This window comes from Acipenser ruthenus, chromosome 4, assembly GCF_902713425.1.
Source record: "Acipenser ruthenus chromosome 4, fAciRut3.2 maternal haplotype, whole genome shotgun sequence".
Taxonomy (NCBI): Eukaryota; Metazoa; Chordata; class Actinopteri; order Acipenseriformes; family Acipenseridae; genus Acipenser; species Acipenser ruthenus.
The window spans coordinates 72901110-73045288 of NC_081192.1; the positions used below are offsets into that span (position 1 = coordinate 72901110).

General features: G+C 39.0%; 6 protein-coding genes across 9 annotated transcripts; 3 read left to right on the forward strand and 3 right to left on the reverse strand.

Moving 5' to 3' along the window:
• The first annotated feature begins 5041 nt into the window (after positions 1 to 5041).
• LOC117400747 (uncharacterized) lies at positions 5042 to 11827 on the forward strand. The gene is made up of 4 exons (XM_034001066.2): positions 5042 to 5144; positions 6107 to 6191; positions 7443 to 8663; positions 11088 to 11827. Exons 2-4 carry the CDS (start codon positions 6140 to 6142, stop codon positions 11447 to 11449), a joined length of 1635 nt encoding a protein of 544 aa, XP_033856957.1. The 5' UTR covers positions 5042 to 5144; positions 6107 to 6139; the 3' UTR covers positions 11450 to 11827.
• An 11545-nt stretch (positions 11828 to 23372) lies between these two features.
• Positions 23373 to 28091, reverse strand: LOC117400223 (sialic acid-binding Ig-like lectin 15). Its single transcript, XM_059023470.1, has 6 exons — positions 28037 to 28091; positions 27299 to 27337; positions 26470 to 26853; positions 25194 to 25571; positions 24186 to 24213; positions 23373 to 23990 (listed from the first exon to the last, which is right to left on the reverse strand). Exons 1-6 carry the CDS (start codon positions 28074 to 28076, stop codon positions 23957 to 23959), a joined length of 903 nt encoding a protein of 300 aa, XP_058879453.1. The 5' UTR covers positions 28077 to 28091; the 3' UTR covers positions 23373 to 23956.
• A 27892-nt stretch (positions 28092 to 55983) lies between these two features.
• Positions 55984 to 72004, forward strand: LOC117400639 (sialic acid-binding Ig-like lectin 15). Its single transcript, XM_034000863.3, has 9 exons — positions 55984 to 56074; positions 56599 to 56982; positions 63738 to 64088; positions 64751 to 64781; positions 66454 to 66521; positions 67963 to 68025; positions 68901 to 68954; positions 69680 to 69715; positions 71193 to 72004. Exons 1-9 carry the CDS (start codon positions 55990 to 55992, stop codon positions 71234 to 71236), a joined length of 1116 nt encoding a protein of 371 aa, XP_033856754.2. The 5' UTR covers positions 55984 to 55989; the 3' UTR covers positions 71237 to 72004.
• An 884-nt stretch (positions 72005 to 72888) lies between these two features.
• Positions 72889 to 75693, reverse strand: LOC117400642 (lysozyme C, milk isozyme-like). The gene is made up of 4 exons (XM_034000865.2): positions 75436 to 75693; positions 74524 to 74685; positions 74285 to 74363; positions 72889 to 73061 (listed from the first exon to the last, which is right to left on the reverse strand). The coding sequence occupies exons 1-4, from the start codon at positions 75665 to 75667 to the stop codon at positions 72995 to 72997; spliced, it is 540 nt and encodes a 179-aa protein (XP_033856756.2). The 5' UTR covers positions 75668 to 75693; the 3' UTR covers positions 72889 to 72994.
• Positions 75694 to 96179: 20486 nt separating this feature from the next.
• LOC117399704 (interferon-induced, double-stranded RNA-activated protein kinase-like) lies at positions 96180 to 109067 on the forward strand. 4 transcript variants are annotated; one of them, XM_059022735.1, is made up of 15 exons: positions 96186 to 96638; positions 98087 to 98153; positions 98516 to 98610; positions 99015 to 99054; positions 99833 to 99880; positions 100258 to 100358; positions 101656 to 101698; positions 103251 to 103324; positions 103479 to 103598; positions 104526 to 104630; positions 105379 to 105541; positions 105797 to 105922; positions 107481 to 107579; positions 107791 to 107905; positions 108744 to 108869. In XM_059022735.1, exons 1-14 carry the CDS (start codon positions 96589 to 96591, stop codon positions 107902 to 107904), a joined length of 1245 nt encoding a protein of 414 aa, XP_058878718.1. In that variant the 5' UTR covers positions 96186 to 96588; the 3' UTR covers position 107905; positions 108744 to 108869. The 4 variants fall into 4 exon arrangements, with proteins under 4 accessions (XP_058878721.1, XP_058878718.1, XP_058878717.1 ...); XM_059022734.1 differs by having other exon boundaries at positions 96190 to 96638; positions 107791 to 107853; positions 108744 to 109067; XM_059022736.1 differs by lacking the exon at positions 98087 to 98153 and having other exon boundaries at positions 96191 to 96638; positions 98518 to 98610; positions 107791 to 107853; positions 108744 to 109067.
• Positions 109068 to 109123: 56 nt separating this feature from the next.
• LOC117400058 (nitric oxide synthase 3-like) lies at positions 109124 to 139723 on the reverse strand. The gene is made up of 26 exons (XM_034920655.2): positions 139631 to 139723; positions 137106 to 137202; positions 136596 to 136744; positions 132899 to 133061; positions 131255 to 131346; positions 128892 to 129033; positions 128184 to 128323; positions 127379 to 127553; positions 125990 to 126091; positions 124905 to 125099; positions 124553 to 124617; positions 123995 to 124139; positions 121218 to 121322; positions 120626 to 120687; positions 119935 to 120051; positions 119105 to 119279; positions 118715 to 118850; positions 118151 to 118229; positions 117079 to 117263; positions 116016 to 116182; positions 115071 to 115281; positions 114887 to 114974; positions 114231 to 114352; positions 113588 to 113736; positions 112704 to 112898; positions 109124 to 112237 (listed from the first exon to the last, which is right to left on the reverse strand). Exons 1-26 carry the CDS (start codon positions 139720 to 139722, stop codon positions 112115 to 112117), a joined length of 3471 nt encoding a protein of 1156 aa, XP_034776546.2. The 5' UTR covers position 139723; the 3' UTR covers positions 109124 to 112114.
• Between the last annotated feature and the right edge of the window lie 4456 nt (positions 139724 to 144179).

Sequence of the window (144179 nt, forward strand, 5' to 3'; positions counted from 1 at the left end):
TCCTCACACATGTCGATTCATATTGGCAGAATCACATGATCATGCTACGCACGTTACACCCATTCACAGGGTATTATGGGATAGGCGTGCTCAGAGGCAGCATGCTGCTATTACTGTAATAACAGTAGTATACCCCATACACATAAGGCTTTACTTTGGGGTGGTTATACCCGCCCCTAAAATAAACATTCCTGGGGCAAATGCCCCTTTGCCCCACCTAACTCGGCGCCTATGATCGAACACCTTTTAATAAGGAACCACGCTGAACAGTTGGAACAATAGAACTTGAACACAATGGAACTTGAACTTGTAGTTAAAGAAAATGCATGTTTCTATTCAATCAGTAAAGTTCAGAATGTTTTCAGATATAATTGTTGATTTTAAAAAAAAGTTAAATAGTGCAAAAATTGGATATAAAAGTGTAAATTAAGCATCTGAATTAAATACAAATACAAGCATGTATTTTCCCTACTGTTCCTGTACATTTCAAAGTACCAGATGAATTTATTAATATGTGAGGAATCTCTCTTCGCAAATTTGTAATGTCAGCACCACTCTCTGGGAATGAGATTGGCTCCTCTTTCAAAATGCATTCTGCAAACTGAAATGTAAGACATTTGGGGCAAATGGCAAAGGCCAAAACATTTAGAAAAAAAGGTTAATGGATGAACTACCAGGAAGACAGTTTAGTATAAAACAATTTGTGACTATTTGCAAAAAATATTTACACCAAAATCACAAAAAAAGATTGTATACATTTTTACTTCTAAAAATACAATTTAAGTTTAAAAGCAATGTACTATTTTATTATGTTATTTTAAAAAGAACAATCCTGGCAGGAGGCAAGTGATTGAAATATTACCTTGCAAACACATACTCCACAAGACACACTGGCAGCGTTTACATGCACAAGTCATGACAGTTTTTCTCACGACTGTTTGCCATATTTTTCAGGAAATGCGTTGCTATGCAGTTCTGATTTTGGAAAAAAAAAAGTTGGGCCGTATCAATACAGATTATTCAATTCATAGTCATTTAGGGGAGGTGATATTTAAATGTCCGTGTCTGCTTACTAAGTAGGAAAAGAAGGACCCTGAATATTGTGAGCTTCATGCATTGCCATGAAGATAAAAGCATTTAACAAGAGAAATTAATTCACATGTTGTCACACACATTCTTTGGGGAATACAATATGTATAACAAAATTAAGTTGGTCAAAGAAAATTGACTCACAAGTTTGGCAAAAATATTTAATTATTTAGAATATTCTTCAGAAAGTAAAGCTGTTTTAGGCTGGCAACCTGGAAACCTGTATTATGAATTTAAAACTAAAACTTTTAAAATCATTATGTTCAGCATCAACAAGTACACACTACTTACTATCAATGTCCAGTGATGACGATCACAAACTGCACCAAGAAACTTGGGCGTATTTATCCAAGTCAGCCTGGAAAGAATTGAGTGTCTTTACTACCATTTAGAAGTAAAAAACAAACAAACAAAATAAACAAACCTGTCCCATCATAGGTGATTTGTCCTTCCAAATTTCAGTCATGGCAAAGCTGTCAATCAGGCATACCTTCTCTTCTTTTTTTTTGGTTCCACCTCTGTACCAAGACACTTAGATATCCATTGATCACCTGAAACAATTAGGAACGAGTGTTAGCTTTTAGTCTAACTAAAATTGCCTACCGTGTGTTAAGACTATTTTTCTTGAATCTGAATGCTTTGCATAATGCCGACAGTAGAATATGAAGTGTGAACAGGTTTAATATAACTCAGTGGTTCTCAGTCCTGGTCATGGGGAACCCTTGTGTCTACTGGTTTTTGTTCCAACTGAGCTCTCAATTACTTTATTGAACACTCAATTGAACTAAGAATTTGCTTAATTAGACTTTTTAAATGGTTTAACTTATAAAAAGTTGGAGATTTCAAGTTTCATGTTATACATAACTTGAAATCTCCAACTCTTTAAAATAATTACAAAGCTCTGATTAGGCAAATTGTTAGTTCAATTAAGTAATTGAGAGCTCAGTTGGAACACTACCTATTTTGAAAAAAAAAATAATCTGTAGCTTTATATGAAGGAACGTGTTTAATATAAATATATACTCACACAAGAACGTATTCTCTGGTATAATCATTATGAAACAGCGCTGTGAAGTGGAGAGCAAGTGAGAGACTGAGAACAGACAGTTATTATTATTATTATTATTATTATTATTATTATTATTATTATTATTATTATTATTTCTTTGCCGTGGTCTGTGGCTGATAGCTGTCCTTTTCTTTTTATTTATTTTACCTATGTTAACAATAAACAGTTTGGACAAACACTGCCTTTGAACCTGTTTATTTACATGGAGCATTACAATGCTCCATGTAGTCGGTTGGAAATTTGGGCTTGCTTGGTATTGGTATTTGTGTACAGTGTGCAATACGGCGTGAAACTTTCACTGAAAAAAGATTGACACGTTCACAGAATTCTGAAAGCTCTGTTCGTAAAAGGTTTTTTTTTTGGTTTTGTTTTTTCTGTTGCAATCCAGTACTCAAGCAACAGCAGTGCCGCTCCCCCAACTGATTCAAGCCACAGACATTTACCTCTCAGTTTGCGTTACAAGATCCAGTAGCGCAGATTATCTTTCTCCCCTTTTTATGATATCTAAAGACAGCAAGCTTTAATTCAGCTCTCAACAATGCCCTTTGGTGCACAATCGCCTGGATTACCAATCGGCATTACTAATTCTGTTTACTTTCTCGCCATTGCAGATGCCAATACAGCCTCGTCTCTCCACACACATATCGGCAGTAGATCTCTCAATCATCACGTTGCACTATTTCCATACAATCGCCTGGCTGCAGCGATTCATTGCTACTTTCTTTCAGTAACTGAGACACAAAATCACAATGGGTAGGACGTTAATTTGATTCAATTCTCATTCAACTCTGGATCCCCAGCTTGTTTTAGAAAAAAAAAAGTTACTCATGGTGAAATTGTCTTGTTTTCGTGTTTTACAACGCATTTTTGTAGTTTACCCTCTTGCTTTCATGAAGTGGACTCATGCATGTTTAATCGTAATCACTAGAGGGTAGTATGACACCACAAATTGTGTGTTTAAACTACAGTATCTACAGTATATCCTTGTGTAAGAAACCCCTGTATTTTCTAATCAAATAATTATTACCTGGAGCTTGGTTTGAAATGTATACTTTAAAAGGCTAATAATTAATGTGCGGAGCTGCCAGCAGACATTGAAGAACTATTAATATAATTGAAAGCAGCCTCACGATGGATAATGCATTCATAGACTGTTCCCAATCAGTTCAACAGGTTTTGCAGCAAATCTACATCTTGCAGCAACCTCAGAGCAAATGCCTCCAGGGCTACGATCTGCCTAAATCTGCCCCAACATTTGTATAATTTATCTCTCTTCAGCCCTCTTGACCAGTCTTCTTTGTCACTGGTCATGCAACTTCTCTGTCGTCTAATATGGATTTCAGTTTCCAATCCTTTTTATTCAAGACACCACTTTCCCGGTACTCATAATAACATGGCCGGTGCATTAGCTTAGATACAGATATCCAGATTCCATAATAAAGTCTGCAGCTCATCCAATGCCTCTGGAAGCTTCACAATCAAATCATCTGTTCAACTAAATCTCTCCTTCGTAATCTCCTGGATTCAGCCCAGGATACATGGCATATACTCTCACCCTTCAACTAGATCATCCTACACCACTGGCTGGAGTACTTTTCTCAACAATTTCTGAACTAAAATGGATTTCCTCAACCCCTTTCAATCAAGATTGGATTCTCGCTTTTTATTGTTCATTCCAAGGACTCTTTCACTATCAAAGTCTACTTCAACACTACACTCCATTCCAGTTGTTTGTCTTCATCTGTGTGGGATCTTTAAGGACCATCATGTTTGTCATTTTTACCGTTCTCAAATACTTTAATCTCTCAAGATCTAGTGATGGAAACGATCTGTTTAGCCACTGCAATTTCTAGGAATCATACTGGCAGTGGATGTTTTAAGCAAGCCCTCTGTATCTAAACTCGACTATATTCGTTCCCCTATTCAGAACTTTCAGATCAAGAAACACGCACCACTCTCTTTGCTGGACCATTTTAATTTGTAATTCGCATTTTCCCCAAGGTCGGACATTTCATATTTCGATTTACTTGCTCTTCCATCAACAGCAAAAAACTTAGATTCCTACATTAATATTTCATCAGAATCTAGAAAAAACAATTAAATGTGGTTGGCTCTCATTCAACATTGGATCGACCTGTTCTATATTCTATGATGATTTCATTTCAGCACCTCTCAACCTGGCCTTATTTACGAACGTTTCATTTAAGAGATTTTGAGGTTTTCTAGTTTTTTTTTTGTCATTAGAAATTGAAAACCTGTTACTGCATCTGAAATCCACAGGTCTTCTTCAAATATACCCAACCCAACAGGGTTTTGCCCTGTTGGGTTGGGTTGAGTGCCGAAAAAAAGTGGTAATGTTGGGATTCACCCGGAAGCCCATGGCAAAACTAGACTCACCAGACCACAAGATATGTTTACATATATATATATATATATATATATATATATATATATAGATGCTGGAAACCAAATGAGAAATTGGCTTACTGTGCATTTGTGTTGCAGTGACTATTTAAATAAAGGTGTGTATGTGACCCTAGTTGCCATCTTGGTTTAAAGCTAAGGAACATTGCTTTTGGTGTACTTGGGTATAGAAAATGTGTAGGCTGTATACAAACTTCAACCTCTCATTTATTTAAGTGTTTGTGAACCTCTTTAGAAAAAATACCAACAGTTGTTCATTCGATTCACACCTTTTAAGCTGCAGCGCAGTTGAATTACAGTTTACTTATTAAATCTAATAAGTAATGTTTGTTAACTTCCTGTTCTCATGTAAAAATGAAAAAAAAAACAGAACCAGTTTTGCATTAGCTAGCAAAAAGGTTCACAAAAAGCAGAAAGGATTTTATGCAAAGAGCAAGTGTGTATGTTTGGTGTATTTACATATTTAAAATGGTGCCACAATATAATAACATATCCAAACAACAGAAGAGGAGGACAGACAGCAGTTGCAGTGACATTGAAGAGTCGGCAACATTTCTACAAGGTGAGCTAACACGTTTGATCTTTTATAATGATGTATAAGCTAAACATTTTGATAAAGCATCATCCTTCTGTGCTGGTTTAACCTTTCCTGCCTGTTCACAAGGTGGGTGCTTGATCAGAATTTCCATCTGTGGCCAGCATTGGTTTTAAAATGTTGATTTAAGAGGTGGTACGGGTGCATTTTGATTTCTTTCTTTCACGATTTTCATTGTGCACGTGAATTTTAGCAAATCTTATTTAGATAATGTTAACATACTGTACAGTAACGACAGTAGCATTTATCCATCAATGGATAACACAAATGGTAGCCATCCTAAAGTGTTGACATACAGTATATTGTACTGGTATGTTATCAAATATTATTAGACTGTAGATATTATTATCAATTTACTTGGATGTGGTAAGTCTCAGCAGCCAACATTTCAAACATCAACACTTGAAGCTAAGATTAAGACCAGTCGGGATTAATTAATAATAATATTTATTTTATTAATAATAATAATAATAATAATATTTGCCGAGGCACTGCACTAGTTTATAACAAGTTGGCTAACAGGTAATCTTACACACACAGTCTGTATTTATTCATCTGTTGGGGGATTGGGAATATGAATTATGATCCTCTAAAGTGATTCTAATTGCAAAATAAAGTTACAAATTATATTCAGAGAAGACCATTTGTATGTGTCTATGCAGGAACGAAAGGAACTAGGGTACTCCGCATTTAGTTCGTTCTCAGTATTTCACTATAGAAACATGTCCCTCTCCAACTAAGCAATCTCTTTCATTAGTACCTCTTTGTATTATGAGTTCGGTAGCCAAAACATTTTTCTATTTGAGAGTTTATTGGTTTTACCTTTTGTGCATCATCCCTGCACTCTCACATCAAGATGAAATATTTTGGGGGTGCTTTTTCATTGCGTAGCCCTTGTATGAGATTTTCTCCTCTTTAATCGTTTCCAGGAACACTGCCCCATCGGCACTTTCAACTCCAGGATGTGGTCGGGGCTGACAGTGACTCTGCTCCTCTTAGCTGCAGTGACTCCAGGTGAGGGGCAATGCCTTTATGGTGTTATTGATCATTAATGTGGAAGTAGCATTGTGCATCAGACAGTAGCAGAGTTGGAGTCAATTGCATTTTTTCAATTCAAATTCCATTTCTAATCCCAGTTCCCTTTTAATCAATTCAAAATCCTATTCCAGTCATTTTACAACAAAGGCTTTATTGAGCAAACAAATACTGTATATAACTCAATGAACTTGCCAGGTAACCTGGTAAAGCCTATGGCAGAAACCAAGTAAACACTAAGTAAACACTATGCCGTAAAAGGGAATAGGAACTGGAATTGTATAAAAGGGGACTGGGATTGGAAATGGAATTGGAATTGACGACAAACCAGGACAGTAGAACATTTCTTAGTAACCACAGTGTACAAGCCGTTATTGTTGCATTATTTTTTTCTGTTTGGAAGTGTGATTTAGAAATAAAAAAAAATACAAATAAATAAAAAGCCCAAGAAAGTTCTAAAATGGTAAAACATATAAAGAACTTTAAAAGTTTTCAGAAAATGTGCTCTATCTTCCCATTAGGTGATTATTTGGCACAAAATTACTCTATACAAAACAAGGGGAATGTTGAAACCCAGGACTGGGTGCTAAAGTGAGTTCTAAACCCATATATATATATATATATATATATATATATATATATATATATATATATATATATATATATATATTGTCTACGTCGATGTGAAAACTGAAAAAAAAATTCATCAATTTCTAAGTAATTTTGGAAATCTCCAATAAACACTGGCACTTGTACAGGAATCCAGTTTAGTTAGAGTTTAGTTAATCTTACAGAATATTTCTGAGGGTTTTTAAAATTAAGGACTAATCAAATATGGCAGACCAGATGCTCTGCATGTATATGTATGTGTGCGTGTGGGGTCGGGGGGGGGGATAAGAAACAACTGAAGACTGCATACCAGCCTCCAAATGAAGGAAAAGTATGAGTTGTTATTTCTTAACTTTATTGGGTGAAAAATATTAGCTGTTTATTTGATAACTGTAGTGGAAAGCCTTATTCTTTTCAGAATTTTTTTTTTTTTACTAATAATAACATGAAGTAAAAAGCTTTGAAAATACAGCCAATTGTGTTTGATAAAAAAAAAGAAAAGTTTTGATCCAAAATTGTTGATCTTGATAGTGTTTCTGTACCATGTTGATTTATTCCACGTTAATATTGCTTACAACTATCTGTTTTCATTTTGTTCTTTTCTTTTTTTTTCATCCAAAGGATTCTCTACTCCATATTCTGCTGGCCAAGAATTTACCACAACCTTTATGACAAACAGATTGAATTCTCTTGGTTACCAAAATGATACACTTGGATTAATCATCTCTGCCTTTCAACCTAATACATCTGTTTCTGTCAAGGTGCTTTCCACTGGCTTCAAAACAGAGCTATTTCTGCAGAAAGAGGAAAAGGCTTCAGTGCAACTCCAGCCATCTTCGGAGAAGCTAGGAACACAGACACCATTTAGTACAGTCATTATCAGAAGCAACAAAGCTATCTCTGTGCTGTCCTACACCAATAATTCACGGTTTATTGAGACCTCCGTTCTTTACCCAGTGCAAAATCAGGGGAACAAATACTATGTTTTTACTCAATCGTCGCAAAATGATTTGTTCAGTGAGTTTGTCATAGTCAACACAAATCAGACAAATGAGGTCTCAGTCTCCACAAATGTCCCTGCAACAACTAATGGTTCTGTTCATGGAGACGGTGACATAAAAGTTGTTCTGTCTGCCTACGAGAGCCTGCATATCCAAAGCGATGAAACATTTAACAGGGCACAGGTCACAACCCAGAAACCAGTGGCTTTGCTGTATGGCCGCCGGTGTACAACATTTCAATTGGCAAAATGTCAACAATCATTTGAGCAGCTACCTTCTATTACAGCATGGGGGAAGGATTTCATTGTGCCCCCAGTTTTAGATGGGGATGGATTTGGTTATGTCCATGTTGTTACAGATGAACAGCAAAACACGGTGTACATTAATGATGGAAGCAACAAGATAATTGATAATGACCTTAAACTGGACTTTAACACTTTCTCGGCTCTGTCAATCAGGGCGAAATACAAGGTCATGGTCATGTTTGTGTGCACAGGCCTGCATTCAGGACAAAGTTTCAAACCCTTCAATCTGAATATCATACCCGTCCATCTCTTTGCTTCTTCTTACTTAGTATACAAAGTGCCTCATTACAATAACAGGTTGCTGTTGGTGGCTGAAAGCTCCCAAACAGATGGTGTCTTGCTGGATGACAACGCTTTGCCCCTGTCTGTGGTATGGAAGAAAGTTGCAGATTCCAATTACTCATGGGCAGATGTTCCTTTAGGATCAGAATCTGAGCACAGTGTAATCCGACACAAATCTGCAAGAATTGGGGTGTACAGCTATGGGATTTTGCCTGAACACGGTTCCTATGGGTACCCAGCAATGAATTTTGAAGGTAACTACTTTAATTGGTAATGGTATGTTGCAGGATTGGGATTAATGGTTAATCTGATTAACCTTGTTACAGTATTTTTGATTTATTTATTTATTTTATCTTGTGTTGCATAGCAAGCAACTAGTTAATACGCCTTCTTCTCAACCTAGTCAGTCACATAATTTCATAAAGGTGTTGTTTTGCCTGGACAACAATTTAATTTATTACTAGTGCTGGGATGAACATGGTATTTTCATGTTTGAACATCAGTTTAAGATTCAGAAAAGTATTCGCATATTCTTTCATTTGCAAAACTATTATTATTATTATTATTATTATTATTATTATTATTATTATTAATAATAATAATAATAATAATAATAATAATAATAATAATAATAATATTTGGCAGATGCCTTTATCCAAGTCGACTTACAGGTATTACAGGGCAATATAAGGTTACAATGCAAGCTTTATTATAATACAGCGTAATTGACAATAACTGCAAATATGTGCGTACCATTAAAATACAATATGAACAAGGATTCTGTAAGATAGGACCGAGTGGTGAAGAGAGCGGTAGGCAAGAACAAGGGTCTTCAATTGAATGTGAGCAAAGATAGGTAGCCAGTGGAGGGTGTGAAGCAAAGGGGTAGCACGAGAGTAGAGAGGTTGCGAGAAAACAGGAGGAGAGAAACACGGCAGTAGTTCTGGGTGGAGGAAGGGTCAAGAGGTTTCTTTAGAATGGGGGTGACACGAGCAGTTTTAAAGGCTGATGAAAAGGAGCCAGAGATCAGAGAGGTGTTAATGAGGGAGGAGTTAAAAGGAAGAGGAGCAGGGACAATGGATTTGAAGAAGTGACCAGGAAGGTAAATAAAAATATGGGTCAGAATATACTCTCACAGATAGACACTTCTTCTATAGATATTTTAGATTGCATTTGGCTATAAACTCTCATATTATATACAAACATAATTTTAACCTGTACCATACAATATTATGGGGACCATTTGTATGTGCATGCACTGTATTTTTCAGCATTCACCCCTATGGACATTTTAAAGGAAAGCGCTAAATTTCTGAAATTCATATCTTACAGTTCTTGGGACCTTGCGGCTTGTTTTTGAGTGAAGAACTAGGAAGGCAGCACATTTTGATATCCAATGGCCACAAGCTATTATTATTTTTAAAATTCCCTAGTCACAAATAGAACCACATTCAGGTACTTACAGTTTTGTGGTCTCACATTACAACTCAATGGACACAAGCTGTATGTATGCTTATTAATTTATTTGAGTAGGTCTGCATATGATCCAAGTTTGTTTTTTGTTCTAAGCTTCCCTTCTGTATGAAAGTAATATTTGAAAACAAAAAACCCTAATAAATAAATTAAATAAATGGCAAATTAATGTTGCATTCTCTACATGTAACAGTTCCAGAGATAGCTCTTTGCAGGTAACCCAGCCTTTTACAAAGTTGAGATCTTAATTCACGTCCTAGAACCTATTTACTGTCGCCTCTGCCTGCCAGGGTACATTGCCCTGTGGTGTATGGGTTTTACACAGCTTCCTTCTAAAATACACACTGTATCTAGGTTGTGCATCAGAACATTCAAATTCATTCTCTTGTAGAAATAAAGTGTAATGCAGTTTGCAGTGTCCAGAATATTGCTTGTCACCCTGTACCAGTGAATGTAACATGAAACACAAAGCTGCTTATTTGCTTGTGCATGCAAAGCGTATTACTTTTGCATTTCTGTAGCTATAGAGAAATTACAAAATTACAGGCAGATAATTCAATAGAGTCAGCTCATCAAATGATCAAAACAAGGGGCACATGTTCCAGAGCATATTTTGAGCAGGTCTAGTAACTGATTTGCTGATGCTAAGTAAACAGAGCAACTTTTTTGTACCAAGTATAGTGTAAATCAGAGGAGCAGGGTTTTACCCATTGGGTGATTTGTTGTTAAGGTTTCTTATTACAGAACTGACACAGTCACCAATCACCCTTTCTTAATACAACTAATGTGCATTAAAAATAACATTTATTCTCTTGCAGCAATATGGTATGGTATTTGAATTGGCAACAAACATTTTATATGTACAATAAAAATACTTCATTACAAATACATTATTAATTCAAACACACAATTAATAGAAAATATGCTGCAGCATTTATTGTGAACTTTTTGATTGTTCTCATTTGGAAGATCTTGAACAATGATTATCGAGTTTCAAAGTACTTCATATAGATTGACACAGTTGTATATTTAGCAGCAGCTAATAGAGGAATCTCAAACAGGTACACCAACCACAGGTGCCTGCATTAGGTTTGCTGGGTGCAAGATGAGCGCAATGGGTTGCCTATAGCTATATGATATTGCAATTAATACCATCACCTGTAACTACTGTACATGCATGTGATGCTGCTGTTTATCCTTCACAGCTTACAGTGAGTTGATCCTAGTCAGAGAGAAGAAGACCTGGATGGGGGCTCACAAGCACTGTCAGTCCATGCAGGCCGAGCTAGTCAGCATCACCAGCCTTTCAATGCAGCAGAAAGTGGTGGACTTACTGGGCAATGTCACGGAGCAGGGGGTGTGGATTGGCATGAGGATTAGCCTGATGAGTGGGGAATGGTACTGGCTCAGCAATGAGCCCATGGAGTATTCAAACTGGGGGGAAGGGGAGCCTAGTAATCCTTTTGAAGAGCTCTGTGGTACAATTGTTCCCAAAAGCCAACAGAATTTCCCCTGGAATGATGAGTGCTGCTATACAAATATGCCTTTCATTTGCCATAAGATGTAGGTCATGGCATATAATTGTTCCTTGTTGTCCATATGCAGTTGCCTGTTTTGCAAAATAAGCCACTGCACACAAACATCATTCACTGATTTCAAGGTTTTTTTTTCCTCTGCATATGACAATTGAATGAGTTTTTAAGCACTCAATACAACTGTGCAAGGTATACAATAATGAATAACGTGCATCTTTAGGGCTTGGTGACATGACTAATCACTATTGTAAATCTTGTTGCATATTATACTGCCTATTGTCTTTATTTACTTTGCTATAACATTATCTGTCAAACACTCAATAGTGCTAAAATTGAGAAGACATTGAGAAATAATTCTTGTCAAAACATTTGTTATTGAATATATTAAGTTTATTTTAGTATATATATATATATATATAGCAGCGTGATAGTTAGGGAATTCTATGTGCATGTGTACAAATAAGATAGAAACAATATGTTATTCTTTATATATTAATAGTATGTAGACAACAAATATGTTAACTAATTTAGACTCTGTAAAGGTGACAGGTATGACATTTAAAGTATATTTTAATGTTTACTTAAATTCTGCTTTACAAGACTTCCCTTCGTTCAATCTAATAAAGAACATACTCTTTCAAAGCTACTTGTTGTTCTTCTTATTTATAGTCTACAATGTTTTTTTTACCCAAGTTTTCTCCCCAATTTGGAATGCCCAATTATTGTTTTTTATCCTGGTTCACTGCTGCAACCCCCTGCGACTTGGGAAATGGAGGCTGAAACGTGTGCCTGCCAATCCGTCATTCTTCGCACTACAGATCCATAGAGAAGCCACCAGACATATAGTGCCGGAGGACAACACAGATCTAAATGGCTCCACTGCAGATCCACAGGTGCCCTATCAGCTACAGGGGTCGCTGGTGCGCAGTGAACTGCAGATTCAGGGCAGCAGTGTGGAGTAGTGGTTAGGGCTCTGAACTCTTGACCGGAGGGTTGTGGGATCAGTCCCCAGTGGAGGACACTGCTGCTGTACCCTTGAGCAAGGTACTTTACCTAGATTGCAGTAAAAACCCAACTGTATAAATGGGTAATTGTATGTAAAAATAATGTGATATCTTGTAACAATTGTAAGTCACCCTGGATAAGGGCGTCTGCTAAGAAATAAATAATAATAATAATTCCCCTGCCAACCTAATCCCTCCCGACCCAGGTGGCATGTAAATAAGTGACTGCACAAAAGCATCTTTCACAGATTTGTTTAAGACAAATGGAATGGGTTTTAAGCACTGCAACAACCACTGCTGTGCAAGATATAAAATAAACAATTAACTGATTGATTATACTTATTTAACAAAATCTTGTCTTTTTATATTCTATTGCCTATGGTCATTACTGCATACTAATATTTTGCAGTGTATTGGGTGCTCAATATAAACTTGTAATCACATCAAGGAGAAAAAAATATTTTCTTTATATATTAATAGTATGTAATCAGCATATGGCATATGTTAACTCATTTAGAGTTTCAGTAAGGATGACTGCCAAGACAGGTACAACATTTAAGGTATATATTAATGCGTATTAAAATTCTGCTTTACACCTTTCTACTTCTTAATATACAGTACAATCCATTTATTTAAAAAAAGGGATGAAATCCCATACAAATGTTATATTAAAGTGGATAGCAAACAATGGAATGAATATGAACATGTTTGGTAAGGATGCGTGACTGTCAGCTAGTTAAATAATCAGTAGCTGATCAGCCACGCGTCCCCACGGGTTTTAAATTATAAATAACAATAACAAAAGACGTGGCGCTTTTATCCGCGCCGCAAACAAAAATACAAATAATAATAAATAGGGGCGGGACACTCCGCCACACTCAGATATAATTTAATGCAAATAAGACCAGGTGGGCTGGAGATGGCATTTTTATAAGTATTTTGATTACTTTTATACTTAAAATACTGATAGGAAAGGGTGTCCTGCTTGAGGATAAGCACAGACAGCAGCTGCAAGGACACAAGAGCACAGCAGAGACAATTCGGTGAGCTAAAAGACATTTCGGAGGATTTAGCATTCTGACAGGGAGAATGAGGTGGTGACTAGTGGAGTGGAGGGGGTCCTGTGTGCTAAGCCACGGCTCCAGCACTAGCACAGGGGTGGCAGTGCTGTTGAAGTCCAGCAAAGGAACTGCTTTATTAGGAACTGCATTGAAGAGATAGAAAAAAGGAGGCTTTTAAAAGTGAGGGCTAGGCTAGGTGATATAGTGTACGTTTTTATTAATATTTATGCTCCTAATGAGGGGAGGGATGGAATTTTAATTTGTAATAAATTAAAGCAAGCTCTTTTTAGTATCAATAATGACGATGCAGCGGTGGTAGGAGGGGATTTTAAATGCACCATTGATTTTAACATTGATAGGAATAATGAGGAACCCCATCTCCAATCCTCAAGAGCTGGCTGCAGTTTTAGAGTCCAGTGACCTGGTTGACATTTGGAGGTGTCTGCACCCTAATACATGACAGTACACCTGGTTTCACTCTTGTTGAGAATGCATATATAAAGTGAGGCTGGACCATTTTTTACACTATTACACTTTATAATACCTTAATACATTCATTAAAGCCAGCATCACCCCTAACAGTGAAAATGGATAACTGCAAAGCATACGACATGGTCTATTTAGATTTCCAGAAAGCTTTCTCCATTTGTGACCCCTGGTCCTTGTTTCTTTTTTCAGGTCAAAAAAGTCCCCTGGGTCGACATTGTTCATACCTTTTAGGATTTTGAATGTTTGAATCAGATCGGCGTGTAGTCTTCTTTGTTCAAGACTGAATAGATTCAATTCTTTTAGCTTGTCTGCATACGACATGCCTTTTAAACCCGGGATAATTCTGGTTGTTCTTCTTTGCACTCTTTCTACAGCAGCAATATACTTTTTGTAACGAGGTGACCAGAACTGAACACAATATTCTAGGTGAGGTCTTACTAATGCATTGTAAAGTTTTGACATTACTTCCCTTGATTTAAATTCAACACTTATCAAATTATTACAAGACACAATTTTATGAACAATTCCATCAGTTCTGGGATATTTGGAAAACAAATAAAAAAAAATTATAAAAATTTGAGGCAGTGGTGGGACATTGGCAAAATACAAATCAAAATATTTTATCAGCAGTACACTCTAATGCAACCAGGTCACTTGAACACAGCCGTGAGAAAGCTGGAGACAAAAATCTTGCACCTAGACAACAGCCTGGACACTGACCACAGAGCAGACCCTGCAGATTCTGAAGGAGCAGAAACACACCCTGGGAAGCCTGCTGGAGGAGAAGGTGAAGGGGGCGCTTGTGCACTCTCGTTTTGTGGAGCTGAGGAACATGACCCCACCCATCATCAGTTTCTTCTTCGGCCTGGAGAAGAGGAGAGCAGACAGCCGACAGCTCCACTGCATCCGGGGTAATGTAGAGGAGATCCAGAGGGTGCAACTGGATTTCTTCTGGAGTGGGAGACACTGGCTGAGGCCAGCAGTTCTGTACCTCCCCACTGCTAAAGGGGAGCAGGGGCTGGTCAGCATTACCAGCAGGGTGGCATCCTTCAGACTGCAGGCTGTTCAGAGGCTATTGTACGCTGGGGAGGAGGCTCATTGAAGGAGGCTGGCCAGTTTCCTCCACAGCAGTCAGGGGTGCTGGGGATTGGGAAGTACCTGTTTTTAATTGAAAGTACCATGCTGGGCAGGGCAGGTCTCCCACTGTTTTGCCTAAGTGTTTTAAACGCCTGGCAGGGAATGAGGGTGGAAAGAGATGAGGGTTCTCTGACAGTCCAGTCCCTGTTGAAGGAGCCCTTTTTTCAATTCACTCTTCCCTGTGTAGCTTTTGCAGTCAATGGCACTCTGTGTCAGCTTTGTGAAGACAGGCGTAATCAGACTGGGCCATTGGATGGACATTGAGCTCTACCGCTGGCTGACCGCTGCCAAGCTGGCTGGGCAGCTGGATTGGCGTTTGGAGAAGCTGGTGGAAAGGATGCTGAGAGCTGAGAAGCCTTGAAGGAGGAGCTGTCCAGTGTTGTGTTTGCATTGTTTAGTTTATGCACCTGTTTTACGTTACTTTTACGACGGTGTGGTGGAACGTCAGGCAGTGTGTTTGAGGAAGTCAGATGTGTGAAACGAGACAGCGTGTTTGCTGTATTGTGACTGTTAAGAATAAATAATAAAGTAACAAGGTGTACAGCATCATACCTAACATCTGTTTCATGCTCTACCTGGCGACCCCCTAGTTCCCTGGACTAGATGGCTGGATTCATTCTCCACGTACCTTTTCCACGACTGGAAGACATATCGGATGCTTGTAAGCAGGCCATTCTGTTGCACTGCTTGGGCGTGGAGGGGCAGCGTGTTTTTGCTACTCTCAGTCCAGCGGACACATACAATACAGCTGTAAATGTACTCACTGCTCATTTCGGACCAAGGCACAACGCTTTGGTGGAGCGCTTTCGCTTCCGTCAGCGCACATAGCAAGAGAGTGAGTCAGCAACATGTGGGGATGTGTAAAGCTACCTTACTCTTTTGAAAATGAGAAAATTGCACATACACAGTATAGATGATATCTACCTGTTTCCCTGTCTGCCAATTTCCTGTGACACCGGTACTGATGTACTTGTTATCAAAATATATCGATTAGTTATGAGGTCACTTAGTCATGCTGATTTAAAAAAAAAAATCAAACTGGTTTAAAGAATGCCATCTAATAGGATATGTGTCTGTGATGGGGTGCAGCCTATTTTGTGGTGGTTTTGTGTTTTTTGTATTGTTTAGAGTGAGTTTGGGATGTGGTTCGGTGAGTTTGTGTGAGGAACGTGTGGAATGTGCCTGGGCTAATGAGGTGCGAATTGCCCAGTTAGCCCAGGCACCTGTATAAAAGGGAGTGGTTGGGTATGTTAGTTGGTGAGTGTTTGTGAGAGTTAGAAGACCTGTGTGAGAGAGTGAGTGATTCTTTTTTGGTATAGTTTGTTCAGAGCCTGTTTTTGTGTTTGTCTTTTTGGTTGGCCATTGTGCCTTTTGTTTTGTGTATTTTGTTTAATTAAAAGTATTTTATTTTCCCTGCACATCCTGACTCTGAGTCTCCTTACCCCGGTCAGCCTGTCACAGTGTCCTTCAGTGAATGTATTTATTTATCATTTTTTACTTTTCTTTACCCACAGAATTGTCAATATGAAGTAAACAATGACAGAATTAATGACTGCAGAGTCCACAACCCCTCAGACCAGTGGTGGGTATTGCTAAACAGAAAAATACTAACTTATTACTTCATATTAATGCACTTTCTTATTGTTTTAAAATTTTGTATCTGACCAGAATCATGCAGCTGCTTATTTGCGTGTCCATGCAAAGTCTAGTACTTTACATTTCTGACATGTAAATGTGTTGTCACTGGCTCATGAGCATCATTTATTGATTTAATTATTATTATTATTTGTTTATTTAGCAGACGTCTTTATCCAAGGCAACTTACTAGGGTGTGTGAACTATGCATCAGCTGCAGAGTCACTTACAATTATGTCTCACCCGAAAGACGGAGCACAAGGAGGTTAAGTGACTTGATCAGGGTCACACAATGAGTCAGTGGCTGAGGTGGGATTTGAACCGGGGACCTCCTGGCTACAAGCCCTTTTCTTTAACCACTGGACCACACAGCCTCAAGCAACAAATATAGCCTATTTTTGTTTCACATTAACTTCTGTTACTATATGCACCTAACTTCTCTAAAAACTTGATATATGGAAATAGGGATATGCCTATCCCTGGCAACACTGTAGCACGTTTTATATTATTGAAAATGAAAAGTACTAAAACTGTGGTTTTAATGTTTTAAAGGGGGGAAATGTTGACTACATGCATATCTTATAATTATATATGATGTGGTTAAAACTGTTTGTGTTGATTAGTAATACATATTCTAGACAATGTGGGGAAGCTATAAAAAAGGCCAACAAGATGCTCGGATATATTGTGAAAAGTGTTGAATTTAAATCAAGGAAAATAATGTTAAAACTTTACAATGCATTAGTAAGACCTCACCTAGAATATTGTGTTCAGTTCTGGTCACCTCGTTACAAAAAGGATATTGCTGCTCTAGAAAGAGTGCAAAGAAGAGCAACCAGAATTATCCCGGGTTTAAAAGGCATGTCGTATGCAGACAGGCTAAAATAATCTAATCTATTCAGTCTTGAACAAAGAAGACTATGCGGTGATCTGATTCAAGCATTCAAAATCCTAAAAGGTATAAACAATGTCAACCCAAGGGACTTTTTCAACCTGAAAAAAGAAACAAGGGCCAGGGGTCAAAAATGGAGATTAAATAAAGGGGCATTCAGAACAGAAAATAGGAAGCACTTTTTTACACAGAGAATCATGGGGAATCTGGAACCAACTCCCCAGTAATGTTGTTGAAGCTGACACCCTGGGATCCTTCAAGAAGCTGCTTGATGAGATTCTGGGATCAGTAAGCTACTAACAACCAAACGAGCAAGATGGGCCGCATGGCCTCCTCTCGTTTGTAAACTTTCTTATGTTCTTATATTGTAGTAGAACAACGTGTGATTCTGTAGAAATTGTTTTTTTGCAAGAATTGCTCAACTATTTGCCTTCCACCTGGAGTTTACTCGCGGACCACTGGTTGGGAACCACTGTTCTAAGATATATCATTATGCCAGAATAGTGAAGCTGGTTATTTGCATGTACATGCAAATCCTATTATTTTCACATTTCTATCATGTAAATAAGTGACTGCACTTTCACTGATTTGTTTAAGACAAATGGAATGGGTTTTAAAGCACTCAATACAACAACCACTGTTGTTCAAGGTCTAAAATAATAAATAACTCATTGGTTATAAATATTTAACACAATTGTTTTATAATGTTCTATTGCCTGTTGTCTATTTACCTTTTGATATTGTATACTAATATTTTGCAGTGTGAAGGATACGTTATTATTTATAGAATAATAGTATGTAAACAACATCTATGTTAACTCATTTATGTAATATTGACTGCCATGATAGGTACAACATTCAAGGTAATATTAATGTAAAAATAATGTGATATCTTGTAACAATTGTAAGTCGCTCTGGATAAGGGCGTCAGCTAAGAAATAAATAATAAAATAACAATAATTGATTAATTAGTCCAATTGATTGTAGCTGAATACTTTATAAAGGTTCCTTAAGAAGAACGAGGGGAGAGCTGGGAGGATGTTCAGGATAACAAGCAGTTCGTGTGAGCATGGATGCCGGGCTGTGAAGTAGGAGCGGCGGTAGGGGGTTTTGAGAAACTACTACTTTTGTGTGTGAAGTTTATGAACTGTAGCGTATACTGGTGGGGGGGTGTATCCGCAGATAGCACTTGTAGCTCATCATGTGTTGCCGCTGCTGCTACATTCGTAGCCCGGCACCAGATTTGCCTGTAGTGAGAGGGGTAGGGGGAGATCTGGAATGGCTCCTATGTGATTATTTAGCCTGTAAAATGAAAATCCATGTCCTTTCTTTGATAGCTGTGAGACTGGACTTGATAGATTTTGTTTAGTTGGAGCACCGAGTTATTTTGATTTGAATACATTTTGTTGACTGAGTCCTCAACCACATCTCCAATTCACCAATGCAATCAGTTCTAGGATTGTTTTATTCTGTACAGCATTTCAATTGGCAAAATGAAACCAGTCATTTGAGCAGCTACCTCCTGTTACAGCACTGGGGAAGGTTTTCAATGTGCCTGCAGTTTGAACTAGGGATGGATTTGGTTATGTCCATGTTGTTACAAATGAGCAGCAAAACACGGTGTACATTAACGATGGAAGCTACAAAAGCAAGACCATTGATAATGACCTTAAACTGGACTTTATTATATATATATAACCGCAAAAGACTGTATATACAGACGTGCTCAAATTTGTTGGTACCCTTACAGCTCATTGAAATAATGCTTCATTCCTCCTGAAAAGTGATGAAATTAAAAGCTATTTTATCATGTATACTTGCATGCCTTTGGTATGTCATAGAATAAAGCAAAGAAGCTGTGAAAAGAGATGAATTATTGCTTATTCTACAAAGATATTCTAAAATGGCCTGGACACATTTGTTGGTACCCCTTAGAAAAGATAATAAATAATTGGATTATAGTGATATTTCAAACTAATTAGTTTCTTTAATTAGTATCACACATGTCTCCAATCTTGTAATCAGTCATTCAGCCTATTTAAATGGAGAAAAGTAGTCACTGTGCTGTTTGGTATCATTGTGTGCACCACACTGAACATGGACCAGAGAAAGCAAAGGAGAGAGTTGTCTGAGGAGATCAGAAAGAAAATAATAGACAAGCATGGTAAAGGTAAAGGCTACAAGACCATCTCCAAGCAGCTTGATGTTCCTGTGACAACAGTTGCAAATATTATTAAGCAATTTAAGGTCCATGGAACTGTAGCCAACCTCCCTGCGCGCAGCCGCAAGAGGAAAATCGACCCCAGATTGAACAGAAGGATAGTGCGAATGGTAGAAAAAGAACCAAGGATAACTGCCAAAGAGATACAAGCTGAACTCCAAGGTGAAGGTACGTCAGTTTCTGATCGCACCATCCGTCGCTTTTTGAGCGAAAGTGGGCTCCATGGAAGAAGACCCAGGAGGACTCCACTTTTGACAGAAAAACATAAAAAAGCCAGACTGGAATTTGCTAAAATGCATATTGACAAGCCACAATCCTTCTGGGAGAATGTCCTTTGGACAGATGTCAAAACTGGAGCTTTTTGGCAAGTCACATCAGCTCTATGTTCACAGACGAAAAAATGAAGCTTTCAAAGAAAAGAACACCATACCTACAGTGAAACATGGAGGAGGCTCGGTTATGTTTTGGGGCTGCTTTGCTGCGCCTGGCACAGGGTGCCTAGAATCTGTGCAGGGCACAATGAAATCTCAAGACTATCAAGGCATTCTGGAGCGAAACGTACTGCCCAGTGTCAGAAAGCTCTGTCTCAGTCGCAGGTCATGGGTCCTCCAACAGGATAATGACCCAAAACACACAGCTAAAAGCATGAGTCCTGATCTGAATCCTATCGAACATCTATGGAAAGAGCTGAAACTTGCAGTCTGGAGAAGGCACCCATCAAACCTGAGACAGCTGGAGCAGTTTGCTCAGGAAGAGTGGGCCAAACTACCTGTTAACAGGTGCAGAAGTCTCATTGAGAGTTACAGAAAACGTTTGATTGCAGTGATTGCCTCTAAAGGTTGTGCAACAAAATATTAGGTTATCGGTCCCATCATTTTTGTCCATGCCATTTTCATTTGTTTTCTTATTTACAATATTATGTTGAATAAAAAATCAAAAGCAAAGTCTGATTTCTATTAAATATGGAATAAACAATGGTGGATGCCAATTACTTTTGTCAGTTTCAAGTTATTTCAGAGAAAATTGTGCATTCTTCGTTTTTTGTGGAGGGGTACCAACAAATTTGAGCATGTGTGTGTGTATATATATATATATATATATATATATATATATATATATATATATATATATAGCTTCCTATAAGAAACCATGTTTTTTATACATATGCATTTCTTTTGTTGCACATTTTGATTTGACCTTAAATTTTATTTATAGGGGGTGTGACACGAATAGGTTTTGTGGTCAGACCAGGAAGAGACACACACAGTTCTGTAAGGTATGAAGCGCATGTACATTTGTGGCAAAGTGGTTTGTAGTTTGCAAATAAACACTGAACAAACAAGTATCGTGCTGGTCCAAATCCAGCACGAGTAGCAACTGTTAATCTTTCGTTTATCTTACTGTCTTCTCTCCCAGGCACATTCTGCATGTGAACTGATTTGGCAGGGAAGGCAATTAATCCTTCCCTACCGACTTAAAACACCTGTGCACACAGACATACATACATTTTAAATGCCTCAAAGGCCTAAAAGTCTCAGTCCAGGTCTTGGCCCCTGACTGTGGTTATTAATGGGCCCATGGGCCCTCACATTGTGAGGCCCTCCTCCAGTAACAACCGCAATGTTATCCTGGCAGCGGAAACGCTGCTAGTGGCAATGCTGTCAGCAGAAATGCTGAGAGAGGTAAGGCTGGCTCCTCCAGCAAAGGCAATCCTGGCAGAGGAAATGCTGGCTACTCCAGCACTAAAAGACCTCCGGGCAGTGACGAACAGTCATCCCCAAGCAGTACGGGACACGCATCCCCGGGCGGTGACGAACAGTCATCCCCAGGCAGTGCGGGACACGCATCCCCGGGCGGTGACGAACAGTCATCCCCAAGCAGTACGGGACACGCATCCCCGGGCGGTGACGAACAGTCATCCCCAAGCAGTACGGGACACGCATCCCCGGGCGGTGACGAACAGTCATCCCCAAGCAGTACGGGACACGCATCCCCGGGCGGTGACGAACAGTCATCCCCAGGCAGTGCGGGACACGCATCCCCGGGCGGTGACGAACAGTCATCCCCAAGCAGTACGGGACACGCATCCCCGGGCGGTGACGAACAGTCATCCCCAGGCAGTGCGGGACACGCATCCCCGGGCGGTGACGAACAGTCATCCCCATGCAGTGCGGGACACGCATCCCCGGGTGGTGATGAACAGTCATTCCCAGGCAGTGCGTGACAGGCATCTGAGTCAATTGAGTAGGCATTAAAAATCAGCCTTCCATTTTAACTGCAATGTTAATTTTAACTACTGTACAAAAATTTAGTATTAAAATAAAATCAGAGACAACAGCTATTCTTATTCACTTTATTGATTACAGCCAATACAACTTTGAAGATAAGCACAGAAACTTCTATTTTAACATAAAATTCTTAAACTTTAATATAAAGTCATACAGACAAATACAATAAGGAAATGCATTAATATGGCGATGGATCCATCTGGACTGGGGTGTTTACGCTTCAACCTGTGTATCTTCAAATTTTTCTTATTCTTATTGTGATTGGCTGCAAAGACAACAGGACTAGCCAGAGACTGGATAATGTTTTGTTGGGCGGGTTTTAATTGTGTACAGATTCTTAGTAACTGAAGACATTGTATTCTGGGAGATGTAGTTGTTAGTGGATATTTTAGGGGAGGCAGACAACATGTGCAGCAAAATTGATTGCGTATTTGGGATTTTTTAATGCAGATAAGCAGCTTATCTGGACCGCTGCATGTGAGTCCACACTTATGAAAACGAAATTTTGCAAATCAAAGGTATGCGCAGTGCGTAACTTGAGTATGGCTGTGGACACTAATGGTCAGGGATACCAGCTAAGATATTTATCTGTTTTCTTAAAACCTTCCTTTATTCAATCTATTATATATTAATTCTCCTTCATTGTAAGTGCAAGCCTACAACTTAATTTCTTGATCAATAATAATTTCATAAAATGAAGTCTAGTCAAGCAGATACAGAACCGTTTTAATCATCTAGAGCTGTTCCTTGTTTGATTTTTATTAGTTAGCTTTAGTGGGATTTCAGACGCAAGTTTTTTCACATGATCATGACTTGCTCATTAGTCATTTATCAGTTGAGGTTGGAATACCAAGAAGTAAAGTGTAAGGTTTTAAACACACTTGATGATGATAGTTGCTTATCAATGTGTTTCTGTTTATTTATGCATCAATCGAGAAACTTCAACTGCACTGTAAGCTCCTTTGCAAAGGTGTCCTTCTAGGTGACCTGATGAAGAACAATAACCATCCAGGTACCAAATGCACAGCCAACAGCATTTGCAAACACTACAGAATAACAAACACTACATTACACTTGCTTTATTAAAATTTTACAAGTAAGCAAGAACCTACCAGCAGCAACTACCTGTCACATACTATCATACAACAAATGTACATGATCCCCATATATTCTCACAGAACATGCTCATTACAGTAAGTGAAGTACAGTAGGCAAAACATGATTACTTCAATAACATTTCTATTTAGCACAACCATGGCTATGGTGGATTTTATATCTTTTATTTTTAGGGCTGTATTTATTTCACAGTACAAATGGCTTATTTCACGGTCTTAAAATAGATATTTCAACATGTTTAATGATTAAACATAATATTTATTAAAAGCAGGAAAAAATAGCATTGTCACATTCACAACTGATAATTTTCTCTGCAGTTTTTATACAACAAATGTTCCTACATATTTAAATGCTTGAAAAACAGTAAATGCAAAATTGTAGAATATTTAGTTTTTATGTCCACCTTTTAAAGACGTTCTATTTTCACCATCAGTGAATTATCTAACAAAATATAAGCATACATAACAGCAGACACTAGAAATGTCCCCATCTTGTACTGGACAGAGCTAACCTTAGCAGAAATATTTCTGATCTTTGGTGCAGCTGGTGACTTTTTCATTGAAAACATTTGAAAGAAATCATATAGCTCTATGCAGTGTGGTCAATCAAACTAAACTGGATGCCAGGTTCCTAAATGCTGTGTAACAGGCAGTGTGTCAATGTATTTGTACTTCAGTAAAGGTAGTCCATTGGTGTCTATATATTCTCATAGCTGGAAGACTGTTGCAACCTGGAAAAAAAAGGGAGTTACACAATATATAGTGTACAGTGAAAGGGTTCAAAATGATACAATAGCCAAAAACTTTTTAGACCACACTGCTCTCCAGGTCTCTCAGCTCTAACCACAATGTCTCAGTTTCTCAGCTCTAACCACTAAACCATACTGCTTCCCAGTCAAAGATTAAAAAGATTACCAAATACATACCTGATTGAACCTTCATGTTTAGTGTTATCTGAAAATAAACAAAATGCAGGATTACAACAACATTAAAACTGCCAGGATATGATACCTGGAATTACTGCCTGGGCACAGAACACATTTATAGCGCACACAAAATATTAATATTAAATAGATTCTTTATCATATTTTTAAAAAGACATAGCAATCTACCAGGTGATGAAGCTGATGAAGGCACATTTGTGCCGAAACCTGTAGATTTTTATCTTTTTAAAGACTTTATCTTTTAAAAAATATTATAAAGAATCTATTTAATATTAATATTTTGTGTGCGCTTTAAATTTGTTCTTTGCATATGCAAGAAATTGGATGTATGTTTATTCTGCTTGTCAGCACCTAATTGAAGATTATGATACAAACTTTTCGACAAATGTTTTTTTTGGAGAACTCCTGTACTGCAATACGGTTAATTCATATATATACAGTGCCTTGCAAAAGTATTCAGACCCCTGACCAATTCTCTCATATTACTGACTTACAAATGGTACATTGAAATTTCGTTCTGTTTGACATTTTATTTTAAAACACTGAAACTCAAAATCAATTATTGTAAGGTGACATTGGTTTTATGTTGGGAAATATTTTTAATAAAAATAAAAAACTGAAATATCTTGCTTGCATAAGTATTCAACCCCTGTGCTGTGGAAGCTCCCAGTTTACACCGATGAAAGAAATTGCCCTAATGAGGACACAATTACCTTACCATTGGCCTCCACCTGTGAACCATTAAAGTTGCTGTCACATTTTCTGGATAAAAACCCCACTGTTGAAGGATCATTGGTCAGGGGTCTGAATACTTTTGTAAGGCACTGTATATATATATATATATATATGAAATTAAAAATATTTAATGAAATACACATTTCCCATTGTCTGGTGGCATGATGTAAAGCTAGACTAATGAAAAACAAACCACCACAACAGCTTCATGTGCAACAGAAAATTTGTTTTAAAGTTGTGATATCAGAGACCCACCTCTACTCTGAAGCCAGACGAGGGCCCCCAGGAGCAGAAGGAAGATAACAAACTTGACTCCCAGAGAGATCCACATGAGCAGCAGAGCAGAGGAGCCCCCCCCATGCGTGTGGTGGACCAGGTAGACAGTGGCACGGTCACTCCCGTAGGCATTGCTGGCCATACAGGTGTATCGCCCGTCCTGGCTCAGGTTCTGGAGCCTTCGAGTAGTCTGATGCTGCCTCAAGGTCAGCTGGGGTGGGCCTGCCTCCTCCAGCTGGTCTCCATGGGGCCCGGTCCAGGAGATGCTGGGAAGGGGCTCTCCCTCAGCCCTACACAGCGCACTGTACTCAGCTGCACCCCCACCCAACACAGACAGATCCACGATCTGCGCTGGGGCTGCAAACAACATTCACAATCAGGACTGTATATTGCAATGCAGAGCCCTGCAGAGCCCTCCTGTTAGAAGAGGGAAACTAAAGAAGTTTCTTTAGTTTAACTCACATTTTAAGATTGTTTAAGGTATGGATGTGCTCCTATTTTACAGTCGCTGGCCACTTTATTAGGACATGTAATATTGCACTGGCCCGTCTATCGCAATGATGGTCTGTGGTTGGAGTACAGTACATCCAACTGGGTCAATGAGAAGTACGGTCCGCAACTGGGTCAATGACATAACGACCACAAAGATGCAATACAGTTCCAAGTGTGTTTAAACAAACAGTCATACAAAATGCACTGCTATACAGCAAACAAACAATATTTTGTAGAAACGTTTTTAGGGTGCTCATGCACAGTGTGAGCCTTTATCTATGGATTAAATCTGTATTTCTGTCCGTCTCTTTACATCTTCTCCAGACTCATCATGTACCACCACTGCAGCCTCCCAGAGGCCCTTCAAATTGAATTTGGATATAATCAGATAAACTGCAGATTTTTTAACTCTGTAATGTAAGCTTTCGTGTACGCTCGGTATGTGTGTGCACTGGTTTTTTCAGATAAGACAACAGTTTGAGTTATTGTTGTATTCAGGATACAGCTACTGTGGGTTGCCTACTTGTTTTTGAGTGACTTATAAAATTATTTCTTCAGCTTTCAGGAAGAGCAATGGAATCTGAGTCACAGTCATAACTATAGATGAGTAAAAAAAAATCCCAGAAATAAAACCACTGTGACCATTGGTATGTCTCTGGAAGAGATTATCAGCAAGTGCTGATTCACTTTGTCTACTGACTCATTTCGAAGCAGCCGCTCCACAGGGTTAAATCAATTCCCAACCCCTCCCTGTTATCTGTACCTGCCACTAGAAGCTGGATGCCCATCTTGTTCTCAAACTTGGCACCCAGGGGTCCTGAGAGCTCCACACGGCAGAAGTACTTGTTGGCATCCTGGAAGGTGACGTTGTCAAGCCGCAGAGACAAGTCGCGAGCCCGGGGGTTCCCCACGAGCTGGTAGCGATGGCCCTGGTTCAGGAGCGGCTCGCAGCCGTCTGAGGAATTGTGGCTGCTGCACTGGAACACCACAGTGCCATTGAAGGTCCGTCCCAGTCTCCAGGTGACCAAGATGGTCCCATGGTGGTGTCGGTAGGGATGGGTAAAAGTACAGGGCAGGACCACAGAGTGGCCGACCAGAGCAGTCACCTCAGAGGGGACCTTCATGGACCAGCTGTCTGCATGGGAACCTGCAGCAAACACAGAAATACACTCACACTGTACTTTTACTTGTCTTTTATATGTAGTGTTCCCAGTACTTCTAACCAGGGCAGTATACCAGGGTTTCATTTATTTTCAATTTAGTTGGATGACGAGTTTGAAAGACAACAGTATTTTGTTCTATAAGGCCTATTGTTTAAAATAAGTCAGCATGAAATCCATTAACTTGCGTAGATTCAAAAAAGGAGTGAATGTGGAAGAATAATGATTTATATGGATTCAATTTTAATTCATATGACTTAGCATTTTGTGGTACGGTATTTATGAGATATGCAAGGGCAAGGCTTCTGCCACTTGGTCAGGTCACTCTAACGGATATTCTTGGTTAGAGAGGGCACACAGCAACAATTTAAATAGCAATAACAAATAGCAATCTGTCAGACAGCAGAGTGGAATAAAAGAGCCATTTCTTACCAGTCATTTCAGCCAGAGAGATATCATCAGCGAGGCATCCTGTGTGGGAGGATAGGAGAGCATAGTGAACACCACGACTTGCACAACCTTCCCTTTAACATTCCAGTCATCAATATACTCAGCATTGCTCTATCTGTAGTGAGATCCTCACATAAATAATACATTCTTAAAGGGGGCATATGAACTTAGCCACAATGGTCTCTTTTTTGGGGGTGGGTAAAAGTAGTAAAGCACAGTGACTGCTTTCATCTATAACCTCAAACACTCAAACATAGATGCAATGGTAAAAGTTGTACAAAACTGAAATTTGTAATTATATCAATTTCTCTAATAAAATAAGAAACAAAAAAAACATGTTATCAAAATACTGAAATCAATCTATCTATCTATCTATCTATCTATCTATCTACCTTTTCACTGGTCATTAAAAGTTAAAAAAGACAGCCCTACTGTATACAATATTATTTTGTGGAGTTATTTAGTTAAAGACTCCAAAGTGTCATTTGCACCATTTTTTCTTTGCAACGAGAAAAAACACCTACACAACTTGAAATTAAAAATAAAAATCAGGAATTTAATACAAGGTCTCTTTATTCTCTTAGTTCTCTAAAAGTCTGTTTTGGTGAATTATATAAAGTTCATTTATTAAACCTTTCCAGTGACAAGTGTTGGATTATTTTAAAAATAGCCGGTAGAAGTCCCTATTTGATAAAACCAAAAATTTGCAAGGGAACTCACCGGCGAAGTGCGTGTAAAGAAGGATGAAGAGAGCATTCATCGTTCTCCTTGACGTCTGGCAGTCTCCTCTGAAAGTCTTCAACTTCCTCACACATCTGAGTACCACAGTAAGCATTCTGATCATGTGATCAGCTCACACAGACGCACAGCTTTGGTTGTGTAACTCACAGGCTGGTGCTTAGTATTCTTCTGAGGTTACCATCAGCAGGCCATTCACATGTGAGTGCAGATGCATTATGTAACACATGTTGAGTTAAAACTGTAAGAAACTAAGACAGGTAGAACTCTTGCAACAAAGATACTTTAGACATTAGACATGGATTTTCCAAACCTCCGAGGAACTCTGGAACTAAAATAATCCAATCACATTCAATCAGAATGAGGAGATATGCTGTGCTCTGATTAGCACAACGGGTAAAGGTGAATGGGGAACGATGTGCAGCAAGCTACATAAAGCATATCTCCTGAACTACTGTCAGTGTCTTGCTCATCTGCTGCAGTAGACCCATATTACTCCATAAACGAAAACTTAATGGCTTCAACAATCCTTTTTGCAATCCTCAAATTGCACGCAATGAACACCTGAGTGTTCTTTACTGCTTAATTTTTGCACATGTACTTAAATAACAGAACTTTACTGAGCAAAACAACATGGCATTTACGTTGAAATTCAAAACCAGCAGGTTTAGCTGGTTTATACTTTTTAAATTGATAAAACTGAGTACATCTACTTAAAAAAAACACTTAAGTCTTGGAAATCGGAGCTCAAGACTGGGGTCAATTTAAAATGAATGCATAGCCATTAGCAGATTTAAAGAGGCACCAAAACTGTGCTATAGGGAATTGCAATTATGTTATGCTGCTAAAACTTTGTTTATTTTGTTATTGGGTGCCTCTTTAAAGTATCTATATGGGTTAACAGTGCCATAAGTAAAATGTAATCCTAGCCTTGTTCCACCCTAACCCTGCTAGACAGCAAAAGTCAATATTCAGGAATGAATTAATTGCACAGATTTCCATCCTATATTTATCTATTGTTTTAATAAAGAAATAAATACATCCCAAGGCAATCACACTTATAAAAATAAGTGCCTTACTTTTGTTGTAACAACAGACTTCATGCAAACACTGTATCAATATAATAGGGAACCAATACAATGGCCAAGTCCAAGTCCATGATGTACTGTAGAAGCAAACACTTCTGAATTCCATAAACAAATTGTACATGCAACTTATTATTAATAATAAAAAAAACACTCAAACAGTTACAAACATTTTAAATTCCAATATAAAAAAACAACTAACAGAAAAAAACACAGACATGTCCTGTTCTCATGCCAAGTTGGAGTTGCCAAGTTCAAAATGTCCGCTCTAGTACACTGATAGCGTAAGGATTATTGACCACATTGTCAAACAGGTAACACAGCAATAATGATCCATGATGTGGTATAGAACAGAAAAGCCAGAGCACTTGTTATGGGTTTTTTTGCAGTGATTTATGCATACCCCTGGGGGTACTTCGGGTCATAGAAGATACGAAGGACGACTCAGAAATGCACAAATAAAAATAAAAGTAAGAGAAAATAATGATCTTGAATTTTTTTTAACGGTGTTATATATTCTCTAAACCACGATGTATACTTATTTAATCTTTGTTTAGCAGCTCAAAGTTAACCGCTAATGAAAAAAAACAAAAAACCCCACAGAATCTTTCACGTCCACATTTTCCACCTGTACGCATGCGCGGTTTCGATTACGTGGATTTCCACTCTGATATATAGTTTTTTATTATTATTATTTTTTTATTTACAATTACACAATACAACATGTGAAGGAAGCATGTACAAAGTGACTGATGCCACCCACACAAAACAAAAACAAGCCCAAGTTCCATCCTTAAGACAACTTACAAAAATGAACATTATTTAAAAAATAAGCATGGGTTGCCTCACTTACAGTGCCTTGCATAAGTATTCACCCCCCTTGGACTTTTCCACATTTTGTAGTGTTACAACCTGGAATTAAAATTGATTTAATTGGGATTTTTACCATTTGATTTACACAACATACTTAACACTTTGAAGGTGCAAAATATTTTTTATTGTGACACAAAAGTTAATTAAACAAAAAAAAGACATTTGTTGGTTGCATAAGTATTCACCCCCCTGAGTCAATACTTGGTAGAAGCACCTTTGGCAGCAATTACAGCTGTGAGTCTTTTTGGATAAGTCTCTACCAGCTTTGCACATCTGGATCCTGTAATTTTTGCCCATTCTTCTTGGCAAAATTGCTTTGACTGGGCCATTCTAAGACATTCGGGTTCTTGTTTTTAAACCACTCCAGTGTAGCTTTGGCTGTGTGTTTAGAGTCATTGTCCTGCTGGAAGGTGAACCTCCGCTCCAGTCCCAGGTCTTTTGCAGACTGAAACAGGTTTTCCTCTAGAATTTCCCTGTATTTGGCTCCATCCATCTTGCACTCAATCCTGACCAGTTTCCCAGTCCCTGCTGATGAAAAGCATCCCCATAACATGATGCTGCCACCACCATGCTTCACCGTGGGGATGGTGTTCTCAGGGTGATGAGCAGTGTTGGCTTTGCGCCACACATAGCGTTTTGCAGTAAGGCCAAAAAGTTCAATTTTGGTCTCATCAGACCAGAGAACCTTTTTCCACATGTTTGCTGTGTCTCCCACATGTCTTTTGGCAAAATCCAAATGGGATTTAATATGGGTTTTTTTCAGTAATGGCTTTCTTCTCGCCACTCTTCCATAAAGCCCAGCTTTGTGGAGCGTCCAGGTTATAGTTGTCCCATGGACGGTTTCTCCCATCTCAGCTGTGGCTCTCTCCAGCTCCTTCAGAGTTACCATTGGCCTCTTGGTTGCTTCTCTGACTAATGCCCTCCTTACCTGGTGTCACAAAGACGGCTGCAGTGGGTGACGTCAGACCAGAAACAGGAAGTAACACACAGAGACTTGGGGTTTTGATGAAGCTGAGCGCGTGATCGCGCTCCGCATTTAATAATTAAACAGACAGAACAGAAAATAAAAAGGTTGCAACACAAAACAGGACACTGAACTTCATGCCAAAATAAAGAGACAAACAAAACGGACAAACACGAACAAACAGGGTCGAACAAACACGGTGAGAAACACTTATTATTATTATTATTATTATTATTATTCTCTTTACCTTCTCTCTCTCTCCTGTTCTTTCACCCTGAACACCCAACCCCGAGTGAAAGAAATGTGCATCTATCTATATATACTGTGCTTGTGCTGGGATTCAATTACTAATTAATTATTCACTTGAATCCCAGCACGTGAATTAATTCTGTGCAACCCCGTGCTCACATACTATACTTTAAATGCACGTGCAGTGATGTGCAATCCCGTGCCTAAATACAATTATACAATTTAAATCACACAGACCCGTTTATATCCCGTGTACCATCTCTATACACCAACATGAACACACCACACGCAACATACAACACAGAAATGCACACAGGGGCGGAGCACATTGCCACACCTGGTCACTTTTGGTGGACGGCCTTCTCTAGGCAGAGTCGTGGTTGTGCCATATTCTTTCCATTTTTTAATAATGGATTTAACGGTGCTCCGGGGGATGTTCAAAGTTTGGGATATTTTTTTATAACCCAACCCTGATTGGTGCTCATCCAGAACTTTATCCTGGACTTGTTTTGATAGCTCCTTGGTCTTCATGATTCTGTTTGTTTAGATATGCTCTCTAACAAACTATGGGGCCTTCCAGAAACAGGTATATTTAATCTGAGATCATGTGACACTTTAATTGTACACAGGTGGACTCCATTCAACTAATTATGTGACGTCTGAAGGCAATTGGTTGCACCAGAGCTTATTTAGGGGTGTCACAGCAAAGGGGGTGAATACTTATGCAATGAGGACTTTTCAGTTTTTTATTTGTAAATAATTTTGAAAAATATGTAGATTTTTTTCCTCACTTCGACATTATGGACTATTTTGTGTAGATCAGTGACAAAAAATCCTAATTAAATCCATTTTAATTCCAGGTTGTAACACTACAAAATGTGGAAAAGTCCAAGGGGGGTGAATACTTATGCAAGGCACAGTAAATCAAATTATAATGTTTTATAACGATACAGTTTTTATTACTTTTTTATGCCCATTAAAGTAGTTATATATATATATTTTTATTTCCAGATTAAATACAATAAAGTTTGTTTTTTTCCCTGAAAATTTCATTTTATAAATATGAAAGTTCCTAAAATGATCAAAGGTTCAATTTATATTGTAATTCCTCTTCATTCACACTGGAATCATTATAATAAAGTATATCACCACCTTCTATTTTTAACTCAAGAAGATATGTATGTCAGTCCAGAATACTCTAGTATATGTGCAGTTAATAAATAAATGTTCAATAGATTCCTTTACAGTTAAACAAAAAACACAACTGTCCTCTATATCTGGAATACATTTAGCTGAAAGACTGTTACAGGGGTAATACTTATGAACAATTCTGTATGATACTTCTTTAGTCTTGTTTGTTAATACATACTTATAAGGAGTAGTCCAAACCTTATTCCATTTAACATTATATTGAGAAAACCACCGAGATATAGCTGCTAGTATTACCTTTCTGTTACAAAGGTCTCTAATAAAACAGTTATTAAACTTCTTATCTAAAACAGAAATCCCATTCACTATTACATTTTCATAGTTGGCCAGGGATACATCCTCTGTAACAGTATTTATGTTGCCTTTTAAGAAAGTTAAAATACCATTTGGAATTGCATCAAATACAATAGCATAGTCTTTTGGTGAGAATTGGATTAAATATGTATTTAAAAACTCTGGGTATGTGTATAATTGACCATCTGAATTAATTAATTGACTTACCAATAGAATATTACTATTATACCATTGCTCTAGGAACAGTTTTTGTATTTAATATATTTGTTATTCCTTAAAAAACATCTATGAGGAGAAAAAATATCTTAATAGAGAAGTGACCAAAACAAAAGTGCCTGTTTGTGAAGCTTTACAGGTTTAAATGGAAGTTTTCCCATATCATAGGGCCACTGCCGTAAAAACCAGAGGCCTAACTGTTGGAAAATACAGTTTGGTGTAATATTCCAAATACTACTTGGATTTTGTAGGTACCTTTTAATCCAATTTATCTTTATTATTTGATTAAACATTGTTAAATCTAAAACATTTAGACCTCCCTCACACTGACGAGTCAACTGATGCCCAAGATCAGTATGGGTTACACATTGTATTTGTTTTACAAGACCTAAATGGTGAACATGCATCTGATGTACTAGAACTGAAATCTGTCCTTGCAGATACACTTTACCTACAGGCTGTTAATTACAACACCGTTTCACAAGCTATTGTAAAGTGCTTTAATAACATTGACATTAATTTTGATGTAAATTTTAAAGAAAACTTCTGTGATTTTCACAGGGCCTTACTTGTGTGTTTTGTTTTTCCAAATAAAGTTATAGAGGAGTTTATCAAATTCAGTACAAGCTGATTTGTGGATTTCCAATGATGAGATTACGTAAAATGCTGTTAAGGACTCTACCTTGAAGACATAAATCTCTGGACAACCATGAATTAAATTTTTTCTTAGAAGCCTCTATAACGTTTCTGTCTTTCAAATTTTTTGTGACCTTATACTCAAGTATGTTATCATTTCTTTAACAGGAATGTTACAAATTTCACTTTTTCCCATTTTTTTCAAGGCTAATATCTGACACATTGATATTTGGGGTTAAACCCAACATCTGAGAGAATTTAGTAATTATTTCTAGTGCCTTTGAAAATTCATTTTCATTTTTAAGAAATACAGTAGTGCCATCTGCTAATTGGCATATCTTAATTTATTTACCATATATCTCAATCTCTTGAACATTTTTCTAATTTACCAATAATGAAAGAATTTGGGTAGTCAACAAAAAAAGAAAAGGGGAGATAGGGCAGCCTTGACCAATACCTCTATGAACATCAGACCTTATTTTAACGATGCAGGTAAGTCCTCCTTTTCAATAGCTTCCTTGAAGGTTGCAAATAAAAACTTAGTAAGAGTATCTTAAAATGTCTTATAAAATTCTGTAGTTAAACCATCATTACCTGGAGGTTTATTGTATATTTAAATCTTCTGTACAGTTTATGTTAAATTCTTCCATAATCACTTTAGCATTAGTTATCGAACTCAAAATATGGTTGATGTTAACTGTCTGAATATTTGGGTTGTATAATTTTTAAAAACAAATTTGATATAAATCCTGAAATCTTCCCCATATCTTACAAATTACACCACCAATGTTAAGTTTTTTGATCATATTTACCTCACAATTCCTCTTTTCCAGATTAAAAAAAAATATCTACTATTTTTTTCTTCCATCCATTGCCTTCTAGAATGAATAAACACCCCTTTAGCTTTTTCTTCAAAAAATGTATCTAACTCAGTTTGTAATGTTGAAAGTTTTGTCAAATTTGTGTCTGAAGTGTTGTTTTTTTTGTCTGTAAAACGAATAATGTCTCTAATTTTTTTTTACCTTATTTTTCTTTTTTTAGCTTGTTCTTTTCCATAAGAAATTGCAGGACTTTGAATTTTAAATTTTTATAATTTCCAATATTTCCCAAAAGCATTGCTACTAGTAGCCAGTTCCCAATGTTCATCTATTAGTTTTTGTATAATTTGTGTAAATTCTTCATTGTTCAATAAATTATTATTAAGTTTCCAATAACCAATACTATATTTTGGGGCATATTTTTAGACAAGTTATATATACTGATATATAGGTGAAGCAGGTGTCTGGCGATTGTGCCTGGAGAGCGCTCTGTGCTTCTCAGTGTATCAGCGAAGCACAGTGTTTCTGCATTTAGAAGTATGAATTCTCTGGTAAACATACACAGTCATCACAATACTCATACTTTGACGGGTTTTGTTTATTACTGCAGCTGCCTTTTATTAACAGCAATAGCGGCTGGTTGTATATGTTCTCGGTTTTTGATACATTTCTTGCTAGCAAAAGAAAATCGAAGGAAAACACAAGAGTCAGAAAGTGCAAAGCGACAGAAAGTTATACAGAGTCCCTTTGGATCATTTTTATGCTGGCTTTAATAAAAAAAATGTATTATTGTTAGTAATTAATTATGGTTTTATCTTGAGGTTAATGTTTTTGATACTGTAAACATTTTAAATGGCACACAAAATTATGCTGAGGTGGGAAGTAAATAGTAATGTAATAAACATTTACAGTGCAAATGAAACCAAAAACCAAAATATAATAAATACAAAAGCAAATAGCACAAAAACCCCCCAAAAAAATCTTGATTCAGATTCCATTGGATATGCTCCGGCTAAAGGAATAGGTTCCGCCTAAAGGAATAGGTCATTCTTGTTGGCCCCGGAAGGACAGCTGTGAGCCAAGATGAAGAGAGTGAGAGTCATTACTTTTCTACTGGTATTGTTTATTGAATTATCATATAAACATGTAATGCTACTGTGCACTTTTGCACAATGATTTTTTCTACCCTGGTATACCCCAGTAAACTTTCAAATTTGTAACTGATGGGCAATGTGAATGTACTTTAAGGGATGAGGTTCAGTAATTTTTTTACACACACAGTGTAACTGGTTCCAAATGTATCTTATACAGAAACAACTTGATTTTGGTTGGAACAGTGGAATTACCTACTGTAGTTTCCCTAGTTTCTGATCTGTGATTATCATGTTTGCTCTCTGACATGGGTTATTGTGCTGAAGTGTTAGTGCCAGTATGTTTTATATCCTCTTCAGTCACTGTGTGTATAATTGTACCATGTTACGTTTTATACTTCATAATGTTTGTGGGGAAGCAGTGTGGAGTAGTGGTTAGGGCTTTGGACTTTTGACCGGAGGGCTGTGGGTTCAATTCCAGGTGGAGGACATTGCTGCTGTACCCTTGAGCAAGGTACTTTACCTAGATTGCTCCAGTAAAAAAACAACTGTATAAATGGGTAATTGTATGTAAAAATAATGTGATAAGGGCGTCTGCTAAGAAACAAATAATAATGTTTTGGCAGGACAACTTCTCATACCCCATAGAGTTAATAATTACATTAATAAACAGTGATCGAAGAGGGTTTTAAAATGACAGACTTCTGCATTCTGCAAGACAGCACTTATGGAGTAGAGATTTCCATTTAGGAAGTAAAATAGTCTGCAAAACCTTTTATTGTTACTATTTCTTACTGTCACCAATTCTTGGTCCCACAGCCCCCTCTGTTGGCACAAATAATATGATAAAATATCTGTATTGTACTGTCGATATCATTACATTTGAGGCTTTCTCATATTCTAGGGGGCAGGGCTGGATCTTTTGGCACAGCGGATGACAAAACAACTGCAGCAGTGTGGAGTAGTGGTTAGGGCTCTGGACTCTTGACCGAAGGGTTGTGGGTTCAATCCCCAGTGGGGGACACTGCTGTTGTACCCTTGAGCAAGGTACTTTACCTAGATTACTCCAGTAAAAACCCAACTGTATAAATGGGTAACTGTATATAAAATAATGTGAAATAATGTATAATGTGATCTCTTGTAGCAATTGTAAGTCGCCCTGGATAAGGGCGTCTGCTAAGAAATAAATAATAATAACTATCAGAAATTTTAAAACCCCTAATATCGTATTGTACAAATAAATGAATGTACAAAATAAAAGTGGAATGACAGCTTTTTCCATTTACAAAATAGATTAGTTTATTAGGGGTTTTAAGATACCTGCTGTCATTCATTATTCAGTTATGATTTTACAGTTTTTTTGGTTATTCCATGTCATCAAACACAAAAGCCCAAGTTAGGAGAAGCAATTAGGGCAACCTTGTCAAGCATCAAGCAAATAGGCACGACTGGAAAGGTACTGGGGCCCAACATTCACACAATTGTTGCTTCTAACTTGGCTTCTTTTTTTTATCGCTCCACTTTACATTGAAATGCTCATTCCCTGATCAGCTGGGTTGTAACCAGAATAAAGATGCTGAGACACATGTGCCAAGGAAAGTGCTCAACACAGACTGAAGTGTTCTTGGTTATCCTTACAAGCACTACTACAGAGAGAAGACAGGGAATGGGAAAGGCGTCATCACAGGCACAGACAAGTATGCTTTGGGAAGACACACGGACAACATGTAGGTAAGGCACAGGTAGATGAGGGCACACATGGACAGACATTTAGCCCATACATACAAGAATACCTCAAAGAGCATGAAGCAGTATATTTCCAACAATGAAGATGATGAACCAATAATGGCAATGAGTGCAAGGGATAATGAGAATGCAAGGTAAGTGTATGGGAAGTGACAGTTGATGGGGCAGGCATTGCAGATCCAGAAAAAAAACACGCTGAGAAAAAAACCGCAAAAGTCAAATAAAAAAATCAAGGTTGGATTTTATTTACCACAGGCTAAAGTGTAGTAGACAAGCTATACAAAAAGTCAAACACTGCCTGAAACGTTTGCACGGTGTAAATGGTCAATTAATTAATAGGCTAAGCGCTTATGGTTGCCTCGCAGCGCTGTCTCCGCCGTCTAATCAGCACACGATGCCATGCATAATATGAGGGTCGCTATGTTGGGCTAAGTTAATACAAAAATGTGTACAGGTCAGTATTAATTAAATATGCATACATAGTAATCACCAGGATCTAGTTGTGGTCCGTCTAATTCAGTCTTAGCAGTGTGCGACACCCAGTCGGGAAAAACTCAATTGTGATGTCAAACCAAAACTGAGCACAACTGATCGCAAAATCTGTGCATACTCAGATGAGATGAGTCGGGACGGCTTGAGTCGGGCTGTGTGCAGCGGGCTTTATAGTTGCATCAGTGGTGAAAACAATATGTCTATTTTGGTAGGTATTGATATATTGATATTTACGTAGGTACAAAACTACAATATTATGAATGGTTCAAAAGGTACATATGCATGTCAGTGCTAAGGGGTAGTATACTAACACATTTTAATGGTGGAAAAAACATATTCTCCTTGATATAGTGGTGTGTAACAGGGCAAGGAGCCTTGTACATGGATTTTGTTTATTTTTAGAACAGGGTTTCCCCCTCCGCCCCTGTGCAGTTTATTATGTATTTGTGGTTTATTATTATTATTAGTATTAGTCGTATTATTATTATTATTATTATTATTATTATTATTATTATTATTATTATTATTATTATTATTATTATATTTGTTATTTAAAAGTATACAAGATGACGAAACGCCGTGGGTTGTGTTATTGTTTGTTTTTGTTTCATACTGTTTGGTAGTGTGTATGGGAAGCCCCATCCACTATTATAAAAACCTCATGCAGAAGGTGGCCATCTCCCGAATTAATTAAGTGATTAATTTGTTGCTAAATCAGGAGATGGTCACCTGCATAAAAGCCTGCAGCTCTCTACCCTCGGGGTGGGTGTATTAGGAGCAAGAGCGGAGAGAGCGAGAGGAGCGAGAGAAACAGAGAAATGAAACTTACTTAAAATTAAACCTACAGGATCAGTGAAGGCTGTTGCTCTTCCTGACCTGGGTTTTGTTTATTTTGTGTTTGTGATTTGTTTTATTTAAAAACACAGTGTTTTTGTTTAAACCTTTTATTTATTTTTGTTATTTAAATAAACGGCGCCCTGCGTCTTTTTGAACTGCAGTACTTCCTTGGTGTAAGTGTTTTTCAGTTCCTGCTTCTGACCTGACGTCACCGCACAGCCACCCTGTCACATGGTGTTTTGAACTTATGAAGCTAATGTAAGGCATTTGTAAAGCATTAGATCTCTTCATAAAAGGCCATTTACATGTTGTTTGCATTTCTTGGCCATGGTTTGACTTCAATAAGTGCACCCATTTTCCAGTAGCACCCACAACAAGAACAGACACATAGTGTCCTGAAGTAACACCCTGTCCTTGGTGTATGATAATGGAAGCTAATTGGTAATTCCTGTTGTCCACAGTAATTGTGCTCTTCTGCACAGCAGTGAACTTAGCATTGTGTCACTTTGTAACAGTCCCGTCTGGTTTGGTATCCCAAAGCATAAGTTGAACTGTAATCATTCTTCCTGCTGATTGAATAAGTTCACGTTTCACGATTGGAGAAATTTTGCATTGCCTACATTTGCTACCAGGAATCATTTGTCATTTCTATAAATGAGTTCTTCCAAACACATGGAATCTGTACCAGCAGGTACATGTAGAGGATAAACATGCAACACCTCTCGGTTTGATTAGCAGTAGTTGCATGTAGTACATAGAATGTCATGACTTATTGTGACTGAAACCATGCAAAATACTTCAGGACAAATTTCAGACAATTTGGTGAGAAACTCTGCAACATGTTGCTGCTTACCTCTATTTAAAGGTTCTCCTAAGAAGTGACAAATATCCACAGTAGTTAGAGACACAGTGGATAGCAAGTGATCCTATTTGTGAACAAAGCTCCTGATAGCCTCTTGTTGATTGTGTTTTAATGAATCCGTTGCAAATGAAGAAGGCACTGCAATGTTGCATTTGCATAGCATGAGGTGAAATTGGGGTTGCTCAAGCCTCTGAATGGATGTGTAAGTGCAAGTGTTCTCTTAGAAGATTGAGGCTTTTGCTGTTCCTGAACATTAATGATGGCTCATTGAATGAAATGCACATAATCTTTTACCTTGTGTCCCTTGTGCGTGTTAGTCTCCTTCAAGCTTATCAACTTCGGACAATAAATCCCTCTGAGCCGATGGTACTCTTCAACTGCAGTTTGACATGCAGGTGGGGTCAAAGTTGATAAGGTGGATACCGCTTAAGGAAGTAACTCTGGAAAGTGCAATGAAACTTTGTTCATAGGAGAAAATGGCGTTACCAAGATCCATCATAACTGTTTTTAGAGTCATACCCTGGCATTTGTGAATGGTGATTGCATGAGCACCAATGACTGGGAACTGCTCTCGAACAATGTAGACTCTATCCATGATTTCAAACTTTGAGCGTAAATGTTGAAAGGTATGGGTGACTCCATTGTTAAATTTAATGGTTATGGTTTTGACCATACTTGTGTTTTCCAGATAGTAGGAAACAGCTTGAAGCTTCCATAATGCCCCATTGATGAGACCAGTGGCAATGTCAATGTTCTTGGGAATTTGCTTAATACAAATGCAAATGTGATACATTTACTACCAAACTAAATGCAAATTCAAATATGTGACAAATGCTAAATGGACTTCAAATCATCACATTGAAATGTCCCGGCCCGGCGAGCCCAGCAACTCGGGAATCTTTTTTTAAGGCGAGCAAAGCAAGGTGGGAATTATTTAAGACAAGTGCGGTGAGCTGGCATCAATAAATTAAAAGTAAATCAGCTCATTTTTGCTGTTTAATCTACTATTTGTTATTGTAAACAAGTAAAACTTCAAGTACTTGGTATTGCCAGACAGTCTCCCATCCAAGTACCAGCCAGACATGCATATTATTATTATTTTTTTTTTATGTATAACTAAATCTCGGCAGTTTCCGACAAGTTTTTCTAACTTGTATGAGGAACTACCGTTCCTCTCAATATATATATATTTACATGAAACATGTACTTTTTATATAGGTTTATAAATGTCAATTGCTGTGGATAAATGCACCAGCCAAATCAATTAATATGACATGTAGTTTTCTAGCTTGTTATTTATTAATTTATTTATACATTTATAATATAAACATGTATTAATTTCTACATTTATGTATTTAAAAATATTTATTTCTAAATGTATTTATACCTCTATGCATTTGTTAAAATAATTTATTCATTTCTACCAAATAAATTATTCCTTTATTTATTTTTAATTAATCGAGGAACTACAATTTATTAGAGATCAGAGATTTAGACAAGGAAGCTACATGCCATTCTTGTGTACAATTCCATTCTATGGTATCTACCAAACAAACAGGAAACTGGATATTTTCAAGCAGGAAATAGAACATTTCTAGAATCGAGCAGCGCCTTCAGGTTTTCAGCAAAAGCTGGTCAGGCATGGGATGTAAGCTTAAAAAAATATATGTATTTCAACAACAGCCCAGTGGCACAGTGGGCTAAGGCCGTGTGCTCTTCCATGAGTTATGTTGCAAGTTCAAACAACGGTAATTTAAAAAAAAAATATTATTATTTTTTGTGCGATATGTGCTGTATTAAAATATAAATACATTGTTTAATATAAATGGTGTGGATATCAAACTGCTTGCGTTCCCTGGTTTATTTTGACGTTGACCAACATGTGAAATCACATGACTGGTAGATGTCCAGTTATTTAGCATTTCTGTTTCAAAAGTCGCTACACACCCTTAAAAAGTAAACGGAAGAAGGAGGAGGAGGAGGAGGAGAATAACAATTTTACCTTAGTTTGATGACTTATATCTTGTTGTGTATAAGAGGTATTTACGTTTTTTTTTTCACATTTGATGTAAGAAAATTTCAGACATTTGGTACTGGTACTGATGGTAATTCTAAGTGATTTAGTTTTGCCGCTGCAACATGGTGAAAACAGCAAAACGCATTGAGCTGTATAGAGACTCGGTAGTTTCAAACAAGTTTTTCTAACTTGTACGAGGAACTACCATGCCTCTCAATCTCTAGTTTCAAACAAGTTTTTCTAATTTGTGTGAGGAACTACTGTTCCTCTCAATTACCTACTTTTACCAAACAATATGAAATGCTAAACTGAAATTGCAAGTCCTTTTCTAAGTGTTACGTTTAATACTAATTAACTAATTTTTTTAATGATTGTTGCATAATAAAATGGTATTCACTTTTCTGTGAATTGTTCTGACTCACTATGGTTACGTTAACAAATCCATAGTTTTCTGTGGATTTGTTAATCAACACTATATCTGCCAGCACTCCACTTCTCTTCAAATCCACTCAGCCACTTTTAGTTAGAAGATTCTTAGAATTAATCAAGCAGAAGATCAAAAGGTGATGTCACAGAAATGTTAAATACTTTTCACCCCTGTCCTTAATAATAAGCTACTGTAAATACTGGAAAAAGTAGTCTGGTTACCCTTTTATTTACAACTAAACGTCATTTGTCAACTAAAGAATACAACATAAATAAAATAAAAATAACAATTGAGTCTCTGTGATTTTCCATTAGTTATATTTTCAGATTTAAAAAAAGAGAAAGGGGAAGAAGGTCTTGACAGGCGGAAGTGTGTGCATGTGGTTAAAGGGATGAGATCATGGGTTTATAGAGGAAAAGTGGTGACACAACTGAAACTGTAAACATTATAGATTATGTAACGATGCTGAAGTTGGCTTCTTATTCGGCCAGCTTCTTATTCACATTCCAGCTTCTTATTCGCAGCCCGCAAATGCAACACAAATTGAATAAGTAACTGGGGTATTCAAGGGTAAAATTGCTCTGGGCCACTTATTTCAAAGTTGATTCTCTCACAGGGGGAACCCCTCTACAGCCCCCATATGTATTTATCCAGGGCCAGTATGGATTTGGTACAAAAACAGTGGGATAACATGGCACAGATAGCAAGTTGGCCAATAACGCAAATTGAATAAGTAACTGGGGTATTTCAGGGGTTAATGTAAAGCTTACAAGGTTTCAGGCACATATGTGATCGACTCCAAACATTGATTTGTTGTAGGCAGCAGCTGTCTGGGGCTGTGGGACATCAAGGTACTGTTTGTCCTTTTTAGACCAACGACGGCAACTGACCTGCGGCTCAACTGAATCACAAGTAGAAGCAAGAAGTATCTCCTTCTTATCATACCATTTGATGATTGCTCATTTGTCATTCCTTGTGATCCTCTTCCCTTTCTTTCAAGATCTTTTATACTAAGCAGTTTGTTGTTTTTGGGAAGTCTGTTTCTCATTAAGGCTCCAGGACCACAGGGATCAGTATTAGGTCCTCTGCTATTCCTAATCTACATTAATGATTTAGATTCTGGTATAGTAAGCAAACTTGTTAAATTTGCAGACGACACAAAAATAGGAGGAGTGGCAAACACTATTGCAGCAGCAAAGTTCAAAATGATCTAGACAGCATTCAGAACTCGGAAGACACATAGCAAATTAAATTTAATAGAGAAAAGTGTAAGGTACTGCACGCAGGCAATAAAAATGTGCATTATAAATATCATATGGGAGATACTGAAATTGAACAAGGAATCTATGAAAAAGACCTAGGAGTTTATGTTGACTCCGAAATGTCTTCATCTAGACCAGGGGTGCACAATTCCGGTCCTGGAGGGCCGGATCCCTCCTGGCTTTTGTTCCAACTGTGTTCTAAATTACTTAATTAGACCAATAATTGGTAATAATTGGTCCAATTAAGTAATTTAGGGCAAGGTTGGAACAAAAGCCAGGAGGGACACCGGCCCTCCAGGACCGGAATTGTGCACCCCTGATCTAGACAATGTGGGGAAGCTATAAAAAAAGGCCAACAAGATGCTCAGATATATTGTGAAAAGTGTTGAATTTGAATCAAGGGAAGTAATGTTAAAATTTTACAATGCATTAGTAAGACCTCACCTAGGATATTGTGTTCAGTTCTGGTCACCTCGTTACAAAAAGGATATTGCTGCTCTAGAAAGAGTGCAAAGAAGAGCGACCAGAATTATCACGGGTTTAAAAGGCATGGCGTATGCAGACAGGCTAAAAGAACTGAATCTATTCAGTCTTGAACAAATAAAACTACACAGTGATCTGGTTCAAGCATTCAGAATTCTAAAAGGTATTGACAATGTCGACCCAGGGGACTTTTTCGACCTGAAAAAAGAAACAAGTACCAGGGGTCACAAATGGAGATTAGATAAAGGGGCATTCAGAACAGAAAATAGGAGGCACTTTTTTACACAGAGAATTGTGAGGGTCTGGAACTGACTCCCCAGTAATGTTGTTGAAGCTGACACCCTGGGATCCTTCAAGAAGGTGCTTGATGAGATTCTGGGATCAATAAGCTACTAACAACCAAGCCTCTCGTTTGTAAACTTTCTTATGTTCTGCAACAAGAAGTCAGCGAGCTTCAGAGACGTGAAGAATCTGTCAAAGTACACATAGTGCCCTTTTCCAGCTGTGCGGTTAAACATGCTACAACAGCTTGTCCTTGGGTTAGTTTTTTGGTCTCCTGTAGCATTCCCTAACATTGCAAACAGGTTGTCTATCCCCTGGTACAGCTCAAAGTCCAGCACGATAACACTGGCTGCAGTTAATACATAATTCAAGATCCCCTCAGGATTTGGTTTTCAGATTTCTCTAAATGTCACACAGCCAATTATTCAAGATCAAGAACAATTCAAACAGTAATTTGCTCCAGACATTCAATTTCGTCATTCACATTATTTTTCTAACCACAGGCTAGACTAACTTACCAGAAGGGAATTCAGGGGGCAGGAACCAGGGCTGCGAGAGGAAGGGAGTGTTTTGCAACAGGGACCGACACAGAGGCATGCGACATATGAAAAAAGTGAGGAGGAGGGAAAAGAAAGACAAAAAGATGAAATTAGTCAATGATGATAGGCAGGTGAAATTAGGAAATAGTGAAGCCCTGGTTCATGCCCCCCGAATTTTCACAAGTTAACATTTACATCAGTTAAGTCATAAAGAGCCATCTCTACACGTTTTTACAAAAGCTGCTTGTTGCCTTAGAATCTATTATACTTGCTTCTCGAATGTATTGCTTCCATCCCCTGATAAACTGGATGTTCTATCACTCACTCACACACCAATCCTCCAGATCAACAAACCATCTCAACGGATCCAATACAAAATCTATTCTAATTTGGAAATGACGCTGCAGGACATTCAAGGATCTGCTCCAACATTCAGGATACAAATGTCGCTGCAGAACATCTAAGATCTACTCTAACCATCTTCCAAACCACTCATCACAAAGTTCTGTCAAAATTCTGCGCTCTGGATGCTTCTCCCCAGTCAAGGATGTCCTTCTAGAAACTATGTCGTCTCTGATACTGTGCGTTTCTCCAGCATGGCAAAATCACCACCGAAACTTGGTCCTTGATCCATTACCGGACCTCTACATCGGAGACGTTAAACTTCAATCTCAGGTTGTATTCTATAAATTTTAAAGCACATAAAAAATATTGTACTAATCGTATGAATTGCTCTTTCTGCTTCTAGCTGCCTGTCGAGGTGTTTTGTTGCAGTTTGTGTGCACCTTAAACTTCGGACTCGGGTGATGTATTCCATGCATTTGGAGCACATAGAGTGTTGTGTGGGTTGCGTTTGCCCTTTTCTGCTCCATCTGGCTGCCTTACGGGGTCCTGCTGCAGTTCAGGCGGTGTTTTCTATCTTTAGTAAACAAAGTAAATCTTATAAATTAAGGGAAGGAGAAACTGTTCACATTGCTCGCACTAATTCAGTTTTTTTGCTGAGATATCTGGCCACCAGACCCCAATCCAGTCTCCAGGTCCTGGTTTCTGCAAGACTCCAAGATCTCCAAAAAGGCAGTCTTTCTTCCTTGAACTATTTGTGCCATTCCTTCAGGATTGGAGCTGCAACCACAGCTGCTCAGCGAAATATTCCTGCGCATGTCATAAAAAAGCTTGATCGGTGGTCTTCAGAGGCTTATGAGATCCACATAGAACAATATTAAAGACATTCTCGTTGCCCAACAACATCTGGAAACAAAATCCCAAAAAAGGACTTTATTCCATGATCCAACCCTACCATATCCTTTGCATTAATTGAAAGAAAAACAAACTCCATTTTCCTATATGATGCCACCTATTATGTATAATTATGCTATTTTTTAGGCCGGGAGGGGAGGCTGCTGAAGGTCTAGGGCCCCCGGTGATTTGGGGAGTTAACTATTTTTATTTTTTATATTTTTCACATTCAGCAAAATGTCTGAGGTGGTGTAGGTGGCCATAAAATTTTATTTTTCATTTTTGGTTTTGTTTTTTTGCTTTTTGCTCACCGGGATGGAGCTCACCCATTATGAGCGAATAGGGATTCTCCGCGAATCTCTCAGCCTTTGGGGGGAGTATACGATGCTCCTCTGCCCAATCATTTTTGTTCACCGGGATGAACACATCGCATAGATTTATTATTTTATTGTTTGTTTTTTAGCAGGCGGCACCGGGATGCTCCAATCTGTGCAAGTCGAGGCCTGGTACTTTGCGAATGTACTTTGCGCTGTGCTGACGGAAATGGTATGTACAGAAGGTATGAACATGACATCAGCACAAAACAAGCCAGGTTTATTCACCTTGAAATCATAAAAAGAAAAGAACATTGACAGAACTGGGCAGTGCAAGCCATCAGGAGATGCGTCAAAAATCACACTGGACATTTCCATCAATGCATTCCTTAAATTTACCAAAGCATCACCATTTTCTGTCAAATATTTATGATTAAGATTGGCAGTGTTAGGCAGTGTTTTAGCTGATGGACAGTACCGTTGCAAGAAGCCACCAATACATACCTCTGCAGCAAAGCACAGCACTCTGACAAACTCATTAACACAGTCATTCTGCGCTCTCTTTTTATTAAAGCATGTGTAAAAGCTTCATGAATGAATTGCGTGTATCTCAGTTCACTTTATTGTTTTAGTTTAATGTGTCGCTTATTTTTCTGTATGTTCTTTTATTGCCAGCACGAACATGTACCTCAATGCAGCAGTGTTTGCAGCGCTATGCATCCTCTGCCTCATCTGACCCACCACAGTTATTTTTGCTTTTTGTATACTTCGAAACATTTGTTTTCTTTTAAATATTCATAAACTGATTTACGTTTTCTCCCCATTCCTCATCCACTAAAAATATTATATTTTCATGTAAGAATTTCAATTTAGTTTTTAATCAAGCTAGTAGTTACCACGCACAGCAATTGCCACAATAATCAGACTTTGATTGGCCAACATCATCAGGTGATAATGTGATAAACATCTGCTCTATCCTAGGATACAGTGTAGGGTTGCTTATTACAATGTCAGTCAAAATAAAACAGCATTTTAATCCAAATATTGTGTATTTCCTAGAAAATAGTACTGGGAAAATATTGAATAATAGACAAAAATCGGGTATAAATCAGTAAAAACCGACATCCTGTAAAAAATAAAATCCTCTAATTTTTCGGTAAAATTCGGAATAAACTGGAAATGCAGAACACTATCTATAAGATGTATATATATATATACCTATTTCGCAAACTCAGCCCCTCCTTCTCCCCTACCGCCACCACCTCACCCCCAGCTTCATTCTCCTAGCCTCGGGGGGGGTGGGGGGGGGGGGGTATACGATGCTCCTCTGCCTAATCATGAACACGTTGCATAGATTTATTATTAGGCTTCCAAGCCTATTGTTTTTGTTGAGAATTTTTTTTTCTTAATCCCTTTTTCACATGGTTCTAAAATTAACACAGTTGCATGAAAACTCACAAAGATTGGTAGGGTGGTAGAGGCCTGTGGGAAGTTGTGTCAGAGTGAAAAATGAAGGTCATATTGGATTTTTCAAGAATTTTGGACAATTTTAAAAAATCTTCTCCAAAACCGCTTTTTGTAGATATGTGAAACTCAGGGCACATTCTACCTTTATGTCCTAGATTTTGATTTGTTCAAGAGAAGTTGATTGGTCACATAGTCTGGTGGCCATATTGGATTTGTCAAAAATATTCTAACGTCTTCATCTCTGAAACTGTTATGCTGATTAAAGCAAAACTTTGCATATATAGCCTTGGCAAGGTTGTCTAACAAGTTTTTTCAAAGTCGCTAGATTAAAAAGAAAAAATGGACGCCACAAGCCAATCAAATTTCAAGCTATGGTTAATTTGCATATATTGCAGTATTCATCTAAGGTAGAATGTTGTAGACTCATGAATCTTCACAAAGTAGTGGAAGCCTATGGGAATTAATGTATGCTCTATTTTTTTTTTTTTTTTTTTACTTTAGTAGTCGCCAATTCTTTGTATTTTTTCTCCCAATTTGGCATATCCAATTATTTTTAGGCTCAGCTCACCGCTACCACCCCCACGCTGACTCGGGTGCGGCGAAGACGAACACAAGCTGTCCCCCGAAGCGTGTGCTGTCAGCCGACCGCTTCTTTTCACACTGCAGACTCACCGTGTAGCCACCTCAGAGCTACAGCGTCGGAGGACAATGCAGCTCTGGGCAGCTTACAGGCAAGCCCACAGACAAGCCCGGCCAAACTAGAGGGGTTGTTGGTGCATGGTGAGCCGAGGACACCCTGGCCGACCTAGGCCCCCCCCCCCCCTCCCCGGGCGGTGCACCGCTCTCTGGGAGCTCCCGTCCATGGTCGGCAATAGAAAAGCCTGCACTCGAACCGGCGACTTCCAGGCTATAGGGCGCATCCTGCACTCCACTCGGAGTACCTTTACCGGATGCGCCACTTGGGAGCCCCCAATGTATGCTCTATTAAAAAATTACCTTGATCTTGACCTTTGACCTCTCCTTAAGGTCAAATGAAAAATTGGCTTACAACTCCTTAGAGAGTGCAGATAGGGCCATGGTTACTATAGAACAGATATAGGAAACCATATGTGCTCTGTCCAAAAATTATGTGTTTAAAAGGGACCAAAAACAAAGTACACAGAAAGAGTACTTGGAACTGCAAACGCAAGTCAAAAAGGAAGTTAGAAAGACCAAGAGAGAGATAGAAATGAACATTGCTAAGGGGGCTAAAACCAATTCCAAAATGTTTTTCCAATATTATAACAGCAAGAGAACATTCAAAGAGGAGGTTAAATGTCTAAGAGACACAAATGGCAAAATCATAGACGAAGAAAAAAAAATAGCAAATATATTAAATGATTACTTTTCAAAGGTTTTTACAAAGGAGGATACAGGCAACATGCCCCACATGTCGACCTGTTCCTATCCAGTTTTAAATAACTTTAGCATACCAGAGGCAGAAGTGTTAAAGGGACTAGGAGCTCTTAAAATAAACAAATCCCCTGGGCCGGATGAGATCCTCCCAGTAGTACTCAAAGAAATGAAAGAAGTTATTTACAAACCGCTAACCAAGATCATGCAGCAGTCTCTTGACACAGGGGTTGTACCGACAGACTGGAGAATTGCAAACGTAATACCAATCCACAAAAAGGGAGACAAAGCCGAACCAGGTAACTACAGACCAATAAACCTGACTTCTATTATATGTAAACTTATGGAAACTATTATAAGATCCAAAATTGAAAATTACCTATATGGTAACAGTATCCTGGGAGATAGTCAGCATGGTTTTAGGAAAGGGAGATTGTGTCTAACTAACCTGCTTGATTTTTTTGAGGATGCAACATCGACAATGGATAACTATAAAGCATACAACATGGTTTATTTAGATTTCCAGAAAGCTTCTGACAAAGTCCTGCATAAAAGATTAATTTTCAAACTAAACGCAGTAGGGATTAGGGAGTGGTTAACATGTAGAAAACAGAAAGTACTGATTAGAGGAGAAACCTCAAAATGGAGTGAGGTAACCAGTGGCGTACCACAGGGATCAGTATTAGGTCCTCTGCTATTCCTAATCTACATTAATGATTTAGATTCTGGTATAGTAAGCAAACTTGTTAAATTTGCAGACAACACAAAAATAGCAGGAGTGGCAAACACTGTTGCAGCAGCAAAGGTCATTCAAAATTATCTAGACAGCATTCAGAACTGGGCAGACACATGGCAAATGACATTTAATAGAGACAAGTGTAAGGTACTGCACGCAGGCAATAAAAATGTGCAATATAAATATCATATGGGGGATACTGAAATTGAAGAAGGAATCTATGAAAATGTTTATGTTAACTTAGAAATGTCTTCATCTAGTTAATGTGGGGAAGCTATAAAAAAGGCCAACAAGATGCTCAGATATATTGTGAAGTGTTGAATTTAAACCTCGTTACAAAAGGTATTCCTGCTCTAGAAAGAGTGCAAAGAAGAGCGACCAGAATTATCCCGGGTTTAAAAGGCATGTCGTATGCAGACAGGCTAAAAGAATTGAATCTATTCAGTCTTGAACAAAAAAGTCTACGCGGTGTTCTGATTCAAGCATTCAAAATTCTAAAAGGTATTGACAATGTCGACCCAGGGGACTTTTTCGACCTGAAAAAAGAAACAAGTACCAGGGGTCACAAATGGAGATTAGATAAAGGGGCATTCAGAACAGAAAATAGGAGGCACTTTTTTACACAGAGAATTGTGAGGGTCTGGAACTGACTCCCCAGTAATGTTGTTGAAGCTGACACCCTGGGATCCTTCAAGAAGGTGCTTGATGAGATTCTGGGATCAATAAGCTACTAACAACCAACCGAGCAAGATGGGCCGAATGGCCTTTCTTATATTCTTATGTTCTAACATAAATTACAAAGATATTTTCTTAGCTTTAGGAAATTCTTGTCAACTTCCCTCTCATTTGACAGTATGGACACATTTGACAATCTTTTGTTGAGTCCTAGTTGAGCGCAAATATGTCTTAATCAATTTCAGCCTGGAAAAGCTGCACTCACCAGAAGCAACCATCACTGGAATGATCTGTCGGCTCATCTGTTTTCATGCATGTCCTGCAGCATTTTCACAGGACTCATACTTGCGAGGTGCCAACATGATGAGCTGCAGCTACAGCGTCAGGGGTGCAAATCATTTAGACAATTGGTGCTAAACTGTTTTGAAAGTTTAGCACCAGAGAGCTGACTGGAGCTACATTTTTAGTGTTTTGTGTTATGGTACAGTAAATATTGTTAACAAAATGTACCCCATATCTAACCACATCCATATTTGTAATTGTAAACGGAGCTTACGTATTATTAATAGTATTAAACTATCACTATTGGGAATCGTAGTTGTTAAATGAATAGACGTGTGATTTAATTTTTTGTATTCATTATCTGTTGTACTGGATTACAGCAGTGTTTGACTTGGCTCTCTCTCTTTTTTGCATGAGTCGTTTTGCTTGTATCCAACCAGTTTGGGATTCTTCCTGTTAGTCCTGTTACCATGATGACTTCATTGAAATCAACGAGAGCAATATGTCCAGTGAAAAGGAGCCTGGCCCTGGGTACTACGTAATATTTTGTAAAAAGGAAATTCTGCCACATATTTCTCATCCATGGCAAGACTCATAGCAGCCTGTAATATTATTTTATATTTTTCTTAAGAATTCACAAAATGATGAACGTTATTAGAATTAGAAACAATCGTGATGTGTGTGTGTGTGTGTGTGTGTGTGTGTGTGTATATACAATGTCTATAGAAAGTCTACACCCCCCTTCAAAATGTTCACCTTTTGTTGCCTTATAGCCTAGAATTATAATGCATTAAAATATATATTTTTTCATTTATCTACACATCCTACCCCACAACTTACAAATGAAAAAAATATTCTAGAAATTTGTAGAAAATTAATGAAAAATAAAAACTGAAATAGCTCAGGTGTAACCAATAGCCTTCAAAATCACACACCAAGTATAGTGGCCTCCACCGGTGTTAAATTGTAGTGATTCACATGATTTCAGGATAAATTCAGCAGTTCCTGTAGGTTTCCTCTGCTGGGTAGTGCATTTCAAAGCAAAGACTCAACCATGAGCACCAAGGAGCTTTCAAAAAAACTCTGGGACAAAGTTGTTGAAAGGCACAGATCTGGGTATGGGTAAAAGAAAAATATCAAAGGTCTTGAATATCCCTTGGAGCATGGTTAAGACGATTATTAAGAAGTGGAAGGTGTATGGCACCACCAAGACCCTGCCTAGATCAGGCCATCCCTCCAAACTGGATGACCGAGCAAGAAGGAGACTGATCAGAGAGGCTACCAAGAGGTCAATGGCAACTTTGCAAGAGCCACAGGCTTTTATGGCCAAGACTGGTCAAAGTGTACATGTGACAACAATATCCCAATAACTCCACAAATCTGGCCTGTATTTTACTCAAGAAAGACTACCTTGAATCCCATTTGAAGTATGCAAAAAAAACACTCAGGAGATTCTGTAGCCATGTGGCAAAAAGGTTTGTGGTCTGATAAAACTAAAATGGAAATTTTTGGCCTAAATTCAAAGCGTTATGTTTGGCACAAACCCAACACAGCGCATCACCCAAAGAACACCATCCCTACTGTGAAGCATGGTGGTGGCAGCATGCTGTTATGGGGATGTTTCTCATCAGCAGGGACTGGGGCACTTGTCAGGATAGAAGGGAAAATGAATGGAGCAAAGTACAGAGAAGTCTTTGAGGAAAACCTGCTGCCCTCTGCAAGAAAGCTGAAACTGGGACGGAAGTTCACCTTTCAGCATGACAACGACCCAAAGCACACAGCCAAATCTATTATTATTATTTGTTTATTTAGCAGATGCCTTTATCCAAGGCGACTTACAGAGACTAGGGTGTGTGAACTATGCATCAGCTGCAGAGTCACTTACAACTACATCTCAACCGAAAGACGGAGCACAAGGAGGTTAATTGACATGCTCAGGGTCACACAATGAGTCAGTGGCTGAGGTGGGATTTGAACCGGGTACCTCCTGGTTACGAGTCCTTTTCTTTAAACACTGGACCACACAGCCTCCTAAATCTACACTGGAGTGGCTAAGGAACAAAAAGTTAAATGTCCTTGAGTGGCCCAGTCAGAACCCCGACCTAAAGCCAATCGAAAATTTGTGGCATTACTTGAAGATTGCTGTCCATCAACGCTCCCCAAGGAACTTGACAGAGCTTTAACAGTTTTGTAAAGAAGAATGGTCAAATATTGCCAAATCTAGGTGTGCAAACTTGGGGGGGTGGGGGGTGGGGAGACTTATCCAATTATGATCTTTCAGTTTTGTATTTTTAATATATAATTTTTTTCTCAATAAAAACTTTTTTCCCCTTAACAGTGTGGAGTATGGTGTGTTGGTCTCAGTTCAGCTCCTCCTACATGGCACAAGGCAGGCCCAGCTCAACGGAGGAAGCTAGTAGTCAACGAGGTGCAAATGCAGGAGGAGAGGATGATGTGCGTAAAGGCCGTTTCCCAGGCCAAGCAGGGAGAATGGATGAGATGGGAGTGTGGAACAACGCAAGATTGGCTGGCAAGACCTATGGTCAATGGAACAGAGCAGGATCAGTTTCCTCATCAGGTCAACATATGATGTTTTCCCATCACCACAGAACCTAAACCTCTGGGTTCCCTCATGTCCTTTGTGTTCATAAACTGCAACATTAAGGCACATTTTGACAGGATGTAAGGTGGCTCTTAGCCAAGGACGGTTTACTTGCGCCATGACCAGGTGCTGCGATGTTTGGCCTTAGCATTGGAAGACAAGCGTAACATGACCAATAAGTTGCCACCTGTTCCATCAAAACATTACACACAAAAGACAACATTCCTCCGTCCAGGAGAGCAACCACGAAAAAAAGGTGTTAAAACCAATCCTCGCCCAGGACAACTGGAAGCTGCTAGAGACTGGAAAATGCTGGCAGATGTTGGTCAACGGCTTATTTTGCCACCTGAGATTGCCAGCACTAACCTTCGACCAGATATTGTCTTGTGGTCTGGATCAGCACGCCTTGTTCACCTGGTAGAGTTAACAGTGCCATGGGAGGATGCTGTAGATGAGGCGTATGAGAGGAAGAAACTGCAGTATGCTCAACTAGCCTCTGAAGCGGAACAACGAGGATGGAGAGTCCAGGTTTACCCAGTGGAGGTGGGTTGTTGAGGATTTGTGGCACACTCTACATCCCGGTTTCTCAGAGATGTCGGATTCAGTGGCCAAGAGTTGCGTCGCACAGTGAAGAACTTATCTGAAGCAGCAGAGAGGAGCAGCAACTAGCTGTGGTTGAGATGGAAAGGTTCTGGCTGGGGATCTCAAGCACAATAGAAAGAAAGAAACGCTGATGTACGGGGTAAGTAAGCTGGGCTGAGTTGAGTGGGGGACGGAGAGGGGTGATGCTGGGACGCCAGAATCACCGTCGAGCCCTCTTGAGGTGTCGTGGGATAGTTGACGAAACACCGAGGATGGAAGGTGCCCACTTGAAGACCCCAGAGATGTACCCTACTTTTCTCAATCCAGACAGTTGTCATGCTGATGCACTGGGGAGACCGCACTGTGGTTGATCCCCGGAGCCAGCATTGCAGCTGTTGTGTGTGCTGATGTGCCAGGGAGGCAAATAAGATGATCCCTGGAGCCAGCATTACACTTCAGCCATCAACACCAGACTGAAGGATATCTACATCATGGAAGGAAACGCAAATGGATAGAGACACAGATGGATCACATTAGTTTAGTTAGTTCTTATCTTGGTGAGAGCCGAGTTCAAATCAGCATGAAGTTTTAACATCTACTCTCTTGTAATGGTAATCATGTAGATAAGTGGAAAAAACACTCATTTAAATGCATGAAACTCTGAGGCACTGACACAACAAAATGTGAAAAAAGTTCAAGGGGGTGTAGACTTTCTATAGGCACTGTATATATAATCTCTTAACACCAAAATTGCTGTATTAAGAAACCTAAGACGGCAGACCTGAGTAGCGCAAACTTTCGACATATTAACAAAACAATAGCCCGTGAATTCAGCTACATTGAATTGTATTAATGGATTAGATTTACATCAGCTGCAACAACTGATTTGGTTTTAACACAAATCCGTGATTAAATGCATCTAACCAAAGCATCAGCTTTTTTTTTTAATCAACAAAATGTGTTTATAAATTAGCAAAGCTTAACTTTCGAGGTAAATGAAGAGGCTTGCGATCACAAAACATTATTGCCCACATACCTTTTTGACTTCCTGAACAAACAATTGATAACTGTGTAAAAGTGCCCTGCAACATGTTTGCTACCACTTTCCCTTCACTCCTGTGTATGTGGATGAGTGTGGGTGGGTCTGGGTCATGTGAGTAGTCCAGATCCAATGAGAAATTATCATCAACTATGGTTGCTAAGGAATAAAAAAAAAATTAAAAAACACTACTGGCGTCAGATTTTAATGTTGCTGGTGCTATATGAGGTACCCCAAATTTGCACCCCTGAGCGTTTTGCGAGCACGTAACAAACACCTCGTTACTGCAGACTGGATGAGTGCAAAAACTCTTACTGAGTTACAGCAAATTATGACTCCCAAATTTAGGCTTCAGAAAGTTGGTAATTTTTAGTTGTAATGCCTCAAAATCCGCTTTGGGACGGGATAAAAACATTTGGGTGACATAGAGGGGTTCCCCCTCTGTGACAATCAACTTTGAAATAAGTGGCCCAAAGCGATTTAACCCCGTAAATACGACTGTTGCTTATTTAAGTTGTGTTATTAGATAACATGCCAACTTGCTATCTGTGCCATGTTTGCCCACTGTTTTTGTACCAAAATCCATTTTGGCCCTGGTTAAATACATATGGGGGCTGTAGAGGGGTTCCCCATGTGCGGGAATCAACTTTGAAATAAGTGGCCCAAAGCTATTTTACCCTTGAATACCCCAGCTACTTATTTAATGTGTGTTACATTTGCGGGATGTGAATAAGAAGCTGGAATGCGAATAAGAAGCTGGCTGAATAAGAAGCCAACTTCAGCATTAATCTGTATCTATTTATTTTTCTATTTTTTATCTCTATTTTAAACAAAGAGAATGGGGACCCTTATGCACTGATCGTGTTCGCCTTTCTGTCTGTTTGTCTGTCTGTCACACTTTACATGGTAACTGCCTTGATTTTTCACCAAACGTCACCAAACGGATTGCATTTGACTATATGATAAACATGTTGTTATATAAATATTTTCAACCTTTTAGGTTCTGTGTGATTATTATGGGATTATGAGTACCCTCTGTATACATGTGCAGTAGTTATTAAGTTTGCTATATGCCGCTATATATAAATGTAATGATGATGTTGTTGTTTTTAAGCTACTATCTGTAATGCACAATTTCAAAATACTGCTTCCTTTCTCCAGTGTGTCATCGCTTTACAAAGATTTTAAGGAAGTTGAATTGTCCTTTTAAACTGCGGCTTGAACACACATGGATGTTAGAATGGAAAGTTCTGTAAGAATGAAGGGGCTTTTGCTGTTTCTGTTTTATTCACTGCCACTGGTTGCCTGCAAAGGTAGGTGTATTACAAATCTACTTGTGCTGTAAGGGCCTACATATCGATCTATTTAACTGTGTTTGTCTTTGACAAATTAACTAAAGTTGACATGCCTGATGATTTATATTTGTATTGAAATATCTTTGAAAGTATATATAGAAGTGTCTCATAGTTTTTAAAGATTTTGTTTACATTTGTAATAGTTGAAAAAATATATATATTGGTGGTGCATTCCTCTCTACCATTTCATTGCTATTGTGGAGAATGTATTATTTTATTAATGCTGTATTATTTGGAAATGTATTATTGTATTTTGTGGAGGCTTTAGAATTAATATCCTCTAGGGGTCACAGATATACTGGTAAGTTATAGTGATAGGTAAATCTAGCCCTTTGGGACAGAAGTATCAGGGTTGATTGATTTCCAGAGAGTTGAATGGTAATGGAGATCGCCCACTTCATAAAAATTATACACAATGTAAACAGTGGTGGAACCATCACCCCTTTTTTTGTAAATTCGCTTGTCCATTGTCTTTGTAACAGCTCTTTCAGCAGTTCCTTGGTCCATGACTGACCAGCTTCAGGTAAATGGCACCAAAAATAAGCCAGTAGTGATACCCTGCATTTTCACACATCCTCAACAACTCGGATACACTGGGAGGATTGTGGTCATTTGGAGAAAACATAATACAAGAGATGGCCCAGTTGTTTTTAACTGCAGTACTATTAACAATACTGGCACAGGCTCAGATGGATGTTCGGTTGCCAGTTCAGACCGCTTCTCACTGGCTGGGAGTCCAAAGCAGAGGAACCTTTCATTGCTCATTAAAGACCTGCATGTTTACGACAGTGGCCTGTATTACTGTCGGGTAGAACTTAACTACGACAGCTATCAATCCAGACATGGGGCAACACTAAATGTACCAGGTAAGAAAATACATCTGATATCTACTCTACTTAAACAGGTGACATTCTTCTGTTTTCCATAACCCTAGCCTGTTATGCAATATCCTGACAACCCTCTTTCTTTAAAAAAAAAACCCAAATGATTTTACTTTACTTATATATGACAAAATTACACAAAATGTCTAATCAGTTACAATATTATGGTGCCAGACCATACGAAAAAATAATATATTGCAGTATATGTTAAAGCAATAAAAATATATTGTAATATATTGTCATCTCTTTCCTAAATATATGAGTGTGGCAAAGTGGTGAGTGGTTACACGTGTGTGCAGTGCAGAGCGGATACAAAACAGACAGACAATGATTTCCAGGTGCAAGGAAGGGTGTTTATTGATTTATTAAACAATGTCCAGAGCCTTATGGCGAACACCTGTAAATAATAATGATGGAGTGATACAACGGCGAGTATCACTCAGTAATTGTAATCCCCGGGTTTGACCTGCAACCAAAAAGTCCAGTTTCATACACCAACACTAAACATAAAACACAAACACAGTTTTTAGTGACAGTGAATAGGTGCTAGTGGTGTAATACAGTTCTCCGTGAATGCAGGGGTGAAAGTGATGTCCGGGTTTATGCTGGCTTCTGCTACAGCTCCGGATCGTGTTATGGGTAGTCTAGTTTGAGACAAACAGACAGGTATAACAGACACTAACACACACTAGACAAAAACTCACGATTCTCACAATACTGCAACACGGGCTCCTTGTAGGTTTGTAACTAACCATTTACCAAGGAACAGATCAATTATACTACGACTCCTATTTATACCCTCGCTCATGACCCCTAGGTTAACGAGCGCATCTATTCCTCCAGTCCTCGGATGCCACACCGTTTCCCGTCCTAGTCATTGAGTTTGGGTACTATAGCTCCGCCCCCTTCCTAAATGACCGACTTCCACCTGACCCAAGGAATAAATTGTCATGCCATTTAGTTAAGGGTACTCTGTTCCTTTTACACAGCGCCCTCACAGGTTGGGAGGGAGATCTGACACCAAGAATCATTCGATCTCTGTTACAATGATGTATAGTGCAATATATTGTCATACATTTCAGAAAACATTCTAAATATATTGCAGTACATTTCTACAAGAATACAAGATACATTTTATAGATGGCAGAATTCTAAAATATATTTTGGATTTCATCAAAATATATTGCAATACATTCTTTAAAAAAAGGCTACTTTGCATGCCGTGGCATGACCACAGTTTCTGTAACATACACTGTTTCTTTAGTGTATTTTAACAATTCTTAAAATGTTATCCCAGGTCTAAATTTAATTCCTTACCAGACATTATATTTTACTAATATAGGAAAGCAAGAACACTTGTATACTGCAGTTTTGATTTATTATTAATTTGTATTTATCCTTTCCTGAAGCAGTGTAACATTATTGTCTTAACAGAAAACAACTTTATAAATGACATTACCTCACAGTACAAAGAATCAGGGATCTAATTAGCATATGGCCATAGCGGGTCATGCTGGTACCGAGCGATTGGACTTTCTATCGGCTCCGAAGGACAAGTGGACTGTTCTGTTCCACTTTTCGGACTTTAACCCTTGTGTTATTGTTTCCCCTTGTGTTATTGTTTCCCCTTGTGTGTACCACCGTCCTGTCCTGTCTGAGGTAAGTGTGATATGTTACCGTGTAGTGTGTGTGAGTCGTTTGGTGTGACCCCTCTGTCTCTTGGCACTGTGTGTGAAATGCCCTGACCTGTGTTATGCTCTGCAACTGTATGGGTTGGATGAATAAAACTTGGCTGATTTAAATGTGTTGAATTTATCATCACTTCCGGGTAGAACGCCTGTGTAGCAGTAATGTTACAATATAAATTGAAATATTGTAAAATTATATATATATATATATATATATATATATATATATATATATATATACATTTTATATGTTTCAAAGTCTAAGGAAGCATACTTTGAAATATGTTCCCTTCTTTTTCATACTATTTGTTGGGGGCATATTTTAAAATGTCAATGTATGTCTAAAATATATTGCTGACCGTCAGTAGTGCCAAGTCCATTTCCTGAGACAATGAAGTCTGCTCTTCTGGAAGCAGGTCGCTGTCTTGCGGAATCTTTTGTATGTCTTCCTTATTTCTTTGTAGGAGATGTCCTGTCTGGAGTTGCACGATGAATGACCTGGGTGTGTCTGCTTCATTGATGACTCTGATGGGTTCCCATTGTCTGCCTTTCCTAACTCTCACCTTTTCGTTTCTTTTTTTTAGTGGGTATTTTTTTGGCACCTCTGTCAAAGTAGTGCTTTTGTTTTTGGTTTTGTTTCTGTAGTGTCTGTTGTACCGTCTTGGTGTTTTCAGGCTGTAATAAACTGTGGGCAATCTTGTCCTTAGCCTTCTGTCCATTAACATCTGTGCAGATGATTGTAATTTCGTTCCCCTGGGTGTGTTTCTGTATGCCAGTAAAGCTAAATAAAAGTCATGTTTAGCTTCTTTGGCTTTCTTTAGCAAGTTTTTAACTGTTTGCAGTTTTCTCTGCCAGTCGATTGGACTGTGGGCACAAAGGGCTTGAAGTGACATGTGTAAATTCCCAGTGTTCTGTGAATTCTTTACATTTTCTACTTACACACGGTGGTCCGTAGTCAGAGATGACTTTGTGTGGTATTCCATGTCTTGCAAATGTGGACTTCTTTTGAGCGATCACTGCCTCACTTGTTGTTTCTTTTAACAGAGCCATTTCAAAGAATCCAGAATATGCAATCAGCACATGTCTGTACCTTTGAAGTAGAAGATGTCAGTGGACACAGATTGCCACGGTCTGTCTGGCACCTCATGTGGTATCAGTGGCTCTTTTTGCTGTTGTCATTTGTATTTCTGGCATAATGGGCATTTGGATACAACATCAGTTATTAATGCATTCAGGATCTTTCTGTATCTTCTTTTACATGCTTCTATTCCAATGTGTCCTTCATGAATTCTTTTGAGCAATCCACCCCACTTCTTGTGAGGTATTACTATTCTCTCACCTTTGAAGATCAGTTTATCGGCCATGCTGAGTTCTTCTCTTACATGGCAGTAGGGTTTTAGTTTATTATGAACTTCCTTGCTTATTTTAGAGCCAGCGTTGTGGTGTCATTTTCTATCTTATGCTTTAACTCCTGGTGTTTGTCATAGGAAATTGGTAAATTCTGTATCAGCATCTGTCTCTGTTAGGTAAGCTCTTGACAAAGCATCAGCAACAAACATCTGTTTACCTGGGACATGTTTCAGGTCATACTGATATTTCTGTAGCCTCAAGAGGAACCTCTGAATTCTAGGTGGTGCTTTGCTCAGTGTTTTTTTTCACTATAGCTTCCAGTGGCTTGTGATCAGACTGTATTTCAATTCTTCTGCCATAGACATATTGATGAAACCTCTCACAGCCAAACACTACTGCCAGCATTTCCTTCTCAATTTGAGCATATCTTTGCTCTGTGGTGGTCAGAGCTCAGGATGCATATGCGATTGGTGCAACATCCTGCAGCAAAGCTGTTCCCAAACCACTCTGTGAGGCATCTACAGTTAGTTTTACTGGCTTGTTCTGGTCAAATATTTCAAAACTGGAGCTTTGGTCAGACATACTTTCAGCTCTTTTACAGCAACCCGACCCAACCCACTTTAATAAGACCTGCAACCCGACCCGAACCCGTAAGTGTTTGTCCTTTACCTACTGCCTGGTCAACTGACTCTCTCATGCTCTCACATTCACACACAGATATCTCTACCATTCTCCACAGATTGAGTTTACACAATAGGCTATACAGGAAACAATGCTTAGCCAGCTGACTCCTCCCTAATCGCCTCCTGCTTTAGTGCAGGAAGTACCGGTTCATTTATCTTCTAATACATTATTTGGGAAAAGGTTACAGACGAGTACACTGAAAGGACAGAAAACGATTTTGGCGATTCAAATTCAGGCTCGAGCCTGACCCGAAAATGTAATTTTTTTGACCCGCACTCAAACCACAAACCCAAACCCAAACCGCAAAACCGACCCACTTTTGCGGGTAACCCACAGGCAACCGCGGGTACCCGACCCGATGCAGGACTCTAGCACAACCTGCTGCTCGCAGTCTTTTCCTTAAACTACCCCCCAAACAACAAAGGATCTGGCTGCTCTTTTAAATCATGTGGAATGGGATTTTAAAAATATATCAAACATTTTTTTTTTAAAAACACACACAATATATACATTTTTACATGCAGGACTTCAGCCCTGCCATGCCTGCATTAATCCTTGCTCCGTGGTCCGACTTTAAGGGATGCAAAGAGAAACCCAGTGTTTACATCTTGGTCCAGGTGTTCTGCCGATCGTGCCTTTGTATCGCTGCAAAAGTCTTTTCCTTTTGGTTTCAATAAAAAGTTTTAGCAGGTCAAAGAGCAGATTTGCCCTTAGATTGAAACAAAGGCAATTACAACCTGACACGGGCCCATGTGTCCCCATCATGGGCCCATGCAGAGTGGGACTTTATGGTAAAGGAATACTGCAGCTACCAGTCTCCGCTCTAACCGAGGAGTTTAAGTGCACCAAGGTCAGACTGGAAATGACATTAGTAGAGTCACGCGACAAATGCGTAAGGGAGGCAGCACCTGTGTTGAAAACTGGAAGAAAGTGGGCGACAAAGAAAGCTGTGGAAGATGCAAAGGCTGCCCTTCGAACTGGTGATATCATGGGGCAAGTTCAGCATGGAAGAGGGGGTCTTGGTCTCAGTACAGCTCCTCCTACATGGCACAAGGCAGCCCCAGCTCAAAAGAGGAAGCTGGTAGTCAAAGAGGTGCAAAAGCAGGAGGAGAGGATGAGGTGTATGAAGGCCATTTCCCAGGCCAAGCAGGGAGAATGGATGAGATGGGAGTGTGGAACAACGCAAGATTGGCTGGCAAGACCTATGGTCAATGGAACATAGCAGGATCAGTTTCCTTATCAGGTCAACATATGATGTTCTCCCATCACCACAGAACCTAAACCTCTGGGTAGGAGAGGATCCCTCATGTCCTTTGTGTTCATCACCTGCAACATTAAGGCACATTTTGACAGGATGTAAGGTGGCTCTTAGCCAAGGATGGTTTACTTGGCGCCATGACCAGGTGCTGCGATGTTTGGCCTTAGCATTGGAAGACAAGCGTAACATGACCAATAAGTTGCCACCTGTTCCATCAAAACATTACACACAAAAGACAACATTCCTCCGTCCAGGAGAGCAACCACGAAAAAAAGGTGTTAAAACCAATCCTCGCCCAGGACAACTGGAAGCTGCTAGAGACTGGAAAATGCTGGCAGATGTTGGTCAACGGCTTATTTTGCCACCTGAGATTGCCAGCACTAACCTTCGACCAGATATTGTCTTGTGGTCTGGATCAGCACGCCTTGTTCACCTGGTAGAGTTAACAGTGCCATGGGAGGATGCTGTAGATGAGGCGTATGAGAGGAAGAAACTGCGGTAAGCTCAACTAGCCACTGAAGCGGAACAGCGAGGATGGAGAGTCCAGGTTTACCCAGTGGAGGTGGGTTGTTGAGGATTTGTGGCACACTCTACAACCCGGTTTCTCAGAGATGTCGGATTCAGTGGCCAAGAGTTGCGTCGCACAGTGAAGAACTTATCCGAAGCAGCAGAGAGGAGCAGCAACTAGCTGTGGTTGAGACGGAAAGATTCTGGCTGGGGATCTCAAGCACAATAGAAAGAAAGAAACGCTGATGTACAGGTAAGTAAGCTGGGCTGAGTTGAGTGGGGGACGGAGGGGGGTGATGCTGGGACGCCAGAATCACCGTCGAGCCTTCTTGAGGTGTCGTGGGCTAGTCGACGAAACACTGAGGATGGAAGGTGCCCACTTGAAGACCCCAGAGATGTACCCTACTTAGCTCAATCCAGACGGTTGTCATGCTGATGCGCTGGGGAGGCCGCACTGTGGTTGATCCCCGGAGCCAGCATCGCAGCTGTTGTGTGTGCTGATGTGCCAGGGAGGCAAAATAAGCTGATCCCTGGAGCCAGCATTACACTTCAGCCATTAACACCAGACAGAAGGATATCTACATCATCATATGGAAGGAAGCGCAAATGGATGGAGACACATATGGATCACATTAGTTTACTGTAAAGCTACGTCTTAGTTGGTGCTTATCTTGGCGAGAGCCAAGTTCAAATCAGCATGAAGTTTTAACATCTACTCTCGTGTAATGGAAATCATTATTGCTTTATTCATTTTTCCAGTCAGTGGGATATTGGAGAGGCAAAATTCGACATGTCTCTCTCTTGCCAGTGACTGGAATGATATCCTTTTGTCTGAAAGTGTAAACGCAGACCTGTGTAATAAACACTTCTGAAGTGTCTTTGTGAAAGAATATTTTTTTTATAAGAGGCTTGTTTTTTAAGAAAAGATTTTTAACTTTAAATGCATTATAAATAGTTTTTTCATCGCATTAATTTTTTTAAACTTTTTTTACTTCACTAAGTTTAAGGTGTGCTTTAATCAGTATCACACAGTGGAAAATCGGGCCCATTATTCTCTATACAGTGGATCCTATTCAAAGTGTAAATGTTCCCAGAGCATTTCATACAGGACAAACAAGTAACCTATACAACAGACAGACCAATTCACAATATAAAACAAAAGACAAAGGAAAGAATCGTTTCTTGGTAGTTTATGCCATAACAATTATTTTAATCCTCTCTGAAAACGTGGCTTTGCAATTGCTTTCTTCCAGCCCCAGCCCAAATCCTACAGCTGTCCCTGGTCCCTGATCCCCAGTCAGGATACAGTCTGCTGTGCACTGCAGAGGGAAACCCCTTACCCTCCATCACATGGATCACTCCCGGGGGCAAGGTCACCATTAGCAGCTATGTCAGAAGAGACACAACCCTGTACCAGACAACAGGAATACTTCACATGCAGGCAGTAGACAGCTACAGCTGTGTGGCCACAAATAAGTATGGCAATGCAGAGGAAGTGTACAATAAGAAAGAAACTTATAGTACATCTATTATAGTAACATGCATCGTATTTCTTCTCCTCTTGGGTATGCTGCTTGGCATGTTATTCTGGTTGAAAAGGAAAGGTAAGATATTGATTGTAACACTTTGCATTGACTAGTCCTAAAATGAAACGATTAGTGTGTAAAATCTGATGCTTGGAAACAGTTCCTTTCTCATTTGCACTTAGCTGTGTAACCTGTTTGTTTTTTTGTTTTTTTTTAGTTTTATGGGAAATAACACAGATGATTTGTATGTTCAAGTGTTTGTTTGACAAGCTGACTTAAAGAAAAACATCTTTAAACTGTATGGTGTTTTGGCCATGAAACCAATGTTAAAGCTAAGTTGCCTATTCTAGTCTAATGTTTCAGAAAGGAGCTGTTAGAAAGCACCAAATGTTTTCTATGTTTTTGTTTTACTGAACATCTTGTGACTGAGAGGTTTAATGTATGGATGAAGTAATGTGATTTCCTAGCAGGCCATGTGGTGCCTGTCACACTGGAGGGTTGTAATAACCAGTTGTATAAAGGTTATGCAGATTATATGAGTGATGCATTTCTAGAAAATGTTACCGGGTTGTACATTAATTAGCAATAATACACATTTTAATATATCTGTTAAAGTCAAGTAATATTGGGTATTACATATTATACATTGTGATGAGCAACTTGTAAAACAAAGTGTCAATATTGTATACAATGAATGATAGGTTTTCTAAAACTGATCAGATATCTCCCTCTAAAAACAGGCACCCTGAAATCATGTGGACCTCCCTTGTGGTATGTGCATAAGTGCTTTGTGGTTTTTGGTACTGCTATTGTTTGGTTATTTTATTAGTAATGACTCAGTAATCGAAAGCAAACCATGCGGCCCTGCAGTACCTAAGTATAATACAATATAGTATATCTAAATTATAATATTAACATCTTAGTATATTTTAATTACATTTATAGTATACGTCAACATATTACTATTTCATAATGGTACTTTTTATATACTTTTTATAAAACTTAAGTCTATATATGTTTCAATAACACTTTAGGTATACTGGTAGTATATATGAAGTTTACTCTTAGTTTACTTGAAGTAATATTATTTTATTCTTAAGTATATTAAACCCTATGCTTTAAGTATACTAATAGTGTACTTTAAGCTGCTATTTTTGTAGACTTAAAATATACTTGTAAAGCATATGAGTATACTTACAGTATACTAAAGTGGGCCAATTTAGGACCAAAATATTTTAACAAAGTATTTAGGAAGTGCAAGGAAAGTATTGCATGCAGGCAATAAAAATGTGCATTATAAATATCATATGGGAGATACTGAAATTGAAGAAGGGAACTATGAAAAAGACCTAGGAGTTTATGTTGATTCAGAAATGTCTTCATCTAGACAATGTGGGGAAGCTATAAAAAGGCCAACAAGATGCTCGGATATATTGTGAGAAGTGTTGAATTTAAATCAAGGGAAGTAATGTTAAAACTTTACAATGCATTAGTAAGACCTCACCTAGAATATTGTGTTCAGTTCTGGTCACCTCGTTACAAAAGATATTCCTGCTCTAGAAAGAGTGCAAAGAAGAGCAACCAGAATTATCCCTGGTTTAAAAGGCATGTCGTATGCAGACAGGCTAAAAGAATTGTATCTATTCAGTCTTGAACAAAGAAGACTACGCGGCGATCTGATTCAAACCTTCAAAATCCTAAAAGGTATAGACAATGTCGACCCAGGGGACTTTTTTGACCTGAAAAAAGAAACAAGGACCAGGGGTCACAAATGGAGATTAGATAAAGGGGCATTCAGAACAGAAAATAGGAGGCAGTTTTTTACACAGAGAATTGTGAGGGTCTGGAACCAACTCCCCAGTAATGTTGTTGAAGCTGACACCCTGGGATCCTTAAAGAAGCTGCTTGATGAGATTCTGGGATCAATAAGCTACTAACAACCAAACGAGCAAGATGGGATGAATGGCCTCCTCTAGTTTGTAAACTTTCTTATGTTCTTATGTTCTTATACTTGAAGTATGTGAAAAGTATATATACTTTTATATACTTTTTATAAACTTAACTCTATACTTAAAGTATACTAAAAAATACCCTGCTTTTTCATAAGGGTAACAAGCAACCAGAAGAGCATAGGAAGGAAAAAACTACAACCCCTCCTAGGGACTAAACTACAGAACATTGCCAATACAGTGTACCATCCAGGGGGGTACGGGGGAAGGGTTTACTTACTGCTCCATGCTTGGCGAAAGAATAAACAGCAGCCCTTTATAAATAAAACACATTGTAGAACAAGGTTAGTGTCTGGACTTTGTGTGTCCTGTCATATACATGATACCTGCATTTGTCCCTCACACACAGATAATTAGTGGTACCCTTGAAATCAGAGATGCAATGTCTTTTGACTGCTGAGAATGCTCTTTGGGATCTCTGTGTTTTTGTACAGTTTGAGAGGACAGCGACTGGCTCCTTCATCGAGTGCACAAGGTGGCCATAACGAAGGCACAACATCAGGTACAGTACGAGTGCTTAATACCTCTGACTGCAAGAAGAAAAGCAAAACACGTTAAAGAGTAAGTGGCGTAGTTCACGTCCCCACGTGTAACAGGCCAAGAATAGATCATTGAGGAACATCCTTTAACAAAACAGGATTTTACATCATATTTGCTACAACTGTTTAAATAATGTCCTGTCATTTTTCTTTTCATTGTTAACATACTGAAACCTTTTACACTAAAACTTTAAAGTCTGTTTCAAATCTCTTTTCAAAATGGCCGCTCTAGTGCACTGATAGTGTAAGGATTATTGCCCACATTGTCAAACAGGTAACACAGCAATAACGATCCATGATGTGGTATGGAACTGAAAAGCCTGAGCACTTTTTTTTTTTTTAACAGCTGTAACAGAGATGGCTGATGGTAACGTCAGACCAGGAAATGCAGAGACACAGTGCTGTGAGTGAAGTACGCTGGTGCGCATTTATTAAATAAAATAAAAGGCTCAAATGCAAAACAGTGAAACTACTGCGGTTGAAGATGGTCTCCTCACCTCTCCCCCCTTCTCTGTAGCCAGCCGCTCCCTTCTCTTGGGCTCTGGCCCCAGAATTTCCGGCAAAAGCAGGCATCCCCAGGGTGATGGCAAACTGGCCTCCCCAGGCGATGGCAAACTGGCCTCCCAAGGCGATTTTAAATGTGGAATTTGTGATACGCGTTTTCAACATTTATAAATGATATCTGAAAGTACAAATTTCAAAACTTTTAATAATGTGTTTGCTAACGTTTATGCAATTTTGCTAAATTTACTTTTTGTGGTTAAATCTAGGAAAAAATACCAAATTTACATTAAATTCAGGCAAAAAAAAAACACCTGTTAAAACATAAAGTTAAGTTCTAACATTTTAATATGTGTGTGGAGGGGGACAACAAAATGTATGCTACGAAAAGGGGGCGGCATATAAAGAGTTTGCACACTACTGATTTAGAGGACAGATCTCAAACCCCAGTGCGCTAGAGCGGCCATTTTGAAAAATTCTTTGAAACAGACTTTCAAGTTATAAGTGTAAAAAGTTGTAATAGTGCTCAATATCTGGAAACAATCCTTTTTTCCTCTCTTTGTTTTCAGTTTATTCAAAAAATAAAAGTTTTACAGTTTTAAAACTCTGTTTTGTACACTAATGTTATAGAGAAGCTCATAGGATATATTATTATAATGGTTGACTATATTTTAGTGCTTATGCGGAAGGATACATAAACAAGAAAAACTAAATAAATACAGTTCAAATAAATACCAAATCATAATTCATTATGCTGTGTCATTGAAGTACAAAAGCAATAATCTGGCTTTAATAGGCATTATGGACCGTTTGGGTAATGGGGCTCAAGACAAAGTCCAAAGTCCAAAAACACCTTAATACTGAAGTATTGTATTTTAAGTACTGTATTGCTTTCCCTTACAGATCAAGAGGTCTCTGGCATCCCTTTATATGCTAACGTCATTCAGAAAACTGAAAAACAAACAGGTGTGTTACTATGGCTACAGTATATGTGTAAATATGTATTCAGCATGTACACCAAAACATTGCATTGTCGGATAATTATTACTTTTCAGCATCATTCTTCTCACTTTTAATTCTATTCATTATTTATGTATTTTTTCCTCTTGTTCAATTATTTGATCATGCTGCCTCGTTCTGTTTTTAAGGCAGAATCACTGGGATTCTTTAAGACCCAACTTGATCAAGTTCTGAGACCAATCAACTACTAGAAACTGAGCTCTGATGAGCCAAATGGCCTCTCTCATTCGTAAATGTTCTTACGCTGTTATTTATTTCTGAAATACAGAACTATGTACAAGCTGCCCTGATGTACACTACATGTATTGCTGAAGGTATCTCTCTCCTCCCCTTGTCATCCTACATTAACAGCAAACCGGAGGGCAGCTGCACCAGCACTCTCCATTGTGAACACAATCCCATTCCGAAATGTACAGATACATACGCAGTTTAGCCTGCTTATATTATGCGTTCACACTTCTTCACACTACACTTATACATATCATCCTTATCTGTAACAACAGACAATTCAATCTATCAGAACAGATTTACAAAGGGCTTGATCCAGGTGCATGCGCTGTATCGATTCTCTAATGTACCATTCAGAGCTGTTCATAGTTTGTTCTTGAACATTAACATGTTCCATTGGAGCAAATGCTTATTAATTCTGGTCCTTTTGTGTGTTTTTTCAATTAAACAAACTGATTACATAGTGTTGATTCATTTTGTTGTGTAATTTTAGTTAATGTAATCTACCCTGTACTGCATAACTGATATTGGGTAAAAGGAAAACATTTTTTGTGCAATAACCTAACCACACTGCCATTTTCACTTCCCTACAGAAAGCCAAAGTCACTGCATGTACACTGAAATTGAATTTATGAGAGAAGAGAAAGGTAACAGATACAAGAAATGCCCTTTTTCTTTTTTGTTACCAAATACGAAAAACTATCATTTACAGTTTCTGGTTCTGCAGTTTTGATCTGGTTGATTTTTCATTATCCAACTTAAACTGTAATATATTCAAAATTAACTTGTTATTGAAAAACAAAACAAAAAAAATTATAATAAAAAAAATGTAACCTCAAAGAATGTACTGTACTAATAATGCATGTGACGAATTAATATCTAGATCACAGTGTGGATAATTTGTTGCATGCTCTTTTTCATGTATTTGGATGATAGTCTGCTTATACTAGCTCCTACACACATTTATGTTTACAGTCTGCTGACGTCCACAATAATAATATGAAGCTGGTGGGGCCAGCAGTGTTGAAAGGGCATTGCATCATGTAATTTGGAATCAAGACATGTTCTAAAGGAGCTAGAAATTAGGATTCTGCAGCCTCAGATAGTGCCAGATGATTTTGAAGCATCGTGTATGCTCTTTTACCCAGCTTTATTGATGCATTAATCAAGAGGCAAACAGTGGAACACTGGCAATTAGTTTAGAGACAGTTCCTTATTCGCCGAATAATGACTGTCCTGTAATTCTGGAGAATCATGAAGCACAGACACAGACAACATTTTAAAATAGTTTGATAAAAAATCATCACTCAATAAAAAGTGTACTTAGCTGACACCATTTTAAAATAATTGCTTTTATTTGTCTGTGTTCAAGGTCCCAGGAGTTGTGCAGTGAACACTGAAGAGCAAGGCAAGTACACAGCTATATACAGAACAATTACTCAAACTGCTTCCGGAATGCTTCTTTTCTTGCTGGTCTGCTTTACCCTGCCTCTCAGGGATTTATATGCATGTGTGAGTCCAGGTTTATCCAGTGGAGGTGGGTTGTCAAGGATTTGTGGCACACTCCACAACCTGGTTTCTCAGAGACATCGGATTCAGTGGTCAACAGTTGCGACGCATAGTGAAGAACTTATCTGAAGCAGCAGAGAGGAGCAGCAAGTGGCTCTGGTATAGATTCTGATTCTGGTTGGGAACCTCGAGCACAGTAGAAAAAAAAAACCTTGATGTAAAGGAAGGTAAGTAAGCTGGGCTTAGCTGAGTGGGGGACGGAGGGGGGTGATGCTGGGACGCCAGAATCACTGTCGAGCCCTCTTAAGGTGTTGTGGGCTAGTCAATGAAACACCAAGGATGGAAGGTACCCACTTGAAGACCCCAGAGAACTACTGTACAAGCTGCCCTTGAGGCCGCACTGTGGTTGATCCCTGGAGCCAGCATTGTTGCCGTTGTGTGTGCTGATGTGCCAGGGAGGCAAAACAGGCTGATCCCTGTAGCCTGCATTACACTTCAGCCATCAACACCAGGCAGAAGGATATCTACATCATCAGATGGAAGGAAACGGATCACATTCGTTTACAGTAATAGAAGCTATGTCTTAGTTGGTGCTTATCTTGGCGAGAGTGGAGTCTGAGCTGAATATCAGCATGAAGGTTTAACACCTACTCTCATGTAATGGAAATCATAATAATCTTAAATGTTTATTTTGTATTTTTTATTATGTATAATACACAACAACCACACGTTGCCACTGTGATTTGTGGGAGTATCTTCCTCCTACATAGTGAGCTGCAAAGGATGGAGTTAGCTCCCCTTCTTTCACAAGAGGTTACCATAATGACTCACCCCTGGTCTCTAATAGGTCAAAGTATTGTGCAAAGTCTATAGGCCAATGTGAACAGTAGTTAATAAAGGCATGAGTAATAAAGGCGGGCCTGCACATAGGTTGAGTAACCAGAGTGTAACTATAAGGGACAATAAATAAATGTATTACTGGACACCTACTCCCTCTGTCGATATACATGTAGAGTAAGTTGAGCTAGTAAGTTGAAAAATGTTCACATGATTAGAATGCAATGAGGAAGTCTTTTCAGTTCCAGGACTCAGGATTCTCCAGACAAGATCAAAACACAGCTCAAAGCAAAGTAAAGGCAGATTTAGGGAAAAAATGATAACTCAATATGGGAATAGTAAGGTAAATGTGAAAAAAAGCAATTAATGATATTTCAAGCTACTTTTTAACATTTCAAAAAAGCAAATTCTGTTTTTCCAATTGAGAATGTCCATGCAAACTGCACACAACAAGTAAAAAACACAACCTTAATTTGCCTATTTGAAATGAATAAGGATTTTCTGGTTTTAATAATTGATTCATGTTGTGCTGGTTCCAGGTGTCCTGTATACCGACATTGCATTCAGAAATCCTCAGAAATAAAGCAACCGTGCAATGCAAACCATACAAACCATACCAGGATCACAGGACAAACTGCTGGAGGACATGGCAACACCAACATCCGGTCATATCTGGCAGCGCTGCTTGCCTTCTTGCTTGGCATGGTTTAAGGGATATTTCCCAGACGTAGGAAAATGACTTAATGAGTAACTTGGTACAGATGTAAAATATCAGTTATCTTAACCAATGTTTCTTCTTGTTGTTTAGATTCAGAGTGTTGCAGGGACTGGTTAATGATTACACTCTCAGTGTTGTGTTGAGCCTGCAGTGGTACTACTTCAGGGTGTTAAAGTCACCATGTAATCAGCGAAACAGAAAATGATACAAACTGAAGCTAAACAACAAAAAGAATACAATAATTAAGATAACTGTCATCTTTTATACCCATACCAAGTTTCCCCCACTCAGTACCGCCCCATCTCTTGTGGACAGCAGAGGAATACTCACTCCACCAAGGAAAGCTGTAGACTCCTTCTCTCACTGCATCTGGAATTCTGGCCTGGCTTTTAATAAAACACTCTTTATATTCAAGACTTAGGAGGGGAATTGGTACTGCAGCTTTCTTATTTGAGGTATCTGTAGCAAACTGGATTCATTTTTTCAATTGTTTAAAGACAAGCAGATGCTGTTTCTGACCAATATTTACTTTTTACTAGTTTTGTAGCATTGGGCCATACCTACTGTGTAAACAGTACAATGCTGTTGTTTGTTTTGAATGAATTAAATACATTTTAATATTCATGAACCTGTTATTGGCTGTTGTTGTTCCTTTATTTTCAACAATAGTCTAGAATATTCGTGTATATAAAACCTTTAACCTCTACTGGCCCCACCTGCTTCATAGACCAGGTACACAATAGACCAGGTGCACAACCACATCCTGAGATTTATTCAGGAAGTACTCAAAAGCAGAAACGGTGAACAATTGCATAAAATGACATGAAGTACAGTCCTGTATTCTTGTTATTCTTTACTTTGTATGTCATTTTCTGTTTCTGTCATCACAGCCAGGAAACTTTTAAAAACCTTAAAGCACCACTGCAAGTTAGCTCCAGCTGTGTCCTTGTTTACCCCAGACATTTTTACATAACCCTTCGTGTAGCTTGAGGTTTAAAAAAAATGAAGAGCACAATGAAATGGTAAATGACATGCTATTCAGAGCAGTAGATAGTGCTGTTGCCTAAGATTGCTTGACTGTTTCACAGTTCAAGTTAAAAGAGGGGTGTGTATCAGAATACTGACCGAACTAACACCCATTATTACTACCTATTTTATTTACACATCCTTCACCGATCTCTACAGCCAGGTTATAGGGGCTTGTCTCAGTAGCCTGGCATGGAAGGGAAGGGCTTTGACAAGGTCATGTAGGATTGGTCAATAAAATACAATACACAGCTCTTTACCAACTCTAAATGTCTATAAAATGTAAAGCAGCTGTTAAAATTTAGTACAGTACCACAGGGAACACAATAGTCAGAATAGCTGTCTAATAAAACCACAGAAGCACTAATGCTGTTGGTTTTGCATTGCATTGCATTATATTGCAAGCTCCGCCACCTCCCTCTTTTCAACCATATATAAATAAAAAATGAATAAGCAAGAAGTTTGTACATTTTTTGTTTTTTAATGATCAGATGCAGCTCTAAAATTATATTTTTAAAAATATGCATTTATAAGACATGGAATGTAGATTCCTAAAAGCTACAGAATTGTAGCACTGCCCACCCAGTTATTTCATGGTTAAATTCCACAGCCGGCAGTGTACTTGGTAAGATCCCGACCTATGCAAAACTTACGCCAGGCAACCCTGAATGAAAAGAGAAAGGTAATTACACTGGAGGAAACAGGAGGTACATTAAACCTGAATACTTACATTGATCCCTCACTAAACTGTTACTGTGAAATTAGGTAGCAGTGCTAGTCCTTCAGTACCACCAACTGGTTGAGAATAACCCAACAGCATGTGAAGTATGTTATAGAATGGAAATCTAAAATGACAGTAGGCTGCTGTGTTTAGGATCTAACCTTTTGTACTGGGCTATGTTTTTAGTAATCCGTGTCTATACGTTGTCTATGCTGCCTTCTGTCATGGATTCTAACACCAAAGTTTCCCATTGTAAAAGTATAGCAAACTGTAACAAAGCATAGTGAAGCACATGTAAGCTTTGTAAAGCCTAGAAAATTTAAAAACACAGAAACCATGTTAAACTATAAGAAATACATAATATAACCATGGGAAAAGCGTAGGGAAAACTGAAAAATTACTGTGGTAAACCAGCCACCCCATCATTACAGACTAAGCTCTTTAACAAGCTGTTTATTGATGGGTCCACATTAATAGAGTGTATTAACAATGACTCCATCTCAACCCCATCCTAGTACGTGATATTGAATAACTTATGAAAGCACAACCTTGTTTCTCCAATCAATATTGGTATACTGTACATTACCCTCCAACAAGTACTGGGTTTGATTAATCTAAGCTGAACTGGGGTGGGTCATATACTGCCCACATTATTCAATTCAGACTAACCTTATTTTAATGCCATTGAATCACCTTTGAATTTATGCAAAATATTTTATGGAGCCAGACATCTCAGAAGTGCAGTTGTGGGGCTCAGAGCGGCGCATCTGGTTAAAGCATTCCACCCGGAGTGCAGGATGCGCCCTATAGCCTGGAGATCGCTAGTCGAATCCAGACTATGCCACTGCAGACCATGGATGGCAGCGCACAATTGGCCAAGCGCTGCCTGGTCAGGGAGGGCTTAGGTTGGCTGGGGAGTCCTTGGCTCACCGCACGCCAGCGACCCCTGTGACTGACCGAGAGCCTGCCAGAGCTGCATGGTCCTCTGATGCTGTAACTCTCAGGTGGCTGCACGGTGGGCTTGCAGAGTGAAAAAGAAGCTGACGGCACACGTTTCAAGTGCAGTTGTACGCTAAATATTTCAATGCTGGAACGCAACTGTACAACATTCGATGTAAGTGGCAGGATGGGCCACCTTGAATAAACTGTATATTAAGAGCCCTTACCATGCTTTCATTCCATTTGGGTCCCTCACCACACGCTTTGCGCATTGGATGTCATCAGTGATGTCATCATCCAGCAGGCCTAGGAGGGAAAAAGGAACTTTTATCAGAAATGCAAGAAAGAAAAAACAGGGTGCAGCCACTTTATTAGGATCTCCCACACCCCCCTCCTACAATAAAGTAGGCACACCCTGAGGAAATATGATGTGTGTCCACCGCCCCCATTTCCCTCCTTCACTCACGGCTGCAGGGGATGTTGCACGCATTTTTGGAGTGCGGCGTTTTCCCGTCATTGCACCACCAGCGGCTATTGATCTGGAAGATCCCGTAATCAGTGGACTTGTCCTTGTTGCGGTTCACCAAACGAGTGCTATGACGAGACTCGTAGAACGACATGCAAATCCCTGAGGAGAGAGTGAAAATGGGATTCTTCCAGAGGAGTAAAGAAGTGCTGGGATATCTTTACACAGATGTATGTCCAGCAATACAATCTAAAAAGCATGGCTTGGAAATCGGTACAGGCTCTTAGGGGGGCCTAAGCTAGATCTATTCGAGTTGAAGATGACTGAATCTATAGTCACCTTAAATCGTCCTCCGTAAACTATAATCAATTATACAGAATGACAAAACAAGACCTGCAGTTTTATTGCAGGTATAATTCAATGATTAAGTGCTTTAGGACAAGGCCAGTATAAATATAAATATTTAGGGACATGGTTGCACCAAAGAACTAATTATAGTGGTCATTAACTTTGGTTTAACATGTTACCTTAGTAGAAGCTTTACAGTGCATTTTAACTTTACACTTTTAAGCTTGTGCAACCCAGTGCTGGACTAGAGATGCAAACATTGCCAATTCCTTCTCTATCATCTTCCATTCACCAAAATATACCAGGAATAGACTGTATTGTATAGTACTTCCAGTCCACCCTTTATTACTAAACTGGACCAAATAAACCCCTGAACATGTCATGCTGCTTATTAAACATAGGCTTGAATGACTAGACTAGAGTTTGCTATCCCTACAGCAGTGTGTCATTCTATTGTGTACTTTCTAACAATGGGGTGGAAAGAGAGGATGGGTGGATAGACATATATATTATTTAGATATACAGACAGGCAAACAGATATAACAGATATAACAGTTAACTCACAGTTAGGCAGACTGTACCCATGGTATCCATCCAAACCAGATATCTTCAGCTTCTTTGCCAGTTCACACTGATTAAATACCTTTCCATCCACCACCATGCAGAGGACGGTGACAAAAATAGCCTTAAGGATAGTGGAGGACTGCATTTTCCACTCAGCTCCTTGCTCAAGGTCTGTCAGGTTTCTATCAGTAACAAAACTTTCTCCAACCTTATATAGAGGTGATGACAACATCTGTGCAATTGTTCCAGTAAAAGGTGCTGGAAACAGTCCAAGTTTCCTTTTACTGCATGCAGTTACCCTTTTCAAAACATGTAAATAAATCAACTTATGTCTGTGTTTAATGACATTATTGCATCTTTATTTTTCATTCTTGTCTCAGAATTACTTTCTTCCTTATCACCACTTAGTGAACCCTTTTTTCTTTTACCTCCCATATCTTGACAGTCCGTTTCTTCCTCACCTTTACCCCTTGTTTCTGCCATTTCCAAACCCCCTCTTTCCCTAGGAGACCTTGATTTCCTCTTCCGCTAAACCCCTTTCCCTCTCCAAACACATCCAAAGTCAGCTCTGTCTTCTCTGTTGCTCCTTCTTCGCAGCGGCCCTGCTCCGTCTACTTTCCTCGGAAGAGGAAGCTGAATTTGTCATCGGCACACAGCAAAATGCAGTGCCACGGTGACAGCATGGCGTATTCAAGTGGCGTAGCATGGGAGATAAATGAGCAAATAATAAACAACACTGAGCTACTGCAGTCATTAGAAAGTGCCCTGAATGGGCAAAATGAAAGAAGAAGCACCAATAATATTCAGTCAGATAATGCTGATGAAGAAATACATCGATTGATTAGGAGTGTTGTTCCTGCTCAAAGCGTAACGCCTGCCTTTGTCATGAAACAGAACTTTGCCGGAGGTGCTCCCAGAATTTGATATAGAAGATCCAGGTAATTATTGTTTTTATGTTATTAGCTGTGCACATTTTTAGTTGATACATAAATGCTTCTCACTCAGTATTAAAGAAAATAGCTATTCCCATGGTATTGATCGGTTTAAATAACTTGTAAATCCTAGTAAATGTCTAGTGTATATATATATATATATAAATTTATCTAACACCACCACCCACTTAATACTAAACTTTAAATAATAACAATAAAATACTGAAAAGATATCAAACTACTTCAGGAATTAATTTGATAAATGTTTAGCTTATTGTATTTTTTTACAAAGTTTAGCTCATGGTATTTTTTATATCACTTAAAAGTTCAAATTTTAATGTACAAAAGAAGATTGCAGTTCTTGTTTTGAAATGGTGTAATAGGCTAATTTACAAACTTGCCATTAAACAGCTGGTTTACAAGGATGGCTGCAAGTGTTTACTTGAGTTGACACAGCTTATGTCAACTAATGTCAAGATAAGTTATTTCACTAAATGAAAGTGAACGTCTTATGTTTTTTTTTTTTTTTTTATGGTAAGTAGTGCTTCCATACTAAGTGATTACCTTTCTGAGAACACTAAAGTTAAGTCAACTCACTATTATACTGGTGATTGGAAACGGGATGTTTCGTTCTCTTTTTAATATAAAACATTTTGTAATTAAGAAAGGGAACCCTCTGTTAAATCAAGGACCTGCAGTAAAATATTTGTGAAACTATTGTGAATATAAAAGAGGCTTAACAAAAGCGTGCCAGTATGCATTACAGGGACGTAAAGTTGGTTGCCTATTGCCGATTGCTTTTTCGTTTACAGACGTTTCAGGAGAGACACATCTGTTTCAGATTTGCCAATTCCTTTTTCATTAAATGGCTGCTGCTGATTGCCATTTTATTTACAGATAGTGTGCAAGGAGAGACGAATAGATTTAAGATTTGCGATTGCTTTTTCAGAGATTTCAGTTAACATGAAGAGAAAATAGTTCAGACGCATTTAAGTAGTTATAGCCACCTCAGGAAAATGACTAATCACACTATGCATAGAGAAATCACATGAAATCAGCTTTACGTAGTTTTAGCCACCTTAAAAAAAAAGTTTTAGCCACCTCAGGACTGACACACGTGACCTTAACAAAATGGCACATACAGGAGGTATAGAGTGTGGTTGCGGCAGCTATCTTGGGGAGGGAGGCTATACAGGTGAACGGAATAGTGGATTAACGGGCGGTGCTTGGTACATAGTAGCTGAATCAAGTGGTTCAGTCAGGGGAGTTTAGAGCAGGAGCAGGAGCAGACCACAGTTGTCTCAGTTTTGACAATTGCCTTCCCAGGGGGTTTGGACTGCTGTCGTGAAGATAACCCAGGACCAGGCAGCGAAGACGGCAAGAGACAATGTGAGGTTTTTGTATATATGTAGTGCACTCTTTTTGTAAATACTTGCTGTGCACTAGTACTGTAAATACATGTGTGTGTTGACACCATTAAACCAGTGTGTTGCACCTAAACCCAGGCCGTTACTCACTACCACACCCCACCACAACAGTTAGGCAAGAATTGTTTATATTGGTTGCTTTATTATAACATCCAAATAAAATGAAAACATACTTACACAACCAGATAACACAAACAATTTGTAGCATATGAAGGAACAATACAAATCACTAAGCAATACAAATCAATACGTAACCTGAAAACTTAAAACATCAGCGATAACTTTTCCCAGTTAGTACTCACAAAGAACCTTTCTCCAGGAATTGTTCCCATTTCAGTGGTAATGCACAGAAAGTGGTAGCCCTTCCCGCATGCCACACACATCACTTGTTTGTCTTCATGTAATGAATCTCCATTGCACCCTGTTAATTCACAGACACTCTATTTTGATGCTTCTTAACTACTTTTGGATGCAATCTCTGTTTTCAATTGGAGACACATATGCAGTAATCATAAATTGCTGCATTTTCCAATTCTTGAGCATTTGGTTCAATTGTTCATTTTTTATTTTAGCTGTTGGTTTTGTTTTTTTGGTGATATGCTTTAAGAACTGGTTTGCAATGCTCAGCCAAACAGTTTTATTGTTGAAATCCCAGTCTACTAGCTCTGTGTCACAAATAATTGACTGTGCATAAAAAATCACAAAAACGCCAGTCATGACTGTTTTTCTGTTGTAATGTCAGAGGCATTCACAAGCTTCCATTCAATTATATCTGTTTTTACTCCTGCAGCCACATGCATAGCTGTTACAAGTATCCTTAAGTTGACCCCAACATCTGTGCGTGATGAAGTAAGATTTAAAGAGTCCAGAATTGTGATTTGTTTCTGGATAAGGTTAATTACTGACAAAACACCAGTGGGATCCAGATCCATCAGTATTAAATGGAACAAATACTACATCATGACTGATGGTCTCATTCCACACCATATCATTAATTACTATAATGTCAGCCTGATTTTCAAAAGGGGCAGAGGGAAAAACAGGTCAAAAAACACCTTTGCAACTCTATTGTATTAAGTCAGTGGCGCAATGGAATTTTAGGCTTTGCGCTTTTTTGAAAATACATTACAGCTTAATACAATAGCTTAAAATACATTATCGCATTACAGCTTCTGCAATTTAAATGTATAATTGGTTCTATTTTGCAAATAATGCCTTATTTTCAAAAGGTTCAAAATACCAAATTACACTCTCTAATTAAGACGCCCCCCTCTCGTGTCTTATTTACTGTGACCACTGACGGGGCTACTGAGCTCTTATCTACAATGGAGAATATTGAAGTGCTTCCAATTCTTCGACTGCAGCACAAGAGAGAAGGGATGAGGGCAACAGTGTGGAGTAGTGGTTAGGGGCTCTGGACTTTTGACCGGAGGGTCGTGGGTTCAATCCCGGGTGGTGGACACTGCTGCTGTACCCTTGAGCAAGGTACTTTACCTAGATTGCTCCAGTAAAAACCCAACTGTATAAATGAGTAATTCTATGTAAAAATAATGTGATATATTGTAACAATTGTAAGTCGCCCTGGATAAGGGCGTCTGCTAAGAAATAAATAATAATAATAATAATAATAATAATAATGAGGAAAAAACAACCCTACACTAAACCTAGAATATTTCATACCCGTCAGACATTTCTAGATCTAACTCTAAAACAAGTTATACATATGTAAGGGGTTCATTATTTTGTGTGACCAGTGGTCCTGGGTGTCCTCATACCAGGGGCCACTGTTCAAAGGATCTCAATGTAACCCAATTCCGACCCGCAATGTGCCAGCACGCACACACACACACACACACAATAGAATCAATAGTTATGTTGTAACAATATTTATTACACAAATCTTTATACACAATAAAAAAAGGTCTGAACTAATTGCTTGACTTACAATATGATAACGACAGCCTGCTGTAATTAGAGCTTAACACTGTTTGACCTGCTATACCACAATAACCGGGGCAGTAACCCAATAGTGTGGGGATAAATGACCCTATATAAAACGTGATACTCCAAATAACTACAATAACAATAACATATTTAATAAATAGCATAATAAATACATCCCGATCCTAAAATAGCCCTTAAAACCCTACAGGGCTCTGTCTTGACAGGGCGCCATGACTGCCACACTCCCACCACGTTAAGTGCTCAATTAATTATGGTGATGAAACTTACACAATCGTGCCCAGACTATTAGCCCCCAAATTACACAATTCAATTGTACTAATAGTAGTATTACTGAGGCAAAACGTATAGCAACAATGATGCAAAGTTCAAATCAATAATAATGGCAGGGCTAACACAATCACCATAATAATATGGCAGATACTGGGCAACAACAAGGGTAAACTCCTAGCCAAGCACTTTACAGAAGCAATGATTATTAGCAGAGGCAATAACCATTGACTGAGGCAATAACCGTTGACAGAGGTTTTAAAGAGGTAATAACCATTAGCAGAGGTAATAACCATTGACAGAGGCAATAACCATTGACAGAGGCAATAACCATTGACAGAGGCTATAAAGAGGCAATAACCATTAGTAGAGATAATAACCATTAGCAAAGGCAATGCAAAACACCCCCTAATAACAGTACTGTTTGTTGAACACCCACTCTAAATAATGCAGTCTCTGAATCTTGCTGTAAATCCACTGCGTAGCAGCCAGGCTGGTCCTTCATGGGCTGGGATCCCCCTTGGCTGCATCTCTGGTGCTGCTGAACAAAAAAGAGGGAGGCACAGGCCTTACTGATCGACTCCCCGCAATAGCATGGTAACTATGACTACTGCTTTATACACCCTTAGCATGAGTCGGAGCCCATTTGTACAATTTGCCAATTTATTTGGCTATAAGTACTTAACTTAAGAGCCCCCGACATGGCATCAGGGCAGTAGCGGACTGGCCGGCCCAATGGTCCAATTAATGGGGGGGCTAGAAAGTTGAGCGACACGGGGGGGGCTAGAAAGTTGAGCGATGCGGGACGGCCCACTGGTCCACCTTTCCCCCCCCACGGCCCCGGCCCTTTGGTCCATTCCTCCCTCTGTGCAGCGGCTGCACACCTTAACCCCGCCCCCTTCCCTCACACAAACACACACACACACACACACTGACAGTGACATAGCCACGAGATGTTGATGTAGCTAGCTATCAAGGGAAATCCGCTTCAATTTTGGAAAACATCATGGAAAAGCAACACAGTAAAAAACGCAAAGGTGGATCTGAAAAGTTAAGGGAGAAAAAAGTAAAGTCCCTTGAGTCAGATGCAGCCAAATGTAGGAAGTTAACCGACTTATTCGGTAGTAGTGCTGCTAGTAGTGCCAATGACAACAACTTGCATGTAGTAGTCCATGCCGAGGAGGATGCCGCAGCCCCGGTTCATTCAAGGCGACTTACAGAGACTAGGTTGTGTGAACTATGCATCAGCTGCAGAGTCACTTACAATTACGTCTCACCTGAAAGACGGAGCACAAGGAGGTTAAGTGACTTGCTCAGGGTCACACAATGAGTCAGTGGCTGAGGTGGGATTTGAACCGGGGACCTCCTGGTTACAAGCCCTTTTCTTTAACCACTGGACCACACAGCCTCACATTACATTCAACAGGTTAATGTTCATTTGAAGCCCTATTATTTACATTAGTCAGTCCTTGACACAGCACAGCCGCCTTTTATTAATTAAATTCATGATGATTCAGCCTGACTATAAGTTATTGTTTCCACTATGTTGCTATATTTATAATCTGTAGCTTAAACAACTATGAATTACAACTGAATTTTAGTGTTAAGCTACTTTCCTCCAGCCCCATTCATGCTATACAAATAAAGGTTTATTATTATTATTCATTCATTCATTTGATCAAATGGTGGGGCTGCTGCTGTGTTTTTGTATTTTGTCAAAATATTGGGTCTTTATAATTAATTAGTTTATTCATTAATTCATATCCAGGTTGAGGTTGATGATAGGCCTAGTTCAGCTGCAGTGGAAGAGAGAGTCAGGGAGAGCCAGGATGCCAGCCCAACTTTTGACTATTTCAAGAGACCCAAGTCAGATGACCTAAATGTGTTTTTTAGTTTCCACCCTCAACAGAAATCAAAAAACCCTGTGGTGCAGAAGGTTTTCTGTTTTGAAGATGGCACCAATCGAAAGTGGCTGTCATACAGTGAAGAAAGCCATGCTTTATACTGTTCAATTTGTATGGCATTTGCCAAGCCCACCGACAGCAGTATTTTCATGAGTGGAATGACAGATTGGAAACATATTCACCAACGAGTAGAAGAGCATGAGAAGAGCAACATGCACAGAAGTAGTGCTGAGGCGTGTGTTTTAAGGGCCTCCAAAGCAGATATTGAAAATCTGCTCAGTGGCAGTCAGATGTCTGTTCATAGAGAGCAGGTTCGCAAGAGGAGGCAGGTCCTGGAGCGTGTCATAGATGTAGTCAAAGTAATTGGTAAGAGGGGGCTTAGTTACAGGGGGATGCAGTCAGAGGCTAAATATACTTTAGAGGACACCAGTGTTGATCACTGTATTTTTTTAGAGGTGATAATACTACTTGGAAAGTATGACGTCTGCTTGAAAGAACATCTCACCGAATGCATTGAGAAAAGCAGGAAACTACATCAGTCTGGGGCAAGAGGCAGAGGTTCTTTCATCACACTGCTCTCTAAAAATACTGTCAATACAGTCATTAAGACAATTCAGCGCATTATCCAGGAGACCATGTCAAGTGAAATTGAGGAAGCTGGAATGTTCTCTGTCCAGATCGACACAACTCAGGACATAACCTCTCAAGACCAATACTCTGTCATTGTGAGATACGTGACGGATGTCATACATGAGAGGCTTGTGGCTGTTGTAAAGTGCGAGGCATCCACTAGACAGTACTTTCTCCAGTTGCTGAGAGAGGTAGTGGAGAAACTGAAATTGGACATGAGCAAGTGCATTGGTAATGCTACGGATGGAGCTTCCAATATGCAAGGCAAATATAAAGGCTTCTCTGCTCTGTTGTCCTCAAAGTCCCCCAATCAAGTGCATGTGTGGTGCTATGCACACGTCCTTAATCTGGTTTTGGCTGACACAACTGAAATTGTCATAGCAAGTGGGTCACTGTTTGCTCTCCTTAACGACATTGCCGAGTTACTCCGTGAATCCTACCAAAGGATTAATGTGTGGGAGAAGCAGCCAGGACACGCATTACAGATGCCTCTCTCCAATCAGAGAGACACGCTGGTGGGCTAAGGATAGTGCTTTGAAGAAGGTCTTTGGATTCTTCGGAAAACTGGACCATGGTCTCTATGTCGAAATAGTCCTCATGCTATCTGCCATACAAGGACAGGCAAACATGAAGACAACTGTACGGGTCAAGGCAAGAGGATTTACTGAGGCTCTGCTCAGGTATGAGACGATACTGACGGCTCAAATCTTTCTCCGGATATTTGAGATCACGTCACCACTGTCCAGATACCTGCAGACAAGTGGGATGGACATCCTGTCTGCCCATCGAATGGTTGTGGCTACACAGGAAAACCTGAAAGGCATTGCAAGAGACTTTGACACCATTAAGGCAGCTGCAGACACATTTGTTCAGTGGGCAAATAATAATATCCACGAACAGGACGAGAAGACAGAGCTGGAGGAGGTGGAGGCCACACTGCTGCAGAAAAGGGCAAGAAAGAAGAAAAACAAGCCTGGAGAGATGGCTCAAGATGAGGCTTTGACAGAGGCAGAGAGTGCCTATAAAGTTGAAGTCCACAATCAAATCATGGATACAGTCACAGAGAGTAATTACAGGCGATTTCTAACTCATGGCACTCTATATGCTGACCTAGCCCTTCTGGACCCCAGAAACTTCTCCCAAGTCACATCCAGTGGTCTGCCCCAGACAGCCCTTCAAGAGCTCAGCAAATGTTTTATTAGAATTGACAGCAGAGCAACTGTTGACAATTTACAGTGTGAGCTGAGGAGCCTCGCTGAACAGTGGAAGAGACTGAAAACTTCAGGATTGGAGGAATACATGACCAGGACAGTGGAGGATGGACCTGATGGAGAAGAAGATGAGGTGGAAATGATAAATAAAAGCTGCTCATCCTGCAAAGAGTATCCACTGTGTTGTTACCAGATACTGAGACGGTACAACTTGCTGACTGATGCATACCATATCCTTGGCCTTGGATACAAGTTTCTACTCACCCTCTCAGTCACCCAGGTAGCTTGTGAGCGAAGTTTCTCTACCTTGAAGTATATCAAGAGCGGACTCAGGAGCACCCTCTCACAAGAACACCTAGAGGCCTTCATGCTGATGGCCACTGAGAAGGACATCCTAATGGCCCTGGATACTGACATGGTGATTGATAGAGTTGCAGAGAAAAGTGAGCTGCTGAGATAACTGCTCCTCCAATAAGGTAGCCAGGACATATTTTTCTATAACTTGCTTATTTACCATGTTCTTTACTCCCACGTTTCTGGTGTCTATTTTTCCTGGTTCACTGTGCTGTCTGTAGTAGTGCTGTCTACTGTGTGTGACTTAGAACTGTCTACTACTTTGACAGACTGAAGCCAGCCAGCCCCCCCTGAGAAGCAGCCAGACAGTGTTCTATGTCTCAGTGAGTATTATAGCTATTATACCATCTCTGTTTTATTCTAGGCTTCAGATGATGGGATGTTGTTCAATCATGACAATTCAGTATGTGTTCTGTAGAACTCTTATAACAGTGTACAGAGTGTGTGTGTTCTGTAGCACTCTGAAAATAGTACTGCATTAGTGTACAACAATAGCTGTGATGCAGCTAGGTGGTGGTATTAGGGGCTGGTGTATGAACGTGCATGCGTCGATGGGGCGGGGGCGGTGGAGTATCCGCGGGCCAGGGGCGGCGCTAGTAGTCCTCCTTCCCTCTAGCTCAATCTGTCACTTATCTCCCCTCTGGCTTCTAGGCAGCGCCTTCAAGGAGGAGCTGAAAAGCAGAGCAGAAGCCGTGCAAGCACGGCAATTAGTATTATTGGGGAGAATGCACTCTTCACACCATAATACATGCAATTTCAGTTCAGTCTACAGTTCACCAGACTACTATACTACTTCATAACACTGCTCAACAAAATTAGGATTCTCTTCTTAAGTTAACAGACTTCCACCACTTTGAGCTCTAATATTCACATCGCAAATCTATTAAACAAGTATACTCCCCGTATATTGCAACTCTGCGCTGGAGACTTAGCACAGTCCTCACTTCTCTTCTCCCCCAGCTGCGTTTCCTTGCTTCCCGGTTGTGTCCGCTGGCTAGTCGCTTTCATCAACTCTAGTAACCTTTTTGGTGTGTGCTTGTGGCGGAGTGTCCCGCCCCTATTTATTATTATTTGTATTTTTGTTTGCGGCGCGGATAAAAGCGCCGCGTCTTTTATTATTATTTAAAAACCCCGTGAGGATGCATGGCTGATCAGCTACTGATTATTTAAATAGCTGACAGTCATGCATCCTTACCAAACGCGTGCAGACTCTGGCCGGGGGATAATAAGATAATTACCAACTAGTTAAATCCCTCGGCCAGAGTATATAAACCAGCAGCTCTCTGCACTCGGGGTTGGGGTGTTGGAGTAGAGAGTACGGGGAGCGGAGAGAAGGAATAACATTTAAAAAAACAATTGCTAATACGTGCTGGATTATCCAGCACGGCACTTACTTGTTTGTTTATTTATTCGTTTGGCCCTCGTGCCCTTTTGTTTGTATTTTGTTTAAATATTTTGTTTGTTTATTATTAAATACGCTGAGTGCTTTTGCACTCGGTTTCACCCGCCCATCCACTGTTTTCGAGTCAGTTACTTCCTGGTCCGTGACGTCATCCACCACACCACTGCGAGCCAGACTGTCACAGTGCTCCACATGGTGTTCTCTCACATCTCTCCTTTTCACTGTCTTTCGTTTGTTTATGTCTGCCACTCATTGTATAGTATGTCCGTTGTCTTGTTTCTGCACTCAGTTTCTCTCTGCACCCTGTTCCACGGCATTCGTTCCATACCCTTTTTATATCTTTTTCTCATGCAGCAGCCTTTCTAATTAGCCTCAAGTGCCAACCCAAAACCAGGCTCTTGGAGCAGTTACCCTAGCAACCAGGGGTGTAACTAAGACCCAGGAGTTGGAGGTGTGTGAATACACTTTGTGTCACCAAAATAATTTTAAAGTTGGTGACCGGAAGAAGACTCACTTTAACGTATTGGGTACATGAGACGCTATCTTGGAAAGACTTGTGAAACACAGTGATGTAGATGTTGAACTTATAAGTGTAAAAAGTGGTCAAAATGTTAGCAATGCAAAGAAAATTGCAGGTACATTCTTAAACAGTTGTAGCAACATTTGGGAATGTAGAACACTATATTTTGAGGTAAACCCCTACTTACCCTTTAAATGACAGTGGGACATTGCAGCTATTTTACAGTAATACATGCCTCCCTTTCAGAGTTTCCCATTTCTTGATTTTTTGGCTTAGATCTATACTGTCAGTCAGATCCATCTCATTAGGCAGTAAGATTAGACTGTCCAATCTGTCATCTGTCATTGTAGAACAATGGAAGTTTTTTTTTTTTTTTTTTTTTTTTATCAAACCAAGCTTACTGAATGTCCTTTCATCCTTGGCAACAGTTACATGAGCTGTTAAAAGCAGCTGGTATGCACGGTATACACAGCTGAAATGTTTGCTTTATTGTTTCAAAGTCCAGTCTCAAGGTGTTGCAGGGCTGTAAACAACAGAAAAGGATGAGAAGCCAATAGAGTGATAACAACCATTGTATTACTGTTAGTCTTTACACAGTAAAATGCCATTATCTCTTGTGAACAAAATATACATGGGTATATTGTTTTTGTGCCAGATAAAGATCTTTTAAGTGCTATGTTCTCTTTTGTTTACTTTTGTCCTTATTTGCATGTTACTTATTGCAATAAAAGTCTCAAACAAAAAAGTCTATGTAAAAATATAAACCATTTGAAACATTTTAATATTAATAACTGCACACACGCTTGAATCACAGATTGAACAGAGTTGAAAAAAATATTAATATTAAACCAAAATACTGATGTCAAATTAGGTTAATTTCATATCCAAAGAATTGATGATTTCCATTACATGAAAGTAGATGTTAAAACTTCATGCTGATTTGAACTCGGCTCTCGCCAAGATAAGCACCAACTAAGACGTAGCTTTACAGTAAACTAATGTGAACCATCTGTGTCTCCATCCATTTGTGTTTCCTTCCATATGATGATGTAGATATCCTTCTGTCTGGTGTTAATGGCTGAAGTGTAATGCTGGCTCCAGGGATCAGCTTATTTTGCCTCCCTGGCGCATCAGCACACACAACGGCTGCGATGCTGGCTCCGGGGATCAACCACAGTGCGGTCTCCCCAGCGCTTCAGCATGACAGCTGTCTGGATTGAGCTAAGTAGGGTACATCTCTGTGGTCTTCAAGTGGGCACCTTCCATCCTCTGTGTTTCGTCGACAAGCCCACGACACCTTAAGAAGGCTCTGCGGTGATTCTGGCGTCCCAGCATCACCCCTCTCCGTCCCCCACTCAACTCAGCCCAGCTTACTTACCCGTACATCAGCGTTTCTTTCTTTCTATTGTGCTTGAGATCCCCAGCCAGAATCTTTCCATCTCAACCACAGCTAGTTGCTGCTCCTCTCTGCTGCTTCAGATAAGTTTTTCACTGTGTGACGCAACTCTTGACCACTGAATCCGACATCTCTGAGAAACCGGGTTGTAGAGTGTGCCACAAATCCTCAACAACCCACCTCCACTGGGTAAACCTGGACTCTCCATCCTCGTTGTTCCGCTTCAGAGGCTAGTTGAGCATACCGCAGTTTCTTCCTCTCATACGCCTCATCTACAGCATCCTCCCATGGCACTGTTAACTCTACCAGGTGAATAAGGCGTGCTGATCCAGACCACAAGGCAATATCTGATCGAAGGTTAGTGGTGGTAATCTCAGGTGGAAAAATAAGCCATTGACCAACATCTGCCAGCGTTTTCCAGTCCCTAGCAGCTTCCAATTGTCCTGGGCGAGGCTTGGTTTTAACACCTTTTCTTGGCGGTTCCTCTCCTGGATGGAGGAATGTTGTCTTTTGTGTGTAATGTTTTGATTGAACTGGTGGCAACTTATTGGTCATGTTACGCTTGTCTTCCAATGCTAAGGCCAAACATCGCAGCCCCTGGCCGTGGTACCAAAAAATCACCTTTCTCCATTATCTTTCTTTCACTACACTCTGTTGTTAGTGGTATATAGTGGTTCCATTGCTTACAGTTAGAGCTCTTCATTTTCAGTTTTTATTTTTGATGATGTTATGTCCCTTTATGTTTGTTTTGAGCTGACCTAATTTCGTAATTAAACTCTTGTCGAAGTGTTGATTCATAAATGAATACAAATATGAATACTAATACTAATAGCATGGGCACGAATACAGATACAGATACAGATACAGATAATGACTCTATCATTACAGGTTGCCACCTGTCTGGGTTTGAGCCAGATAATTCGGGAATAGGCATCTGTGTCCGGGGTGCAGGAGTTAACAAACCTGCATGCCCTAATGTCCAGTTTTAAGTGAAACGCAACCTTCCTATTTTCTTTGACATAACGTATAACATGACATTTTGGAGTGGAATTTATTTTGGCTTTATTGGCGGTTTGGATTGGATCGCCAATAATACTTCCATATCAGAACAATAAATAGTGTAACTCATTTTTAGAAGGCCTTCTTTGTTGTTCTCCAAGTTGCTGCAGTCATTGTAGATGCTATAACTAGTTACTGTAAATGAGATACTGTTTTAGCAGACACATTTCATTAAGTAAACATGTATATGAATGTTTTTTAAATTAAAAGTAGAAATACAAAACTGACATTTTTCTTTGTGAACGTGTTAAGTGATAAATTCAAAAACTGTCAAAATCTACCAAGGTAACAAGTCTTCAAATTTAATACCAGCCAAAATGTCCCATTATACGGTACAATAGTTGCTTAAGGATTTCCACTATCTTATTAGAAATGTACTGTTTAGCACTGATCTGTACATTCTACTGTGCCCCCAGCATTTGAATAATGCTTTATATTACATTGATAAGCGTGTGATTAAATACACAACGTTTACAGTGAAATATGGGTTACTTACAATATGTAGTGGTAATTAAACCACATATATGTGTGTATGTATAATCATTGCATATTTAGCAGTAGCCATTAGTAACGTTGAAAAACACGAACCAAACTTGAGTACATTTTGACTCATTTTGCCTCTTTTTACCAGAGTTGTAAAGACTCGAGTCAGTGACTCGACTCGACTTGGAATCAAGTCACAATTTTTCGTGACTCGACTTGAGTCATTGCCATCAAATGATTTGACTCAACCCCCTGCTCAAAAGACATGACTCTACTCTACTCCCTGCTCAAAAGACGTGACTCGACTCGACTCCATGCTCAAAAGACCTGACTTGACTCGACTCCATGCTCAAAAGACGTGACTTGACTCGAGTCACGCAAAAAAGTCTCCATCTGACTCTATTCAATGTGTTTGTAATAAAATCAATAACAAACTTATTTAATTTTCAATATATGCAGCCCCTCTCTAACACACGCAGTCATCTTGTCATTTTTTACATAAACAGGTTCCTGCCATGGTTGTTAAGACCATTGCTAAGAAAACACCTTTCTAGCCTATAGCACTGTTCTTTGATCACAACTTCACAAGCAGCAGGGAGCCCCAGAATCAAAATGTGTAGGCGGGAAGCAAAGACAGATTTCTGATCACTGATCACAGAAAACCCTGAGGAAAATAGTGATTTTTGAGTTTTGTCACAGACACGAAAAAAAACAAAACAAAAAAAAAACATGGGGAATACACTAAAAGTACCTGCTGTGGTGGAGTTCACTTTTAGTAATTATACAGTCAACCGGGAGAGAAACAAGCAGGCTGCAACCTGCCAGCACTGTAAAACGACAATATGAATAAACTGCATTCAAAACATAGCACCGACAACTGCCAATAATTTATACCATTTTCAATGGCTAAAATGAGACTCTGAATTAATTAAAAACTCAGGCACAATGCAACAGCAGTATTTTTCCAAAATGAGTAGGTAGTTAATATTTAAAAATAATAATAATAATAATAATGCCAGGGCAAATTAAACAACACGGCAGAAAAAGCACTGATTAGGAGTTATTTTTCAGGTTTTGTTACCACACAAATAAAGGTAATGAATGCATCTAAAACGTTTCTAATAAGTACAATTTTGCCTAGTGAAAGCTTGAAAAGTAAATAATTTGGGAAGTATTTGGTGTTCACTGTTTATTTAATGTATACTGTATGTATGATTGTATGTATTGTATCTATTTATTTATGGACATCATATCTTTTAAGGGAGTTGGTGCTTTGTAGCTATTTTTAAATTTCCCTTTAAATCCAATTCTGAATAAAACATTGTTTACAGTACACATTTGTTAAGCTAATGCAAACTAATAAAAACTACAAACATTTGGAAGTTTACCTAAACTAATATTAGGTAGTCCAAGGTCAGTGCTAAATGGGTCTGTGAAACAGGTTTATGTTTAAAGTCTTAGTTAAAGATTTTAATTAAGACTTAAAACATTTTTCTTTTCTTTCTGGTCACGTCTTATACTTTAACATACATATACATAAAACTTTAACTGAAAGTTTTATGTATATGTATATTAAAGTATAAGATGTGACTGCAGAGAAAGTTTAAAAGATTTCTTTTTTTTTGTACTTTTTGCAGTACAGTATTATGTTTTGTTTTGCCATTAGGACTCCGACAGACACCTTTTTATTATGTTTTGTGCTTTTGTGAAACAGTATCTGTTACTTAAAAATGTCTAGTTGACATTTAATGGAAAAGACACTCCATATGGCTTGTATTTAACAGAGTGCATGGGGTGAAGATATAGATGACTCAAAACAACCAGAATACCACTTACAAGAACAGTAGTGCACACTTGTTGTTGATAATTTGATTCCAAATTTGCAAAGGCTTTTGAAAATATGGTATGATAACAGAGAGCATGGTTAGTCTGAAGTGCATCGCAAAATGCGTAAATTGTGGGAATTAAATCCCACAAAGGCTAAAATAGCAGCAATTGAACCACAGGGTAAAAATGTTAAAATAAAAGAAGAGGTAACCTGGAAAAATGAAGGTTACCACCCACCCCCATTTAAACCTCAATGAGGAAGGGGACGTGGACAAGGGTGTGGTAAGCCATGTAAAAGGGGCAGCGGTCGCGGACATTGGCAGAAACATGACATACATGAATCAAATCAGCCCATCTACCAGGACTTGCAGAAAGAACTGGAGGAAATAAAAAAAGAGGTTTCAAGAGATAGATTCTGGTAAACCTGAATCCAACATTGGTCTACCCGAGGCAGGTTGCAGTCTTATGATCTGATAGTTATGGTAGACCAACAGTTCCTGCACAAATCAGAGGCCTCTTGTGCATTTTTCTAGTGGACACTGGTGCATCGTTAACTATTCTTCATACAAAGCAACCAGATCAGTACTAATGGATAGGTGTCCAAACCAATTGAAATTATTATCGGTACCGATGCAGGGAAATGGGAGTGTGTATTATATGAGTTACCAAACAAAATTTCAATTTTGGGTTCCGACTGCATGAAACATCAGGGCTATATTATTGATTTGGCTAATAGGGTGTTGTGGAAAAGTCATGTTGAAAAGGAAACTGTGTATATTTCTGATTGTCATGCAGTGTTTGCTATTAAGAAACAGGAATTGTATGATCTCTCGAGTTTTGCCACAGAGCTACATTCCAGTCTTGCAGCAGCTGTGCTAGACAGACACGCTGATGCTTGTGCACGTCACAAACATGATTGTTAGAACAGGATGTATTGCGCTTGTGTGCATCGACTAACAATTCTCCAAATTGGCCTGTTCATAAGCCATATGGTTCCTGGCATTTAACTATTGGTTATCGAAAATTAAACGATGCTACACTCGCCTGTGCTCCCATGGTGGCTTCAGCGCCTGATTTTTTAGTAAAATGAAATCCTTGTGCAAAGTGGTTTACAGTGCTCGATATATCAAACAGCTTTTGGTCAATTCCACTCACACAAGAGTGTCAGTACAAATTTGCATTCATTTTTAATGGTCAGCAATATACTTGGACTTGTTTGCCACAAGGACTACACAATAGCCCCTCATTGTGTCACCAACACATGATCAAAGTTTTGAAACTCTTTTCAGCACCCCAAAATCTTGATGAACTAGTTGCTCTCTTAAAACAAAATGGCTAAAAGGTAAACCTCGAAAAAGGCTCAAATTCTACAGCCAACATAAAGTAAAAACAGTACTTCTCCCTGTGCCCACGTCAGTAACCGCACTGCTTTCATTCCTAGTTTTAACAGGCTATTGCAGAGAATTCATTGAAGATTTCTCTACAATTAGCATCTCCCCCACCCCCCCATACCGCCTACTTAAAAAGGGAATTGAATGGGAATGGGGACCTGTGCATACAAAAGCAGTAGATGCACTTAAAACTGCCTTATTGACAGCACCTGTACTAATTAACCCTGACCCTAATCTACCCTTTTATCTTGAAGTTGCAGTTGCTGAGGTCTCAATTTCTGCAGCTTTAATGCAAATTCGACATAATAAGTTACTTCCCATTGCATATGCCTCTAAAACACATTCACACCAGTTGAACAAATATACAGTGCTTGTCAAAAACATTTGCTTGCAACATTCTGGGCTGTTAACACTAGAACAGCCACGGCAGTCATTTTGATGGTTTTCACTTTTAAAATTTAAATTACTCTGCGTGTGTGAAAGATACGCGGTTGTCCGTTCTTGACTTTTCATGAATACATGTACTAAATACCCTGATGGCGTTTGAAAGGCAGGATCACAAAAATAACAATTTTAATCCCCACTCCCCATGACCAGAGTCGTCATTCTGCCTTTTATAATACATGTTTTTATTTTGAAATATTCTATTTTATTTTTATATACAAGCCTGTTGTTATCTCAACTGGACCTGGCAGCCATCAATTCCTTCTTTTTGTACAAGGAATGCACCGGGGAAAATATCAGTAGGAGAGATTTCATCTTGAAGCTAGCCACAGCGCTTCAGCAGAAACATTTCGATCAAAAAACTGCAGGCTACAGCAGCAACCTGGATTCTGTGCTGCGAGTGACACACACGCAAGATAAATCATATATTACTTTGGTTTTAGATTAAAAACTACTTTAGTTTTTACAGTTTTGTATATGCATGCAACTGTTTACACACTAATTTCTTTTGAAATGTTTATTTTATTATAGTTTTTAATTTTTTGAAGTAGTGCTATATATGTGGTAAGTTAGAAAATAAAGCCTTTTATGTTTAATTGTTCATTTAGATACGCTTTTCGACTGTGTAGATGTTTGATATGATGTGCTTGAATAAACCTTTTGAGTTGTATCCAATAGTTTGCCTTTCATTTTAATATTGATGTTGTTTAAAATGTCCCGTCATAATGACTGCCGGCGGCGGTTGTAGGTATGAGTATAACTGCGGTGGTGTGGAAACAAAGACAATGTCCAAACAGTAGTTCTCCCAAAAATGTGTGTGTTTTATTAACAAAAACTCAAAATAAGCCGTCCTCTACCAGCAATGGTATCGGGGGGATACACGACGGGTTTACAAACCCAAACAAAAAGTACACTCCCGCCTAGACTACTGCAACTCCCTCCTGGCTGGCCTCCGTACGCTCCAGCTCATCCAGAACTCCGCTGCTCGCCTGGTGTTCTCTCTGCCTTGCTTCTCCCACACAATTCCACTGCTCCGCTCATTCCACTGGCTCCCGATCACCGCTCGCATCCAGTTCAAGACTCGCCTACAGATGCCTTGACCAGACTGCACCCAGCTACCTCCAGACCCTCATCTCTCCCTACACCCCCACTCGACCTCTCCGCTCCTCCTGCACTAGAAGACTGGCTGTACCTCCTCTACGCTCCCATGCCTCCAGAGCCCGCTCCTTCTCCATCCTCTCCCCGCAGTGGTCAGGACTGCCCAGTCCCTGACAACCTTCTGGCGCCTCCTCAAGACTCACCTCTTCAGACGGCACCTGTAGAACTCCTCTTTTCCCTCAAGACACTTTATCACTCTTTCTTAATGTGCTTTACTTGCTCTTATCTGCCCCCTATTTTACTGCATTTTATCCTGTACTTTAGAGTACTGTAATCTGTCACAAGTTTTATTTAATCTGTAGTATTTTGTATTTAATTATATCCTGATGTAACTATCACTGACACTGTTATCTGCTCTGTTACTGAATCATATTTTGTCATATACTTGTACTTGCTAGAACCGAAGTCATTGTATTTGATCTTGCTCTTAATTGTATTAATACTTGTACTGTGATTCTTGAAATGTATTTTTGTTTACGACTGTAAGTCGCCCTGGATAAGGGCATCTGCTAAGAAATAAATAATTAAGGCTATTTTATCAATAAAAAGCATCTGTGAGCATTTTGATTGATTACAATGATTATTCTTTGTAATATTTATAGTGGTAGAGTAATTGTGTGGTATAGTTTTAAAGACCAGTCCAGGCAGTTTTGTCCAGATTGAACAATGAGCTAACAGTGTGTTGAATCAAGGCTTTTGGTTAGATTACTTGTTTGTTTGCTTTATTTATAAAGAGAAAATAAAACAATGAAAAATGTATCACATGCAATTTTCTCATATCAATTACAATGAGTCAACATTTAGGCTACCTGGGTTATGGATTGCAATAATATTTAGAGAATGTCCTGTTTATGCACTAATGATCCGCAAATGCGATGTCCTTTTGACACTTGGCATTATCCCAGGGGAAGGCATTTTTTATATAGAAAAGCCAGCCTCAATGGAGTAATAGGGCTGCGGCTAGATGTGTAAAATTCATTGCCTCGAAACAGTCTTTATTTTTTCTAAGATATATGTACGCACACTATATAAAATGTGAAATTACCATGGGGCAATACGTTCGTCAGGGTTGCTGCTGTGCTGTTTTGCCCATTCTTTGGCTCCCCTGTTCTTTTTTTTCTAGGGGGATGCCAGATATTATAGCTGGCTATAATATTTGGTATCCTCTGTTTAAGGATTAACATTAAATGAGAAAGTAATTCAACTTATTTTATACTTGGTGGTTTTAGGGTTAATTTGTTGGGTCAGTGTAATTACTTTTTGAGTGAACCGCAACTACTTCTACTTTGGTATCAAATTGCTATAATACTTTGCGTACCTTAGCTTGCTTATTCACAAACGCAAACTTGGAAACCAATATTAACTCATTGGGTGTGTGCTGTTCCAACTTAATCATCTTAGGGGTCCCACATTTGGTTGCATTTGGGAGAAACCACATAATATTTGGTATCTCTTACCTAGCATGGTAGGGGTACCATGTTAAAACAAAACAACTGCCTGTTAGTAATCTCTAGTTATGAACACGCAAAATACGCAAAAAGAATGGGGAAGCCTGAAAAGAGGAAAACAGCACAGCAGACACCCTCCAGTGCTACCAAATACAAGATAAGTGAATTAGTGTCTCATTGAATGTTATCCTTTGAAAGACAGAGGGTGCCAAATATTAGACTATAGCTGTATACCATAAAAAATATATAATAATAATACTACTAATAATAATAATACTAATAATAATAATAATAATAATAAAATATGATGATAATGATGATGATTCAACTACAACAAATAACTTTACATCAAGATAATGCACTATAGCTATTTTGATTCAAACCACTGTGCTTTGAAACATTAATAATGATCTGTCTTTAGGTGAGGTAAATAAAGGGGCCTGTTGTGTAATAAGTATTTTTATTTTTATTTTTAGCCTGCTGGTAAAAAAAAATAAATAAAAAAAACAGCACCAGTTTGAAACGTTACCTCTGGGTCTGGCCCCTGAGCCGTAGGTGGGGGACCACTGGCTTAAACAATCTTCTCTCTACTTTAGGTTTCTGATACTGTATGTACAGTATCGTTCTGTACACCCCTCTGCATGTTGTCTCTGTACTGCAGACTTGAAAGTGAAAGTTTCTCTGTGATTGGTGGAATTGGACTCTGACAACGTCCGGCTGTTCCACTGCTATCTCATTCCACAGCTAGCGGAGGGAGATTCAAATCCAGGTTTGTGAAAAAGAAAGATGTTTCTTACTATGTGTTGGGTATATTGTGCTTTCAATTTGATGTGCATTATAAAACCCCTCTGTCACTGCAAACTTGACTTGAGAGAGGACTGGAGATGGGGTTGTATTGCTTCTACAAAGGAAATTGTGTTTTTAAGGCCTTGCCACTACTGCAACCTTACCCTTTCCATGTGATTTAAAATATTATTAAGGGTGTATAAATATAAAATAGATGCTGGTGCAACAATATTTACTGGTCTCACAGGCCTGATTAACACTAATCTTACACTACTTTTGCTAGATTAACAATATGTAGTTTAAGATTAGTGGTAATCAGGGTCTGTGAAACTGGCATCTATGTGGAAACAAAATAAATGTATCTTTAATGTATGTTTCACATATTTAAAATTAGAGTTTACTATTTGTATTGTGCAGTCATATTTAAAATGCGTGGCCCATATACACTGCATTATATATTACAAAATAATAATGTTAACAACATATTGAAAAATATATTTACATGCAATTTTATTTTTGTATTTCTGTGTTTTATTGAGCGATAGAGAGATGGATAAAAAGAAAAGCCTGGGGAAAGAGAATAGAACCTCATTGAAAAGGTAAGATGTCATGTTGTTGTTGTTTTTGTTGTTATTTACAGTATACCCATTATCCAGTCACAAGTTGACAATGTTTTACTTTCATGGTTCAATGTTTATTAAGGAAAATAACTTTGATATGAACAAGGGCAGCAGTGTGGAGTAGCAGGGTGGGGGACTGCTGCTGTACCCTTGAGCAAGGTACTTTACCTAGATTGCTCCAGCAAAAACCCAACGGTATAAATGGGTAATTGTATGTTAAAATAATGTGATGTCTTATAACAATTGTAAGTTGCCCTGGATAAGGGCGCCTGCAAAGAAATAAATAATAATAACACTAAAATTAGTAAATGGTCTGTTGGGCCAGAAAGTCTCAGAAAACAAACCTACAATTTTATGCCTCCTATAACCCTCTACCCATATAAAAGTTTCCTATAGTAAAAGCATAAGCAACGTGTAATAAAGCATAGTAAAATAATGGGCAAGCATAGGCAAACATTGTAAAGCCAAGAGGTATGGTAAAGAATAAAAAGAAACATGGCAAACCATGGTAAACTATGGTCAATATTTAGTTTACCAAGGGACAAGCAAACTTACTGGGTTGAACTTTTATAAGTGTACCTCTGTTTACTCTTATTGAAACAGAATTGGACCTCTCCGTCTAAATAACCTTCCTGACATATTTTATTATTTTCTTTTCCAATAGAGCTGGGGGTTTTTTTTTCTCATAAAGAATGAGTGCCAATTTAAAATGTATGTCAATTGACAATCACAGAAAATTATGATTTGATGTTTGTTGACAGCTCTTTTCGGTAACATTATACTTGAAACCTGACTAGGGAATCTTGCTTAAACATTGTGTATAATAGCTCATACTGCCAATTCTCAATTGACATAAGAATGTATTTCTAAAAAAATGCCTTATTGCACTCATCCTTGACATCCAGATCAAGTGTCAACATGAAGAATGTGCACCAGGTATTAAGGCCCCCGTCTGCCTCACACACACACATTTGTTTGCAGTACATGCAGTACTGTACTATGCTTACTCTTTTTACGCAGAGAGTTATAAATGCATGGCATAGTCTACCGGGTAAAGTAGTAGAATCTAAAACATTGGCAAAATTCAAAAGTCAATTTGATTTTGTCCAATTAAATCAGATCCTCTTAGTAAGGGCACACACATACGTTGCAGTACATTGGACTGGGGTCTGGTGGAGTCCCAATACCTTCTGCACAGTGGAAAGTTACCATAATATGTACTATACTGTGCTTACTCAACAGAAGGTTTTAAATAAAAACACACCAGGAACATTCATCAAGCAATTAGATTCTGTCTTATCAAACTAGATACCAATAGGGGCAAATGGTGTAAAAAGAAGGGATGAGCCTCATGGGCTGACCGGCGTTTTCTCCTTTCCAAATTTTAGGTTCCTATGTTCACTAAACCTGTTTGTCTCCTTGTGTAGAGCAATCACTACTCCGCTGTCCAGAAGCAGCAACATTGCAAACATGTCAACCACATCATCATTCGCAAGCTGCTTACACAGCAAATAAAAAAACATACATACAAATGCATGGCTACTTTAACCTGTAAAGGTGCTGTAGTTATGTGATGGATGAATAGCAAGCAAAGGACAGGATTTAATGCTCCAAGTGAAATAAAAACTGCCAATATTTCAACATGTGAATATAACATCATAGGTAAGGTATGTGTACATTAGCAGCCTTTAATATAACTTTCTGAGTTGTTACAGTCACCGTGCAAAAACTTTCAGCTAGTAATCCTCGTGCTTGGACTTCATTTCTTGTTTTCTGGACTCAGTAGTGTCATTAAAATCATAAGGCAAAAATGTATGAAATAATTTTAAAACAAAACTTCAATTGTTGTCCTTCACAGTCCTGTAGTCTCTAAAAGTTCAAAGAAAAACAGGCTTCTGGTTGGAAGTGGACCCAGCAGCCCTGTGGTTTCGGCATGTACGGCCACACCAAGGTAAAGGCCCTGCTGCACTACAGTTTGTGGGTGTCACCTGCACAATATAATCTAAAAATTCTGCTTCCAGATTAATTTCTGTCACCTCAAAAGTGGTGGATGTATATACAGATTTTTTAATGTATTTATAAAGACATTTATCCAGGATACACAAGTGAGATGACACATCACATTTGCAGCATGCAGCATTAAAGATTAAAACGTGTGCTTACTGCTAGCTAATCATAGTTCCTTACGGTAAATGGTAGCGGATATTTCCATGTTGACGTTTTGAAACAAAACCCACGGACTAGATCTGTCCAACAAAATACACATTCAACAAATATTTTAGACACCACAAACTTTTCTCTGGGCTGTTTCTGACCAACTCAATGCTGTTAAAGTCTGTATTTTTTGTATTGCAGGCAGTTGTCTAGTACACCTCTGTCAAGCACCAGAGCTGTGGTAAGTCCTACACTTACTGTGAGGTCTGCTAACTCTTCAGAGTTGCACAGCACTAAGTGAAGAAGGATCAAGGGCCTGACAGTGCTAAGTACTGTACATGTGAAAGGCTCATGGAAATCACTATACAATCCCCATAGATTGCCACATACAGCCCCCCATAGATTGCCATTTTGCCAGGGAATGATTATATACAAATTCTCGCTTTTTATGTTTAACATTTCAGGGTGAATAAAATGACTTGTTCATCGATAAAAAGTGTTTAAGTGTCTTGGATATCTGTGTGTATAAATTAGAATAAAACACAATGCGAATTAATATACATGGTGATGTATAAGTATTTATACTGACTGGCATAGATTTATTCTTCAGTCTGAGATAAGAATGTGTCAGTGCTCAGAATCTTACCAATGAACCAATAAATTATGCCTCCTTGATGAAAGGTGAGCACATCATTCCAGACATCACAGACCTCCTCTGCGGTAAGATAATTACATATTGAATATCTTGGAGAGGGGGGGGGGGGGGGCACTAAACACTATTAAGTGAGAAAAAAACATGTAAATCTATACAACTAAAAGGATTGAAAAAGCCAAACTAGACAAACCAGGCCTAATGGATCCCAATTTGTATATAGAAATGAATCCAGCTGTTGGTTATCATCTGGATCTGGTACCAAAGGAAATGTATCTGGTGGTTTCAGTTTAGACCCTAAGGGACATTAACGCACATCACCCATTTAAAATGAAATCGTTTCACATTTTGTTTTTGCTTTTGTTAGATGGGTTTGAATTCCAGCCACGTTCTTGAGGATTCAGGGTTTGCTGAGGTAGGAACACACTTTTGTGTCTCTGGGTTTTCCACTATGCTTTACCAAACTTTGGTGAGTTTTTCAGTGAGACGGCCAGTGACTGCAACTTCACAGCTCAGCGTACTCTTCAGCTACTTCCAGTGCTTACCGGAGGGGTGTTTTTAGTTCAGGGTTTCTGAACACAGAGGCTGCAGGTTCAGATTCACTTCCATTGTGCAGTAAGTCAGTCGAGAGCTGTTGTTGTCTGGGTGTACAGTACAACTGCATATTCCCTCTCTTCTGTTTAGCTGATTGCTTTCATTAACAGCACACTTGAAGTCGATAGCAAGATCTGAATGTTTAGTGATGTTGGTTGTTTTATTAAGTGTGTTTTTTTAATATCATTCCCAAACTAGTGGTACCATACCCCAGAGTCGGCACATCTCCAAAATGAGAAAAGGAAGGTATTGGAAAACAACAACAACAACAACTCAGAAAATAAATGTTTGGAGTACCGGTAAGAGTGGTATGCTTGAGCAAATAAAATGATAACCTTGACTATTCATTGCTATTCACTCAGTGAATCTAGTTTGATAATAGTTACTGGAGGGGTTGAATGAATAAGATAAATAAACTTCTAATCCAGCTGTGACTATGAAACCTGAAACAAGCAATGTGATTGGTTGAGCAAGGTTCCAGTCAACATACATACTCACCCCGATTTCATCACTTCAAACAACGTCTTTTTAGCAGTTTGTAAATGCTACAGGAAATCACAAAAATAGACTTCTGAACATTATCCACCCCTCTCTGACACAAAAATGAATGAAGTCTGAACCTCTGTAAACCGAAACATATACAGACACTCTGTCGGGCCTTATTACATACTTATACTTCAATGAAAATATTCCCTACACTCTGAATGGCTGAGCTAGAGGGTTATAATCCCTAGTATATGCCCTTAGACCACATCATAGAAACAAATCAAATACTATCACTCCACCAGTTTAATCTCTAACAAAGTGTCATTTAAAGTAAATTCCAACCTTTTTAATAACATGTCAGTTGAAGAATATGTAACTTAAAACTTCCCGGAAAATAATACAAGCACCTCGGAGATGCCTACTGACGCTGTAAAAATACAGAGAGGAATACTGACAAACTGAAAAACCAACTACGACTAACAGGGTGGTTAAATGTATTTTTAGATCTAAACTGAATGGATTTTATTAATCAGTTTTAACCTAACTTAAAGATATCTTAAACAAAAAAAGCCTTTTAATGCACATAAATCTGCTAATTATTTTAATCAATCTTGGATTTACCACATGTTGAACTAATTCTGAGTTTCAATACTTACAAAAAATGGTAATGATTATATTAAACTAACATAACTCAAATAAAAAAAGCGAACATGTGCTTCATTATTTTGTTAAATTAGCAAATCTCTGACTTGGTTGTACAATATGTGCCTCTTAAAACACCATCTCTCAGTGCAAACCACCTGTCGAAAGTGGAAGGCGCCAATTGAACAGCTACCTCCATGCACTAAGTCCGTACTGCAAAAAAATGAATCATTAACTAACACAAGCCAACAATAACGATGACTTAGAACTTCTTCACATGACGGAACCACTACATTCACAGTAAGTATCTGTGTTTAAAAAACTGAAATATATTTTACTGAAAAAAATATTTTGCCAGCATCTTGTATTGCATCTTTGATACAGAAGTGTATTAACAGTAACTTACTAAATAATTTAAGAACCAAGCTGTAATTTACACACAGTAAATCTCTATTCCTCTCAATGTAGATGCTTTTCTGCTGATGTAGGTGAAGATGATTGGGATTCTAATGTGAGTGATTTCAAATATTTAATCAGTGCTGCAGATAAGGATTTGGGTCATTGAATAATTTACTCTGCAATCTAGACACTATGGGCCTCCTTCACTAAACGGCGGTAAATGACCAGAATTACTGTGTGGCAGGGGAAAGCTACACCGTGCACAAAAATGAAGCAGGGGCTGCACTATACACTAAGCTAGCCATATGCACATATAACATTAAAAAAACAATGTCATTTGATTGCTTGTATTTATAACTGCACCTCAACTTTCACTCTGTGTACATTCATTTATCGGATCTTTACAATTTCCATCATTTTTTTTTTTATTTTAAAGCTATTTTATGCATAATTTACTTAAATATCACACATACATGGTGACCAGTGGAGCTCCATAGAGGAGGCAAGGGAGGCACAGCCTCAACTTTTCAAAGGAAAAAAAATATATAAAAAATAAATATATATATATATATATACACGATCTTCTGTTGAAATGAATTTTACTTTTTTTGATTTGTCAGCTGACTGCATTTGTAATGTTAATCATACACTACAAGTGCTAAATCAACACTAACTAAACAACCGCTTTAAACTGCCCGCCTCTGACTCGCATGTTACGTCATTGTACAGTATGAGGAATTCACCAATCATGAAGCCGGTATTTGTTTGACCCCGTTGCCGTAGTAACCAAATGCATTGATGCCAGACCGTATACAGCTACAGTAGCTATGCTTCTATTTGATTAAAGTATGAAATGAACAGGGGAGGTGAAGAGTAATGTCAAATACTATAAGGAAATTAAAAACCATGTTTCACAGTTGGCAGTCAAATACGATTTTTGTGAAATTCGTGATATCGTGAATTTTCCGGGGGCCTTCATATGGCTAGTATGATCTCTGTGCTCAATCTGTATCTAGTTATACCTCCTCCTCACACAGCCCTAGTAATGTCTGCCGGGTCAAAAATACTTTCCCTGACTCTTCTCGTTCTCCTGTGCAGCTCTTCTGCTCTCATTTGCGCTTCTCCTGGTTCTGTGACACCGCCTGGTTGCAAAAAGCGATACTTCTATCGTACGCTGAGACACCTAGTAAATGTTTGCGTATCAAAAACTTCCCTCGTGGTAGTTTAGACTTCATTTGCATACATTTCAATTCATTAATATTATTCATTATATTTAAATGACTCGGACGCTGTACTTTTTCCACACGCTAGGTTGCCTGCCACTGGTTAGTGAATACAGCAGGTGTACAAAACATGCAGTAAAGGGGCTTACTGCGTGTAAAACATGTTACCGCTGTTTAGTGAATGAGGCGCTGTGAGTAAAATACAATATTACCTTGAAGTCATGAGTAATTTCAATAAATACTGTATATACTGTACTTTAATGTGCAAGCCAGAGGACTGTGAGACACCAGGTTATGTATATGCAGTATACTGTACCTTCCAAAAATGCATACCTCTGTGGGCTTTGCTATGCTTACCTATGCTTTACCATGCTTTCATATTGCTTTCTTTGATTTTGTGCTCTGCTTTTACTATGGGAAACTATGTGTTACAATTCATAGGAGTCACCAGCACCAACAGGAGGCAACAGTAATATCCATGATCGTCTTGCCAAGATGGAATCCCTGCCTGATCAGTAATTATCGATTTTGTTTTTCTGTAATTTAGACAAAGCCTGTTTACTGCTTTACTGTGCAAGCTGAATAATTAACAGTAGTGCTGGTAAATACTGTAGACAGTTTGTTGTATGGATTGTTGATATAAGTTGGTTTATTACCATGTTTTTACAGTTTTAAAAGACATTTCATGGAACAAGAAAAGATTGGGGATGGAGCATATGGTGTTGTCTATAAAGCAAGAAGCAAACTGAATGGACGAATATATGCCATTAAGCAATCTACATTAAAATGGTGAGTATTGTGTACATCGCAACTCAGAAATGAAATTCCTAATGTACCTTTCGCATTTAAAATGCAATTTGACTTTTGAGGCAAACAATGAAATGAAAAAAAAGCATTTTGCAATTTCAAGTACAGTGCAGTGCTCAATGCAGTGAGTACATTGCCCTTACAGGGTAACAATGAAGGTCCTGCATTTTCTGAGTACAGTATTGTATCTGTAATGGTACTTTGTACAGCTCAGAGGGGATTGATTAAACTTCAGGTCATTTAAGTTGCTTACTTTGAAAATGTTGGTAACTTGAGATGATGTGATGTAATATTCAATTTGACAGGATTCGGGTGTGCTAGAAGTATACAATCCCCAAAGTGCCAAAAGCATCATCTTATTGCACATGAACCAACATGCATTTGACTCTTAGAACAGCAGGACCTGTATTTGACAATGTGCCTCACATGCACAGTTATAGATGTCAGATACATCCTTGCACACACTAATCTTATCATTGCAAATAAAGTTATTGTTATTCTTCCCGGATGAAGAAAAATAAAACCCTGGGTATGGTAAAGACAGTAAAGCAGAGAAACAAAAAAAATGAAAGAAATAGAAATATGAGACTAGGTCTCACAATAGTATTCTGAGGGTGTGTTAGAATAGCATTCCTCAATGTGCAACCTTCCTTTCTAGGAGAGGAAGTGCACGCCCAACTTCTGTTTTCTTTGTATATTTTTAACAGTGTTCAGCAACACTACCCTGATTCGTACCATTGCTGGTAGTTCCGGCAGTGGTGTTTGTTACTACAGGCTCCTTGCAACAACATTATTCTGCTCTAAATAAATAAAACCTGGGCGTCTTTGCTGACATCTCTATCTCTCACTCTACCAGTTGATAGCCGCAGCGTTTTACACTTTCCTAATGCATATTATTTCCTGTTGAAGCGCTGATGATGTCACAGTTGCTGTGAGAGAAGTTCTTGCACTGGACAAATTCAGGCACCCCAATATCATCCAGGCTACATTCTATTGGAGAGAAGAAAATTACAAGTAAGGGTTAGTTACTTGTGCAACGGGTTGAAGGGGCTTTGCTAGTTAACGTGATCATTTCCAATTTATTATTTGCTTCTGGTTAGCAGCTGACCCAAATGTGAGAGATGGAGCTATGGAAGACCACAGCAAATGAAACAGGTTTAAATCTAGCCTGACACTTTCCTATTAATGACGTTGTATGCCAGGGCCTCCGCCCCACTTAAACACAGCGCTTTGCCAGCTCAGGTGGTAAGAAATTACTCATAAACCAAAAGTGAGGCATTAACAGATGTCATGGTGTTCCAATGAAGAACGCGAGGCAGATAAGTTATTTTGCGAGCACCCTGAAAAATATACTTTGAAAAGAATAAAGCTAAATAATAACTTATGATGCCTAACTCCAACCTTCAGCTCCACAATCTCCACATTAGGTGCATAAATGCAAATATATTTTAAATCAAAGGAAATAGCAAAATATAAGTTAGGTGCATCACTTTGTTGGAGTATGTACAAAAATGTATTTTTTTTATAGCAAAGTGAGCACACGTACACACAATCTAGGTATTAATGGGAGCTTGATATTGTACCTGCTGCACTGGAAGTGAATATATATTGTGATGGCAGGATAAAACTTTTTCTTGACCCAAGTCAAAAATAAAAAAATATAACTGCTATACTGTTTTGTTATAAATCACTCATTGTATTGGATTGTAAGTACCACTGTGTGTGTGTGTTTTAATGGATTTTTCACCTTGATCACTTCTAGGAAACAGACTGTCATTTTCATTCAGATGGAGCTCTGTGAAAGCAGCCTGGCCCATTGTCTTGCTCTAGACTTAGAACATAGAAAGAAACTCCAGATCGTCTTAGAGATCGCCTCTGCCGTCGCATATATGCATCAGAACTATTACATGCACCGGGACCTCAAGGTTAGCACTTGATTGTTCTGCAAGCTTTTTACTAAACATAGTATTGGAAAAAAGAGCTGTCAGTTCATTTTATTTCAGATTTATAAATCAAGCAAAACTATATTAAAAAAAGAAGAAAATGTGACACATGAGTAGGTGCCAGATATTCAATTGGAGCCCTTTGAATTTCAGCCCTTCAGGGGGAGGTAAGGAGAATGCCAACCATCAACAAGGTTCATGACCTTAACACTTGTCTGGCCCTTTCTTTTCTCACAGCCTGAAAACATACTGATTAGCCAAGCAGTGAAAATCCAACTCATTGACTTTGGTCTGGTCAAAAACTTAAGTGAAGAGAACCTCACCCCAGATGTAGGGACTGTTGAGTACATGGCACCGGAGCAGGTAAGCTGATCACTGGGAAGAGTTATTCTGTTTCAGATTTTTTTTTTGTTTGCGGGTACAGCATGACCTAAAAATCTCTTCTTGACTAAAGTGATACCTGTAAATATTCACTGAAAACACAAATTCCACCAGTAAAGCAGTAAAACACATATCACTAACATGAATATTCATCCAGTGAAAATTACACACCTCCCTTGATGACTGGAAGATTCCATCTAGGGAGGTGAGTTTACCCATGGATTATGGTGTGATCTTTTTGAACTCTTGGAGTTGTTTTCTCTTGTGCTTGTCAACCAACAATCTTACAGTGTGATTTAGATATAGAACCTGCTGTGATCAAACTAAAACCACGTATTTTATGTATGATTAATGGTCTTACCTGTTTTTTACCCATTAGATATAACATCATTTTGATTCCCTTCCTGGTTTTCACTTTGCTTGTTTCCATGGAATTGTATCATCTTTGCAGTAAATTTGAGGATTGTAGTCCTTTACAAGATTAAACATCTGAATAATACTCCAGAAAAAATACATCTCCCAGTTTGTTCGAATGTGTGTCAAATCAAATTAAATCAAAATGTATTAATATAGACCCTTTCATGGCAGAGCCACCTCAAGGCCCTTAACAGAAAACAACAGTTCAAAACATCAACAATAAAACTGCACAAAACATCAAAACAGTAAGACTCGAGTACATCAAAAGGTACAAACAGTGAAACAGTAAAATAAAAATGATAGTTAGATTAGAATAGAAACTATAGATCATAAAAATTAGTTTTCAATCTTGACTTAAAAGTTACAATGGTTGAGTCCTTTCTTATAGAGCCAGGGAGAGCATTCCACAGTACAGGGGCCCTACAACTGAACACTCTACCACCTGTGTTGTTCTTAGAATCCCTTGGGACAGTAAGCAGCCCAGCATCAGATTGGAAAGGGTCCCCAAGAATATAAGGCACTAAACGATCCCTTAACCCTTTCCATCCTAAATAGAATGACCATATACATGAATGTTTGGGGGGCGCGGCTAATACATTCTGCAATAATCAAGTCTAGATGATACAAAGACATGCATCAATCTCGCAGCATCCTGCTGCGAAAGAAAGCGTCTTACTTCAGCAACATTTCTAAGGTGAAAAAAAAGACACTTTGGTTACATTGCTAATGTGCGGTTCGAATGAAAGATTTGGGTCAAAACCAAATCAGTTGCAAGAGCTAGTTGTTTTGTCACTTTATAGCACCAGTTGGAGAAAATCAGTATAAATGCCATTCAATATCCAAAGTTAATTGCCCTTGGTACTCAATTGATAGATGTGGGAATGTGAAAAAATGAATCTTTTCTTGTTATCAAATATTCACATATATGTTTTAAAAAGGCTTGTTTCTGTTTATTTAATACATAATGATAAAAACATGTTAAAGTTAGTTACTCGGAAAACGTGACTGCTTGCACAGCCCTTGTTTTCATGCATAGTGTGCTGAGGAGATGCAATAAATAACACGGCATTTAATATCAGCAGGTGTTAGCTGTAATTTTCTTTATGGTTTCTTTTATATCCAGAAAGGAAATGTATACACACACAAGGTGGACATCTTCGCCATGGGCCTCATCATGTTTGAAATATTTTACCCAATGACAACCGTTGCTGAAAAGGTTGATGTAAGTTTGGTTGTAGTCTTTAAGGGTTATGTAGCATTACAGTATGCCTGATAGCTCCTGCACTGTATAAGAAAGCGGCTTGCAAAAATACTGCACTATCCTAGAGTTCAGTATATATTCTACATGAATACTGCATTATCCTCATTATTATTATTATTATTATTATTATTATTATTATTATTTTGAACTACTGTTTTTTTTTTTTTCTTAGGTATTCAGTGACTTGAAGGGAGGAGTGTTCCCTAATGGTTTTAAAGGAGAGTTCCCGGACATTGTGAGTTTTCTTTCTGTCCATTTGAGCTGGTACTACTGTATGTGCTTGTAGGGTATGTAAACTATTTATTATAATGAATCAGACAAATCTACTTTTATAATTATTCAAATTACATGGTTTATTGATTCATGAAAGATTCTTCTTAACAATGATTATTCAATACATGATTACATTTGATTACATTCATTGGTTATTCGATACAGAAACATCACAATTATTGCAACCCATTCCTCTAGTCGAATAATGGTCACCTAACTTGCAGTCAAAATTGTAAGTAGCCATTACCTTCAACTGGGAATGGCTTTTCAGACAGGTTCAGAGAAGATGTGATCAGTCCCTCTAAAATAAGTATAGTCTCCTCTAAGCTTATATAGAGTTGCATTTAATTTGGCTTTGAATATGCACAGTATAAATCCTACAGAATCCATAGTCTAAAACATCTGGTTCACATTAGGCTGACACAACATTGTCACAGAGAATAGAATGTTATCATATGTATTGCCTTTTTCCTCCATTTAACTCTGTACCCCTGTGGGAACATTACAATAGGAAACTGAAATCCACCCTAACACCAGACTAACACTGGACTCCATATATATCCAGAATACAATATTATATGCTTTTTTTAAACCTTACATGCTTCATGTACCCATATATTTTTGTGCATAACACCCCATAATAATAATAATCCGAACAATAACCAATGCTTTAAAATCCACTTTCATACCAGCAAGTGACCCTAGTGAATGTCAGAACGAGAACGGGTGTGGATCCAGGAAGTCCGGAGGGGTTGTGAACTAAAGCAGGTTGTTGAGGATCTGAAGAGCTCAGTAAATGGAAGTGCACTGCTACACTGGCCTTGCTGTAAAGACCTGTTTAATTCCCCGTAGGCACGCTTGATTGGTTGGATGCTGTCCGAGAACCCTTCCCATCGTCCAGAAGCAGAAAAAATCGTCCAGGCCATTACGAAACTGTACAATGGAGTGACACTAATGGAGATCAACTGAAAAGGCTGGGATACACTTAAAATGAACTACTTTATATACCATATGATACTGTGTAATATGGCTGTGGCATTACCATTTATACATTTGCTATGTTCTTCTGGTTTTCAAGAAAGCCCACAGAAAACAGCAATTTGCACAAGTTGAATTTCTTAATTATGTGCAATGAGTCACTGAACCTTGAATAAAGATTATTGGTTTTATAACTAAGAGCATTACTGTATTTGATTTATAAAATTAAAAGTTATTGTTAAATATGACACTACAGTAGTTTCATGCTGTTTTTTGGGTTTTTTTGCACTAGTAGACATTTATGGAGCGGGAGCCAGGCTACCTGTAGAGATGTCGCATGACTTCTCGGAGAGCCGCCAACCGTTAGGACCAAGCCCTTGGCAGGACGAGGTCCGGGTCGCGGTGAGAAGACTGCATCGTGATGCAGCTAATTCCAAGGCAGGGTGCTCGGCACCCTCAGGGATATAGAGTTAGTAAAGACTGAAAACATATAAGAGAACCTGAAAGGAGAACTCTTACAAAGGAAGAGTTCATTCTGCAAGGTTAGAGAGAATAAGCTTAGATCCTCAGATTGCGAGGGAAGCGATAGCGCATGAGATGCTAAAAGGTTGGGTTTGGCCGGGGGTCCCCTCTGACTCACTGAGAGAACCTCCCTTGTGTAGGTAAAGGAAGCGTAGCTTGCACAAAGGTCGGGGGAAGTGCGACTCACTAACCCCCCAGAAGAGACCCATGCAAAGGCAGTTGAGTTATAGAGGAGGAGGAGGAAACGAAAAAATGCAAGACGGAAGGTGTGACTAATGGTTAAAAAGGAAGTAGATTTGATTGATGATAGGAGATCAAGATGGGGAGGAGCCTAGCTCCCGCCCCCCGAGCCACACAGAATCGGTTAACATTTATAAGGAAAAGTAAACAAATTAAATGAAAGCTTGGCTGCTTAGAGTCTATCCCTGGTTTCATTTTAACGATCCCTAGTAGCCCCCACAGCAACTCCTCTCTTAATCAACATTTACCTTATTGGCGCTGCTATCCAGCTTTTATTCAGAGCAGTTCATGCTGCTTGCATTTTTATTCCTCATACTGCTTCTGTTTCTGTTAGCTGCTATCAGCCTGCAATAACGTCAGTATAATCACTGCATGTTGATTGGACAAGCTTTCATTCTCATCCAATTTTATTTTGGCATGGGTCACACATCTCCACCAAGTTGTGATGTCTATCATTTATATTAAGTGATTTATTTTATTTTTAAAATGGTACATTTGCCTACAAATGTTTTTTTTTTATATAAATATAAAAACGTCTGGCATGCGTGGGATTTGAAACTATAACCTTCAGTTTGCAAGTGTGTTGTGTTGTAACTGTCAGTGCAACACTATTAGTTGAGACAAGCAGTATTTTGAAAGATGAAGTCAGCCAGCTGGATTTAATAATAAAGGCTAAATCTCTCTCTCACTCTCATATATCCATCTGTTCATCTAGCTATCGCTCTATCTATATATCTATAACATGGATGTCAAGTAGGAGAATTGTCCGAGCAGCTAAAAAAAAAACTAAGATTAACAGCCAATGACTTAAAGAAAGATTTAGGCACCTGAACACAAAAGAGTTGTATGGACGTAGACCTTGCAGCAAAATATTTTTAAAGAAAATGTATAAAACAAACGGTCTAAAATTCATCAAGAAATATGAACAGGAATCTGAAGCATTCTTCAACAAAATTATCTGGTCTGATGAGACTAAAATATAACTTCTTCCCAAAAACGGACCACAGTATGTTTGGAGAAAAAAACCTTCAATGAAGAAAATCTTGTACCTACAGTTAAATGGAGGTGGTTTGATCATGGGGGTGTTTTAGCAGTTCAGGGACTGTGATCACCTACAGAAGTTGGTAGAAACAAATCAAACAAAGCTATTAATGCATTTAAACAATCATTGGCAAGTGTTGATTTTGTTTGTCATGAAATAAGGGTATCAGGGGAGCAGAATGCCTGTGAATGTCTTTGGGAGGCCCTGTTAAGGACTGAATGTGAGTGTGAATGAGTGTGTACAGTATTAGGGTGATGGAATTAGAGTAAGTAGCAGTTTATAAATATTTAGGTATTTGGCTGGACAGTGCTTTGTCTTTTAAAACCCATATTGATAATGTTAAATGTTCTACACTTTCCACTAGGTATAGTCTAGTCCAGATGTTTGTTTTTCCAATACTGGATTATGGTGACATTGTCAAGAAAATGGCCTCGAAAGCTGCTTGGGGGAAGCTTGATGCTTTATGCCATTCTGCTATAAGATAAGGTGTTTCTTATCTTACTCATCACTGCTGTCTTTATATTATGGTTGAATGGCCTTCATTGCACACTAGGCGATTGGATCATTGGCTTAGGTTAGTTTATAGAGCCCTGATTGGGAAAACCCCACTATATCTGCACAACCTATTACAGTTCTCAGTATACTTCAGTTTACAATTTAAGATCAGATGCATTTATTAGATTGGTTCATCCCAGAGTGTCCACTGTTTTTGGGTGCAATTAATTTAATTTTGCGGCTACTTATGACTGGAATGAATATCAAATCAAATTAAAACTACAGTGTTTTGCTTTGGAGGATGTTTTTAATCAGAATCTGAATTCACTATTGTCTGATGCATTTGTATATACAATTTACATACACATGCACCAGACAACAGTGAACATCATGTGTATGCATGTGTTAATGTGTTATTTATTTATTTGTCTATGTTGTATTTGTTTCCTTTGTGCTGCTGTGATGTTTGCCTCTTGACCAGATCGTCGTTGTAAATGAGAATTTGTTCTCAATCTTGAGAACATGTGTGACTTCATGTGTTTGCATCAGAATTTATGAGAAACTCCCCCATTAACACAATCATAAGTGTGAGTGCTGTTCACACATATCTCTCACAGGGAGGGGATATCCCTGCCTAACTGATATACAAAATGCACTGAAATCTCTTCTGAAGACAGAAACTGTTTGATGAACCTAATGTTAAGCACCTTGGGAACAATGTTGTCTTGAAAGGTTCTATATAAATGTAATGTTGTTGTTGTTGTTGTTGTTAAAGGCACTAGCTGAAATGTTTGTCTGCTTGACTGAGTTTTATATCTTAGACTAACTTAAAAGTACTTTGAAGTTATGGTGTATATGTACATTATGTGTGTCTGTGTGTGTGTGTGTGTGTGTGTGTGTGTGTGTGTGTGTGTGTTCCAGTGTCAAGACAATATCAGATTACTGCTCAGGCCTCCACACTCCCATTCGTTTTCTGCTCCTGAAAGTGGCATCTGTATCGGATCAGGGACCTAACTTCATGTGTTCGCAAAGTGATGCCAAAGATATCCTCGTGGTATCGGCTCTGGTCCTGCAAACAAGAGGTTATTATTTGATGGTTAGAGAGTAGAGCTTTGCCTCAGCAAATAACAGCAATTTAGTGCAATGGATGCCTGCACTACAGCATTTTGGGTAGCCAAGTCAATGCAGAGAACTCTGGGGTTCATGGTTTAGTAACAATATGTAGCTTTGCAGTCCAACTACCCTGTTGTTACTCTACTGAATGTTTTCCACAGCAGTTAAACTACATTCCTTTCTTGAATCCTATTCATTCACATGAGTGTGGGATCATTAAAAAGAGGCAGAAGGAGCTTGCTACTTATCACTACTTATCTTTATTACTGCTCTACAGGTATTAACTGGTAATTAATGATCATGTTAAGTTAGTAACGCTTTATTATTTGACAAATACTGCAAACTCCTTTCTATTTGTTTGCCATTCATTGTAGCTTATTCTGTGATGTTCACTAAAACTCTAACGTGTGCACTATCCTCACCCTCAGCTTGCTGAGATACTCCCCGGCCTCATCGAGATTCATCTCCCCGTGTACCGACAGGATCTCTTGCACCGTATCCAGCACGTCCTTCGCCATGGTGACGTCTCCGCACACGTACATGTGACCTCTCTGCTCACACAGCGTCCGGAACACCTTCGAGGCCAGCTGCTCCCGCAGAATATCCTGGACATACATCTGTGACGAGAACGCCATGCTACTACAGTGGAGCACTACTGTACAAATTCTATAAAATACAGTTGCCATCAGCACCACCCGTTACTGAAGCTACAAGTGAACTCTACTGTACACAATCTATACAATCCAATCCGCGTGAGAGTACCATCTGGACATGCATCTGTGTGGAGAGCAGCACACAGTGCAACTACAGCTGAATTCCACTGCAGACACTACTCTATACAATACAATTACAATCACATTTCTCTTGGTTGTAAATTTCATGCTCTCAGGTTAAGGTGTGTAATACAGATTTACCAAATTGTACTACAGGGTAAATTAGATTATAATATTGGAGATTTGTTTTTGCACTTCATTTTTGTATTATTTTGTCTATTTATTTAACATTTTAAAGCTCAGCTTGGTATTTCTCTAGATGGTATTTATAGCTCTTGTGAAGGGCATTGCTTAGTCAGGTAGCTGTGCCCACTTCTTGTGGACACCTTTCTGTACTGCGCTATCTCATTCCAGAGGGTGATCTTTCAAATTAAATAGTCAGCTGGTTCAGGGTCTGGCTGAAAGTTTGATTTGGTTAATTAAACAATTTAGAACAATGATGGAACAAAGACCAGGACTGGAAGGGACATGCATGGCCACCCCTGCTCTATAGAGACAGAGGTATGGTGGTATGGTGGCTGTCTGGGCAGTACCTTGGAGGTGTGCTTCTCCCTAGAGTAGGCTGTGTAAATGCCACTGAAGGCTCCCTTGCGTTTCGCTTCCTCCATTTCCTCTTTGTAAATGTGATCAAACTCTGCCTGGCGACAGCCAAACACCAGCACCAGTTCCTTGGGCTTCTTTCCTAAGAACAGGGCATTACAGAGAAATGGGTTATTAAAAATTCAAATGAAATGTGCCTAATGACACTAGCATTACTGCTACATGCTGTATAGGATAAGATTTAAGAATTCTCTGGAAGCATCTGTTGTATAGAGACTGAATAGCACATTTTGAAATCTGATTGTGACTTTCAGCTGACCAACATGTTTAGGTGGTGGCGCTATCTCTCCTTACTCATATCCCAATTATGTTTTTTTTTATTTTTTATTATTATTGTAATGTGTTTAAATATGTGTTGAGTGCTGCTGCTGCATTGCTGACTGACTTCTCCGTTTGTGTTTGTGTCAGGACCCCCTTGTAAAAGAGGCTTGGGTCTTAATGGGGACTCTCCTGGTTAAATAGATAATACAGAAATGATTATTAAAACAGATACAATGAGAGTATCTTAGTGTGCAAACCTGAGAGTCAAAGAATGCTGATATTGCTCAAGAACTTATCTGAAGAAGACCGACTGACCTTGGTGCTCTATCTCGTAAAGCCGCTGTTGCCAGAAGCTCCTAAAGGGGGCAATACCAGTGCCTGGCCCCACTAGGATACAGGGCGCAGAGTCATCAGCAGGCAAGTGGAAGGAGGGCGACCTGTGAGGGAAGAGTGTGGTCAAGTGGTCTGAGCTGGGAGATACTTGGTTCAAATCCAAGCTTAACCTGCGGGCCAGTCCAGTGCAAAGGTTCTGAAATGTTTTTGTTTGGGCAAATAGAATAAATAGACAATAGATTTAGTTTTACAGAACAATGTTTGCAAACTGTGCAAATTAACTCACATATTTGTCGCTGCTGCCTGTAAGCCACAAACATGATGAATTAAAACACAGAAATTATTAAGAAGTGGATTAAGTAGAGATGAATAAGCCCCTTCACCCCTCACCATTGCACATAACAGAGGTCTTTTCACAGCCCTGAATACATTCCTCCTTTCACACACCCGCACACAGTGTCTCTTCACACACCCGCACACAATGTGTCTCTTCACACACATGCACACACACAGTGTCTCCTCACACACACACACACGGCGTCTCCTCACACACACTCACACGGTATCTCTTCACACACACACACACACACACACACACACACACACACACACACACACATTGACACTGTGTCTCTTACCCTCTGATGAAACAGGGCACCTCCTCGCCAGGCTTGAGCTGGTTCAGCCATGTGGAACAGACTCCATGGTGCAGGGGACCTGTTCCATCTGGGGGAGAGGAGACCGAGGCACAGGGGTCAGAGGTCAGAGGGGCATTATACACAGAGATAAACAGACATGCAGACAGACAGACAGCACTCTGACCTTGTGTGCTGTACTGCACCACAGCAACGGTGGTGTGGACCTGGCAGGGGGTGGTCTCAGGGGAGGAGCTGATGGAGTAGTATCGGGGCTGCAGCAGGGGGAGCTGGCTGAGCAGGAAGGAGGCGGGCAAGCTGAGCGAGGGGAACTCCTCTAGAACCTCCGCCAGCGTGGGAGAGTGGAACCACTTCCAATGCTCATAGTCATGGCCGGCCTGCAGCACAAACAACACAGTCACAACACAGTGAAACCAGCAACCCACTCCTCCCAGGGTTGCTTCAATGTCAAACTAAATACAATAAAGAGGCCTTGGAAAGAGGTGACATGGCAGCATTGTTTAAATGGTTAAACTAGCTCTCCCGTGTGTCTGGATTGCCATGCTGTCCCTTAAAAAAAGTTCAACACAATATTTTTGCATGTATTTTTGGAGTTTTACCATGCTTTCCCCATAGTTATACTATGCATTTACCACAGTATACCCTGGTTTGCCATGTTTTTTGGTCATGCTTTATTTTAATGGCCGTATTTTGTTTGTTTATTAACTGTTAACAAACAGCTAATAAACATGTTAATGTACATTATTTCTTTTCTGTTAACTGTTAGTAAATAATGTATAATAAGTCAGCTAAAACTGCAAACACCAGAGCCCTATGGATGATCAAACAAACACCAGAGCCCTATGGATGATCAATACCCAGTCATATGCTTGAAATCGGTTCAAATTGTTACTGTAGTAATGTTTAGTAAATTAAATCAGGTTTTTATTAACCCTAACCTTAACCTTAACCTTAACCTTAACCTTAACCCTAACCATAACCCTAACCCTTAGCTAAAAATTATCAATGTTTGTTAACAGTTAATAAACAAAACAAAACAAAAAAAAACGGCCCTTAAAATAAAGCACTTTGCTATGCTTTTACTATGGGGATATTTTAGGGTGTGTGCTACCTGGCTGAGTGTCTCCAGCCTGCTCCTGTCCTCGTCTGCGCTGGCGAACTGGGACAAGGAGAGCAGGAGCTGGGGGCTGGGGGGGCTGCAGAGGTCCAGGAAGTGAGACAGCGCCTGGAGCAGGGTGCAGGGGGACAGGCGGTTCTCACGCACCCAGCTGCTTTTACCTGCAGCAGAGAAAAGAGTCCCATCACCCCTCAAAATCCACAGTCCCCTGAACACATGGGATATTGTCATGAAGTGTAAGATTACTGGCATTATTAATAATAGATTTGAAGATTTGATACTGCTCATGAGATTCACAGCAGAATCTGGTTTCAAACAAGTTAGTGCAAGCACATTCATTAGCCACTAGGTGGCATGTGTGCCACACAAGACTCATTTTACAGTTAAACAAACGTCATATAACAAGATTGCCAAACTTTTTATGTGCTCTGATAAATCTTGTCTATAATTTTAAACACTAGTTCATGAAATAAAAAAAGTCCTCAAGAAGTCTAATGACATGTTAATAAAGGTAACAGAAATTGCTTTACCTTAGTGTTTGATTCTCAGTATTAGAAACTCACAGTAGCCGTCCACCCAGTCATAAGTATCAAAACTCCCTGTTTAGATATACTGTTGGAATGAGCAGGCGTCAAGATTTTTCTTTTAGTTATCCCTATATTTTCTAGAATGGTGTATTTAATGGTTACCTTTTGTTTTCATGTGGTTTTGTCTTACCTGCTAACTTGCTGGTCTTACCACCATTAGGAATATTGCTGACAGCTGTAACCAAACACCAGTCTACATATGGTACTACCAAAAGTTTTAGGCTTCAAAACGGTACCTAAGCAATGCCTTGTTTTCCACTTCCCTACCTATTGTTACCTATGTTTATTTTAAAACCACAATGACACCTGACGCAGCCATACAATGAACTGACATTGACAGCTTGTGTTTCAGAAAAAAAATCAAAAAATTGCCAACAACCAATGAAAACAGTCCCCTCCCCTCCCCTCCCATTGCCCCCCCCCCCCCCCACCACCACCACTACCACCACCTCTTGGTGTCCCCCGGTTACCATTCTTCTCCTCTAGGATCTCCACGACAATGGTCTCGTTGATTGGCTGGGCGTTGGAGATGTGGGACAGCACGGCCTGCACCTGCTCCTCCTGATTGGTTGGAAAGATGCCCAGGTGATCCCCGGGGAGGTACTGTAGCTCCTTCTGCCCCCCTGTGTCCAAGCGCACCAGTATCGTTGCACGACTGCGTGCACCCACACACACACGCACACACACGCACACACACACACACACCCACACACAAACAACACAGTTAGTGCACACAAGTCAGAGCAGAGACACAAACCATACCGTCATTCACACGTGGGTCTGTGTAAATACAGTCAGGGATGGCCAAATCTAGTATAAAAATTTGTTTTTGTTCCACTGAAATGCAATCTGGAAAAAATCTTGACTGGAATAGAATTTCTATGCCAGATTAGATTGGGCCATCTCTGTACCGAGCCAGTATAATTCCATGTTAGGCTAAAGAAAGGGGCTTGTTACCAGGAGGTTCCTGGTTCAATCCCAACTCAGCCACTGACTCACTGTGTAACCCTGAGCAAGTCACTTAACCTCCTTGTGTTCTGTCCTTCGGATGAGACGTAAAACCAAGGTCCTATTGTAAGTGACTCTGCAGCTGAAGTTGGGATGCATAGTTCACCCCCTAGTCTCTGTAAATCACTTTGGATAAAAGTGTCTGCTAAATGACTAATTATTATTAATAATAATAATAATAATAATAATAATAATAATAATAATAATAATAATAATAATAATAATAATATTATTAAACTTGGGCACAAAGCCTTAGATTTTTCTTTTTTGTTGTTTTACACAGTTCAGGTGAAGCTACAACTAGGAACTATATCCTTGAGAGTGATATTTTATTGTTTGTATTGTAATCCTTATTTTGTACATATTAGAAAGTGACAACCCAAATTTAATAACTTAAATGTATCCAAATATACAGAGTACCCCAAAGGATTGTCTTTGTACAATGGCAGGTTAAGAAAAGAAAGAAAAGCACACTGTACACCTACAGCTACATGTTGTATGCGAATACTAAATAAAAGGAATCCGAGTTGTTACCTGGATTTTGGGCTCTGCAGGTTTTGTGTTGAGACGACTTTAGTCTGAAAGACCTTCCTCTTGTGGAGCTTGGACAGGGCTGGAAACAGACAGACAGACATAGGGATAGACTCAATTAACTGCAGAGCAAGAAGGAATCTATTAATCACCGAGGCTGCCATACGATTATGTTATCAATATCAAATTCATGCTTTCTTATTTAACCAGGATGGGAATCCATTAAAGTCCTCATCTCATTTCAATGGAGTCCTGGTAGACAGGACATTGATACAGGTGTCAGGATGCATACACAACCAGATTGGATCTCTAAGCAGTGGCATTCATCAGATAAAAAGAGCTTCAGCACATTCTCTAGTGATGCAATAACACAGAGATCATGTACACACATATCTGGGCCCATTATTGAATCACTAGAGAATGTGCCAAAGCTATTTTTATCTAATGAATATGCTCTTTTTGTCTGAGAATACAAAGGGTATATTCCATTGCTTGTTGTGACAGAGTAGCTAGAATATCACTCCATTATCCACTGGCACTGGCACAGCCCCTGATGACAGTGCTCACCTGTGATCAGACCTGTGTGTGTGGCCTCAACCACTGTCCTGTATTTTTGAGGCTGCCATCCGTGATCCCCTGAGAACAAATCCTCGTTCTGGTCCAGACTCGAATCGCTCTGCACGCAGAATGTGTCACAAGCAGCCTGAAGGCAGGAAACCCAAATTGCATTTATATCATTCCAGAATTGCAGAATTGTGCATGCAGACAGGTTCTGAGACTATTAAGTTAACTTAACTGAAAACTGATAGAAAAAAACGAGCCCCCAAAATGAGCCCCCAGAGGAATATATAGGGGGAAAGTCATGGCCCAACCACATCAGTGCAACAACAGTATTTTCTTTAAAGTGATAAACAGATGTAATAGCTATGTTTTATGGAGAGGTTCAGGAGAGGTTACCCTGAAGATGTCCCTGGCCCAGGTCCTGAAGGACTCCTCTTGCCCGCAGAGCTCATCTCCCTCTCCCATCTGCAGGATGCGTTCCCCTCCCAGCTCTTCAAAGCGTGTGTCCACCGCCCGGCTGAAAGCACAGAAGTGGGGGTATGCACGGGAGCCCAGACCGAACACAGAGAACCTGCGAAGACACACGCATTACACCCAGCACACATCACATCCAGCAAGGAAATGCAGACATGGACAGAAAGGGTCAGGAACTGCAGACGTGGACCTACAGGGTCAGGAATTGGCAGCGCTGAGCTAGAGGTATATATAGTATTAGTACACTGAAACTTAGCTTCTTCTAGTATTACCTTGTTTACTGTACTAGACAGGGTCAGTGCTGAGCTCCGGGTCTATACTGTACTAGACATGGTCAGTGCTGAGCTCTGGGTCTATACTGTACTAGACAGGGTCAGTGCTGAGCTCTGGGTCTATACTGTACTAGACAAGGTCAGTGCTGAGCTCCATTTACACCACGAGCACTACAGCACTACAGCACTCAACCAGGACTGGTGACCGAGTTTATATATTGTGTGTGTACTTTGACTGTGTTTATTATTTGGGACTGCAAACCCTGTATTTACAACAGTGCAATACACATTGCTCTGACCATTGTTTTGTCACCAGATCTGTATTACAAAATTAAATCACTTTCTGATTGGACTATCACTGTCTGTCTCTTCCTTGTGCACCGCATCACTCCTACACCTGAACCCTGCGAACCACTTTACCACAGTCAGATACAGGTAAAGTGCAGGTCTCTACAGTAAGGTATTAGAATGATTCTGTACCTGACAGTGCCCAAGGGCCCAGCACTCTCTGTGGTGCTGGATAGATGAGGTTTCCTTTTCAGCATCTCCACAATCGTGTCCATTCTACGCAGGCTGTTGAAACGCATCTTGTAGCTCCTAAAACACACACACAGACAACAGTTATAAATTGATTCATTTATAGAACACAAACCATGTTTTTTATGGCCACATAAAAAAACATGGTTTGCGTTCTACAAATGAATCAATTTATAACTGATAAAAAGTGAGAACAACCTAATAACACACAAGTTGCAATACAACATTTCTTTTTTATGCATCTGTACCATTACCCTTTATTAATTTTAACATTCTGATTATTCAGAAACTGACTTTATTTTATCAGTTTGTGATATGTTTGCAGAATTGGTATCAATGTAGTAAGCTATCCAGTTTCAATAAAATGTGAAACATGCTAAAACTAACAATAAGAATAGACCCCAATATTGAATCATGGCCCTAGATTGTTAGATCTGGGATACAGTGATCTTCCACTACTGTGCGTCTGGATCTTGGAATGGTCCGTGCTTATGTTTTTACCCTGGTTTGGTTTTGTTATTTGTCTTGCAACTCTGTATTCTGTTCCGGTACACGTATTATAAAATAAAATGATCAGAATTGCAGGTGTGTCGCATCCAGCACAGCACTACAACTTGAAGTGTGCAAGACTCACTTCTGTGGTTCCAGTTCTTCTGAGGTAGGATGGGTCATGTCCATCAGTGCTTTGGCAAATCTCTAGAGAAGAGGGATTCAGTTATTGAGTCACAGAAAGATTGCCAATACAGATTTATTGCGTTGAGTTTTAGTCTTTTAATTTGGGGTTGTGGTGTACAATGACCCCACTGTAAACTTGTGAACCGCAGAGTGAATTTGGTCAAACGTGACCCAATAAAAAAATATTGTACCCTGTATTACCTTTTAAGAATGTACATAGCATTTGTTAATGTTGTTGCAAGCACAATATTGACTTAGGTGTTCTTTCCAGTAAACTCCACACAGCACCACACAAGGGGCAGATTCACTGAAAATGACAGCGCCTGTATTATTTCTTGGTTTTAAATTAAGGGTTTGTAAAATGTTAATCTGCAAATGTGTCCTTTATGTTACTGAATTCCCTCTCTGTTTTGAGTATACACTGTGTTCAATGACGATCATTGTGACCACATGTTTTGACAGACATCCTAGAACTCTTTGAAAGGAGTTGTTATATCTTAAATGTAAAATTAGGTAGTCCAAGATTTGTGGTAATTGGAATCTGTGTTCACCTCTCCATTCTCTGGCGGGTCTCCGTTCCCGAAGGTGCTGGTAATGACCAGGACAAGATTTTCATGCTCCAGGTTGACAATGTCATACTCGTCCATGCAGACCACCTGCAAATAAGAGGGAAACAGAGTGTGTCAGCCATCTTGCAGCACCGCTCAAACCCAACCAGCAGAGTCATTTAGAAGTGAGTTTTACATTATTTTCATATTATCACACTATTTGAACAGAGTGTGTGTTGTTGTTTTCTCTCTGTTTTGCATTGTGCTTTGTTCTTTGCTCCTTTTGGTGTTTGTCTATAAGTATTAACAAATATTTGTACTGAAAAGCTTAATTTAGGTTAGTATGAAACTAAGATGCCGAAACAAATACTGTATTACTTCAATTTGGTGCCACGGCATTTATTTTAAATTGATAAAAATTATACGAGGGCAGCCTTTATTAATAATACTATGCTTTACAAACGCTGCAATATTTTATTAAATGATTTAAGGCATTTTAGAAACAGCGCCATGAGAGGCTCTGATCTGCAGCACTATACTCTTGTGTGTTTTTGGGGCTTGAATACAGTACATTTACTGACAGTTAATGAGAGCCTATTAGGTGGGAGTTGGGAGGTCAGGGGAGTACTGTACCAGTGAATCAGGAGTGTGTATTGATTGCTATGGGGCAGGACAAGAAGAGGAGAGAGAACGGTAGTTGAGTGTAATGCAGTTGTTTTTCTTAATGAAAAATATTACCTCTGAATATCGGTTTGATTTCTGTTAAAACTAAAATATATCCTACTCAGTTATTTTCTTTTTTTCTTACTGTAATTTACCTGCTTGTTTGTAATTTCTCTGTAAGAGAAACCAAAACTAAATCTTCTCATAGATAGTAAGTTTTTATATATATATATATATATATATATATATATATATATATATATATATATATATATATAATTGTACAGGACAGAGTAAAATTCCAATTGAATAAAAAACAAAACAACTAAACCCCCTACAAGAACATATCTTCAGCCAGCTTTCGGATAGCGCTTAGAGTGACCGGCAAAGCTCTAAGTTCCTCTGAGTTTAAGTTTTCACCATCCAAGCTGACGATGAGGTAAACAGACAGCCCTTGTTTTATCCCCTGCTGTGTTGGCACTGAACTCTGCTGGGAAAAAAGGGACGTGAAGGACTGTTGTGCTGTAAGTCGTTCATCTTGGGTTGTCTGTCGGGATTGTACTGTAAAATAACATTTGCTTACTAAGGTGGGTGTACATTAGTTTGTATTACATGCTAGATTGAGGTTGCAGTCTCTTCGGGGGTGTCGTACATCGGCAGAGTTGCGTGTTTCTTTATTTTTTGAGCTGGGGTAGAAAAAAAATACCTTTATTCGAGGGCGGCGTCAATTAAAAATCTGAGTGAGGCGTTAATTTGAGGGCAGCGGTATTTAAGTGTATAAAACACTAATAACTTGTATTAACCTTACATTGCTGTTACTACTAAGTTTTGTTACAAAAAGCAGCTTGTTGTTTCTTGAGTTTTTTTTTTTTTTAAATAGAACCCACAATGAAATTCTAGATTTCATTCCATGTCTCCGAAAGACAAGAGGATTCATTGTTACATGCCAACTTCTTTCATCTTTTTTCTGGTTAAGTGGAATGAGAGTGGATAATTGTGTTTACAAAAGTTTCTCACATATTTGTATATTAAATGTAATATGATCTGTAACAGTATATATTTTAAGTTTTTAATATAATAATGTAATTTGGTGTAATGATTGAACAATTAAATATATGTATAAATTGTTTATTTAATAGTCTATTCTAAAAGTAGTTTTTTTTTTCAATTGGATAGCAATGGTTTTTCCAGAAATAAAATGCAGTGTTTGTTTATGTATATTGTATAATTCATTGTTCAATGACTTTATTAATTGGTATATATTATAGGTACTCTAAAGCTGTTCTTCAGTTTGCAATTGTTGTTTAGCTACACCTGATGAAGACACGCTATGTGTCGAAACACCTTGTGTATTTTCTTTGTTCTGTTTGAATCAAAATGTTTAAGTAAATAAAATGGAAGCAGATTTTGCTGCACAACATCAGTGGTCATGCCTTATATATATATATATATATATATATATATATATATATATATATATATATATATATTAGCTCAAAGAGCCAGCTGCCCAACATTTCGATATGTTGTACATATCTTTCTCAAGGGAGCCTGTGTTTGAATCAAAACATTGGAGGTATTTATAGGTTTTTGACGGCATGACAACTACTTGTTATTGTTTATATTCAAATTCATGATTTATTCTTACATGATGTAATGGTGTTCTATATATTGTGACATCATTTTTACTTCTATCTTTGAATCTGTATTTATTCTAATTAACACTACTTTATATAAACTTATATTTTTATTATATCATGCAATGCTGGCTCTGAGGATCAGTCTAGATTTGGCCTCCCCAGCGCATCAGCATGCACAACTTTTGAATGAATTTTGTTTATTTATTTAAATGTTATATATTTATTGAAGTTAATTAGTTCATTCTTTTCTGTTGAGTCCCGCTGGCATAATCATGTTCAGTCTATTTATCCATTTACTTTCTTTTATTCTTCTATCTTTTATTATATATATACCCAAGCTAAAGGAAATGAAAAAGGTTTACATGGATCTTCACATCCAGAGACCTATAACATATTTAAACAAATTTTACAGTACCAAAACCTTTAAAAACTATTGTCAAAAGAGGTATTACATGAGCAACTTCCTCTCTCCCTGACCTTGGGGTCGAAGGCCTGTTTGAAGATGTCACACAACATGTGTGCAAAAGTCTCAGATTTGCCTGTCTCCGTGGCGTACAGGATCCTGGCTTTCACTCGCTTTGCCATGGCGTGGCCCATCAGACTGGCAGAAAACTTCACAGCCCTGAAATAAAAAATGGAACAAGCTTTAATTCCAAATGGAACCATTTAATTTTTACAGAGACCCAGGTTCTACACATTTCAAAGTGACTATTAAATTAACAAGAACTTATGACGAGCTCCCATCTGCTGTTAAGTGCTTGTGATGCGTGGAGGATTCCAGAGATTCTGTTAGCCTAGCTAACACAGCTGCCTAATTATGTTCAATTGACATGATGGCTGTGCTGGAACAAAAATAATTCCATAAATCTTACCTGTTTTGTATTTTCATTGCCTACATAGGTCTTAAATGTGCAGTTTTGAAAGAAACACATGTTATAGCAAACAGCACTAAACCCTAAACAGCAGAATGAACACCAAGTCACTAAGAGGAGAATACCCAACCGGGAGTGTGGGTTAGTCAGCAAGTAGCCTTACTCTGCGATTTCCTTGAAGCGCATCTTCTTCTTGGCAGAGAAACCCGGGAGTTTCCAGGGATCAGGCTGAAAGAGAGACAATCACAGCGGGGAAGGGAGATCCTACACAGACCTAATTAACACAACGTTACTCTAGTTTCAATGGCTCACGTTGTAACATTGCTTATCCCCAGGGCAAATGTGTTTTACATTTCTTTATTTGTGATTATTTCATTATTCACAGATGGAATGAATTTCGTGTGAGAATGATTGTTTTGTTGGGTCCAGGGCTTCTGTAGGATTTTATTTTGCACATTGGAGAGCAGGCCTGTTGGGGTGCACTGTGAGAGAGATGCCCTGCTGGTTTGGAGTACCTGGTAGGAGAAAGAGGGTGAGAGGAAGTAGTCAAGCATCTCCTGGTGGAAGACAGGGGTGATGCTGCCAGAGATGGGCGGGACGATCCAGACCCAGTCTGCAGGACAGCCCCCTCGCATGCGATACTCATTCTCCATGTGCTTCATGAAGGACTCTGTGGCAGCGTGGTGGTCCACGATCGTCACCTTCGCCAGCTAACGACACACACACAGGGTCTTTACTTAGTGTACCTCTTGATATCAACAGCAGAAAAACAGTAGACAAGCCTTGGAGTAATTTTCTTTTATGCTAATTTTAGTGATAGTATTAATGTCCTACACTTTCTATAAAATATAATTTTGATCTCACATCAAAAAGGGACCCGGAGTGCAGGGGAAATATAATGTCTGCTTCTGTCACTGACAGTATTTCAGTGCCACTTGTGACTGCCTTCTTCTTACAGAGCTCAACAGCTCTTGCAGCTGAATCTCTGGTGCTGAGGAACCTGCAAACCAGGTGATAGTGCTGCACAGAACAGCCTCAGTCCAGCCTCTGCTTCTCTAAAAGTGTGGAAGCGTCTGAATTTTCAGAATTATACTGATCCATCCCATGATGGTGAATGGTGCTTTTACAAACAAAAATCAAGAAACATACTAGAAAAAACTACAAGCCTGGTTAAAATAAACTTGTATATTTAATGGTGTAACTCAATTAGTGTATGTCATACCATATCCACGCTTATGAATAGTAAACCCATTGTGCATTGCTATACACTTCATTCACAACCACATTTTCAACACGTGAGGATCACACATTTTTAGGTAGTCTGGGTAAGGTATAACAGACATCCATTATTATACAGTTAAATAAGAAACTTTTTGTTTTAAGTGTTTCAACCAAGTAGGGCTAGAGGTTTTCAATTTAATATCAGGTTTTTTTTTACACATCACTATTTTTTCCTCAATTTTTGTATATAAAAGCTCCATTCACCATGCCACCAGATGTAATGCTGATCAGTTGCACCTGTGTACCTGCGATGCTCCAGGTGGGTCCTGGGGTACAGGTTTGTGCTCCAAGCAGCAGGTTGGTGTTGGGACTGTGTTACCTGGTAGCTGTGCAGCACAGCGATGTTGATCTCCACCACCGCCTTGTCCTTCCAGAGGGAGGAGGTCTTCTTGGTGTCCAGGCCTATTCGTCTGCCCACGTCCTACAGCAGAGAACAAGGAACCCAAAGGAATGACAACTGCTTGTGCAACACAGACATGAGCAAGACAAAATAATAACCTGCGCGGAGGAGAAATAGTAACTAAAATAAAAATTCATCAGTGTGTCAAATATATATGTCCTCAATTTAAAAAAAAACACAGAAATCTTCAGCATAATTATAAAGGGATCAGTGATCATTTTGATACCATTGCTAATGTTAACAGATAAGGCATCTGATTTAGTCTTGGAGTTGTAAGCTGTACTAACCTTACTGCAGCTATTGGTACTACTGCTGTACTTAATAGCTCTACTATGTATAGCAGCTCATACAGCATATAACCCTTTTGGAAGTCCAGAAACTTGTTCCAAACATGTCCTACAATATTGAATCAAGTAGTCCAGAACCTTATTCCAACCAGGTCTTTAAATGTCAAATTAGAACAGAAAACTTTGAGAATGAGAAGAAGTTGTTTGGGACCATCAAGGCTTGTCCTTTGTTAGATGACCATTTGTCCCCTACTCGGGGTATCTCATTTAATAGGATAGAATCTAGGCTTTCTAAAAGGATCCCAGGTGCTGTTTTGTTAAATTGAACAACTAAGGATCTGGACAGAAATGAACTGAAGGAGCCACCGGGGAGCACCACAGCCATAATTGAAATGAAACATCTCATTCTCAAAGAATTTCCTGCTAAGTACTGGTGAGATTGATACAAAACCAGATAATGCTGTGTCCTGTATGTTGTGTTTGGTGTTTAATCGAGATACACGACTAGAACACGGAAAGGGTCTCCTGTTACACACTGCTGTTAGTCAGCTGTTTTAGTATTATGAAAATGTAAATCTATCGTTTTCAGTAACTGGCTTAAAATTTGCAAGGTTCTCATTTAGTGTATTTAATTTTAAAAAGACAATTATATGTAATACGATATTTTAATGTGGCAGGTGATGTAGTCAAACAGAAAGCATTGCATTGCAAAGAGCAGGGACAACAGAAAAGCAGACCATTCTGTTCTCTTCTTCAGACGTTTGCAACATTGCATTCTTGAACCTTCTGCTAACCATTTTAAAAGTTATATTGTAGTTTTCCCTGCTTCTACAGTGTTTACTGTGCTTTGCCATATTTAACCATTGTTTTACAAGAGGTAGGCTGAATACAAACATTGTTTTTGTATTCAGAACAAAGATGTGTTTTTTTTTAATTCTTTACACATATATTTTGGGATTATTTCAGCTGTAAGCCATGAAAATACCTGATTTGTCACAAAAGTCAAAAATAGCAATGATACCTCCAGGATGTTGTATCTGTGGTTGTCGCAGAAGTTCCTGACTCCGACCTCTGACCCCAGGTACCACCCGTTAAAGGGCACCGCTGTAAACTCCAGCCCCCCAATCTCAAGCATCATACTGGACACTGCAGGGAGCGCATACCACTTCAAACCCAGTTCCGCAAACCATTCAAACCTACCAGAGACCGAGACAGAGGCAGAGAAAGACAAACACAGATACAAGGTACCAATTTCAATTACTAGCAATAAAATATGTGTACTGATCACACTGTTACTGATCACTGGCCTGTATAAATAAGGTTTTTTCTGTGATACCTTTTTAATAAGATCAGCTGATATGTAAGCCTCTTCAGGTGAAAGATGTAAATTGAAGGAAAAGAAAATTCCTCTCATACTCATTTTTTTTTTATTTCATATACATAAAACTAAGGACATTTCTAAATCAATATTCTTTATAGTCCATATATTTCTCACTCTCTCTGAAGTGGTGTGGATTTAGAAGTGTACAACTTGTATTTCTGGCCCCACTATAACAGGCAGCAGTGAGTAAATATATTCAAATCTCTGCATCTTTAAACAACAAAGTTATTTTCTGCAGATGTCTCCGCTATGGTAGTTGTATCAAAGGTGAAATAACGTTCATAGTAAATATTTCATTTTTTGCTTCACTTAGAGACCCTTGTGCTTTATAATTGTATTGTAAAATTGATCAATATACAGTGCTAGGAACAGAAGCCACATCTACACCAGCAGTGGCCTGGTTATTCTTCCTGTGGTCAGTGTGCACAGTGCGCTCAGGACTCACGTGGGGTGTGTGATGGACACCTCCAGGACCAGCTCGGCCGGCAGCTCAAACAGAGCAGGTGGCTCCCCCCTCGCTTGCAAGATCAGGGGCAGGACATCGAAGCGCCCATAACGAGGCTTCCAGCCCATCTGGATACAGAGCTGTGAAGACAAGCACAGGGTTGGCTGGAGCAGACACAGCCGTGTATACTGTAGAACAAGAAATAGGACTGCATATACTGAGCTGTGAGAACAACCACAAGGTGACAGTAGACTGGTGCAGTACATAGTCATGTACCTATGAACTGTATAACAAGCTCCGAGGATAAGCACAGGGTTATTGTAACCTGCCATGTCTTCTGTATCCAAAGTTATAGTATTGCACAAGCACGGGACAGTAAACTGGAGTAGTACACAGTTATATTCCCATTAGTCTGTAATCAATGAAGTGTTGGGTGCAAGGGCAGCAGTGTGGAGTAGTGGTTAGGGCTCTGGACTCTTGACCGGAGGGTCGTGGGTTCAATCCCAGGTGGGGGACACTGCTGCTGTACCCTTGAGCAAGGTACTTTATCTAGATTGCTCCAGTAAAAACCCAACTGTATACATGGTTAATTGTATGTAAAAAATAATGTGATATCTTGTAACAATTGTAAGTCGCCCTGGATAAGGGCATCTGCTAAGAAATAAATAATAATAAAAGAGAGGTTGTCCCGGCTGTGTACAGGCTGACCTCTGTGAGCTCTACATTGGAGGGATCCCCAATGACTGAGCCGTCTGGCTGGCTGTACCCGGCGTAGCGAATAAGCTGAGGGCTCCAAATGCGGAAATCCATGAGACCTTCTGACCTTTGTGGGAAAACTGTGATGGCCGATCTGTGGAGAGGAGGAACAGAAGAACAGAAAAAAAATGTACGAACAAGAGGAGGCTGTTTGGCACTTTAGTGCTTGTCCGGTTTCCTAGTAGCTGATTGATCCCAAAACTTTGTCAAGTCGGCTCTTAAAGGCTCCCAATGATTCAGCATAGCATGAAGGGACTGCATTGCATGAAGAGGAATGGAATCTGGAAACCTCTATACCGTAGCATGCCAGGAGGTTCGGATCAGAAGTGTAGCATGAGTGACTGATCCCTACAGCTAAGATGAGGTTATACAAAATTATAGACTGTTCCAGACAGGAGCCTGGCTCTTGTCTACAGTGGTTAAATGCAGCACACGTCTACAGTGGTTAAATGCAGCACAGCACCCAGCGCCTCCCAGTGGATCAGATACAGGTATCAGAATCAGAGCTTCAGTCGTCTGGTCTGTGAAATCACAGTACAATATGTATGGTTTAAGTGGCATTAAAATATAGTGACCCCCCCCCAATCTATTTATTTTTTAAACAATAGTGCAGTGGTACTGTGTACGTGTGAGGAAGGGACCGTAGTGTTTAGATTATATAGATATTTTCATATGTATGTAAAAATAAACACTACCATGAATTACAGAATGTGTGTCCTACTGAATGCATTCCACTTCTTTGAGTTGAAAACAAAAACAAAAAGTGATTGAAAAGAAAACTTTGAGTTTGTCTGGGATGAGTTCAAGCCTTCTGTAAAGTCTCTCCCTTATTTTAATTAACCATATTTCAAAAAAAGACTATTCTCTCGGATCATAAAAAAATCGATAATTTGAATTTTAACACGCGGGCACATTCTACTGTATTTATTTAAAAGAACAGACACTGTGACAGCTATTTTGATTATTTGAGGTCATTGCTATTCTTTTTTTATTCTTTTACCCTAATTACACCAGCAAAGACTTCAGTGACTTTGCACAGCCAGGAATGGGGACCTGCGCTCTCCTGACTGAGCATATGGGTTTCAATCATGCTTTGAACATGTGATGATCCTGCATTATTTATGCAGTGTGAACAGGGTGGAGGTGCACTGTACAGAAATTTGAAAGTTTTAAATTTTTTGGTGTTTCCTGCATTTTTGTGAAAGGCAAGGGTTAGTAGGGAAAGGATTTTAGAATAGTCAAAGCTTGCCTGGTGATAAACATGCATATTTAAGATAAAATGTGACTCATACATAGAGCCCTGTGTTTTTTGCAAATACCAAATAGCACAAAATAAAATTAGATGCAACATATAAAACGAAAAATCATTATAAAGCAAACATAGAATGACATTTTTAAATTGGGAGGTTTATACAAAAAATACTTTCAATAAATACTAATAATCATAGTTGTCAGGATGTATGCAGCTGATGGTGACATAATTGCAGATTTTGCAACTGTTGGCTGGAACGGGAGTCAAAAGATACCATCGTTAAGCATTAGCTGTTTATTCCTTTTGGGGAAATATGTTTTATTTTGAATGGTGCAAACTTTGCACTGGAGCAAATGCTGTTTTGGTTTTGAATGAATGAATCTGCTTTGCTTAGTGTTTAAATACTGAGAAACCCCAAGCTTATTTTGTATACTGGAGCCCTGCTTCAGTGCAATGGGATTGAAATACAATTCATGTCGTTTTTTTTTAATGGGTAAATTGCTGTATGTGCAATTATTATGACAGCCCCACAATAGTAGGGCAGTGTAAATATATATTTTTTTATTTGATCTTATTGTATTTTTATAGAGGGCATGGACAGTATTTACTGTTTGTTGTAGCAGAGTCTAATGGATCCTTCAAGAATAGACTGGATGCTGTCATGAACAATACTGTATAACCTTCTCTGTGACCATAATAAGACCTTTAGCTAGCCATCTGGAGGAAGGGTGGTCCATTTAGCCATGGATTTCCAGAGGTTTCATTTCCCATAGGCTTTCTGTTTTTCCTCTCCTCAGTGCTAACAGACCACACTTACATCAAAGCGAGCAAGCATAGGTGGGCCAAATGGCCTTTTCTCCTTCTAGAATTTCTTGTGTTCTTATAAAATGAAGTTCAAATTAACTCAAGATGTGTTACTAATTGATTTTTTAATAAGTGGGGGCCAAATTAACATAAACGGCCCTTAATAGTGCCACTCATAGCTTGTGGTTTGTCCAGACCATGGCTTGGCTGAATATGCAGACACTTTACACTACACAGAGAAACAATGTACTCTCCTCACCGCAGGTTGCCCTTGTTGGTGGCGTACTTCATGTGGGTGCAGATGTGAGTGAACATCTCCTCCGCCGAGCTGCAGTCCCGGGCGTCAAACACCTGTGGAGCCACAAACAAAAAACTTGTTACACAACAGGCCTGACTAGCTGATACCATAGTTCAAACAGTACCAATGATGAAACACTTGCCAGTAGCAAACTTGCAAAAACTCAAACACTTGTCATTTAATTTATTAAGTTTCTTTTAGTATTTCTAAGCCTAGAGTTGTATGTGACTAAAGCATCCTGGAGATTTCACAGTAAATTGTATGCTGTACTTTGATTTCCGAGTGTCTGTAAGCTTGTTGTTGGCCTCTGAAAACACAAACCTGACAACATTCAATTCTGGCTAGGTAAACGGCTAGCTGTCCCGTGGTTAGACAGGGCTTCCTTATAAAAGTTAAGTTAGCACTCCTTGCTGGAGTTAGGCTTTTGTTTTGTTTGTTTGTTTTGTTATAGTGAATTTAAATAAATAAATAAAGAACACCAAGAGTGTTGTTGAACTGCAACTCAAGTCTCCTATCTGTGGTTTACTACAAGACCTACTATACCTCAGGGTCATGTCATCACAATATATATATATATATATATATATATATATATATATATATATATATATATATATATATATATATATATATATATATATATATATATTGTGAGGAAGTAGGTGGAGTGAGACAGCAGGGAGGGGGTTAATCCTCCCTGCATAAAAGAAACATGTGAGAATGCACATTTGTTTGATTGTTTAATTGTTTTATTAGTAATGATTATCCGCACCTGAGCGTTATTGGGCAGTATAAAAGTAAAGCAGTTAGTCTGCTCGGGGCTGCTGAGGAGAGGGAGGCAGAGAAGGTGCTCTGCTTCCGTGCAGTCAGAGTGCAAGTGCTGGGTTAAACCGGTGTGGTTTTGGGTTTTTGTTAGCAGGTAAACGGCTTAGCCGTCCTGCAAGTTAGTGAGGGAAAAAACCTTGTGTAGTAAGTGCTCCAAGAGGAGCTAGGTGTTTATTTTGTGTGTGTTTGTTTTATTTTTGTGTTCATTAAAATATAGCGCGTCAGCGCTTCAAAACGCCATTTCTGAGTCCTGGGTCGTATTCTTAAAGGGGCAACGAACCCGAGTGGGTCAATCGTTTTACAATATATATATATATATATATATATATATATATATATATATATCAGTCATTTAACTGTCTGAATGTACAGGGCTTTTGAAAAGTCAGAGGTATACTGTGCCATCACTGTACATTAGTTTCTCACCTGCAACAAGACAAAAGAACAATATAATGACTATAGGCTGGGATTTTTGAAAACCCTTGTACTGCTACTTATTAAAGATCAAGTACATTCAGATGTGCTTTCCATTTCTTTTTTACATTCCCTTACTTGTTTATGGTATTTGCAATCATCCTGAGTGGTTCTATGTTTTCCTGCTCCAATAATGAATTATTATTTTCACAAAACCTGCTCTTACCTTGGTTTGAGCTTGTCTGGAGAATCCTGCTGGAAGCCTTCGTGAATCCATTCAAATCATATGACAATGTGAACTTTCAAATTTTGAAAGGCTGTTACAATGCTAATTTGCTTTCTTCCCTTGGCTTTTGCCCCGGTTACCTGTAGCTTTGACCACTGTATGCGTCCAACACAGCGGGAGGCGTTCCGCCAGGCCAGCTTGGCACCGAAGATCAGCTCCGTCTCCTCCAGCTGGTAGGAGCCCGTGGCTCTGACATCACTCTGCACCATGTTCAGACGCTGCAGGTGTGCCAGGGACTGGAACCTGCGTCAGAGACACACAGAATCAACACACAGCCCTGCTGGGGTAAGAGTACAGACTGGTCTGGACTGTTAACTACAGGACTGTGCTTATAATTTCACTGCAAGTGTATGGTCCAAAGCTAATATATATTTTCTCTGAAAATGGTCCAAATTAATGTATCAGTTTTGTGTATAAACTCCTCTGACATTAGTGCAGTCTCTACATCAACTGGGCATGCTTCTAATAAGGTGGCAGATGATTTGGGGGATCCTGTCCCATTCTTCAGTCAGTGCAACACCAAGCTCTCTGATGTCACATAGAGGGTTACAATGCTGACAAACATGACATCCTGAAAGGTCCCAAAAGTGTTCTATGGGATTATAGATCTGGGCTTTGCTGGCCAGTCCATAACCTACAGTATATAGCCTGCTCAAGATAATTCATGACAATCCTGGAAGTATTAATTAAATCTGGAAAAATAAATCTGGTTTTTCAAAATAAATATTTATTTTGCAAGCTAAATCTGAAACTAACATGCAAAGTTCAAGGTCACCTCTAAATCAGGGACCCCAGAGGACTGTTCTCATCAATATGTATCACACAACCTATTATGTAGAGCAGCAGCAGCCTTTCACATGCTTTCACCACACACATGGCGTTGACAGAAGTCTTTCTTTGGCACCAAATCATAAAGTTAGGGCCGATGACATCTTTGATTTGTATTAAAAGATAAGAGAACATTTGCCCCGAAGTGCGAAATAACCCAGTTTTATTGAAGGACACACCAACGAAAATAAAGCTCCCCATCTCCTCTATGCATGGAATGCTTGCATCAAACGTTTAAAGGGGCATGTTAGCTTCAGATTTAACTTGCAAAATAAATATTTATTTTGAAAAAACAGAATAATTTTTCCAGATTTAATCGTCATATTGATTTTAAATGTTGAATTTGTGAAGAGTTTTAAATATTTATAAATTATATCTGAAAGTACACATTTCAAAACTTTTAAGTATGTTTTTGTTAACATTAAACTATAAACTGCACAGCTATCACAATACCTTTCATGAGGTTCCCCTCACACCGGTCGCTCTACAGGCCTTAGCATTAACACAGACACCCATCAAGCTGTTCTGACCTGCTATATACACCTGCCTGCTTGAACACAGGCAGGTGTCCCTCATTAACTTTTAGAGCTAGGTGTTTCCCATTCTGACTAATACCAACCCCATGGCATATTGGGGGATGTAGTCCTATTATCCTCCAGGACTATACCTTTCCTCTCACCTACTCATATCCACATACCTACTCATATCCATAGCCACATATCCTCTCCCTCCCCATTCCACGGCCACTCCCCCCTCCCTTTAAAACCCAACCAGTTCCCTACAAGTCCCAAATTCTCCATTCTTTGAGTCTCTTGTGGGCGTGATGGAGGGCGGGACAGTCCACCTTCTGGCAACTCCAGTGTGTCAGGGGCGACTGAAGCGCAGGCTGGTGACCTTGTTGGCTGTAGCTGCCGGCTGAGGTGTGAGATCAGGGGGTACACTATCAACGTCTGGCACAGGAAGAGTGAAGTAGAAGACCAGTCAAATGACCTGTGCCTGGTAATGCAGTGACCTGGGAACTAATTCCACATAATTACCTCTATTTGAGGAATTGGTGCCTTCATCGTGCCCTCTGAAAGTCAGTTCTTGTTGCCAAGGTAAACAACAGAATCAATCAAGCGTTTAAGAACCCCACAATTTGTTCTTGCTTGCTCATTGTGATGTATTGTATCCCTACGCTTCTGCTCATTCAGTTGAACATCAATCCGGGTTTGTCCAAAAGTTTTGAGTGTTACAGTGGCTCACAAGCACTTTGGGAAAGCTCCTATTTTGCTGACTTCGATAGACATCCAACAATACCCCTTTCACACAGACGAGTTATTATGGCTCAGAACCAGCACTGATGCAGCATTTTGATCTGTGTGAATTGCCTGTACCGTCACAGAGCCGTCATATTTTATGCCGTCTCTCGAGGTGGTTCAGAGACGACATTGAACCGCCTCAACGCCTGTGTGAAAGGCTATGCAGGCACTGGAACGCTATAGTGGGCATGGATTGAAAGTCAACATCCCACGTGACTGTATTCCGGACGTGTTGGCTATTTTTTGTTACACGATGTCTCCGTTGTCTGATGACATTTCTTTTTTTTAATCTGTAAAAAAAATTCTAAATATTACTTTGAAGTTCTCAATATAATTCTCAATATATTATTAGCAATACCGTGCGAAATTCAGCTATTTTTGCACTGCGCACCCTGGTACATTTATGTCCCACCTCTGCTCACTAATGATTGGACACCTGCATAACAAGGGGCAGATCTTTGACTCTCCCATTGGTTAAAGACCGTCAACTGTTTATGTCCCACCTCCGCCAACTTATGATTGGACTGCCACAGAGAAAATGCAGATCTTCTATTGGTTGATTTCATTTTGTATAAAAAAATAAATGCTTATGTGTTTATAATGTGGATCTGCATCGGCCACGCAAAACTCACCTGTCTGCAGATTAAAAGGCGACAATTTGTTTTTCAATGAAAGCAGTTTAGAGATTATACACACAGCACAACCTAATTGTTTGATTTAAAAGATTAACCGGCTGTGACAGGATTGAAAGGAGTCCCTGACGTAATTCACCCTCCCGACCACCGGCAGCGCTGTGTAGGGTTGGCCGTGATTGGGTCAGGAGGCTGAACTCTGACCAGACAGGAAGTTCCGGGTCGGACGGCCATCTTGGCCCAAGGTGGAACCATGCAACCGCTGAGTCCCATCATTGCAATCAGCTGTGCTGTGCTCGTCGATTGGCTGATGTGGGGCAGCGCGCTGATTGCAGGGGCGGGACTCAGCAGTATTTAGGCAGCGTGATTTTGCCATTCGGTCTCCCTGTCCTGAACTGAAAACACGGAAAAGAAGCGCTGTGCTTTGTTGTCTTGCTTTTATAAACCTGCTGTAATTCACAGAAACTTGAAACTTTGGAAAACTTTGGTGGATTACCGCGGTGGGGAAAAAACCCAGGACTAGTCATTATTCCTTGGAAGGGAGCCAAGAGGCGGTGAGAGGAAACCCACTGCAGCAGCACTGAGAACCCCAGTGCTTCCTTTGTTGTTGTTTTTGTAACCGCAATGTTTTTGTTTACTCTTTTTATTTGAAACCTGAGTTTACCATTGTTGGTATTCCAGGTGTTTTTCTGCAATACTGGACTGTTTATTTTCATTGTGTGTTAAAATAAAATCCTGCCCAGATACCATTGTCGGTACAGGGCTCTAGGACTAAACGTCATTTCCGACTCCTGTGTGCTGTCATTTATTGTCCTTCCCTAAGCTCCGCCCACTACCCTCCCACACCGGCTTTCAATTGAAATATGTTGGTTCAGTGAGACCTTAAAGGAAAATGATTCAGAACTGTTGTATTCGTCCCATCCCTCATATGTATATATATATATATATATATATATATATATATATATATATATATATATGCATATATCACACTGTCCCTCTCCCTCTCTTCTTACTGTTTGATGGAGGTGTAGTACTGGTTGATGAAGTCTGTTGCCATGCTCAGAAGCCTCTCTCTGTTGACTGGCTCCTCTGGAGGTTTGCGGATCAACTGATTAGGGAACATGACTGAGCCCAGACACCGCCGCTCTCTGCAGGGCACCTCCTGCAAGCACAGGGCAGGTTACTGGCTCCCAGAGAAAACATTTCTACTCATATCTAACGCTCAGCTCAGTGGCTCATTGGGGGATGGAGATGTTCATTCCTTTTTAGAGGAGATCAGAGGTGCACTGGAAGACTAGGGATCAATGTTTGTGATACTGTAAGAGGAACTTTTGCTTCTATCCATTCTAGCAAAAAAAAATCAAGTAATAATCTTACAATGGCCATTCTTTTTCCTTACAGTCCAAGATTAACTCTATGGCACACTGTAGACTTATTGAACTTACACCCTGTACTGTACTGACTGTAGACTTATTGAACTGACACTCTGTTCTATACTGACTGTAATGTTTTTTTTAACTAACCGTCGTGGACTGCATGTGCAGGGTGTCATAGAATAGCTGGCCGGTCTCCCAATTCTTGATCCGCACATACCTCTGGATCTCCGTGGGGCAGGAAGAGCTGTGAAGAGAGATGCTCAAATAGAGCGATGTATTGACTGCCCATTACCACAGTATACAGCACCTACTAAGTGCCTTCGATAGTGAGAACTAATCATCAAAATCATCACCAATAATGTTGAAAATTAGAGTTGATAAAATAAATAAAAGTACTTCACTGAACGCACTTTATCAGTGGTTTATTAACACTCCTGACGTCTTTCTACTGCTGACGGTTTGATGATGGCTTTTCTAGACTGGAGTTTATTTAATAGTGAAAAAAAATGTTTTCAATTGTTCTAACTTCATTTCTTGTCCCCCACATAATTGTCAAAGACAAATAAAAAAAATAGCATTACCTCCAAACTAATCCATATACTGTATTTTACATTTTTGATATTTATGTTGCAATATGAGCAAGCCTTCATATGGAACCAAAATACTGTCTTTGTCACAGTGAATGAGATGTTCATTCGAGAATGTGACGTTCATGCAGCATGCAGACCAACACTTCTGTGATAAGTGAGCATGCAGGGAGCAGGTGTTTTGGAAAATGCATTAAAGCTCAATTCTTCTGGCAGAGGGTACCTCACAGAATACCACGTAAAATTAACAAAGTAAAATCACTGGTTTTTAATTTCACTTAATGGACAAATACTAAACTATATTTAATAATAGTTAGTTTACTTTTATAATTCTATGTATTTTGGTGTACACTGGGGATCTACAGTTTTTGATCAGTAAAGCTGGGGTACTTTATATCATCTACATTTTTATTTTTGACCTGTTTAATTTCCTTTTTGTGTGTTCTGTGTCATGAATACACATCGTTGCTGCTGCTTTGATAACTCTTCCATGCTGCTAACTATTCCAATAGAAATTGCTTTTAGCGTTGTGCTACACACTGGAGAGAACAGCCATGCACTGAAGCCAATGCACCACTGATGTGCATCCCCACCTCACTTCAGAACAGGTGAGAAAAGAATCATTATTAGCATTTTTATATATCTGTCTTTATCTGGCTTGTCAAGAGAATTCTAACTCCCTCATTCCATTCCAACCATGTCAGAACTCGAAATAAAGTTTTGCGCTGGATAAAACACCCGCTACAATAGAACCGCTTGGGCTCCTGGATAACAATGTTATGGTTTTACATCTCTATATTGTTAAGCCCTGATTTTAGATATGTTATTACTTTTTAGTCCAGAATAAATCCATGTAACCTAAAATGTAAAGTAATGTATGTATTTAATTTCTTGATGGATATAACTCTGCTAAGAAATAAATAATAATATAACTTGCATTACAATATCCATTGTCAGTGACAGGTTGATGAAATGTTATTTCTTGGGCAGATTCACTAGCTTGTGAATGAAGTTACAGATTATTAATACAAACATTAAAACTATGCAAAAGAAACTATGTGCTAGATTCTCAAAGCTATTTACAACAAATTATTAGCACATTTTCTTGAAAGGAAAAAAAAGCACAATTTACTCTTCTTAAACAAATAAGGAACATCTTTAGATTACTCACAAAATATGTCTGAGTTGTTAAGTCCAGGTTAGGTAACTTTATTGAGTGTGCTAATGTGCTAATGATGATTTGGAGTAAAGAGCTTTGAGAATCTATCACTATGACCAGGAGAATAACATTAATACATTTTGTTGAAGTTTCCCGAATTTGGTTATCCTATCAATTAAAGACTTGTGTTCTATGACAGTGGTGCTCTCATAATTCCAACATTATTCTCCTGAGTGTAATGAACATGAACTTGACATTATCATTTAACTCTTTATTTAATATAGTTACTCATAGAAATTATAGAAACAAATCTCTAAAGCTATGTGCATGTGTTGTGCAATGTGTTTGCATGCACAATAACTTGAGTGATTATCAGATTGCTTTGGTCCGAGAGATTAATTTTAGCCCCTATACCTCATACCGACAGTTACTCAAGTTTCAAAATCCATATTTTAAAATAAATGATTTGCCTACAGTGCATTCCTAAAATTAAAAACATAACACATCTAGAATTTTTTTTTTTTGAGAAAAGAAATACAAGAAATAAGTTAATACAATTTACACTTGTTTTAATTAAACTAAAATATGTCTCAACATAAAAATGATTGTGAAAGTTCACCATGCCCATTCTTTAATGTGCTTGCTATTGCTTTGACCGTCACAGCTTTATACTTTACTTCACTTTGCTACGCTTTTAGCAAGTTAAACCCATGCAAAAAAAGGAAGACTGAGTTATTCCATATAGGAATTTGAAAGACCCTTTTCTTAACCCTGTAGGTAACAGCCTCCTGAAATATGTTTTGTTGTAAGTATACAGAGCAATGCACCTTTAAAAAGCAATGGCTTCCTGAGTGGCAATCCCTCCTCTGCTTGCTGTCCAGATTAAAGAGAGAAGCCTTGAGGTTCCCCAGCTCAGTCAGTCTTACCCATGATTAGCAGTAGAGTTGGGGGCTCCAACGGACCCCGGGGTGGCATTCCTGTTCAGATCCAGGGAGGCCCTCTGATCTGTGGAGGTCATGTCTCTGGAGTTCATCTCTGAGCCAATTTTAGCCTCTTTGTCTGCTCTGTCACAATTTTAAAGACTTTTAACACCGCCCTGGTTCCTCCCTCAGTGCCTGCCTCCCTCCCTCCCTCTTCCCCCTGGCTCTCCATCACTCTGTATGTACACAGTCCTGACAGTGTTTAGTGAGTATGAACCTGCTTCCTCCTGATCAGGTTGGTGCTTCTGACTTACTTAGGAAGTGAAGCAATAGCATGCTTTCTACTGGAAAGGCAAGCAAACAAGGAACTTTCTTTAACAGGTTTGGTTTAACACATAGCAAATGGACGTGTTTGACGAATGTCAAGTGTAAGCGCTGTTTGAGCTCCAGGAAGCTCAAACTAAAAGTGGGATTTCCTCATCTTCCTTCAGATTCCCTTCACAGATTCAAGCCAGTTCAGAATACTGCAGCGAATGAAAATTATTATTGTTGTAAAGCTCTTGTACTAAAAGATGCTCTATAAGTTTTTCTCTGCTTACAGTATAAAGCTTTACAAAAAAAGCTAGGTAACAACCATGTTACACATATAAAAATTATGGTAATACTATTAAGTATCTCTAATTACACTGTAGTTGCATTGTAATTACATATGTGGTTACATGGAAATTACATTGTAAAATGCACAACCACATGTATACAGTATAATTAGAAATATGCTAGCAACACTTTTCATTTTGTAATTAAGCATGTTGTTGCATTATAACTGCACAGCCCTAAGTGCAATGGCTGTATAACTACTGTGTAATTACAGTGTAGTTATAGACACTTAATGTAAAGAGTCACCAAAACTGTTACTGGCCCAACTTAAATACGCCACTGTCTGTAGGGGTGTTATCTCTCGAATGAGCTATACTGTCTATGGAAGCTTATGACATTAATAAACATAATCACACAATATTCCCAAAAATTAAATTTGCAGTCTTGTCAAGGTTGATAAAGGGGTACTTTGTTACTGTGTATGTAGTTTGATACAACTGCTAAAATTCACTATAAATAAAATACAGTAAACTAACTTACCATTTGGTTTAGTTGCTGTCAGAGGACAGTCGCTGAAAGTCTTTATCTGTGTGAAATTGATCACTTTCCTCTGCATCGTCCTCATCAGTGTCTGAAACCAGAATCTGAGTCACTGCTATCACTTCCACCAAGACTAATGATGATCTTTTCAATTTGATCTTCCACAACCTTTTCCCTGTAAGCATTTTCAGTGTCAATTGCGGTGCTGTAGCCATGCCTCTATATCAGCTTTCCTTGTTGATGTTTTGGGCTTTTTATCCACTTTCATGTTGTGATAGGGGGCATTATCAAGTACCACAACAGAGGATGGAGGGGTATTTGATAGCAGTTTCTCTTTTGCCCTCCATGGTGGTCACCTGTTTGCTCCTGCAAGTACCCCCTGATACAATATCTGTAAGCTCCATTAATATTTGTATATTGGACCTACTTTTCTTCCATCTAAAACCTAAACTTCGAATACTTTTGCGAAGAGTTTCATCTTTACCTGCAAATACAATCTTTTCTTCCAGCACAATTCGTATCTTCCTGGTGGTTGGCACTTCCCTGGTTTTCTCAGCAAACACACACAGTTTGACACACTTGTCCAAATCATCCAATTCCATTTTCCCTGTTTTCCTCTGTCTTACTTTACCCTGAGTAGTAAACAATGTCCCCGTTTCTTCAGCACTAATTTGTCTGACAGTTCTCGCATGAACACCTGGCCCTAGCACTCGCTCTTTTAATAAAATATCCAACCGGCATTATTATTCCTTTTCACAATTCATCCTCACAGTACTTAACCACGTTGGTTACAATTTCTTGTTTTACCTGATAAAACTGTTTTATGAAAAGCCATTTCCTTCTATATCTAAAAAAAAACTCTACTAACTGTCTAATTCTTTACCTCAAACCACCACAGGAACACTTAGAAACAAACTTGCCTCTGCCCCTTTTTAAAGAAATGAACTTCCTACTTCAAGCTGATTCTGAGCTATTGCACAATGGACAATTTAACTTGGGATGGTAGTATTTTTAGGGGTCCCTGTCTAGCTCCCCTGATAAAGGCACAAGAACTTGGTGTATAGTTATACAGTCAGTGGAGAGCAGGTTCACATACTGGCTGTTAGCAGTTGCTGTTCTTTAATGGGAATTCCATAGTGAGTGTGGTATTGGCTTTCATGCTCCGTGAGCTCAAACAGACATCTACCTTTGTCATCCAGGAGTTGCAAAGACTTGGGGGTGGGATCAAAGAAGGCCCATTGATCTTCATTTCTCCTGATAGTCAGCACTCACATATCCAATAAAAATTTAACTTCAGTGACAGTTAAACACGTGTGTGTGATGGGGTGCCAGCTCGCTCCTATAATTTGTGTTTATTATTGTTATTTTTACTGTTGTTTTTCTTAGGATTCTTGTTTGTTTTGGATTGGCAGGGAGGGGGTTAAATTCCTCCCTGTAAAATACATGTGAGAATGTGGCTGGAGCCTTAAGTGTTTAATTGTTAATTATTAGTTAATTGGGCTCCAGCCACAGACTATAAAAGGCAGGTGAAACCCTTTGTGTGGAGGGTTTTTGAGTGAGTTTGTTTGTTGGTGTGCTGTGTGGTTAAGTTTTTTTGAGAAAGAAACTGTAGTGAAGGCTAATGCCCAGCCTACATTTCTGTATTTTGTTTAAACCTTTTGTTTGGGCCCTTGTGCCTATTTATTTGATTATTTTTTGTTTAATAAAGATCATTATTTTGCCCCTTCCACTGTCTCTGAGCCTCAAACCTCTGTCATCCTGCCACAGTGTGACATATATCTGATTATTTCATTTTGGCCAGTTCCAACCCTTGTCCATTTTTCAGGGAACACAAAAAGATACAATATCAAAAATACATAGATTCATTAAGGTGAAACTGGAGGAAATGCTCTGCAACTGCACAATAAAAACAGACTGATTCAGCATGTGAGAGGAAAAAAGTGGGCTGACGGATATTCAGATAAATTGTAACATTGAAGAGAGACTGACGTGTATCTGGGTAACGGATATCCGAGTGCTGACTGTATTCTAGATTGGGTCACTGAGGGTGAATTCTGTGTTGCTGTTTGTAATTACCCTTTAGAAATATGTGTCAGACAGTTGGTACAGGGTTTGGTTGTAACATTCTGGTAACAACAATAAAACATTGCAACAATGATCCCAGTTTTGAATTCTTCCTCTTCACACATTCTTTTGGTCCCACTTCTCTCGAGGATGGCTACCTTTGTATAATAGACCTATTCAGAACTGGTCTGATATTTCCTGATTCAATCCTCTTATAAACAATGTAGTGCTGTTCACAAGGAACAATTGAAAAAGAATAACATTTTACAGACTAGCGTATCTAAACCAAAGGGTGCTGCAATCTTCTTTCTTCAGGCAGCATACTGAGGAATGTCCTGCTCCACAATCTCTATCAGTACAATTTAGGAAAAGACAGACTGCAGTGTGTAGAATGTTGTCTAACAGTCTAAGCCTATTGCAGTCAGAGGAGGTGGTTAACCCTGTATACTTTCTTTTTAGACTTCCTGTAACAAAGCAATCATGTTGCAGTGACTTTTCAACTTCCTCAACACTGACAGTGAGGCAAGCAGAGTTGAAAGGTCATGGCATTTGCAATGTTGCTGCGTCCCCATCTAAGCAATGAATGATAAATAAAACAGCCCGCAGCCTCACGCAAATCACTGCCATGTTACATTGTACATTTTTAAGTGTGTACAAAATCAAATCCAGCCTATTGGACCAGTCTGTTACAATGTTCTAGTAATTATTCATTCCATTCAACAACTAGCCTTAACTTTTACATTACAGAAGGTTATAAAAAAAAAAGCACAACACATTTAAAAAGTAGTAGCAACACATTTTCAGGGTCCTTATTGCAGACTACAATTATGGAGTTCACAGCAAATAGTTTTTTTGATTGACAGTAGTCAGAATTGATAAGGATTGGTCCTAAATATGTTTTTGAATCAATACTTAACAACGTTTCTTGTTTTATTAAAACAAAATAGGGAACAATAAAAAAACCAAAACTGACCTATCTAAAAATCAAACTATACACACGGACACACAATATCTGTGCAGAGGAGGAAACAGCAGAGAGAGAAAATAATCAGTATCAGAATATCTTACTTTAGTTTCAGTAACATACATTCCGGTCAGCTACCGACAAGGCAAGAAACATAGTTTGCTCACTTAGTTCGTTCCTTGTGTAAGTGCTCCAATGATCCAAACTGCCCTCAAGTCACTGGAGAATTATAGAATGAAATGTCCAAAGAATCCGCCAGCTTTCTAACTTTATCCACCAATTGGACTAGATCTAACCAATGTGAATGATAGCAATATCTGGCATACTTGCAGGCCATTCTTAAAAAAATGAAATGGCATATATTAGTTTTAAAAACGCTGTCTTGTACAC

Bases quoted from the DNA above. Each gene is read 5' to 3' on its own strand.
- LOC117400747 (XM_034001066.2), top strand. From the start codon at position 6,140: ATGTGGTCGGGGCTGACAGTGACTCTGCTCCTCTTAGCTGCAGTGACT. The intron at 6,192-7,442 runs GTGAGGGGCAAT...TTTCATCCAAAG, and splicing joins CTTAGCTGCAGTGACTCCAG to GATTCTCTACTCCATATTCT. The intron at 8,664-11,087 runs GTAACTACTTTA...TATCCTTCACAG, and splicing joins CCCAGCAATGAATTTTGAAG to CTTACAGTGAGTTGATCCTA.
- LOC117400223 (XM_059023470.1), bottom strand. From the start codon at position 28,076: ATGAATGCTCTCTTCATCCTTCTTTACACGCACTTCGCCG. The intron at 26,854-27,298 runs GTAAGAAATGGC...TGTTTGCTGCAG, and splicing joins CTCTCTGGCTGAAATGACTG to GTTCCCATGCAGACAGCTGG. The intron at 23,991-24,185 runs GTATGTATTTGG...TTTTTTTTCCAG, and splicing joins AAACATGAAGGTTCAATCAG to GTTGCAACAGTCTTCCAGCT.
- LOC117400639 (XM_034000863.3), top strand. From the start codon at position 55,990: ATGGATGTTAGAATGGAAAGTTCTGTAAGAATGAAGGGGCTTTTGCTG. The intron at 56,983-63,737 runs GTAAGAAAATAC...GCTTTCTTCCAG, and splicing joins GGCAACACTAAATGTACCAG to CCCCAGCCCAAATCCTACAG. The intron at 68,026-68,900 runs GTGTGTTACTAT...ACTTCCCTACAG, and splicing joins GAAAACTGAAAAACAAACAG to AAAGCCAAAGTCACTGCATG.
- LOC117400642 (XM_034000865.2), bottom strand. From the start codon at position 75,667: ATGTTGTCATCACCTCTATATAAGGTTGGAGAAAGTTTTGTTACTGAT. The intron at 74,686-75,435 runs GTGAGTTAACTG...CTCTCTCCTCAG, and splicing joins TGGGTACAGTCTGCCTAACT to GGATTTGCATGTCGTTCTAC. The intron at 73,062-74,284 runs GTAAGGGCTCTT...CTTTTCATTCAG, and splicing joins CCAAATGGAATGAAAGCATG to GGTTGCCTGGCGTAAGTTTT.
- LOC117399704 (XM_059022734.1), top strand. From the start codon at position 96,589: ATGGATAAAAAGAAAAGCCTGGGGAAAGAGAATAGAACCTCATTGAAA. The intron at 101,699-103,250 runs GTGAGTGATTTC...TACAATTCATAG, and splicing joins AAGATGATTGGGATTCTAAT to GAGTCACCAGCACCAACAGG. The intron at 107,580-107,790 runs GTAAGTTTGGTT...TTTTTTTCTTAG, and splicing joins CCGTTGCTGAAAAGGTTGAT to GTATTCAGTGACTTGAAGGG.
- LOC117400058 (XM_034920655.2), bottom strand. From the start codon at position 139,722: ATGACCTCCACAGATCAGAGGGCCTCCCTGGATCTGAACAGGAATGCC. The intron at 137,203-139,630 runs GTAAGACTGACT...CTCTCTTCACAG, and splicing joins AACTCTACTGCTAATCATGG to CTCTTCCTGCCCCACGGAGA. The intron at 118,851-119,104 runs GTAACCTCTCCT...TCCTGCCTTCAG, and splicing joins GGGCCAGGGACATCTTCAGG to GCTGCTTGTGACACATTCTG.